The sequence below is a fragment of the Somniosus microcephalus genome, chromosome 17, assembly GCF_052327205.1.
Source record: "Somniosus microcephalus isolate GS21.2 chromosome 17, FLI_Smic_1.0, whole genome shotgun sequence".
Taxonomy (NCBI): Eukaryota; Metazoa; Chordata; class Chondrichthyes; order Squaliformes; family Somniosidae; genus Somniosus; species Somniosus microcephalus.
Window position 1 is genome coordinate 68,986,506 of NC_141003.1, and position 143,562 is coordinate 69,130,067.

General features: G+C 48.2%; 2 protein-coding genes and 4 long non-coding RNA genes across 7 annotated transcripts; 2 read left to right on the plus strand and 4 right to left on the minus strand.

Annotated features, from left to right (window-relative positions):
• The first annotated feature begins 25,475 nt into the window (after positions 1-25,475).
• On the plus strand, positions 25,476-51,695 carry LOC147105819 (proline-rich transmembrane protein 4-like). The gene is made up of 3 exons (XM_086010594.1): positions 25,476-26,777; positions 34,256-34,402; positions 48,500-51,695. Exons 1-3 carry the CDS (start codon positions 25,562-25,564, stop codon positions 50,467-50,469), a joined length of 3,333 nt encoding a protein of 1,110 aa, XP_085866720.1. The 5' UTR covers positions 25,476-25,561; the 3' UTR covers positions 50,470-51,695.
• A 10,132-nt stretch (positions 51,696-61,827) lies between these two features.
• On the plus strand, positions 61,828-84,023 carry gtf3c6 (general transcription factor IIIC, polypeptide 6, alpha). Of its 2 annotated transcripts, XM_086010595.1 has the most exons (7): positions 61,828-62,262; positions 63,246-63,326; positions 64,576-64,639; positions 67,123-67,167; positions 69,748-69,858; positions 71,687-72,020; positions 83,369-84,023. In XM_086010595.1, the coding sequence occupies exons 1-7, from the start codon at positions 62,200-62,202 to the stop codon at positions 83,376-83,378; spliced, it is 708 nt and encodes a 235-aa protein (XP_085866721.1). In that variant the 5' UTR covers positions 61,828-62,199; the 3' UTR covers positions 83,379-84,023. The 2 variants fall into 2 exon arrangements, with proteins under 2 accessions (XP_085866721.1, XP_085866722.1); XM_086010596.1 differs by lacking the exon at positions 83,369-84,023 and having other exon boundaries at positions 71,687-72,466.
• Positions 84,024-87,962: 3,939 nt separating this feature from the next.
• Positions 87,963-95,761, minus strand: LOC147105821 (uncharacterized). The gene is made up of 2 exons (XR_015081593.1): positions 95,221-95,761; positions 87,963-88,373 (listed from the first exon to the last, which is right to left on the minus strand). It is a non-coding gene; the product is annotated as an uncharacterized LOC147105821 (long non-coding RNA).
• A 2,054-nt stretch (positions 95,762-97,815) lies between these two features.
• LOC147105822 (uncharacterized) lies at positions 97,816-101,162 on the minus strand. Its single transcript, XR_015081592.1, has 3 exons — positions 101,064-101,162; positions 99,872-99,932; positions 97,816-98,269 (listed from the first exon to the last, which is right to left on the minus strand). It is a non-coding gene; the product is annotated as an uncharacterized LOC147105822 (long non-coding RNA).
• A 22,232-nt stretch (positions 101,163-123,394) lies between these two features.
• Positions 123,395-126,537, minus strand: LOC147105823 (uncharacterized). Its single transcript, XR_015081594.1, has 2 exons — positions 126,031-126,537; positions 123,395-123,981 (listed from the first exon to the last, which is right to left on the minus strand). It is a non-coding gene; the product is annotated as an uncharacterized LOC147105823 (long non-coding RNA).
• Positions 126,538-129,510: 2,973 nt separating this feature from the next.
• On the minus strand, positions 129,511-138,812 carry LOC147105824 (uncharacterized). Its single transcript, XR_015081595.1, has 4 exons — positions 138,655-138,812; positions 138,379-138,553; positions 135,459-135,511; positions 129,511-131,847 (listed from the first exon to the last, which is right to left on the minus strand). It is a non-coding gene; the product is annotated as an uncharacterized LOC147105824 (long non-coding RNA).
• Between the last annotated feature and the right edge of the window lie 4,750 nt (positions 138,813-143,562).

Consider the following 143,562-nt stretch of genomic DNA (forward strand, 5'->3'; position numbering starts at 1 on the left):
TGGCGTGCATATTTGTTGGATAAACACGTTGAACTCTCAAGGGAGGAGTTATCCAATGGTGCATTTTTACATTGCAGTGTTGCTTCAGGGCTTCCGGTATTGCTCTTGAGAAGAGCTGCCAAGTGCCTGATTTTAAAATAGGCTGTCCAGGAAGGTACTAAGTGCAAACCTGACATAATGTCTGGACGTTTCTAAAAGTCGGAGTCAATTTCTCCTGCTGAGACTGAGACTTCAGTTCAATGAACCTTTATCAGCCGCAAACCAAATTTTGGATCTCAGGACTTTACTTTCTCACGTCACAAGAAGAATTTAAAAAAAAAATCATTCTGGGGACGCAAGCATCGCCAACAAGGCCAGAATTTATTACCCATCCCTAGTCACCCTTGAAAGTAAGAAAAAAAAGAGACTTGCATTTCAATAGCGCCTTTCACACCCTCAGGATGTCCCAAAGCCCTTTACAGTCAATGAAGTAGTTCTGAAGTGTAGTCACTGTTGTAATATAGGAAACGTGGCAGCCAATCTGCCCACAGCAAGGTCCCACAAACAGCAATGTGATAATGACCAGATAATCTGTTTTAGTGATGTTGATTGAGGGATAAATATTGGCCAGGACACCAGGGGGATAACTCCCCTGCTCCTCTTCGAAATTGTGCCGTGGGATCTTTTACGTCCACCTGAGAGAGCAGACATCTTGGTTTAACATCTCATCTGAAAGACGGCACCTCCGACAGTGCAGCACTCCCTCGGTACTGGCACTGGCGTGTCAGCCTAGATTATGTGCTCAAGTCTCTGGAACAAGAGTGCCATCACTCCCAGTGTCCTGGGCCAATATTTATCCCTCAACCAACATCTTAAACCAGATTATCTGGTCATTATCACATTGCTGCTTGTGGGAGCTTGCTGTGCAAATTGGCTGCAGAAAAATCCCCGACTGGGAATGTCCATCCCAATTTGTACACTGCTCCCAATCTGGAAAAAACCTACATTTTAACTCTGTGGGGGGAAAATTCGGTATCGCCCATTTTGGGGCGCTAATATCGGCCGGGCGCAAAATTTAGCGCCTGCCCCAAATTATCGCCGCCGACCGCGAAATTCGTCTCCAGCGCCCCTGGAGGTGATTGGAGTGCTAAATCAGGTGCTACACACCTCTCCTAGGGCGCTAACGTTGGGGAGCGAGGCGCTACCTCAGAACGCTACTGAAGCTCAGGCGATGTCAATTACCTTGTAGTCAGACAGACTGGCGCCTTCCAGTTCTTAAAGGGGAGGGTCCGCCTTGCTGCACAGCCACACCCTGCTCATTGCAGCGTTAGACCTCGGCCTGCAAATCTTCCACAACGATTATCATGGCTGCTCAGAGGCCCAGGGAGAGAGCTGGCTGGTTTAGCGATCAGGCATTGGTGGTTCTGGTTGTGGCTGTGGAACGCCGACGGGCAGTGCTGTTTCCAGACACTGGCAGGAGGCCATTGCCCCGGGAGTTCACAAGGGTGTGGAGGGAGGTGGCCCATTACGTCTCGTCCAGAAACCCGGTCCAAAGGACTCACACCCAGTGCCGCAAGAAGTTCAATGACCTCACTCGGTTGGTCAGGGTGAGTAGATGCTTGAAATATCTCTACACCCCATCACCTCAACCTCACTCTGTGCACAGATGGTATAAACTGCCACATCCCCAACACTCACCCAACAACTATGCCCATCTACTAAAAGTCACATCCACATCTCACACCCTGCAGACATTAACGGCTATTCAACTATGGTAGGCATATCTGCCAACCACATGGCTGCACACTCACTCACATGCTGTCCTTTTTCTTGCAGGCCAAGCTTTCTCATAACAGCAACAATGCACGGGAGGAGGTCAGGCAGAGCTGCACCCCTTCACACAGCTGGAGGAGCGAGTGCACAGACTAATCGCGAGCCATGTCGTGGGTGCTGTAGCAGTTGGAGAGGTCGACCCCCTTGGGGCAGCAACGGTATGTTGATCATCTCTCTCTCCTCTCTCATACCACTTCCCCCTCACAACACCAGCCCTTCCCACTTTCCATCTAAAGATACTGTCTCCAGTCCTGCCTGCCCCCCTACCCTCACATTAAAGCCACTCTTGTACCTTCCTGCTTTCAGATAGCGAGCCACCATCTGACCAGCCTGTCCCTCAGCCTCCCAGTGACAGCGACGCAGGAGAGGGTCAGGAACACCAAGCCGGAGCCTCACTGCCTGCATCTCCCGAGGGTGATACATTGGATACTTGGGCCACGTGGTCACTGGAGTGGAGCAGAGGGAATGGCTCTGATGTGGGTGAAGCTCCGAGACCCAGCGGGCTGCAGCAACGCCATGGGGGAAGGGAAGCTCGGGGGCCATCTCCCCGAAGGGTGAGTACGCGCACGAGTTCTGCTGCACAGGATTCAGATGAGGACCTCGATATCGCGGCGATGAACACCCAGGTGATGAGCATGTATACTGAGCTCATGGGTGCAATGGCAAGGGTGCCTGAGAGCATGGATGCACTGGCTAGGAGCGTGGAGGAGTCCGCCACCAGCATTGCTGTCATCTGTGCGCAAACCCTCGAATCCATCCTTGCCTCGTTGCAGAGGATGGTTGACTCGCAGAGGGACCGTGGGGACCCAGACCCCATGCCGCGTGTAATGGGTGAAGTGGCAGCATCTATTGCCACACAGGCCACGCAACGCAACGGCTTAGTGCTGGCATCGAGTCAGTGGTTGGTACCATCCAGTCTCAGACTGCTCTCATGCAGTCTCAGATTGATGCCACGAAAGCGCTGACTGTTGCCATCCTCGCTGGGTCGCCCACAGTCCACCGGGGTTCTCACGGTGCCGCAGCAGGCCAGCAATCTGTGCTCGAGCAGGTTGCTCCGGATGCTGAGGTACTGCCCCGGGGGAGTGGCAGCGTGTCGGTCGAGCAGGAAGGTGCTGTCCTCTCTCAGGATGACAGCATTCCTGCTCCCACCACTGCCACTCCGCCATTGCACTTGCCACCGCCTGTAGCCCAGCCAGTCCAGACTGCTGCCGCCCATACAGAGTCGGTGCAGTCTGCAGCCGGGGCCTCCAGGCCCAGAGCTGGTCGAGGGCATCCTTCAAGGCCATCTATAGTCTCTGGATCTAACATTCAGCAGCCTTCTGCCAGCCTTGCTGCAGCTACTGGGGCCACATTACAGAGGAGCAGTAGGGTGGGAAGGGGGGAAGTGCGAAGGGGAGGGAGATCATTGAAGAAGGCCGAATAACTAAGATATTTCGACTATATGAGGGGAGTGTTTGTACCACAGTTGGATGTGTTTGTAGATATATTGTTCACTTTGTTAAGACTTATTTTGATGTGGTAAGAACCAGTTTTGTTTGTTAATGAATTGCTGTGTGTGTTTGTTATTGGTTGTGCTTAATAAGACGCAGTTGTTCAGAAAAATAATTTTTTTTAATGAAACGTTACAAATTTCCTCATGTTACTCGTTGGAGCTTTGCCTGGTAATAGGGGCTGTGGGATGGCTGTAATGATGTGCTTGTTGAGCCCAAATGCCATCTTCTCTGTCATTCATCAGAAGCGCTGTCTTATGAGGTGTTCACGAACGGCCCTTGCAGAAGCAACATTGAGCGCCTCCCTCCCACGTTGTTGCTGCTCATCCTCCGCTTCATCCTTCTCCTCCTCCGCCTCCTCCTTCTCCTCCTCCTCCTCTCCCTCTTCCTCCTCCTGAGGTGGTCCACCAATCCCTGGTGGCAATGGCTGGGTCCTCAGAATTGCGAGGTTGTGAAGCATGCAGCACACAACAATGAAAACCGATACTCGCTCGGGGAGTACTGCAGGGTTCCTCCAGAGTGGTCAAGACACCGGAACCATTGCTTCAAGACGCCGATCGTCTGCTCAATGAGGTTCATAGAAACATAGAAACATAGAAGATAGGAGCAGGAGTAGGCCATTCGGCCCCTCGAGCCTGCTCCGCCATTCAATGCGATCATGGCTGATCATCCAAATTCAGTACCCGGTCCCTGCTTTCTCCCCATACCCCTTGATCCCTTTAGCCTTAAGAAATATATCCAACTCCTTCTTGAATATATTTAATGTATTGGCCTCTACTGCCTTCTGTGGTAAAGAATTCCACAGGTTCACCACTCTCTGGGTGAAGAAATTCCTCTTCATTTCTGTCCTAAATGGCCTACCCCTTATCCTTAGACTGTGACTCCTGGTTCTGGACTCCCCCACCATCGGGAACATCCTTCCTGCATCTAGTCTGTCCAGTCCTGTCAGAATTTTCTAAGTTTCGATGAGATCCCCTCTCATTCTTCTAAACTCCAGTGAGTACAAGCCCAATTGACCCAATCTCTCCTCATATGTCATTCCTGCCATCCCAGGTATCAGCCAGGTTCCTGGTGGCGCTATGGCTCTCATTGTATTGGAGCTCAGCAGGAGTGTTGGGGTTAGGGAGCAGTGTCATCAGCTAGGTGCAGAGTGGATAACCCTTGTCCCCGAGGAGCCATCCACTAGGTTGATGCGGTGGTTGGAAGAGGTCTGGGACACCAGTCTGGCGCAGGATGAATGCATCGTGGCTGCTGCCAGGATAGCGGGCATTGACGACGAGGATGCGCTGTCTGTGGTCACACACCAACTGGACATTCAGAGAGTGGAAGCCTTTGCGGTTGCGGAACACCTCTGCATTTTCATGAGGCGCCCTCAATGCCACGTGCTTGCAGTCAATGGCGCTCTGAACCATGGGGAAGCCGGCTATCCCAGCAGAGCCACATACGCATTTATGCTGTTTGTCCCGGGTCATGGGGAAAGAGATGTACTCCCTTCTCCTTTTGTACAGAGCATTTGTCACCTCCCGGATGCAGCAATGGACAACAGGAGATGTTCACTATGTCCCCTGTTGAAGCCTGGAAGGAGCCGCTGGCATAGAAATTGAGAGCCACTGTCACCTTCACTGCCACCGACAGCGACGTCCTGGTCCTGAGCTGAGGCTGGAGCTCTGGTTGCAGGAGGCGGCAGAGCTCAGTGACAACCTCCTTGCTGAAGCGGGGCCTTCGAAAACACTGCTCCTCAGACAGATGGCTATATGGAAATTGCTCCCGGAATACCCTGGGAGGGTCAGGTCTCCTGTGGAGAGCCCTGTTGGCCCTCCTCCCTCTGGCCACGTTTTCCACTCTCTCTCTCCGCCTCCGCTGCCTCCGATGGTGAAGCTGGAGGGCGAGGTCCTGTGCGGTAAGTCGTTAGCGCCCCCCAGAGGCAGCGCTAACAGGCAGCGCTAACAAACTGAATTTTCCCCCCTGTGTGTGTAAGTGTAACATTGTCTATGGGTCTGTGTGTGTGTTTCTGAGTGTCTGTTTCGGTGTGTGTGTGTTTCGGTGTGTGCGTGTTTCGGTGTGTGTGTGTTTCTGTGTGTGTGTGTTTCTGTGTGTGTGTGTTTCGGTGTGTATTTGTTTCGGTGTGTGTGTGTTTCGGCATATGTGTGTGTTTCGGTGTGTGTGTGTTTCAGTGTGTGTGTGTTTCGGTGTGTGTGTTGATGTGCCTCACTAAATCCGAGACTCAATGTTAGCGAAACAAAACAAGGCTTTTATTGACTTAGAAGGTAACACACAGAGGAGAATGTATCTTTCATCCAGAGGTCTGCCGTACTGGATGTGCTGCAGGCTGGGCCAGCTTACATAGGAGCCAGGTATGGGCGGAGCCCTACACACAGTACAATACAATGGAAATGAAACTGAAACCAACCACAGTCACAGGCAGAGAAATACTGATGAGTGATGAATGGAATATTTCATCACATTCACCCCTTCTATAGATTTAGTCTGTTCGGGGGTTTGATAGTCCTCTGCGACCGACGTGGCTGTTGTGGTGCCGCGGGTGTTGGCTGGGTGTCCCCGGTGGCCTCCTGGGTCTCTGCCGGGGGTGCCGCCAGGGTTGTTGAAGGGGTAGTTGGTGGGGGTACCGTTGGTCGATGTTCTTCCGGGGGTGATGAAAGAGTAGTGGGTGGGTAAGAGTTGCTGTGGTCGTTGTTGCTGCTGTTGTCGTGGTTGTTGTCGTTACCGGCTGGGGCGACGTCTTTTATGGACACGGTGTCCTCCCTTCCGTCGGCGTGCCGGACATACGCGTATTGGGGGTTGGCGTGGAGTAGGTGCACTGACTCCACGAGAGGGTCCGTCTTGTGGCCCCTCACATGCCTTCGCACGAATACCGGACCTGGGGTGGAGAGCCATGACGGCATGGATACGCCTGAGGTGGATTTCCAGGGAAAGACAAACATTCGCTCGTGAGGCGTGGCATTAGTGGCAGTACACAATAGCGACCGTATTGAATGGAGCACATCTGGGAGGACTTCCTGCTAGCGGGAGATAGGGAGGCCTTTGGTCCTTAGAGCTAGAGTGACTGCTTTCCATACTGTCCCGTTCTCTCGCTCCACTTGACCGTTACCCCGGGGGTTGTAGCTGGTGGTACGGCTCGTGGCGATCCCCCTGGACAGCATGTACTGGTGTAGCTCTTCACTCATGAAGGACGCCCCCCTATCCGTATGGATGTAGCTCGGCATACCGAACAGGCAGAACAGGCTGTTGAGGCATTTAATGACCGTGGCGCTGGTCATGTCTGGGCAGGGGAAGGCGAATGGGAAACGAGAGTATTCGTCCACAATGTTCAGGAAGTAAACATTGCGGTCGACGGACGGGAGGGGGCCCTTGAAATCTAAGCTGAGCCGCTCAAAGGGCCGTGTAGCTTTGATTAAGTGGGCTCTATCTGGGCGGTAGAACCGAGGCTTGCACTCAGCGCAAGTGCGACAGTTCCTGGTCAGGGACCGAACTTCCTCAATCGAGTAGGGTAAGTTGCGGGACTTTATGAAGTGGAACAGCCGCATGACCCCTGGGTGGCAGAGGTTGTTGTGGAGGGTCTGTAGCCGATCCCCGGTGGCGCTGGCACACATCCCTCGTGAGAGGGCGTCAGGGGATTCGTTAAGGGCCCCTGGCCGGTAAATGATGTCATACTCGAAGGTGGAGAGCTCGATCCGCCACCTGAGAATCTTATCATTTTTAATCTTCCCCCTCTGTTTATTATTGAACATAAACGCTACCGACCGCTGGTCGGTAAGTAGGGTGAAGCGTTTGCCGGCTAGGTAGTGGCGCCAGTGGCGCACTGCCTCCACGATGGCTTGGGCCTCCTTTTCTACGGAGGAGTGTCTGATCTCGGGCCCTTGGAGGGTCCTCGAGAAGAAAGCTACGGGCCGCCCCGCCTGGTTGAGGGTGGCCGCCAAGGCAAAGTCAGACGCATCACTTTCCACTTGAAAGGGAGTGTTCTCGTCCACTGCCTGTAGCGTGGCCCGCTCAATATCCTGCTTAATGCTTTTGAAGGCGGCATGGGCCTCAGCAGAGAGCGGAAAAGAGGATGCTTTCAAGAGGGGGCGGGCTTTGTCGGAGTAGTTGGGGACCCATTGGGAATAATAAGAAAATAACCCCAGGCACCTTTTCAGGGCTTTGGGAGTGTTGGGCAGGGGCAGCTCCCGTAGGGGGCGCAATCGGTCGGGGTCTGGTCCGATTTCCCCATTCTCCACCACGCTGCCTAGTATGCAGAGGCGCGTGGTGTTGTAAACGCACTTGTCCTCGTTGTAGGTGAGGTTGAGTTTTTGTGCGGTTTTCAGGAACCTCTCGAGGTTCGAGTCGTGATCCTGCTGGTTGTGACCGCAGATGGTGACGTTGTCGAGGTAGGGGAAGGTTGCCTGCAAGTGGTGGTCATCGACCATGCAGTCCATCTCCCTCTGGAAGACCGAGACCCCATTCGTCACCCCAAAGGGGACTCTGAGGAATTGGTAGAGGCGTCCGTTCGCCTCGAAGGCGGTGTACGGGCGGTCCTCTGGTCTGATAGGGAGCTGGTGGTACGCTGACTTGAGGTCGATGGTGGAGAACACCCGGTATTGGGCGATTTGGTTCACCATTTCTGATATGCGGGGTAGTGGGTAGGCGTCTAGTTGGGTGTACCTGTTGATCGTTTGGCTATAGTCGATCACCATCCGTTTCTTCTCGCTACCCCTTACCACCACCACTTGGGCGCGCCACGGGCTATTGCTGCGTTCAATAATGCGCTCTTTCAGGAGCCTGTCTACCTCGGTCGCGATAAACCGCCTGTCCTCCCAGCTGTACCTCCTGCTTTTGGTCGCTATTGGCCGGCAGTTAGGGGTAAGGTTCGCGAATAGCGAAGGCGGCTTTACCTTCAGGGTAGCCAGACCGCACACTGTGAGGGGCGGCTGGGACCCACCGTAATTGAGCGTGATGCTTTGGTGGTAGCACTGGAAATCCAGGCCCAAGATCACGCTCGCACATAGATTCTTCATGATTAATACTTTAAAATTATCGTATACAGTTCCGTTAACGGACAATTGTACCGTGCAGTAACCCATAATGGTCGATGTCTGGGTTTTATCAGCCATAGAGATGGTACCCCGAGTAGGGACCACCTTTAGGGAGAGTTGTTGTACCAGTTCAGGGTCGATAAAACTCTCCGTGCTTCCACTGTCAATTAAACATTTAACCCTGCACCCGTTTACCTCGATGTCCACCATTGATTTGGATAGCGGGTGCGGCCTGGTCTGGTCCACTGTGACCAATGCCACTGTAGGGCCCTGATCGAGACAAGATGGCGTCCACGCTGTCTGCTCACAAGATGGCGGACCCCACGAGGTCGGGCAAGATGGCGTCCAAGATGGGCGCTCCCACGGCGCACACGCGGCGGTGGCGGGTTTTCCGGCGGGGTTCCCTCTGCACACCTTCCCGAAGTGCCCCTTCTTACCACACTTAAAGCAGGTGGTGCCTTTCGCCGGGCACAGGTTTCTGGTGTGCTTCGGCTGCCCGCAGAAGTAGCAGTTGGGTCCCCGACGCGTCGCGGCTGTCGTAGGGCTTCTGGGGGGAGAGCGGGGCCCCGACGGTGTCGGGCTGCCGGGCGGGGAAGATGCCTTCCAAGATGGCGGCGCCCTTGGTGCACACGTGGCGGCGTGGACGGCGCAGGCTGAAGAGTAGGCATCCGAGTTTCTCTGGTCCACATCCAGGGATCGTGCTGTGTCCGCAGCCTGTTTCAGGTCCAATCCCGTTTTTTCCAGCAGTCTCTGCCGGATGTAAGTGGAGCTGAGGCCTGTGATAAAGGCATCGCGAACAAGCTCGTCAGTGTACACTGCGGCTTTTACATCTTGGCACTTGCAGTCTTTGCCAAGCGTTTTCAGGGTGCCTAGGAACTCCTCCACCGATTCCCCAGGTCGCTGTGCGCGAGTAGCGAGCAGATGCCTAGCACACACCTCATTCGTAGGCTGCTGGTAATGCGCCTTTAAGATGTCGCAGGCGGCCGGGTACGTGTCGGCGTCTTGGATGAGGGGGTAAACCCGGTGGCTCACCCAATTCCGCAGAATTCCGAGTTTCATACTCGCAGCGTCCGTAGCGTCTTTGACGGCTGCGGAATTGTCCAGGAAGAATTCCATACACATAAACCAGTGTCCAAAGCGTGCCGATGCGTCCGAAGCATGCTGGTCCAAATCCAAACGTTCGGGTTTCAAGAGTTGATCCATTGTGTTGAAAATTAAGTCAATAAAATTGATGTGCCTCAATAAATCCGTGACTTGATGTTAGCGAAACAAAACAAGGCTTTTATTGACTTAGAAGGTAACACACAGAGGAGAATGTATCTTCCATCCAGAGGTCTGCTGTACTGGATGTGCTGCAGGCTGGGCCAGCTTACATAGGAGCCAGGTATGGGCGGAGCCCTACACACAGTACAATACAATGGAAATGAAACTGAAACCAACCACAGTCACAGGCAGAGAAATACTGATGAGTGATGAATGGAATATTTCATCACATGTGTTTCGGTGTGTGTGTGTTTCGGTGTGTGTTTGTTTTGGTGTGTGTGTGTTTTGGTATGTGTTTGTTTCGGTGTGTGTTTGTTTCGGTGTGTGTGTGTTTCGGTGTGTGTGTGTTTCGGTGTGTGTTTGTTTCAGTGTGTGTGTGTTTTGGGGTGTGTGTGTTTTGGTGTGTGTGTTTCGGTGTGTGTTTCAGTGTGTTTGTTTCGGTGTGTTTGTGTTTCGGTGTGTGTTTCAGTGTGTGTTTGTTTCGGTGTGTTTGTGTTTCGGTGTGTGTGTTTCGGTGTGTGTTTCGGTGTGTTTGTGTTTCGGTGTGTTTGTGTTTCGGTGTGTGTGTTTCGGTGTGTGTGTGTTTCGGTATGTGTGTTTCGGTGTGTGTGTGTTTCGGTGTGCGTGTGTTTTGGTGTGTGTTTGTTTCGGTGTGTGATTGTTTCGGTGTGTGATTGTTTTGTTGTGTGTTTCGGTGTGTGTGTGTTTCGGTGTGTGTGTTTCGGTGTGTGTGTTTCGGTGTGTGTCTGTGTGTGTTTTGGTGTGGGTGTGTGTGTGTTTCGGTGTGTGTATTTCGGTGTGTGTGTGTTTCGGGGTGTGTATTTTTGGTGTGTGTGTGTTTTGGTGTGTGTATTTCAGTATGTATCTGTGTGTGTTTCGGTGTGTGTGTGTGTGTGTTTCGGTGTGTGTGTGTGTGTGTGTTTCGGTGTGTGTATTTCGGTGTGTGTGTGTTTCGGGGGGTGTGTGTGAGTCTCACTGCTCAGGTTGTGTTTCTCAGATAAGAAAGGTTCCTGCTCCTGATTGCCATCCAGCAACCATTGCTGGAAGTGTGTGTGTGTGTGGAAGTGTGCGCTACATGCAGCAAAGCATCAGATATTTGAGTAACCAGCCCACGTCTGGCAGTGGGTCAGCCTACAACTGACTGAGGGATGACCTCTGGAGGCTTTGTGATGGTAATGAAGGCAGGGAGCGAAGTCTGGAAAGTCAGAGGCAAAACGCACACTTGTGATGGAGCAAGCTGGATGCAATCGCTTCCCCCAGAATATTCCCCTGATTTCTGTGTGTACGCTTTAAATCCGAGGTGGGAGGTCATGTTCTCCATGCTGGATAGTCAGAGGGTTTGTAGGATTTGCCCCAAGCAACAAGTCAAGACACGGATGTTAAACAGGACTAACGCATGTGATTAACACATCATCGCAAGTGTCCCAGAGGCACTGAGCTAAGTAGCAGCCGCACTGAACCCTAACCATTCAAATATCCATTCATCCTCTGTTACAAAGAAGTGGCTCAGCTTGTGTTAAAGTGGACATGGCATTTTAAAATATGATTCTCCAGCAACAACTCTCTCTCCATCTCACCTGCAAGGGCAGATCCACGCTGCAGCCACGGACCCGTAACTGTCAGCCCCACATTCAGCACGTTTCCTCAAACAATAAAACAACTTGTATTTATACAGCACCTCTAATGTAGTAAAGTGTCCCAAGGCGTTTCACAGAAGCGTTATCAAACAAAATTTGACAACGAACTACATAAGGGGAGATTAGGGCAGACTTGGTCAAAGAGGTAGGTTTTAAAGAGCGCCTTAAAGGGGGAGAGGGAGGTAGAGAGGCGGAGAGGTTTAGGGAGGGAATTCCAGAGCTTAGGGCCTCGGCAAGTGTAGGCACGGCCTCCAATGGTGGGGTGATTTAAATTGGGCCAGAATTGGAGGAGCGTAGATATCTCGGAGGGTTAAAGGCAATGTTCCCACTAATTATTTTTTGGGTGTGCAGCCGCTTTAGCAGGCCCATTCTAATTTCCGTGCATGCACGATTTTTCCAGTTAAAAGCCGGTGAGCGGCCTGCGCGGATCCTCCAGAGCGCTGCGCGACCACGCAGTTTAACGGGAACATTGGTTGAGGGACTGGAGGAGATTACAGAGATAGGGCGGGGTGGGGCGGGGCGAGTCCATGGAGCGATTTGAAAACAAGGATGAGACTTTTAAAATCGAAGTGATGCTTAACCGGGAGCCAATGTAGGTCAGCGAGCACGGGGGTGAAGGGTGAGCGGGACTTTGTGTGAGTTAGAGGACATGGGCAGTAGGGTCTAGTGTCTCCTCCCTCCAGTAGAGACGCACCATTGCCCCCTAAGGTTCAGCCCTGCCTGTCGCTTCCTCCCCCAACCCCAACCCCCTAAGCTGTTTCTCCCTCTGCAAATGGTGCCATTGCAGTTATTTTTCAGATTGCACTCAAGTGACTCTGTCCCAGTAACTCTATCCCATTAACTGCACCACAGTAACTCTATTCTAGTGACGCAGTTGCACACACACACACATACATGCATGTGATATATCCCCAGTGTCTGTAGGCTGATGTCATACCTTTCCTCTGGCCACAGTCTTTCCATTGTCTTGTGTTTTTTTCTGACTCACTTCCTGTCCTCAGTTCACAGGGAGATTAATCCAATGTGATGCTTTCATGCAGCGCCTCACCCTGTTGTAACGGAGGGGTGGGAGGATGGGCAGCTCCCTGCCTTGATTCAGGTTGCTGGTGAGGAAGCTGATTAACATGTTGATGAGTTTGATGTCTAAAAGCTGAAACGCTTCAGGACAGCAGTGATTGTTGTGCAGCAGAGTGAGAAAGATTATTCACTGCCCCCAGGCTAGTTTGGTTTAAGCAATGCTCCAGCTTCATTCATTTTACGCAATCAGCTCAGACTTCGCCCTGTGCCTTCTCCGCGTTTCTGCCAAATTCCTCCCCTTCCTTCTGAGGTTGTTGACCCATATTGGGAGGACAGTCCCATGGACTGCCCTGCAGCACCTCACCCGAGTAAATCCTTCCTCATGGGCGCGCCTGGATGGCGAGTTTCGGTAGAGGATTCGCCCATCACAGCCGATTCACCGGAATGATACCAGGGCTACAAGGCTTAAATTATAAGGACAAGTTGTATAGACTAGGCTTGTATTCCCTCGAGTATAGAAGATTAAGGGGTGATCTAATTGAGGTGATTAAGACGATTAAAGGATTTGATCGGGTAGATAGAGAGAGACTATTTCCTCTGGTGGGGGGAGTCCAGAACAAGGGGGCTTAACCTTAAAATTAGAGCTAGGCCGTTCAGGGGTGATGTCAGGAAGCACTTCTTCACACAAAGTGTCAGCTGTGGCTCAGTGGGTCGCACACTCGCCTCTGAGGTCATGAAAGTTATGGGTTCAAGTCCCACTCCAGGGGCTTGAGCACATAAAGCTAGGCTGACACTCCAGTGCAGAGTTGAGGGAGTGCTGCATTGTCGGAGGTGCCGTCTTTCGGATGAGGCATTAAACCGAGGTCCTGTCTGTTTTCTCAGGTGGACGTAAAAGATCCCGTGGCACTATTTTGAAGAAGAGCAGGGGAGTTATCCCCCATGTCCTGGCCAATATTTATCCCTCAATCAACATAACAAAAATATTATATGATCATTAGCACATTGCTGTTTGTGGGAGCTTGCTGTGTGCAGATTGGCTGCTGCGTTTCCCACATTACAACAGTGACTACACTTCAAAAGTACTCCATTGGCTGTAAAGCACTTTGAGACGTCTGGTGGTCGTGACAGGCACTATATAAATGCAAGTCTTCTTTTACTTTTTAATGGAAATCTGGAACTCTCTCCCCCAAAATTTTATTGAGGCTGGGGGGTCAATTGAAAATTAAAAAACTGAGATTGATAGATTTTTGCTAGGTAAAGGCATTAAGGGTTACCAAACCAAAATGGAGTTTAGATAGAGATTGGCCATGATCTAATTGAATAGTAGAATGGGCTCGCGGGACTGAATGGCCTACTCCTGTTCCTATGTTCCGAGCTGACCCCGATCCCATCCACACCCAACGTCCGTGCACACATGCACTTTCTAGCAGTGGTAGTGATTGGAGGTGTGCACCTTGGCCGATTCCCCCACTCTAGGCCATGGGGTACTGAGTCCAAAAGACACTGCTCCCACCACTCTCCTCGTTGAGATCAGCTAACACAACGTACATCACAGGATCGGCCCTATAGTGTTATTGTGCCATCTCCACTCGCAGTGTGAGGTCTCACTCGACAGGGGAGCGGGTCACAGGATCGGCCCTATAGTGTTATTGCCCCATCTTCAACCTGCAATCCTATTCTGACTGGGAGTGGAGCTTCATAAACTTACCTGTTATAAATTTCAGAAAACCAGTAACTCTCTCCTAGTAGCTATAGTCCAGTGACGCAGTTACACACACACACACACACACGCATGTGATATATTCCCAGTGGCTGTAGGCTGATGCCATATCTTTCCTCTGACCACAGTCCTTCCATTGTGCTGTGTTATTTCTGACTCACTTCCTGTCATCCGTTCACAGGGAGATTAATCCAATGCGATGCTTTCATGCAGAACTCCAAGCCAACCTAATCTAACCTGCTGGGGTTTAACACGTACATAGGAATGGAGGGACGATAGCATCGTGGTGAGGTATCTGTTCTCTTGTCGGGAAGAGAGAGACACAGAGATGAAGGATTTGTTCAATCTCACATTCATCCTTTCTCCTCAACTTAGACAATACACCATGGAACAATGGGTCATGATAAGTCTGTGCTCGCCATTCCTCACACAATCTGCTCCAATCTCAGCTGGACCATTGGTCAGAGGAACACTGGCCAGGGGGCAGGTTACATACTTTCCCGTTCAGACAGCTGATTGGCATTGGGGGAGTGATGAGGAACCTAACAGAAAATAAACACAGATAAGAAAATAGTTAGCGAAATGCTTCAGAACAAGGGATGCTTGCTGTATAAGGTCCAGCAAACAGGGGCAAGGTAAACCCAAAGACATCAGGGGCAAAAGAAAACATGGACCAAGAACAAATAATTCGGCCAATCGGCCCTGTTCCTTCTGCTATCCATGTGTCTTCCACTGAATCATCAGCTCCGCCCAACCGGTTGAGTCTCCTGAGTTTCTCACTGCCCCGAAGATAAATTAACCAAAAGCGTCGAATGAAAAGCAAAATACAGCAGGTGCAGGAGTCTGAAACAGAGACAGAAAATGCTGGAAACTTTCAGCAGGTCAGGCAGCATCTGCGGAGAAAGAAACAGAGGAGTTAACGTTTCAGGTGTGGACCCTTCATCAGAACTGGAACAAATTACAGATGAACAATATATAAAAAGGAAACAGAACAAGGGGAACGGGGAGAGAAAAGAATCGCTTGCGTGCATATGCTTGTTTGTGCGCATATGTGAGAATGTATGTGTGTGTGCACATATGTGTATGTATGTATGCGCATGCGTGCACGTGTGTGCATGCATGCGCATGTGTGTGCGTGAATGTATCTGTGTGCATGTGCGTGCGTGCGTGCCTATATGTGCATGTGCATGCAGGTGCGCATGTCTATGCATAAGCATGTGTGTGCACATGTATGTGCGTGTGTGGGTGCGCATGTATATGTGCATGTATGTGCATATGGCTATGCATGTGTGTGTGCATGTACTTGCATGTGCGCATGTATGTGTGTGTGAGCATGTATGTGCGCATATATTTGCATGTGCGCATGTGTGCGCGCATATATTTGCATGTGCGCAAGTATGCATGTGTGCGCATATATTTGTGTGTGCGCATGTATGCATGTGTGTGCGCATATATTTGCATGTGTGCATATATATGCATGTGTGTGCGTGTGCATGTGCATGTTTTCTTTGTTTTGTACCTTTTTAAATGCTGTTCACCTGTAACTTCTTCCAGTTGTGACAAAGGGTCCACACCTGAAACATGAACTCCTGCGTCCTCTCCCCGGACACCGGCTGACTCACTGATCCTTTCCAGTATCTTCTGTGCTTTAATTTGTTTCCCAATTCAGTGGCTCTGCGGAAAATCGGGCGCAAGCTGTATGGTGTACACAGTGTTCCCTGGTCCAACACATACACCCTGACGAGCACATCCATCTACATTAGAGCGGAACAAGGCCGCTGGAGCCGGAGCCTGTGACATCCTGAGTTCCTTCCCCGGTGGCTGCAGTTGTATGGGCACATTAAAACAAGAATGAACAGTAAATCAATAGACTGTAGCTCGCCTCATATGCACTGCCTGGAGGTGAAGACAGGCAGGTCTGTGGAACCAGATGACACACAGCGCAGTCAAACATTTTTCACATGGGCAACTATCAGACTGCGCAAGGGCCGCAGAGAAAGAAAGCAAACAAATCAAATAAATACACCGAGTAAAGTCTAGATGGATTTATAACCCCTTGACAATGGTCCTTATTTACATTAATAAAATAATCTTTTGTTCTTCCTTCTCATGCACCATTCTCAGGGCACTGGCAACTTGCTTCCAGGGTAACACCAATTTGGTTCCCCCAACCAGCCTCATTGATATGTGCAGCATGGCTGAAGGTTGATTCTGTCCCTGGTTCTGTCTCCCAGTGTCCGGGATCCATTCGGTGTCTCATAGGAAGGAACATAAGATCAGGAGGAGGCCATTCAGCCTCTCGAGCCTGTTCTGCCATTCAATTAGATCATGACTGATCTATATCTTAACTCCACCTACCCGCCTTGGTTCTGTAACCCTTAATATCCTTGCCCAACAAAAATCTATCAATCCCAGTTTTGAAATTTTCAACTCACCCCCCCATCCTCAAAAGCATTTTGGGATAGTTCCAGATTTCCACTACTTTTTATGCGAAAAAAGTCTACCAATCAAGATACAAATGAAAAAGATTTGTGTTTATAAAGCTTCATTACGGTACACTAAAGCAGCTCCCAGATAATGAATCACTTTTGAAGTCCAGTCAATGTTGTGATAAAGACAGCCAATTTGCACACAAAGTCTCATGAGCAGCAGGTGAGCTGAAGTGGGTAACTCGGTGGCACAGTGCGATCCATCGCACCATGTTAAAAATTGTTGCTATGGCCTGTGGTGGTACTGAGCCGTACAGATCAGGGAGGTCCCAGGGTTCCAACCTGGGACGTTGAGTTAGCTGATGTTAGCCAGGACAGTGTTGGGGACACTGCCTTTGGACTCAGTACCCCTGGGCTTGAGTGGGGGCAGAGGTGGAAACCGGCCAATGCGCTTACCCCCGATCGCACGAGTCACAGAATTAGCCCTATAGTGTTATTGTCCTATCTCCAACCCGCACTCCCATCCAGACTGGGAATGGAGCTGTATAAAATTACCTGTTATAAATTTCATAACACACACTCACAAACATACCATTACACTTACAAACACAAACACCATCGCGCACTCTCACAATATTGCACATTTCACACACCATCAGACACTCACACCATCACACACTCACACCATCATACACTCACACCATCACACCCTCACACCATCACAGATACTTGTAGCATAACACACTGACACCATCACACACTGACACCATCACACACTGACACCATCACACACTCACACCATCACACTCACACCATCACACTGACACCATCACACACTGACACCATCACACACACACCATCACACACACACCATCAGACACTCACACCATCACACACACACATCACACTCACACATCACAGATACTTGTAGCATAACACACTCACACCATCAGACACTCACACCATCACTCACACCATCACACACTCACACCATCACACACTCACACCATCACAGACACTTGTAGCATAACACACTGACACCATCACACACTGACACCATCACACACGCACCATCACACACTCACACCATCACACACTGACACCATCACACACTGACACCATCACACACTCACACCATCACAGGCACTTGTAGCATAACACACTGACACCATCACACACTGACACCATCACACACGCACCATCACACACTCACACCATCACACACTGACACCATCACACACTCACACCATCACACACTCACACCATCACACACTCACACCATCACAGACACTTGCAGCATAACACACTGGCAGCAATGATTGCCAGTGTGACTCAGTTGGTAGCACTCTCACTCTGGGTCAGACAGTTGTGGGTTCAAGCCTCACCCCAGGACTTGAGCAGAACGGGGAGATTTTCCTGGGTCTATGCCCAGTGCAGTGGATACTGGAGAATTGCTGGGTCCCTTCACAGGGCATGGGATGCTGCAAGCTTCTCACGGAGAAAGGGGGAGCAATTACACAGTGCTATGGAACCAATCCCTGGAGCACTTGGAAAATCGTCTGATGTTCCATATGGCCAGTCCATCCCTGGTGTGCACCCGACTCAGCTAATTTCACAATATTCAAAGATCCAAAACCCCTGGTGCAGGCCCAGGGACACCCCGCACTACAATCTAGGCCGAAACTCTAGTGTAGTACTGACGGGCGGCTGACTTGTTGGAGTTGTCTGTCCTACTGTTCCTCCCTTGTCCAACACCATCAAAAACATAACTCAAACTGGTTATTCATCTCACTGTTGTTTGCAGGATCTTGCTGTGTGCCTTTGCCGCCGTAACAAGAATCAGTGCTCTTCAAAGTGTGAGATGTTTTTGTACCAGTCTCTCCCGCACTCACTTGGACCATCACATGCTCTGCCCCTCCCTCTCCCCACCCCCAATCTAATCATCTCTCAGTCACTGGACAATGATCAGGAATGGGGACTTTGACCCTCCCTAGCCCAGTGACACTGAGGCCAACAGCAACGCCATAATTGCTGCACATTTGAGACCAGCGGCGAGCTCAGCCCTGGGACCTCTCTGGTGTCCATGGCTCAGCTCCCCTCAGGCCACTGACCCAGTGACCCGTAGCATATTGCTTCCTACATTGCAAGTTTCAACACTTCAAAAGTACTTCATTGGCGGTAAAGCGCTTTGGGATGTCCGGAGGTCGTGAAAGGCGCTGTATTTTTTGGATGAGACGTTAAACCGAGGCCCCGTCTACTCTCTCAGTTGGATGTAAAAGATCCCATGGCACTATTTCGATGTAGAGCAGGGGAGATATCCCTGGTGTTCTGGCCAATCAACCAGCCTCAAGAAAAAAAAAGATTTTCTGGTCATTTATCACATCGCTGTTTGTGGGAGCTTGCTGTGAACAAATTGGCTGCTGCGTTTCCTACATTACAACAGTAATTTTCATTGGCAGTAAAGCGCCCTGGGACATCCTGAGGTCGTGAATCATAGAATGGTTACTGCACAGAAGGAAGCCATTCGGTCCGTCCAGCACCTCAGCTAGTCCCACTCCCCCGCCCTTACTCCCTAGCCCTGCAAATTGTTTTCCTTCAGGTCCTTATCTAAGGCGCTATATAAATGCATGTCTTTTCTTTTTAAATGGAAGTACTTTATTGGAAAATAAAAAATACAGTTGTTGGGGGGGGGGGGGAATGAATATGACGCACCCCTCATCTCCTTGCTGTGTGTGGACTCTTGCTGTGCGCCGACAGAAGCAAGAGTCGGTGACAGGAACGTGAGGCGCCGCAGAAAAGCCAGTCTGTTCTTTCTCTCCAGTTATTCGCGGTCCATTAAAACTGATCAGGAGACTGCGGAGAAGTAAATATTTGATGTGTTTCTGAATGGGCGACTTGCTCGCAGGAGACGAGCGCCCAATCTTCCGGCAGCAGCGACAGATTTTTTGCTGTAAAAAAAAATAATCCTTTCCCTCCAGCACAGCCGGTGTTGACAGCCCTTCTGACCATTGTGGATACTGGCCAGCAGCGACCTCCCCACCCCCCTTCACCACTCACACCCACCCAACTCTTGCCTTGTGTCCGCACAATGAACAAAGTGGGGGCTGCAACCAGCCTTTCCCAGGGATCTGCGCCGGCTCTGACAGCCGTGTGCTGCTGCTCGGCTCGGCTCGCCCTGCCTCTTGTGCTGTTGTTTTTCTTGTTTTCTGCACTGCGAGTTTTGGCCAAAGCACCGAGCGGTGAAGGGAATTGCATTTTCGCAGGAGGGCTGGGGTGGGATCAGAGGGATCGCAGGAGCAAGGTAATAAGAAACCTTTCTTTTGGCACGGACGTCTCTGTGTGAGTGCGTGCATGAGAGAGAGAGAGAGAGAGAGAGAGTGTCTGTACCAGAGAGAGTGAGTGACCCAGACTGCTGCAGGTTGCACACAGAGCACCAAAATCCAAGTGCGGGGGGGGGGAAGCTTAATGTCTTTCTCCAGATATCAGCAATGGACTTGGGTGCTCCTGTTTGAAAGATGTGCTTCCAAACCGATTGAGTGCTCGGAGGGGCAGGGGCACAGGGACCAGGTTGCTGTGGTCTTGAGCTCCCATGTTTGGAACTTGCCTTTATCATAGCGGGCTGACCAGCTCTGAAGGCCAGTTGGATCGAGATTCCAGTGCAGCCTGAGCTGTGGTAATATCGCGCGCAGTATGTGTATTTTTTCTTTTAACTTTGGTAAGTTAATGGTCAGATAGTCTCAGTCCATCCTGTGGAGATGATGTTTACAAGTCAGCTCATTGTTTGTGCTGAGCGTTGAGTAGTTTTCTTCGTTAACCCGTTAAATGGTGTTTGTTATATTAATGCTTCAGTTGGTGGTACTAGTTAACACATTAAACAATACTTGTTATGTTGGAGCTTCGGTTGGTGATACTAGTTAACACATTAAACAATACTTGTTATGTTGCAGCTTTGGTTGGTGGTACTAGTTAACACATTAAACAATACTTGTTATGTTGGAGCTACAGTTGGTGGTACTAGTTAACACATTAAACAATACTTGTTATGTTGCAGCTTTGGTTGGTGGTACTAGTTAACACATTAAACAATACTTGTTATATTGCAGCTTCGGTTGGTGGTACTAGTTAACATGTAAAATAACCGTTAAGCCACTGGTGATGCTGTCTTTGACAATTTTGAAACAGACTTAGGGAAGTGATGTTGAAAATCAAACTATCATAACAGGCAGTTTTATCATCCAGGGTCCCTCAGGTGAGGCATTAAACCAAGGTCCTGTCTGCCTGTCCAGTTTTACCTTGTAAACCCAATGGCTGCATTTGAAGAAGAGCGGTCAGTCGGTCAGTTCTCCTGACTAACATTCTTCCCTCAGCCGCTGCCACCAGAAACAGATCGGGACCGATTTCCCTCTCAAGACTTGTGCTGGGTCTCCAACTGATGCAGCGTACAATGTCAATTCTCCATTTCATCCTTTAGCGATTCCAATCACACCACAGGCTAAACATCCTCCAACATTTCCTGTTCGAGAGCTCTCATCATTTCCACCTTTGCCCAAGTCATCTTCCTTCTCATGAATCACAAGTGTACATCCAATAATGGACCTTTCCCTTGATAGATGAAGCAGTTTATCCTTCATTCAAAAGGTGCCCACACCATTTCAATTAGCCTCCACGTTGCCAAGATCACCAACATGAAGCGATGAGTGCACTCCATTTTCCTGGGCTGGACACATTCACGGCAGAGACCCTCATGACATTGCACTAGAATTGGGCTATGCTCCTGGCCAACTGCATCGGGGCCCAAAGATTGGTCGGGATGTTGGGGGGAGAGGGTGGTTTGGAGTTGGAGGTGGGAGGGATGGGGGAATGGGGGCTGGGGAAGAAAAGGTATCTAGAAGTCATCTTCCTTCCAGGAGCTCCCAGGACCCTCGCAGATCCTGCAGTCTGCAAGGGGTCCTGACGCAAAGCCCGCTGCCAGATTTCTTGGGGCACCCTGTGGTTGGGTGTCCCACAGGCGCAGAGAGAGGAAAGTGAGCTGGGGGCCTGAGGACAATCCTCCCACCTCATTTGAATGTCTATGTTATCTTGGGGAAGCCCATGAAATCCCGGGGCAGCGACCTGACCCAGTGGGTCTCTGCCCCATTTCCTCTTCACATTCCCCAGGCGCACCCTACCTTATTAAATGGCCAACCAGTTGCTGTTTGTGGAACATTTCTGTTGCACCATGATGGCAACTTGCATTTTTATAGCCTTTAATGTAGGAAAATGTCCCAAGGTGCTTCACAGAGATATAATCAGAAAAACAATGAAAGCAAAGCCAAAGAAGGAGACATTAGAAGGAGTGACCAAAAGCTTGCTCAATGGAGATGGGTTTTAAGAAGGATCTTAAAGGAGGATAGGGAGGTGGAGAGGTTTAGGGAGGGAATTCCAGAGTGTGCGGCCTAGGTGACTGAAAGCAATGGTGGGGCGAAAGTATGCACAACATGCTGGATTTGGAAGACCAGAAACAGGTGCGGAGGGTTGTAGGGTTGGAGGAGGTTATAGAAGTATGGAGGGGTGAGGACATGAAGGGATTTAACCACATGGGTGAGAATTTTAAATTAGAGGCATTGAGGGGCTGGGAGGCAATGTAGGCCAGCGAGAACAGGGGTGATGGGTGCGCGGGACTTGGTGCGGGCTAAGATACGGGCAGCCGAGTTGTGGATGAGTTGAAGTTTATGGAGCGTGGAGATGGGAGGCCGACCAGGAGAGCATCGGAATAGTCAAGCCTGGAGATGACAGAGGCACGCATGAGGGTTTCAGCAGAAGATGGGCTGAGGCAGGGGCGCAGACAGGCGATGTTACGGAGGCAGCAGTTGTCGATTCTTATGGTGGAGAGGATTAGGGGATCAGACACTCATCTCATGCTGAGGCTGCGAGCAGTCTGGTTCAACCACAGACGGTGTCCAGGGCTGGGCGTGGCATTGGTGGCGAGAGCACCGAGTTTGTGGCAGGGGCCAAAAAAACATGGCTTTGGTCTTCCCAATGTTTAACTGGAAGAGTAGCGAGAGGTGGTGGAGAGGTAGAGCTGGCTGTAGTGGATGTTGACCCCATGCCTGCGGATGATGTTGTCAAAGGGCAGCATGGAGATGAGGAAGAGGAGTGCCAAGTGATAAATCCTTGGGGATTCCCGAGGTGATGGTTCGGGAGTGGGAAGAGAAACCATTACTGAAGATGCTTTGGCTACAGTCAGTATACTCCAAAAGTAATTCATTGTGTGCTGTGTTTTGTGATGTTTGGGTATGAGAAAGGACTATATAAATGTTTTGTTTGTGGTGTATCATTTTAAATCCAAAGCATCTGTGACTGGTGCCTGGATTTTGAGAACCTGGATTACATGATGCTCAGCAGACCAGTGTATGAGACTTCTGTCATGTGCTGTTACACTGTGGAAACAGCTGTCAGTAGAAAAGTGTGTAATCTGTATATGTTCAGAACGTCTGGTAATGTGCACAGACGGGATGGGGAGTGTCACTCCCAATCCAGCAATACTGTATAGAGAATGGCCAAATTGTTAGACCCAAACACCAGCTCATGTATTGTGACAGTCAACAATAATGCTATGTGTCCCCTTAGCAAAATGGACGTTATTTGTGTGTGGTAAATTTAAATGTGTGAACATAATGTAGTTGGAATTTGAATTTTCCAGGACAGGGATGGAGGTGGGGGACGAGAGAGAGAGAGAAGGTACTTAATCTAAAATGGAGATCAGGGCTGGATCCTATCACTCCTCCCCAACAGCAACAACTTGCATTTATATAGCGCCTTAAATGTAGTAAAACTTCCCAAAAATGCTTCACAGGGGCGTTATCAAACAAGAATTGACACCAAGCTATATAAGGAGATATTAGGAGAGGTAGGTTTTAAGGAGCGAGTTAAAGGAGGAGAGAGAGGTAGAGAGGAAGAAGGGTTCAGGGAGGGAATTCCAGAGCTTAGGGCCTCGGCTTCTGAAGGCACGGCTGCCAATGGTGGAGTGATGAAAATCAGGGATGCGCAAGAGGCCAGAATTGGGGGAGCGCAGAAAAGGACACTTCCCCTCCCCATCCTCACCCCAAAGCATGCAACCACCCCCACCCATCTCCAATCAGTAAGCAAATACTGGCGAATATATTGAGGAAAAATGAGTTACAAAAACCCACAATGATGTCCAAAGTTTGTACTCTATAAAAAAGATATGCAGCATTGCAAGTCTAAAATGAAATGTTGTACAAATACTCTGATTGATATTTCTCAGTACCCTCACTTTAAAAGAGTAAAAACACCAGGGTTTCTTGTGTTCATCGATGCCTATACAAAGCTAATCACTACCTGTGCATGTGTTTATATGTATGTGTTTATGTTGTGTGTGTATGTAGACATGTGTGTGTATATGTGTATGTTTGTGTGTGTGTGTGTGTGGAGTGTATATCTACACGTGTGTGTCAGTGTGAGTGAGTGTGAGCGAGTGAGTACACTTTGGCTGATTTTTAAAAAATCCCCTAACACAACAGGGGATCGTACTAGGGTTGCCAACTGTGGTTGGACATATGCCTGGAGGTTTCATCGCGTGACCTCCTGCCTCCAACCGCCCCGTGTCCACGCTCCCGCCATTGGTTGTCCAACACCTCCATCCTCACGGAGCACCGCCTTCCCACGGCCAATTGGAAAGACTCTACATCACCTGATTGGATGATTCTTGACTGTCAGTCAAACAGCCTTTTTCGTCGTCTCCAATATGTTTTATAACTAATAAATGGAAGTGTTCAAAGGATAAAACACAATCTCTTTAATGCCGCTCTGATTTCTCTCCAGCATTTTGCTCACAGTAATGTGCTGGAGATTATTCTTTCATTCCTGGCGACTCCAGCACAATCCTGGAGGGTTGCCAACCTTAGATCTCACAGATAATTTTTCTATAACCCAATATGGACAGACAATGTGTGAGATACACCCCAGGTTTAAAAAGTGAAACCAATAAACTACAGAGCTGGTCTTCAATGTTAATAATAAAATACAACACATTTTAAAATTAGTTTGAAAAATTACATGTTTATAAGAAGGTTTGCCAAACACTCCATCGTAAAGACAGACTCTGATTTAACTTTACAGTTAGTTAACCCCTTCCACCAATTTTCTCTTCTGAAGGCATTATCTCTTGCTGGTGTTTGGTGCCCAGAAAATGGGTGTTGTTTGCTTTTCAGTGCTTCGCCCAGGTTTTCACATTGGAACCTAGACAGTGATTGTTGGTAGGCTATTTGGCTTCGGGAGGTATCACGGCTCAGCTCAATCCTATCCTCACCCGATATCTACAGAGGCAGTAGGGGTCTCTGGACCCTTGCTGATTTTCCCCTCTTCCCATGCTTGGAGATACTGGGGCCAAGTGTAGAAGACCCAGCACCGGGCCAGCTGAGATTAGGAGAGACTGGGAACCTCCCTGGTTTGTATTGCACAGTTCCACATTGGGCAGTGTGTTTACACACTGAGCACAACCTTTCACTTGTTGGTAAAAGAAAGACAGACTTGCATTTCTATAGCGCCTTCCACGACCACCGGATGTCCCAAAGCGCTTTACAGCCAATGAAGTACTTTTGAAGTGTGGTCACTGTTGTAATGTGGGAAACACGGCAGCCAATTTGCGCACAGCAAGGTCCCACAAACAGCAGTATGATAACGACCAGATAATCTGTTTTTGTTATGTTGGTTAAGGGACAAATATTGGCCAGGACACTGGGGATAACTCCCCCGCTCTTCTTCGAAATAGTGCCGTGGGATCTTTTACGTCCACCTGAGAGAGCACACGGGGCCTCGGTTTAATGTCTCATCCAAAAGACGGCACCTCCAACAGTGCAGCGCTCCTTCAGTACTGTACTGGGAGTGTCAGCCTGGATTTTATGCTCAAGTCCCTGGAGTGGGACTTGAACCCACAACCTTCTGGACTCAGAAGCGAGTGCGCTACCAACTGAGCCACAGCTGACACTGACAGCTGACTGGTACCAAAATATTGTCATTACTTAATTTGTATGCAAGCTGGAGTAGAAAGCGTTGGAACCTTGTTATTCATTGATAAATATACATCTGTTTTTCAGGTTTTCTGAAGACCATTCCTAAATAAATTAAGGGCCAATGCACAGAGTGCCTGAAGAATATCAATATGCTGTGTAAAGGCATTATTTTTGTGAATGTTATTTCTTCTTTAATAATTGAATCAAAAGTTGCAGCTCTTGGAATTAAGCAACATGAGGTATCTCAGGCCAGCAGTCCTTCATCTCAACCAGATGTGAATGGTCTCATCCAGTTATCCACCACAAGTCAACAGGACTTCAGACTAAACCTACCTCTGACATCCTCTACATTGCCTGTGGAAACAGAAAGTAGTGTGGGCCCTTTGCCGCCCTCTTCGATGTCTTCGACACTGCCTGCAGGAAGACAGGCTGGCACAAGACCTTTCTTGACATCTTGGATGTCTACAGTACTACCTGTTGAAAGGGGAACCGGTGCAGAATCGTTGTTAGCACCGCACATCAGATTGGGGTCTGACGGCAAGACCGTGAATGCCGTGTTGTTCAACCATGATGAGGTTGGTTCTCCTGAGAGTGCTGGACAACTGCATGCCACTATGTTTCCAAATGAAAGCCAGATAGACATCCTGCTTTCTACTGAAAGTCTTCAAGAAGCCATTCCCTCAAATCTTCCAGAGTCAATGAGCAAAACTCTATCCAGTGATTCAAGTGACTTTTCCGTTCAAAACCTTCCCAGTGTTGGATTGCAGCCAACGGGATCCACAGCGACATCATTCTTCACCCCAATGTATCCTGCCATGCTGAGAACCACTCACGAGTCTCCACAAGAACCTTCTCTTGGAAGATCAATGGTGTCAATCTATACATTTCCTGGTCCTGAAGAAAGATCAGCCACTGTGAGACCAGTCGTCACCCCTCAAAGTACTGAGGTGTTAACCAAGACCAAGCCACCAATTCAACTAGCCTCGGACCTTTTAAACACTGACCGCTCTGTGTTTTTTTCGGTGTCGGAACTGCCGCCTGGGATCTCGAGGCCACCTTTGAGAAGTACCACCCATCAGGATGTCACATCGGCCGTGGACCAATCAAGCAGTGGGTCCTCAACTTACCCTGCAATGTCAAAAGCAGGTCCCAAGGACATCACTCAGTTCTATAAAGATGTGCTGTTCAATAATACTGAAACTGGTAGTACTGTCCAGGGTAGGAGTGTGCCAACCAGCAGATCATATGAAACGGGGTCTCCCAACAAAGGAACAGGGGGCTCTTTATCCATAACACCATTTACTTCTGCTCCAACCTACCAAACACAACAAACAATTATTGATGAACGGGCAGGAAGGACAACAGGTGAGCAATGATTTTTAAACAAGAGACCTACTGTAAAAAACTAGATTTTGCCCTCTTCTGTAACGCTCATTTCCAAATTCCAGAAAATCCCAATTACTCGATAAATGTGGTGTGGTACTTGTTATGCCCGAATAGCCACTCACATTGGTGTTATAATGATCAGCTGCCTTTATTTCTAGACCCATGAGAATATTCTATCAAAGAATAACAAAAATAAATACAAGACTAGACATTGGAGTATAATTGCTACTATGTCCTTACTCCCATTAGGGGGCCATCTAATGTTCAATTTACAATGTGCAAGCACCATAAATATTAGCACTGAGCTTTGTTGACCGGCTAAGACTTGTGTTTGATCCCTGATCGGTGCTGCGTCCCCAACTCAGTTGGGTAGCGGTGTTACCAGCTCTGGAGCGAACAATATTGACAAACAATTAGTGTGACCCCTGCTGGTGGGATGTGTGCGTGTGTGGGCCTCAGGCCAGGGCAATATTGAGCTTTGATGGGCCCCTCTGCTGTTTAGCCAAGGCTCACTGTCCAGGCTCAGGAAGGAAGAGCGGGCACTTGGACAAGCGGGCTGCTGCTGGAGCTTCTGCAATTCTGGATCCAGATTGCATGTTGGACGGTGGGCGGAGCAATCACACCATCTGCCCAAAGACTCTAGCAAGAGGCCCCAAACCATCTTCCTGGTCAGGCCTGGTTTGAATGGAATCGGCGAGCTGCCAGCACTCAATGACCAGCAGCTCGCAGATTGAGGGGAGGGGGGAGTCTGGTAGCTTCTCTGCAGAGCCCATTCTAGAAGTCAAAGCTTAAAGGGGAAAGGGATGACTGTCACGGGATGGGGACCACTGATAGGCTGGCAGCAGGAGGCAAGATTTGTGTTGCGGCCAGGAGAAGCATTCAGAAAAATCAGATACCACAGGTCTTCTTTTGGCCGCTTGGGAGTGGCCTCAAGCAGACCCTTTATGGAGCACTGGTTAGGCTGTTTTATGTCCAGTACCACTGGGCGGAGAATGCCCATTGGTACCAAGACATTGCGTCACTTTGGTCTGCTGACCCTCCCCACTTTGGCCTGCTGACACCCGCCCTCCCCACCGCCACTTTGGCCTGCTGGCCACCTTGTTTTTCCGTGTTAATAGGGTGGTGGGCAGACAAAGATCAAGGGGTCGATTTTCAGTGTACAGTGAGGCGGGCTTTTACGCGTGCGGGGGGCTAAAATCCCGAATTCGGGGGTCCCGACACCATCCTGCCCAAAACCCGCCTCCATGTAAGTTTCAAAGGAGGTGGGTACCCGTCCCGCACTGGGACCCGCCGACCCAAGGCGGGAAGGGATTAGTGCCAATTAACTGCCTGTTAACAGGCAGTTTTTAGCCTAATCCCTATTTTGAAGGTTGTCGTGTGGGATTCCCGACTCACGCCAGGTTAGTGGAGTCAGGCCGTTGGGTTGAAGGACTTGGAGGGGTCGCGATGTCAGTGTTCAGGTGAGTGATGGGTGCATGAGTGCAAAGGTAAGTGTGTTTGGTGTGTCTAAAGTGTGTAAAGAAGTTTAAATTACCTGTACTTACCTTTACAGCCTTCCTTCCTCTCGGCTTCGGGAGTCCATCACTCAGCTGGCACAGAAAGCAGAATGGCTGCGAGCTGCCAAAAGTGACAGCCTGCAGCATTCAGTGCCGGCGAGATTTCTAACTAAGTCTGTGGAGAAGGACTCAGGTTAGAAGTAAGACTGTCAGTGTTTGACAGCTTCAAGCAGCTGTGAAACACTGATATTTCATCTGTCAACACGTCTTGACAGATGAAATTTCAGTCTGTGACATCACCTGTTGCCGGGTGGCCCTTAATTGGCCTGCTGAGCCCGCTGGAACAAGGTCAATCAAGGGAAAATCGCGTGGATTGGCCGCATCTCGATGGAGGCGGGACTACAACCCAAAAGTTGTAGTCCCGCCTCCTTCCCGACTTCTGAATGAAAATCCAGCCCCAAGTCTCAGAGGAAATAGTTTCTCCGTATCTACCTTATCGAATCCTTTTGTCACTTTAAACACCTCGATTAGATCACCCCTCAAACTTTGAAACTTGAGGGAATAGAAGCCAAGTTTATGCAACCTGCCTTCATAACTTAAACCTTTAAGCTCCGGTATCATTCTGGGGAATCTGCGCTGTACCCCCTCCAAGGCCAATATAGCTTTCCTGAGGGCTGGTGCCCAAAACTGAACGCAGTGTTCCAGATAGGGTCGGACCAAGGCTCTGTACAACTGAAGCATCCCTTCCTCCCCTTTGTATTCCAGCCCTCTTGAGATAAAGGTCAACATCCCATTAGCCTTTTGATCACTTTTAGTACCTGTACGCTAGCTGTTAGTGATTAATGTACATGGACACTTAAATCCATTTACTCCTCCACAGCTCCTAGTCGCTCACTATTAAGAAAATATTCTGATTTGTCTTTCTCCAATCCAAAGTGGATGACCTCACACTTGCTCACATTAAACCCCACCTGCCACAGTTTTGCCCATTCACTTGGTTTGTGTCCCTGTGTAACTTCCTGCTCCCATCTACACAACTTACTGTGCCTGGTTCGACTGCAGTGCTTCCCCCCTCAATGGCTGGATAGTTTGTTGAACACTCACTCAGATCACAGATGAAGAAAGGCTGCTTGTGTGGATTAACAGACTGTCAATGATGCCAATGGGACTGTACCCTAACGAGTCTGTGCCTTCAGGAGAGGATTTTTTTGATTTTTCAATAAGTCCTATTAAAGCGAGTCTCATTTGTATGAAGCGGTATGGTGCTTAATTAGCTGATCATGGCCTCACCCCTCCCTATCTCTGTAACCTCCTCCAGTCCTACAACCCTCCAAGATCTCTGTGTTCTTCCAATTCAGGCCTCTTGAGCAACACCGATTTTCTTCGCCCCACCACTGGCACCCCTGCCTTCAGCTGCCTAGGCCCTAAGCTCTGGAATTCCTTCCCCAAACCTCTCTGCCTTTCTCTCCTCCTTTACGGAGCATCTTAAAGCATCCTTTAAGATGCTCCTTAAAACCTACCTCTTTAACCAAGCTTTTGGTCACCTGTCCTAATATCTCCTTATGTGGCTCAGTGTCAGATTTTGTTTGATAATCGTTCCTGTGAAGCGCCTTGGGACGTTTTACTACATTAAAGGCGCTATAGAAATGCAAGTTGTCATTTGTTGTTGCTACAATTGGCCACAGTGCCCCTTAGGCTAGGTAGGAGAAAAATATTGCGATGACCCTCATGGTCCAGCTGCCTCTTGATACTCACAGTCTGGGCTCAAAAAGAAAGAATGGCCACTGAGCTGAGGCAGTGGAGAATAGTTGGCTCCTGTGGAATTTTACCCTGGGTCTTCAGGGGAAGAGCAGAGACAAGAGGAGGAAATCTGAAAGAAAAAAAGCTTCAGTGATGTAATTTAAGAGGTAGTGCTTTTCACTCAGTATGTCACTTGACTGAAAGGTGGATGGCTTGAAGAGAAAAATAATAGAAACTGCAGAAAATGTGAGTAAAATGTTAAAAAGGAGGATCGCTGGATCGCACACTCACTGCGGCATTTATCAGTATTCTGTGCATATCTGTACCTGATTTATATCATCTGCTCCCTGGAGGGTTGTGGAAGGAGCATATTAGAATCCAATACATGTACACTTAGATCTACAGACTGCTCACTCTCTGTCTCTCTCATTCTCTCTGTCTCTCTCATTCTCTCTCTGTCTCTCTTATTCTCTGTCTCATTCTCTCTCTCTCTCATTCTCTCTGTTTCTCTCATTCTCCCAACCTCTCATTCTCTCTCTCTGTCTCATTCTCTCTCATTCTCGCTCACTGCCTCCCTCTCTCTGATTCTCCCTAGCTCTCATTCTCTCTCTCTGTCTTGTTCCGTGTCTCATTCTCTCTCAGTCTCTCTCTCATTCTCTCTCATTCTCTGTCTCTCAGTCTCTCTCTCTGTCTCCCTCTCTCATTCTCTGTCTCGTTCTGTTTCTCTCATTCTCTCTCTGTCTCCCTCTCTCTCATTCTCCCCATCTCTCATCTCTCTCCCTCATTCGCGCTCTCTGTCTTGTTCTGTGTCTCATTCTCTCTCTCTGTCTCTCTCAGACCTTTTCTCTCTCAGTCTCCCTCTCTCATTCTCTATGTCTCGTTCTGACTCTCTCATTCTCTCTCTCAGTCTCCATCATTCTCTCTCGATCATATTTTCTCTCTCATTCTCTCTCTCAGTCTCCCTCTCTCTCAGTCTCCCGCTCTCCATCATTCTCTCTGTCTCATATTTTCTCTCTCAGTCTCTCTCTCAGTCTCTCTCTCATTTTCTCTCTCTTTCTTTCTCTCTTTCTCATTCTTTCTCTCTTTCTCTCTCTTCAGCCTCGCAGAGCAGTTCCCCTTTCATTGTGAAGTGAATGAAAGAGTCACAGCCCAGGATTAATCTGCGAACCGTAGCTGTCCGTGAGCTCATTAGCTGAGCCCCGGTTATAATCAGGAGATCCTCTGTAGGTCATATTCTAACACAAGAGTATCCTCGCAAAATAAAAATGATCAGCAAGGTCAGGAGGAAATGACTAGAGGTGCATCTTGTGAATTGATAAGTGGTGGCAGAACCAAAGATTATACGGATTCGCTGCTGGTGATCTAAATACTCTGCTTATCCATTGTACTATATCCTGTGGCTCACTCCCAATGGCTGTTATTCTACATAATGAACCCCTTGATTGTGTTCCAACCTGTAACTCACTCCCAATGGCTGTTAATCTATATAATGTACCTCCTTATTGTGTTATACAGTGCATGAGCTGAAATCTTACAAAAGCGACCAGTCCAGGGAGAGTGGAAACCCCTGGTTCTGCCATCATTCAAAAGATTAAAATAATTATAAAGCTTATTTTATTACATGGTTCCCAGTTATATTTGGATAAAATTGGGAAATTCCAGGGATATTTTTACATCGATAGAATCCAACCAATTTACACTTTCTCCCCTCTGTTCCCTTATCACCAGCTGCAGATAACCCTTGTGTGGACTTAGCCTTAATTCAGCCCCTGCACATATTGTTTCTATTGAATTCAGCCACCACACCCAGGTGATAATGTTGATAGGGGGAGAACGGTTTTGGGTTCCAAATATTATTTTAATGTTAATTTTAACAAAAGCTGTTCATGTTTGCCTGGTTCTTTCCAGCACAGATAAGCAAACAGCCAACAGGGGCAGTAATTACATTTTGGATTGATTCAGATACAGGTTCACTGAAACAAACACTCATCTGAACTGGGAAATGGGTTACAAAAAGAGAATACTGCAGATGCTGGATGACGTAATAAAACTCACTACGCACTTGGTTTGAGTATAAAGCAAGGCTTTAATCAACTTGTTTCAGAACATGGAGGTCTAGTTGTACTTCACTAGTTCCTGTCTTACAAAATGTCCCTGGATAGCTGGGGCCCACGCCCGAGTATTTATACTCCTTGGACGGCGCCACCAGCTGGCCATCCAGCATTATTTCATAAATAATTTCTTGATGAGATTTATAACACTGGAAATCTGAAATAAAAACAGAAAATGCTGGAGCTACTCAGCAGGTCAGGCAGCATCTGTGAAGCGAGAAACAGAGTTAACGTTTCAGGTCGATGACCTTTTGTCAGAACTCTGTTTCTCTCTTCACAGATGCTGCCTGATCTGCTGAGTATCTCCAGCATTTTCTGTTTTTATTTATGGTAAATGGGTTATTGTTTTCACCAGCTTAACTCTTAAAAAGTGTTGAATAAGCAGTGAACCTGTGTATGAACAACAAACTTACATTTATATAGCGCCTTTCACAACCTCAGGACGTCCCAAAGCGCTTTACAGCCAATGAAGTACTCTTGAGATGTCATCACCGTTGTAAATGTAGGAAAAGCGGCAGTCAATTTGTGCACAGCGAAGTCCCACAAACAGCAATGTGATAATGACCAGATCATCTGTTTTAGTGATGTTGGTTGAGGGATAAATATTGGCCAGGACACCGGGGAGAACTCCCCTGCCCATCCTCGAATAGTGTCACGGGATCTTTTACATACACCTGAGAGGGCAGACGCGGCCTCAATTTAACGTCTCATCCGAAAGACGGCACCTCCGACAGTGCAGCACTCCCTCAGCACTGCACTGGAGTGTCAGCCTAGATTATGGGCTCAAGTCTCTGGAGTGGGACCTTCTGACTCTGAGCCGAGCGTGCTACCAGCTGAGCCACAGCTGACACTAGTTATACAGTGGGCAACCCATACCCTGTTGAATAAGCAGTGACTGTGTGTAGTTATACAGCGAGTTGCCTTTAACCCACTAAATAAACAGCAAATCCATATGTACAGTTACAGTGACCCTTGCCTAATTGAATAAGCTGGATGGCTATACAGTTATGCAACTAGAAACACTTGCTCTATTGAATAAACAGCATCAGAAACATAATAATGGATAGCACTAGTGATTATGAACAAGGTATAGACCAGTTAAACAGGATTAGTAAGAATAGGTCATGTTTGAATAATTGAATTGAATTCCTTGAGGAGATTACTGAGCTTATAGAGAAAGGGCATGCAGTAGATGTAGTGCCTTTGTACTTTCAAAAATTGTTTGATAAAGAGCCACATAAGAGATTAGTAAGGATGAAGGGCCATGGTGTGGATTGACACTGGCAAGGCCGCTTTTATTGCCTGTACCTAGGTGCCCTGAAAAGGTTGTGGTGGGTCTTCTCCTTGAACCCCTGCAGTCTGTGTGGTGAAGGTACTTCCACAATGGTGTTAGGTAGTAAATTCCAGGACACTGACCCAGTGACGATGAATGATCGGCGATACGCGTCCAAGTCAGGATGATGTGTGGCATGGAGGGGAACTTGGGCGTGATGGTGTTCGCATGTCATTGCTTCACTTGTCCTTCTTGATGGTAAAGGCTGCAAGGGAGGGAGATGCTGTTGAAGGATCCCTGACGAGTTGCTCCAGTGCATCCTGTAGATCGTACACACTGCAGCCCACAGTGCGCCGGTGGTGCAGGGAGTAGATATGGAGTCCAGTAGCAGGGGCACCAATCAAGCAAACTGCTCTGTCCTGGACAGTTTTGGAGCTTCTAGTTGAGAACTAGTGCCCTCTGTTGTTGCCCCAATCTTAGTCCTTTTATCAAGCTGAAGCACCAGAGAAATTACAGCTGCTACTCCATAAGGAGATATTGGGAGATGAACCATTCCTCAGCTACAGTGGGTCGAATAGCCTCCTTCTGTGCTGTATCACAGAATCACAGAATCCCCACAGTGCAGATAGAGGCCATTTCGGCCCATCGAGCCTGCACCTCATTCTGACTCTAGAAGCCATTCCTGAGCTACTCCCTCAGGTGGAGTTGGTATGTGCTACAGAGTTATGAATGAAAGGGAAGGAAAAAAATGATTGAATTATCACTTCAGTATTTATCTAAACATCGGATGCTGATGATTTCTAATCCATTTGAATTTGTTTCTTTCCACTGATGCAGCGCCAATGGAACCTGTGTCCACACAAGATGTCGCTGCTGCAGTGGAGCAGGACACTGACAAGGGGAACCTAGAGGATTGGGACTCAGCCAGGAATCTACTAACTCCCACCCCTGCCATCCCATGGACAATGCCAACAGAGTTCACAGGTCAGTCTGAGGGCACAAATCAATCTGAGGGCCCGGGTCAATCTGAAGGCAAAGATCAATCTGAGGGCATGGGTCATTTTGAGGGCACAGGTCAATCTCCAAGGCAAAGGTCAATCTGAGGTCATGGGTCAGTCTGAGGGCACAGGTCAATCTCCAAGGCAAAGGTCAATCTGAGGGCATGGGTCAATCTGAGGGCACAGGTCAATCTCCAAGTCAAAGGTCAATCTGAGGGCGCGGGTCGGTCTGAGGGCGATGGTCGGTCTGAGGGCAGTGGTCAGGCTGACAGCAAAGGTACAGGTCTGGTCATTGTCTCTTGCTCATCATCCTGCTTCACTTGGTAGCCCACTCACTTCTGGATCAGCAGGCTGTGGGTTCTAATCAAAGAAGAGCAGGGCCTTCTCCCAGCATCCTGGGCCAGTCGCAGCCACTGAAAACATTATCTGGTGACTCATCTTATTTTCTCTTTATGGGACCTTGCTGTGCGCAAATTGGCTGCTGTGTTTAACTGAATAACAACAGTAATTCACAGATAATGAAGTGCTTTGCGATGTCCTGAGGATGTAATTAGGAGCTCTATAAATACAAGTTTTTTCTCATTCTAGAATACTACAGTGGCCAGACAAAAACCATAAAAGCCTCGCACTCCATTCTCATTGTTTTCTGTTCCAATAAAGAAACTCTACCGCCATGTGTCACTGAGCAGACGGATCTGTGGTCGGGTCTCAATTTCTCCCCCCTCCCCGTCCCATCTCACCTCTAATCAGTGAAACTGTGTTGTTGTTGTAGTCATCCTTGGAGAAATGGTTTTGAGGACCAACCAGCTCTCCCAATGACGGGAGCGAAACTCTGGGGGAGGTTCAATTCCCCTCCCCACACACTGCCCTTTAGTGGACAGTTGCCGACAGATCATTGATCTGTCTTCCCTTTTAGCTAGGAAACGCAAAAAAAGACAGAAATACTTAATTCATAACTTCAGGACATCCCAAAGCAACCAAAGAAGTACTTTTGATGTGTAGTCATGTACAGACACATGACTACACTTCAAAAGTACAGACACGATGGGTCGAATGGCCTCCTTCTGTGCCGTAAATTTCTATGATTCTATATAGGAAATGTGGCAGCCAATTTGCGCACAGCAAGGTCCCACAAACAGCAATGAGATAAACGACCAGATCGTCTGTTTTTGGTGATGTTGGTGGAGGGATAAATATTGTCCAGGACACCGGAGAGAACTCCACTGCTCTTCTTCGAATAGTTGCATAGAATTACATAGAATTTACAGCACAGAAATAGGCTATTTGGCCCCACTGGCCTATGCCGGTGTTTATGCTCCACACAAGCCTCCTCCCACCTTATTTACTTCATCTCACCCTATCAACATACCTTTCCATTCCTTTCTCCATCATATACTTATCTGTGGGATCTTTTACGTCCATCTGAAAGGGCAGACTGGGGCCTCGGTTTAATGTCTCAGCCAAAAGGCGACACCTCCCACAGTGCTGCACTCCCTCAGTACTACTGGAGTATTATGTGTTCAAGGCTCTGGAGTAAGCTTTTGGTCATCTGCCTTAATATCTCTTTATGTGGCTCGGTGTCAAATTTTGTTTGCTAACACTCCTGTGAAGCGCCTTGGGACGTTTTTACTACGTTAAAGGCGCTATATAAATGCAAGTTGTTGGTTGCGTGCGGATGGAATAGACTTCCAGAAAGAATAGTCGAAGCAAAAACACGTAAATTGTAAGAAAGAATGGGATGATGAAATCGGGCAGTTAGGATCTTCCTGGATGGATGAATTAAGAATGGCATCTTCATCTGGAAGTATCTTGAGATTGGGTAAATTACCTTCCTCAACTGATCCATCTTGTAGCATGAGCTGCCTCAACTTTTTTTTCTTGTCTTCCTCCTTTCTTTCTCCTTCACCCTTTTTCATTACTTCCTTATGTCTCTTGTGCGCGTGGTTCCTCTTGTAGTCCCTCATTGCTGAGAAAGCTAGGCAATGCTTTGGAGTTGGACATAACTGGTGAAGGCTGCAGGCCCTATAGAGGGCTTTCATTTTTGCAACGGATACTGGGATAGCTCTACTTCCATTGTGGCCTCTTGCTTTCCCTCACACTCCCGTGAAAGAAATCAAGACAAATGCTTGGAATCACTGGCACAGTTCATGCATGTGCGAGATTGAGCTCCTGAAGTAAGAGGGCAAGAGATCCTGATCTTGCATGTAAGTCTCCCGCCAATTATCGAACAGTTGGTTCACGTGGAGCCTCCATGTGCCTCAGTTTTTTTTTAACATTGACTGCAGCAATCGGCAAGCAGCCACACTGAGCCTCCCAGCTATGTGTCGACTGCAGGGCGCCCACAGGGCAAGCTTCCTGGGCCGCTCAGCGCAACACTTTCTGCTTAGAAACCACATGTGCATCTGTTCATTCGCTCGGAAATTGTGCATTGTGAACACGGCCCATCTCTGATCAAGTGAAAGGAGGGATTTAGCTGAGTCTGTACAATTCTGAAAAGCCACAAATCCCTCTCATTCATTCGCAGTGAGGTTCACAGGGTTTAACAATTTCCAGGGGATTTTGTATGAAGCTGCTCTGCTCTGTTAGAACAGTGCTGTCCAGTAGAAACTGCTGACACCGTAGGCATGGCTACTGCGACACTGTTTTAGCCCCATGCCCTCGTTTTAGTAGAAAACGTCTTACATACAATACAGGTACTCCACGAGTGTATATTTACTTAACAAAGATTCAGTAACCAAGGAAGTAAAGTTCTTACAATGATCAAAAAACACTCACACATTCTGCTTTTCATCTTACCATTTTACCAACAAACCCACAAAAAGGTTAAAGTTCACAAGCATACACCATGTGAATAAGAGTATTGAGATCACAGGCCCAATGACGGTATCTTTTACTTATCATTTTATTCAGTAAACAAAAATGCAGTTAGCCACATCTGGATTTCCAATTGACCACATGTGGCCAGTGGCTAACGTATTATCTATGATCTGGCACCTGGGACGTGTGAGGGGCCGCAGGAGGGATAGTATCTGCGGTTGGTGGCTCTAGGGGTGTTGGAGTGATGGGTGGGATGTGGAGGGATGGTTTCTGCATTGGTCAATGTGAGGTCGCTGGGAGCAAAGGTGTCTACCCAGGCAATGCGAGATGTGGGGGCGATGCTATCTGCAGTGTCTAGTGTCAGGGTAGGGGACCAAAGTTATCCACCCTGGACCGTGTAAGACACTCCAGAGCACTGGTGTCTCTGTCCCGGTCAGTGCCAGATTGGGGGTAATTTTGACTTTGGGCAATAGTCTAAAACGGGCAATATCGATTCAGCCGTCTGTTATACATCGCTCCCAATTTTCATTGCCATTTATCTTCCATCGATATCGCCCATTTTACACTATCACCCATCTGAGCCATCACTAAGTTCGCTTATTTGCACCTCTGTAACATCGCCTGACTCCATCCCTGCCTCAGCTCATCTGCTGCTGAAAGCCTCATCCAGGCCTTTGTTACCTCGAGACTTGACAATTCCAGAGCTCTCCTGGCCGACCTCCCACGATCTACCCTACGTAAACTTGAGCTCATCCAAAACTCAGCTGCCCGTGTCCTGACTCGCACCAAGTCCCGTTCACCCATCGCCCCTGTGCTCACATTGGCTCCCGGTTAAGCAACGCCTCGATTTTAAAATTCTTAATCTTGTTTTCAAATTCCTCCACGGTCTAGCCCCTCCCAATCTCAGTAATCTCCTCCAGCCCCAGAACCCTCTGAAATATCTGCGCTTCTCTAATTCTGGTCTCTTGAGCTTCCCTGATTTTAATTGCTCAACCATTGGTGGCCGTGCCTTCAGCGGCCAAGGTCCTAAGCTCTGGAATTCCCTCCCTATACCGCTCTGCCTCTACCTCTCTTTCCTCCTTTAAGACGCTCCTTAAAACCTACCTCTTTGACCAAGCTTTTGGTCACCTGCCCTAATATCTCCTTATGTGGCTCGGTGTCAAATTTTGTTTGATAATTGCTCCTGTGATGCACCTTGGGATGTTTTACTATGTTAAAGGCTCTTTATAAATACAGGTTCTTTTGCCAATTATCTTAAATCTGTGTCCTCTGGTTACCAGCCCTCCTGCCAGTAGAAACAGTTTCTCCCTATTTTATCAAAACCTCTCATAACTTTGAACACCACTATTAAATCTCCTCTTAACCTTCTCTGCTCTAAGGAGAACAATCCCAGCTTCTCTAGTCTCTCCACGTAGCTGAAGACCCTCATCCTTGGTACCATTCTAGTAAACCTCCTCTCCACCCTCTCCAAGGCCTTTACATCCTTCCTAAAGTGTGGTGCCCAGAATTGAACACAATAATCCAACTGGGGCCGAACCAGTGCTTTATAAAGATTTACAATCACTTCCTTGCTTTTGTACTCGAGTCTTCTATTTATAAGTTAATTTATTAAAAAATATTTGTTTCTGGGGAAGCTGCACAGCAGCAGACTAACCACCTGCGGAGTTTGGTTCCTTGCCAATGTCTGTACTGAGGGTCATCCCATGCAGTTTAAATTTAGAATGTTCCTTCTTTAAAAAAAGATAATGAACAGTTTCCCCCTTTCTCACAATTATATTTTATTGCAGTTCCTGTTTTTATTTTAATTTCCTTCTGTCTTTCCTCTTCTAGTCAATTTCAACAAGTTTTTTTTCAAACTATGTTTTTAGTGAGTGACCTTTTGATTCAGGAGGTGATAACGGAGCCTCCCTTCCCTTCCCCACACCCACCTCCATCACCAGGAAGTTCCTGGGCACTGGGACCCTGACGGTGGTACTGGATAACAGGAAGCAGTTACGTGGGTTAGGCCTCTTCCTGATGTTTTCAGTCTGGATCTTCAAGAAGAGTAATAGGCAGAAAGCAGAGAGTAGTGGTGAACGGTTGTTTTTCAGACTGGAGGGAAGTATAGAGTGGCGTTCCCCAGAGGTCGGTATTAGGACCACTGCTCTTTTTGATATATATTAATGACCTGGATTTGGGTATACAGGGCATAATTTCAAAGTTTGCAGATGATATGAAACTTGAAAATATAGTAAACAATGAGATGGATAGTAACAGACTTCAGGAGGACATAGACAGACTGGTGAAATTGGCAGACACATGGCAGATGAAATATAACACAGGGAAGTGTGAAGTGAAATACTTCAAGGGAAAAAAAATTGCAGGGCTATGGGGAAAGAGCAGGGGAGTGGGATTAATTGGATAGCTCTACCAAAGAGATGGCACAAGCACGATGGGCCACCTTCTGTGCTGTATCATTCTATGATTCTAAGCTGGGAGGAAGTAGTTGTACTTGTTTTTATCCTCAATGGACAGTCCTGGTGCAATTTAAGATTTGTGAGCTGCCGTCTCCATTCTTATAGTGAGTTTACAATCTGCCCAGAGCATGAATTTTTCATCCCTCAAGGTTCCCCTTTCTCCTCCCCTAAAGGTCTTGACTCCTCACTTTGATCCAGTGGCACTGAGGCCGGCTGGAAACTTGCCCACACAGCCACTCTTCAAGAGATTATTACATAAATTAGGGCTTATGGGGTTGGGGGTAATATATTAGCATGGATTGAGGATTGGTTAATGGACAGAAAACAGAGAGTAGGAATAAATGGGTCATTTTGAGGATGGCAGGTTGTAACTAGTGGGGTTCTGCAAGGATCAATGCTTGGGCCTCAGCTATTCACAATCTATATCAATGACTTAGATGAGGGGACTGAGTGTAATGTATCCAAGTTTGCTGATGAAAGAAATCTAGGTGGAAAATGAGGTTGTGAGGAGGATGCGAAGAGGCTGCAGAGAGATACAGAAAGGCTAAGTGACTGGGCAAGAACATGGCAGATGGAGTATAATGTGGAGAAATGTGAAGTTACCGACTTTGGTAAGAAAAATAGAAAAGCAGAATATGTTTTAAATGGTGAGAAATTGGGAAATGTTGGTATCCAGAGGAACCTGGGTGTCCTTGTACAGGAATCACAGAAAGTTAACATGCAGGTACAGCAAGCAATTAGAAAAGCAAATGGTATGTTAGCCTTTATTACAAAAGGATTGGAGTATAAGAGTAAAGATGTCTTACTGCAGTTATATAGGGCAAGACCACACCTGGAGTACAGTTTTGGTCTGCTTACCTAAGGAAGGATATACTTGCCATAGAGGGAGTGCACTAGGTTGAGTCCTGGGATGAGAGGGTTGTCCTATGAGGAGAGATTGAGTAGATTGGGCCTATACTCCCTGGAGTTTAGAAGAATGAAAAGTGATCTCATTGAAACATATAGGGCTAATTATTCGGGTGTTTTACGCCACCCATTACCGCCATGAAATGGTGAAAAAATGGTGGCCGGCGCTCTTCCGCCAGCTGGTGGCAGGTCCTGCACGGCTACCATTTTGCGAGGGCCGGTAGCGCTGCCGATTCCTGGGATGGGGGGATTGTCCTATGGGAAGGGATTGAGGATACTAGGCTTATATTCCCTAGAATTTAGAAGAATGAGAGGTGATCTCATTGAAACATATAAAACTCTTACAGAGCTTGACAGGGTAGAGATGCTGGGAGGATGTTTCCCCTGGCTGGAGAGTCTAGAACCAGGGGACACAGTCTCAGAATAAGGGGTCGGCCATTTAGGACTGAGATGAGGAGAAATTTCTTCACTCAAAAGGTTGTGAATTTTTGGAATTCTCTACCCCAGAGGGCTGTGGATGCTCAGTCGTTGAGTATATTCAAGACAGAGATCGATAGATTTTTGGATATTAAGGGAATCAAGCGATATGGGGATAGTGCAGGAAAATGGAGATGAGGTAGAAGATCAGCCATGATCTTATTGAATGGCGGAGCAGGCTCGAAGGGCTGAATGGCCTTCTTCTGCTCCTATTTCTTATGTTCTTAAGTGCGACCCCAAACACTGGCCAATTTTAACCCAGCCCGCCCAGTGGAAACGATGCGTGCGGAGTGGGGGTTAGGATGGTGGTGGTGGCGGGGCGGGGGGGCAGGGGGTGGTTTGCGTTACCTTCCCAATATGTTTCCGCTCAACCTCCACTCGCCGCCCCCCCCCGACCCCCACCATAACATTTAAAATTGCCTGAATTCATGCACGGGAACGCCTACCTCCCAGAGCAGCGGGGGATTCATTTCAATGGCAAAGATGCCATTTTAACCGCAGGGCCGCACAGCTTCGAACTCGCCAACGAAAGCTGGAGGCTGCCTGAATCCTGGCCATAGGAGGCCCAGGAACGTTAGGGGCATCACCTGCCCTGGGCTCTCCCATCTCCTCCGCTGACAGACTTTCCGATCCCCACCCCACCACCCCCTGCCTCCATCTGTACTTAACTTGCTGGGACCCTATCCGTGGGTCCCGGTGGCGGCCTGCCCAACACCCCCCTGCACCGTCACCCCCGGTGAATTTACACTCCTGCCTGCAGGTGCAGACGACATTCCAACGGCTTAGGGCGGGAGTCAGTGTCGGGGCTGCAAGTGAGGCCCAGGATTTAAAATCCCCAGGGCTTCAAGCTCGGGTTGGGGGGTTAGATAGTTCACTGCCACTTCTATCCCCAATACTGCCCCGAGTTAAAATCGGGGCTTAAGTGTTGGCAGACTGGGGCTTCGCCTTACCTGATGTCCACACACACTTGCTTTCTAGTACTGCCCGATCAGCAGCTGGAACTCTGACTGATCTTATACCTGCTCAGCCTGGGACAGTGTAGAGGGAGCTTTACTCTGTATCTAACCCATGCTGTACCTCCCCTGGGAGTGTTTGATGGGGCAGTGTAGAGGGAGTTTTACTCTGTATCTAACCCGTGCTGTACCTGCCCTGGGAGTGTTTGATGGGGCAGTGTAGAGGGAGCTTTACTCTGTATCTAACCCATGCTGTACCTGCCCTGGGATGTTTGATGGGGCAGTGCAGACAGAGCTTTACTCTGTATCTAACCCAGGCCGGACATGCTCTGGGAGTGTTTGATGGGACAGTGTAGAGGGAGCTTTACTCTATCTAACCCATGCTGTTCCTGCCCAGGTAGTGTTTGATGGGACAGTGTAGAGGGAGCTTTACTCTGTATCTAACCCATGCTGTACCTGCCCTGGGAGTGTTTGATGGGGCAGTGTAGAGGGAGCTTTACTCTATATCTGACCCGCACTGTACCTGCCCTGGGAGTGTTTGATGGTGCAGTGTAGAGGGAGCTTTACTCTGTATCTAACACTTGCTGTACCTGCCCTGGGAGTGTTTGATGGGGCAGTGTAGAGGGAGCTTTAATCTGTATCTAACACGTGATGTACCTGCTCTGGGAGTGTTTGATGAAACAGTGTAGAGGGAGCTTTACTCTGTATCTAACCCGCACTGTACCTGCCCTGGGAGTGTTATATGGGACAGTGTAGAGGGAGCTTTACTCTGTATCTAACCCATGCCGGACGTGCCTTGGGAGTGTTTAATGGGACAGTGTAGAGGGAGCTTTACTCTGTATCTAACCCATGCTGTACCTGCCCTGGGACTGTTTGATGAGACAGTATAGAGGGAGCTTTACTCTGTATCTAACCCGTGCTGCACCTACCCTGCGAGTGTTTGATGAGACAGTGTAGAAGGAGCTTTACTCTGTATCTAACCCGTGCTGTACCTGCCCTGGGAGTGTTTGATGAGACAGTGTAGAGGGAGCTTTACTCTGTATCTAACCCGTGCTGTACCTGCCCTGGGAGTGTTTGATGGGACAGTGTAGAGGGAGCTTTACTCTGTATCTAACCCTTGCTGTACCTGCCCTGGGAGTGTTTGATGGGACAGTGTAGAGGGAGCTTTAATATGTATATAACCCGTACTGTACCTGCCCTGGGAGTGTTTCATGAGACAGTGTAGAGTGAGCTTTACTCTGTATCTAACACTTGCTGTACCTGCCCTGGGAGTGTTTGATGGTGCAGTGCAGAGGGAGCTTTAATCTGTATCTAACCCGCGCTGCACCTGCCCTGGGAGTGTTTGATGAGACAGTGTAGAGGGAGCTTTACTCTGCATGTAACCCACACTGTACCTGCCCTGGGAGTGTTTGAGAGACAGTGTAGAGGGAGCTTTACTCTGTATCTAACACGTGATGTACCTGCTCTGGGAGTGTTTGATGAAACAGTGTAGAGGGAGCTTTACTCTGTATCTAACCCATGCTGTACCTGCCCTGGGAGTGTTATATGGGACAGTGTAGAGGGAGCTTTACTCTGTATCTAACCCGTGCCGGACGTGCCCTGGGAGTGTTTAATGGGACAGTGTAGAGGGAGCTTTACTCTGTATCTAACCCATGCTGTACCTGCCCTGGGACTGTTTGATGAGACAGTGTAGAGGGAGCTTTACTCTGTATCTAACCCGCACTGTAGCTGCCCCGGGGGTGTTTGATGGGACAGTGTAGAGGGAGCTTTACTCTGTATATAACCCGTGCCAGACGTGCCCTGGGAGTGTTTAATGGGACAGTGTAGAGGGAGCTTTACTCTGTATCCAACCCATGCTGTACCTGCCCTGGGAGTGTTTGATGAGACAGTATAGAGGGAGCTTTACTCTGTATCTAACCCGTGCTGCACCTACCCTGCGAGTGTTTGATGAGACAGTGTAGAGGGAGCTTTACTCTGTATCTAACCCGCATTGTACCTGCCCTGTGAGTGTTTGATGTGACAGTGTAGAGGGAGCTTTACTCTGTATCTAACCCGTGCTGTACCTGCCCTGGGAGTGTTTGATGAGACAGTGTAGAGGGAGCTTTACTTTGTATCTAACCCGTGCTGTACCTGCCCTGGAAGTGTTTGATGGGACAGTGTAAAGGGAGCTTTAATATGTATATAACCCGTGCTGTACCTGCCCTGGGAGTGTTTCATGAGACAGTGTAGAGTGAGCTTTACTCTGTATCTAACACTTGCTGTACCTGCCCTGGGAGTGTTTGATGGTGCAGTGCAGAGGGAGCTTTAATCTGTATCTAACCCGTGCTGCACCTGCCCTGGGAGTGTTTGATGAGGCAGTGTACAGGGAGCTTTACTCTGCATGTAACCCACACTGTACCTGCCCTGGGAGTGTTTGAGAGACAGTGTAGAGGGAGCTTTACTCTGTATCTAACCCGCACTGTACCTGCCCTGGGAGTGTTTGATGAGACAGTGTACAGGGAGCTTTACTCTGTATCTAACCCATGCTGTACCTGCCCTGGGAGTGTTTGATGGTGCAGTGTAGAGGGAGCTTTACTCTGTACCTAACACTTGCTGTATCTGCCCTGGGAGTGTTTGATGGGACAGTGTAGTGGGAGCTTTACTCTGTATCTAACCCATGCTGTACCCCTGAGCCAATGCCTCATGACTAAAAATCTTACACAAGGATTGTTCGAGTGTTAACTGGTGTTCATACACATGTAACCCTTTAATAGCTAGGATTGTTTAGCACAGTGTCATGGTATATAACACCCATGCGTACTATCTCATTCTCTCTCTCTCTGTTTGTATGCTTTAGTCTCGCTCCATCAGCGTCTCTCCCAATCTTTTTTCCTGTTCTCTTTCATTGTTTGTCCGTTTCTTTTTCTCTCTCCATGTGTAGCTGTGATTGTTGCTCTGTCTCCCAGTGTGTGTGCTTGCTCTACATGTGTTGTCATGTATGAGTAACTCACTTTCCCTCTTCCTATCCGTGTGCCTTTACATGTCCTGTCTAACTGCCCTCCCGTAGTCTGATCTCTACCTGTATGTGAAACCCTCTTTATTTCTCGCCTGTCTTTTTTCTCTGTGTGTATATATGTCTCTTCCACTCGCTGTCTCATTCACTTGCTCCCTCAGACACTCTCTCACTCACTCTCGCTCAGAGTCTCTCTCACTCACTCACTCAGACACTCTCTCACTCACTCTCGCTCAGAGTCTCTCTCTCTCTCACTCACTCACTCAGACACTCTCTCACTCACTCTCGCTCAGAGTCTCTCTCTCACTCACTCCCTCAGACACTCTCTCACTCACTCTCGCTCAGAGTCTCTCTCTCTCTCACTCACTCACTCAGACACTCTCTCGCTCCCTCATCTCATCATTCTGAGTAGCTATTCTGTCTAACCTGGTGAGCCACTCACTCATTAAAGCTAGTGATATTAATACTGGTTGATTGAGTACTATGAAGGTTCTGCCTTTAGATAAAAGGAATTAATTGACACCTCCTCTCTCCTGAGAGTAATAGTGAAAAGTTCTCCCTGTAACTATCAATAATCTCAATCAGACCTGAAGCTCAGGGCTGGGTTGATGAATGAGTGAATGAGCACCCAGCGCTTTGTGTTTGAAGCTGAAATACAGCCTGTAGGGAGGCATTAAACTAGCATATTGATGCTGAAATGATTAACGAGCGTGGATAAAATTATTGGAGGGTCGTGGTCGAAGCAGCTTCGAATGATCACAGCAAACTGGAACATTAAAGCTGACCGCGGACTTCACACCGGGCAGGAGTCTGGTGACTTTGCTCTTCAGTTCGTGTTTTTTATAATGAAGAAACCCAGGTGAATAGCCAAGGGTCATAGTGCAAGAGAGCACCAAGGTTCAAAAGACTAGGAGAGGAGATGGTATCAACCAAGAGGCAGCGATTAGGTGATGGCATTTGGAATAGTGCTTGGCTTTTAAAAAAGGTGTAGGAGGAAGGGAAGAATGAGGGTGGTGGGATAAGACTACTGCCTGACTCCAGCCATCAGTTGCTTGGCTCAGTCGCTCACTCCCCTCTCTGAGGCTGAGTGTTCAAAGCCAACTCCAGGACTTGAGTACATAATCTAGGCTGACAATTCAGTGTAGTTCGGAGGGAATGATGAGACTTTAAACTGAGGCCCCGTTTATATATTCAGGTGGATTTGAAAGATCCTACAATACTATTTGAAGAAGAGCAGGGAGGTGTCCTGGCCAACATTCTTCCTTCAGCCATAAACAGATTAACTGGTCACATTCACTTCAGTTACGTGGATAGACTAGAGAAGCTGTGGTTGGTCTCCTTAGAGCAGAGAAGGTTGAGAGGATATTTGATAGAGGTGTTCAAAATCATGAGGGGTCTAGACAGAGTAGATAGAGAAACTGCTCTCATTGGCAGAAGGGTCGCAAACCAGAGGACACAGATTTATGGTGATTTAAAAAAAAATTGTTTATGGGATGTGGGCGTTGCTGGCAAGGCCAGCATTTATTGCCCATCCCTAATTGCCCTTGAGAAGGTGGTGGTGAGCCACCTTCTTAAACCACTGCAGTCCGTGCGGTGAAGGTACTCCCACAATGCTGTTAGGGAGGGAGTTCCAGGATTTTGACCCAGTGACAATGAAGGAACGACGATATACTTCTAAGTCAGGATGGTGTGTGACTTGGAGGGGAACTTGGAGGTGATGGTGTTCCCATGCACCTGCTGCCCTTGTCCTTATAGGAGGAAGAGGTCGCGAGTTTGGGAGGTGCTGCCGAAGAAGCCTTGCAAGATTGGCAAAAGAACCAAAGGCGACATGAGGAAAAATGTTTTTGTGCAGCGAGTGGTGAGGATCTGGAATGCACTGCCTGAAAGGGTGGTGGAGGCAGACTCAATTGTGGCTTTCAAAAGGGAATTGGATAAGTACCTGAAGGAAAACAATTTGCAGGGCTATGGGGAAAGGGCAGGGAATGGGACAAGCTGAAGTGCTCTTGCAGAGAGCCAGCACGGGCTCGACGGGCTGAATGGTCTCCTTCTGTGTTGTAAGCATTCTGTGATTCGACGATGGTTTGTAGGAGCTTGCTGTGTGCATGTTGGCTGCCGAGTTTGTTTCCATAATAATGGTTGCACTTCAAAGATAAATCTTTAGTTGTAAAGTGCTTTGGGATGTCCTGAGGACATGATAAGGCACTATATAGGCAGCGCTCTTTTGAGGTTTGCTGTTAAGGCACTCTATCCAAACAGTGTTACCTCTGACCTGGAAGTGCTTGATAGGACAGGTCAGAGGGAGCTTTATTTTGCACCTAACCCATACCTGACCTTGGTGTATTTGATACAGACACTGAGGGCTGGATTTTGTCAGCCCCGAGGAGACGGGTATGGAGGCGGGACTGCTGGTAAAGTAGCAGAATTTGGGGGTGGGTGGCAAACCCCCTCCCCCATCCCACCTCCATGCCCTCTTGCCAGGAGGCGGGAAGCCATCCTTCCTCGAGGTGGGAAAGGGATTAAAGCTTATTAACGACCTTGGGGAACCCCGCCAGGGTGGAGGAGATGAGTAGGAGGTCTGCGGGGGTCGGAGGGGCCTGAAAGTGCGATGTAGAGGTGAGTGATGGGTGCAAGTGGGAGTGGTAAGTAGATAAGGTGAGTGTAAAGTGTTAGAAAATGTTCACTTACCTTTGTGTCTGCCTACAGCCTTCAGCCGGAGTCCCGACATCTCCATTGTAGATTTCACAGACTGGCTGTTGGATCCTCCGAACCAACAGCCAGGTGATTTCTGCCAAGTTCAAAGGTTTGATGAGTCCTGAACACAAGGACTCACCAAACTACACAGAATGTCAGTGTTTGACAGCTTCACAGAGCTGTCAAACGCTGACATTTCTTCTTTCAAAAAATCTTGACAGATGACACGTCAGACGTTGAAGTGCTCTGTCACTGACTTCCCCCTAATTGGCCTGCTGAGTCTGCTAGGCGGGCTTAACAAGGTCAATCAGGGGAAAGTCCCGCTGGTTGGCCAGAAGCTGATGGAGGCGGGATTGAAAGCCGGCAAGCAGCAGTCCCACCTCCAAAAGCTTCCCACTGACAAAGTCCAGCCCTGAGTGTGCAACTTGAAAATTTCAAACTGATGTTGTTTTAAAAGGCGCCGAGTCACATTAATGGATAGGTCCAAATCACATGACTGGTCAGAGTCTGACCATCTAAACCGACAGCTATTAGCATCAAGCATAATTAATACATTCAGATCTTGAGAAATAAAGGATTTGGTTTATGGGAATTCTAGACAGTGAGTGGGAAAGTTTTGATCCATGGGGATTTTACACAATGGGAATATTAAGAATGATTTAGTCCATAGAATTCTTTACAAAGGAAGTAAATTCCATGATTGGATTATTTTTAAGTGCATTATTAATGGATAGAATATTGAGACGTTTGTGTTGCATTCTTACATTATAATTTTCCCCCCATTTGACTAGATTCTAACCTTGGCGTTGAAAGATCTACTGGTACAGGCCCCACCGCTGCATCCACTGTATCCAATGGCAACCTGGATGGAAACTGCAGTTCAGGTGAAGACTGGAGCTCCATTTACCCTGACTGTGAGGGAACACAAGACACATCTTTCAACCCTCACTTCCTACTTGTCCCTCCATTGTTTGTGATCCTTCATACAGATTGGAACACAGCACTGGCTGAGTGGGGCCTGGCCTGGGACCTCCATGTTTATGGAATGGGCTCACTATTTGGCCTGGTAGCGGTCATCTCTGCACTAGGTATCCTCTGTCTCCCCTTCAGATCTCTACCAGGCCTCGGTTATTTCATGGTCCTCAATGGATTGCTTTTCCTGACGAGCTCAACAAGAACTTTCATCTTCCTTTATGATGCCTACTGCTACCAGGACAAATTACCTGCAATTGTTGCCTTACTTCTCTATGATTTGGTCTTCCCTTGCCTTACTTCTGCTTTTGGAGTCATAATCCTGGTTCTGTCACTGAGGTCTGGGACGCAAGCAGTGGCATCACGATTCCAGCGTTCATGCTTCTTAACCACTATTGTCTTTCTCCACTTCACACTCACTGTGAGCACAATTCTGGTCATTACCCTGCTAAAGCAAGCTCCCTTCCTCCTCTTCGTCTCACATGGGATCTTTGTGGTTTTGGCGACCATTCTATCCATCCTGTATTTCACATTTTACTGTCACGCCCGCATGGTTGATGTGCAGGTCTACAACGTGAAGACCTCAACACCTTCCATGGAGACCTTCAACATTGGGCCCTTCGGGGACACAGAGCATTGGGGAAGAGTGGCCAAGTTGGCCATGTGGACCACAGTGTTTGGCTTGAGCTGCGCTGCGTTGCAGTTATATGCTATTCTGTACGGACTAGGCTTGGCTGGAGACCATGTTTTCCAGCCGTGGCCTTGGTGGATTTTCCAGTTTGGTGTCAGCTTGTGTGAGGTGGGGATGTGCCTCACTATGTCCCTTATTGGTATCTACCCATTGTTTTGCATTCATAAAACGACAGACCGTAACTGTTGGACCAAAATGTTCTGCCTTTCTCCAACTCATGCGTCCATGAAAGCCCCTATACTTTCAAAAGCCTATCAATGGTCGACTTCCCATCAGGAGAAGCCGCTGAGCTGTGACGCGATTGTCCGAAGTGAATCAGAATGCCTTCCCCTCTACACCATGTCTGACAACCAGTTGAGCAGCGGTGAGGACATCAACCTGATCTATCACAGCAGTGAGACCAGTGAAGTGAAAAATCTGGACTTCCATTTAAAACATGGGGGATCCTCCAGGACCTCCTCCTTCATCAGTGTTCAGATGGACAGCGATTCCACTGTTGACCTAAGACCCCCTTCACCCATTAACCTAAGACGTAGCATAGATGAGGCTCTTTTCAGCGAGGCCCTCATTCCTGAAAGTCTCTTTCATTGGTCAAGACTACACAGTTCCAGCAATATGTCCCTCTGTGGGAACAGGTCTATGCCGAGCACCAGTGAAGTCTTCAAGGAGAAGGCAGCAGACAGAGGGTTGTATCGGACATCTTCTTGTGCTGGGATGGAGAGAACAGAGGTTGGTAGGGGTATCACCAGCACCTTCAAGAAGCTCAACATGACACAAGCCTTGTCTTCAGAAAGATGGGAGGACAGCTCTGCGAGTTCCGTCTGTAGAGCATCACAAGATGGCTCATCGTTGGTGCTTTGCTCCAGCCCGGAGAGGTGGGGCTTCTCAACCATCAGCTTCGAGCATAAATCTTTCAGGAACTCCTCTCAAACAAGTCTTCACGGTATTCCCCAGATACCGAGGCAGTATCAGGCTCTTTCTTCTCCAGAGACCATGGACAATAACGATCCCTCAGATTCAGCAACACAAGCTGAGTTCATGAAGATCTGCAGGCAAATTGACCAGCTGAGTATTAGCAGTGACACGATAGAATTGTGAGACTCGCCACTGTGACTGTTGTCCAACCAGAACTGTTTCTACACTGCATCTGATTTAATATTTGGAAATGCTTATTGGGGGATGTGCACTGCCACAAGTGAAGAGAAGTGCAGTGCTTGTGTTCAAAAGGCCAAAGATTTGCTGGGCTCAAGACACATAGGGGGTGAAATTGGTGTTGGGTGGTAGTGTAAAATGTGAGAGAGTGCATCGGAATCGCATTTCACCCTCCGCTGGCTTCAATTAATAAGAAAAGCGGGCGGGGTGTAAAACATGCGACCGATTCGCTACCACCCATTTTGCGCCACCATCCAAGACTAATTTTGCCTGCACAGAAATTCTACAAATGTAAATGTGTATATACAGTTCGGTGTTAGTAACAAGGCTGGGTCAAGTGCTCACAGTATGCTGAGAAACTGCGGGCTTCCGAATTAGCCCAAAGGATATTTCATTTTTGGTGCCGTTCTGAGATATACAGGGAGGTCTTCGGCTCCATTCCTGCTCTGTGCTCAGTTAGCTGATATCAGTTGGGGCGAACGAATTGGCCTCAATTTAGGGGAGGAAACAAAAAAAAGATCAGCCATGCAGTGAGCCATAACACAGCTTGTGCTTGTGTGTGGATCTTGGGTGAGGGCAAGATTGGGCTCCGCTGTGACGTGTCCCTTCTCTCTGGTGAATATCCTGACGACACTCATTGTGTGGGCTCACACATGAAGGTACCAGTGGACCACCTGTAGAATTGTACCCTGGAGCGAGAGATAGAAGGGGAGAAGATCAGAATATGTGTCCCTTTGACCCAGCACTTGTTACAGTGGTGAACATTGTCAGTATATATTCACAATGGTAGAAGCCTGAGCCCTTTATTTTTCTGTAGCAGATTCCTGATTGAGGGGAGAAGGCGACAGTGCTGGAAATTGAACTTATAACCAGTGATGTCTCCAAAATCGGCTTAGGAAGATGCCTTCGTTTCTCCGTTATTCTCCCTGTTTCAAAATTTAGCCTAGGCTAGTGACCCTGGGGTTCATTTTCACTTTCAGTGGGGGCGGAAAGCAAGCAGCAGTGGATCGGCTGACCGATCAATAGAAAGGAAAATCAGGCGGGGTGTATAATGGGCGGCTGATCTGTTACCGGCAGTTTTTCACCCTCGCGAAATTGAAAATTATCCCCATTGAGCCGTGAAGGGCAGCAAGGATAAATCCCAAATAACAACAGAAAACGCTGGAAAAACTCAGCAGGCCAGGCAACATCCGTGGAGAGAGAAACAGAGTTAACGTTTCAGGTCGAAACCCTTCTTTAGAACTCTGAACCCTTCTTCAGAGTTCTGACGAAAGGTCTTTGACCTGAAACGTTAACTCTGTTTCTCTCTCTTCACGGATGCTGCCTAGCCTGCTGAGTTTTTCCAGCGTTTTCTGTTGTTATTTCGGATTTCCAGCATCCGCGGTATTTTGCTAAGGATAAATCCCATGTGTTTTGTCGTTAAATTCAGACTGTTGCTTTGTTCAGCATCCAACAAGGAGCCAGGGTATAAGAACGGATCGATATGGTACCTGGTACTGTATGAGCCATTGTGGCATTAGGTCCTATGCCTTACCCTGTACCTGATCCAACAGGTATTGGACACTCTACTTGTCCAATGAGGTAATACACACTGTACCTGGGTGGCTGGGTCAGTACTGGATTTTACCCAGGGTATTCTTACTGGGGCTGTCTATGGAGAACTTCAGTGCAAGCTGCGTATGGTTTCTGACCAGAAAGGTTGTGGGTAGTGCATGGCCGGATTTCTGATCAGCGCTGCTGATGGGCGATGCTTCTCACCTGCAGTGCGGACTCGTAGAATAACACCTATGTCTAATCGAGTGCACTTAATCAAGTGAAGTATCGAGTCAGATACTCATTCCTGTATCTAATCCAACCAGGTATCAGGTGTAACTGACCCAATGAGTTATTGAACCCTGTAGCTGACTCGGTGAGGTATTTTTTTATTTGTTTATGGGATGTGGGCGTCGCTGGCAAGGCCAGCATTTATTGCCCATCCCTCATTGCCCTTGAGAAGGTGGTGGTGAGCCGCCTTCTTGAACCGCTGCAGTCCGTGTGGTGAAGGTGCTCCCACAGTGCTGTTAGGCAGGGAGTTCCAGGATTTTGACCCAGTGACGATGAAGGGATTGTATCCAGTCCAACAAGGGTACTGACCGTGTACGATTGAATTCTGATCCAACGAGGCACTGGATACTTGTCCAACGATACATTGGATTCTGTACCTCTATACCAGTTTGTTTCTTCACGAATGGTCTGGACTCTGAACCTCCCTGTAGGCCATGATACTAACAGGCCAGCTGACAAGTTGGTGCTATTTTTATGGTCCAGGGATTCATCCGACTGCTTTCCCCAGATTATGGTAATCTGACCAAGAATTAGCTGGGGAAAATGGGGCACTGAATAGAGATACTTTGCTGCCGGAACTGCCAGTGGAAGTTGAATGTTCTGATGTCATGGATACTGGATTCTTGAGGGTAGAAGTCCCAGCACTTTACTCCCGGAGCAATTGGGAGTCTATTAATGTACTGTTATTGATGGCAGGCCACGCTCTCTCCATTTAAATAGTTCAAAACATTTTTTACCCTCATTAAACTGAAAGGCTAATGAGTTCAGTGTCATCAATGACTAAAGTTCTAAGGGGTAATTCCACGATGCCGTGCTCCCAAAGTAGCCCCAGTTCTCCGATGCGAGCTCCCTATGAGTGCAGCACCCCTTCAGTTTCTTGCCACCTCCCAACATCTAATACCTAATTGGTTGGCTTGGATACAGGATCAGGTACTTACTGGATAATACGTCATTCATTTGGGTACAGGGTTCACTATCTCACTTGATCAAGCACAGTGCCCAATACCTCACAGGGCCCAGTACTAAGTCAGGCACCCTGAGTAGTATCTTGTTCACACATGCCAACTTGGAAAAGTTGACGATTACCTTGAAGAGAGCTGGCCCAGACCTAAACGTGCTGACAACACAAAGTACAACATAGAACAGATAAAATAGCCCTGAATAAAGGTCTTTGACCATGGCCACTGCTTCAAGGTGATTGAACAAGTTAATTCCTTTTTGTTGCAGGATTTTTAATTAGTGTTTTGGGATCATGGTCCACAACTCAATTGGTTTTTGTGCGAAATTTCTTTATCATTCACCACCCCCCCCACCCCGAACTATCCCTCACTCACCCCACCATTACACAGTATTAGCTAAATCCCGCCCCCATCGCCCCCTCCGCCCCCTGCCCTCAGCACACGGATTTCTATGGATTTAAAGCTGGTCGATCAATCAGGGCAGGCTGGCATTTGAAACGATGCACCCAGCTGCCAGACACCTGCTCTTCGCACGGACATCAGCTTCTCCAGCCCCTTTGCCATGTTGTTTGCGCAAGGGGTCGGGGAAATCAGCGGGTAGGAAGAGGACTGCGCCAGTCGCACGGACACGAGTCCACAAAGCTGACTGCTCACGCAACACACGAGCTGTTGCCGACTGATTGCGGTCTTCGCAGCCCAAAGGCTGCAATAAATACATCTGAGCTCTGGCTCTGAAACCAGTTCAGCTGCGGTACCATAAACCGGGGGTGGATGAGGGTTGGCATCAAGTTAGCACCTACAACACAATGGTTTATAGCGCTTGGACTGCAGTGAAAATGGGAATAATAGGTAATCACCTTGCACTGCTCCTGCTTGCTATCTGTGCCACAATACCAGAGTATTCTCATAGTTTAGTCCCTGTAACTTGACTTTCAAGATCCATTTCCTTTTCCTGCCTCATTACATACTAAACTGTGCCCCTCCAATACTAGGGGCCAGGGAACGTACCTGAATAACAACAGAAAATGCTGGAAAAACTCAGCAGGCCAGGCACCCGAAACGTTGACTCTATTTCTCTCTCCACGGATGTTGCCTGGCCTGCTGAGTTTTTCCAGCATTTTCTGTTGTTATTTCAGATTTCCAGCATCTGCAGTATTTTGCTAACGTACCTGAATGTTTGTCTGATAGCCCTACAAGGTTATATGAACAACTGACTAGCCATCTAATACAAGAAATGGTAACTAGACAGATTAAATATAAATGTATTTATCGATATGAATATGCTGGCATTAGTTGTTGTCTAATTTATTATGATTCAAGATAATTCAGCAGTGACTACGGTCCCAGACAGATGTGTGTAATTGTACCTGCGCTGTACCCAGAGTATTATTAAAACAGCACCGGATATGATTGCGAACTACCACATCAATCCCAGTCATAAGTTATACGTCACCAGTTATTTGTTATCTCCGTGTCCACTGAGTTTAATATGCTTTACAAAATGTAAGGCAATCTAATTTGTTTCCAATTCTCTCTCTCCCTCATCCTGTGTGTGTGTGGACACCAGAAACTAGATGGTCATCCAGCACTAATCTCTCTCCCCTTCCCTACATTACAACGGTGTCTGTACAGGACTTCTTTTAAAAATCCGGCACGGACGGGACCAACGTGGTGCCGGTTCATCAAAAATTCCGGATAACCGAAAGCTATAGTAAAAGATACGGAGCTCTCAACAAACCCTGTTGCTTAGCAACAGCTTCAGAACAATGGCCACAAGTTGCAAGCGTCTCTGTAGCTTAGCAACAGCTGCAGCCACACCCTTGCACAGCAACAAATGGAGGAAGGCAAGTAATAAAAGTTACCTGAACCTACTCCTGAATTTTGCCGGTTAACCGAGATTTCCAGTTATTTAGGTGCCGGTAAATCGAAAGTTTCCTGCGCTTCAAAAGCATTTCATTAGCTGTGAAGTGTTTTTGGACATCCTAAGGTGATGAAAGCGCCATATAAAGTGCAAGTTCCAGTCCTCTGCTCCTTCCTCCCCCAGCCATCAGATCTCCCAATGAAATGACACCTCTCAAGCATATCTCAGCGCTCAGAGTGCTGTATGCAATATATTACTTTGGGAATTAATTTCACCAAGTTCATTGACTGACCTGCCTGCCCACTATTAGGATTGCACAGCAACTAATATTCCCCATCCCTGCTCACATGGGGAACCACACAGACCAATGAAATTGCTCCATAAGGTGATAGCCGTGGCTCGGTGGGTAGCACCCTTGCCGCTGAGTCAGAAGGTCGTGGGTTCAAGTCCCACTCCAGAGACTTGAGCACAAAATCTAGACTGACCCTCCAGTGCAGTACTGAGGGAGTGCTGCGCTGCCGGAGGTCTTTTGGATGAGATGCTAAACCGAGGCCCCTTCTGCTCTCTCCAGCTGCACATAAACTATCCCATGGCACTATTTTGAAGAAGAGCAGGGAAGTTCTCCACCTGTCCTGACCAACATCTATCCCTCAATTAGCATCACTAAATAAAACAGATTATCTGGCCATTTACCTCATGGCTGTTGGTGGACTTTGCTGTGTAAAAATTGGCTGCCACCTTGTCCTTATATTACAACAGTGACTATACTTCAAAAGCACATCATTGGCTATGAAGCATGTTGGTACATCCGGAGGCCATAAATGAAAGTACTTTCTTTTTTTCTATAATTCCTTGTTATCTCTTCTGGGTATGTGCGACGTTTGAGATAACATACAAAAGACAACAAGGCAATTTGACTCTGATGGAGGATGACTAAGTCTTTGAGACCAGGAGAGAGCACCGTTGGCAACTATGTCTAGTTAGACAGGTGCTGTTACTTTTACTTGTGCTGTATGTTCCTCAAGATAATCTGTTCCCCTCTCCTGGAGATGTTGACACAGTAAGTGCTGCCAGGCTCTTGGAATGTGGGGGAGGGACATCAGAGCCAAGTCAGATCAAACCCGAAGCCAACATCCACATGCACAGATTTTCTAGCAGGAGTTAGCAGTCAGAAGCAAGAATCCTGGCTGATTGATCCCTTCTCCAGTCTAGTGGCAACTGTACTATCAAAACTCTTACCCCTGATCCTCAGCGCCAATGAAATGCTGGTGTGTTGGTTGTAGAGTTGTATTTGGGTAAAGCAGTTTAAAATTTTTAAGGTATATGCTCGACATTGCCATTGTGTTCAACGTCACTGGCCATTCCCATAAGTGGACCTTGCGCACCCTATGGACCGGAGTGTGCCTTTACCTGCCCAATGTCTAGGTAAACACAGTGACACCCAGAAGTCAAACGGAATCCTTGTCATTGTACTGGAATATATCACATGATACCATCGAGTTCAGTAGGTGGAGGAATATACACTATCAGACCAAGGTCTGGCTATAAACCAATAGATAAACTTATTGAACAGCAAATTGTAAGTGGGCTCCAGGAGACTGATAACTCATGAGACCCCCTATTTCCAGTTACTCTGCAATCGACGCATTGAATTGAGGCCCTCTCAAGAACTTGTCCAGTTCCTGTTTGAAGGACTGCAGAGGATTCACCCTCTGTGCACGCTGTGGTAATCTGTTCCAGAGTGCGATGACTCTCTGTGAGGGTTGGGGAGAGAGGGGGATACTGCCTATTATCTAACCTTACTATTTATTTACGTAATTTATAATCATGTCTACTAGTCCTCCCATCACTATCCATTCAGACTAACCTATGCAACTGGACAAAATATATTCACCTCATCAGTTTAAAAATCTCCTATCTCCTTTTAGTCTGTGGTTCTCTAATGAAAATAACCCTGATTTCTGGAGCTTAATCTTCAAAGAATCATAGAATGGTTACAGCACAGAAGAAGGCCATTCGGCCCGTCCAGCCCATGCCGGCTCTCTGCAAGAGCACTTCAGCTAGTCCCACTCCCCCGCCCTTTCCTCGTAGCCCTGCAAATTTTTTTCCTTCAGGTCCCAATTCCCTTTTGAAAGCCACGATTGAGTCTGCCTCCACCACCCTTTCAGGCAGTGTATTCCAGATCCTAACCACTCGCTGCGTAAAAAAGTTTTTCCTCATGTCGCCTTTGGTTCTTTTGCCAATCAACTTAAATCTGTGTCCTCTGGTTCTCGACCCTTTCGCCAATGGGAACAGTTTCCATATATTCTGCCTAGACCCCTCCTGATTTTGAACACCTCTATCAAATCTCCTCTCAACCTTCTCTGCTCCAAGGAGAACAACCCCAGCTTCTCCAGTCTATCCACGTAACTGAAGTCCCTCATCCCTGGAACCATTCTCGTAAATCTTTTCTGCACCCTCTCTAAGGCCTTCACATCCTTCCTAAAGTGCGGTGCCCAGAATTGGACACAATACTTCAATTGTGGCCGAACTAATGTTTTATAAAGGTTCATCATAACTTCCTTGCTTTTGAATTCTATGCATCTATTTATGAAGCCCAGGATCCCATAAGATTTTTTAACTGCTTTGTCAACCTGCCCTGCCACCTTCAATGATTTGTGCACATATACCCCTAGGTGTCTCTGTTCATGCACCCCCTTTAGGATTGTACCCTTTAGTTTATATTGCCTCTCCTCACTCTTCCTACCAAAATGTATCACTTCGCACTTTTCGGCATTAAATTTCATCTGCCACATGTCTGCCCATTCCACCAGCCTGTCTGTCTGTCTTGAAGTCTATCACTAACCTCCTCACTGTTCACTATACTTTGAAGTTTTGTGTCATCTGCAAATTTTGAAATTGTGCCCTGTACACCCAAGTCCAAGTCATTAATATATATCAAGAAAAGCAGTGGTCCTAGGACCGACCCCTGGGGAACACCACTGTATACCTGTACACAGTATAATTTGTTGTCTTGTCTTGGTAATCGATAACCACCTCATACTTATTTTGTTGGGAAGTCTTTGATCCTGGATCGTCAGCAGGTGTTTCTGGCAGCCCTACCCTTCTGGTTGTGAAGTGTGAACACTGAGATAAAAATAGAGACACAGACAGTCAGATTGTCAAGTTTGCAAACAGCCAGTTATGAGTGCAAGCTTTGACCAGGCACGAAAGGAGAAGCTAAGCAGCTAATTAGTAGTTATTTTAAGTTGAGCAAGACGACGCACTGATGTAGGAGGTGTAGCCTATTCAATATTTTTGAATTATTATATGAAGACACCTTGTACTGATTGAATTCAGTGAGTCTGATTAGAACTGTTTCTCTGTATGTTTACTTGCTGTAAAATAAAGCAGCTTAGATATGTTTCTGACCTCATATTACCAATGTGCTTTCTCTGCCTGTGTGCGGGAGCGAATCACGCCACTGATTCTGAGAAAGTATCTACGGTCAAACCGAATTTATAACACACAGGAACATAGCAACAGGAGTAGGCCATTCAGCCCCTTGAGCCTGTTCCACCATTCAACAACAACAGCAACAACTTGTATTTATATAGCTCCTTTAACATAGTAAAACGTCCCAAGGCGCAATTAGATTCAATTAGAATTTAGATCATAAAATCATAGAATGGTTACAGCACAGAAGGAGGCCATTCAGCCCGTCGAGCCTGTGCCGGCTCTCTGCAAGAGCACTTCAGCTAATCCCAATCCCCCGCCCTTTCTCCGTAGGCCTGCCAATTTTTTTCCTTCAGGTACTTATCCAATTCCCTTTTGAAAGCCACGATTGAATCTGCCTCCACCACCTTTTCAGGCAGTGCATTGCAGCTCCTAACCACTCGCTGCGTAAAAAAGTTTTTCCTCATGTCGCCTTTGGTTCTTTTGCCAATCACCTTAAATCTGTGTCCTCTGGTTGTCGACCCTTCTGCCAATGGGAACAGTTTCTCTCTATCTACTCTGTCCAGACCACTCATGATTTTGAACACCTCTATCAAATCTCTCAACCTTCTCTGCTCTAAGGAGAACAACCCCAGCTTCTCCAGTCTATCCACGTAACTGAAGTCCCTCATCCCCGGAATCATTCTTGTAAATCTTTTCTGCACCCTCTCCAAGGCCTTCACATCCTTCCTAAAGTGCGGTGCCCAGAATTGGAAACAATACTCCAGTTGACGCTGAACCAGTGTTTTATAAAGTTTCATCATAACTTCCTTGCTTTTGTACTCTATGCCTCTATTTATGAAACCCAGGATCCCATAAGATTTTTTAACCGCTTTCTCAACCTGTCCTGCCACCTTCAATGATTTGTGCTCATATACCCCTAGGTCTCTCTGTTCATGCACCCCATTTAGGATTGTACCCTTTAGTTTATATTGCCTCTCCTCATTCTTCCTACCAAAATGTATCACTTCGCACTTTTCTGCGGTAAATTTCATCTGCCACATGTCCGCCCATTTCACCAGCCTGTCTATGTCCTCTTGAAGTCTATCACTATCCTCCTCACTGTTCACTATACTTCCACGTTTTCTGTCATCTGCAAATTTTGAAATTGTTCCCTATACTCCCAAGTCCAAGTCATTAATATATATCAAGAAAAGCAGTGGTCCTAGTACCGAATCCTGGGGAACACTACTGTATACCTTCCTCCAGTCCGAGAAACAACCGTTCACCACTACTCTCTGTTTCCTGTCACTTAGCCAATTTCATATCCATGCTGCCACTGTCCCTTTTATTCCATAGGCTTCAACTTTGCTGGCAAGCCTATTATGTGGTCCTTTATCAAACACCTTTTGGAAATCCATGTACACCATGTCAACCACATTGCCCTCATCAACCCTCTCTGTTACCTCATCAAAAAACTTGATCAAGTTAGTTAAACACGATTTGCCTTTAACAAATCCATGCTGGCTTTCCTTAATTAATCCACACTTGTCCAAGTGACTGTTAATTTTGTCCCGGATTATCGTTTCTAAAAGCTTCCCCACTGCCGAGGTTAAACTGACTGGCCTATATTTGCTGGGTTTATCCTTACACCCTTTTTTGAACAAGGGTGTAACATTTGCAATTCTCCAGTCCTCTGGCACCACCCCCATATCTAAAGAGAATTGGAAGATTATGGCAAGTACCTCCGCGATTTCCTCCTGAACCTCCCCCAGCATCCAATCCGGTTCTGGTGACTTATCAACTTTAAGTACAGACGGCCTTTCTAGTACCTCCTCTTTATCGATTTTTATCCCATCCAGTATCTCAACCACCTCCTCTTTCACTATGACTTTGGCAGCATCTTCTTCCTTCGTAAAGACAGATGCAAAGTACTCATTTAGTACCTCAGCTACGCCCTCTGCCTCCATGCGTAGGTCTACTTTTAGTCCCTAATCGGCCCCACCCTCCTCTTACTGCCTGTTTATTATTTTAAAGCCTATAGAAGACTTTTGAATTCCCTTTTATGTTAGCTGCCAATCTATTGTCATATTCTCTCTTTGCCCTTTTATTTTCTTTTTCACTTCCCCTCTGAACTTTCTATATTCAGCCTGATTCTCACTTGTATTCTCAACCTAACATCTGTCATACGTGCTCTTTTTCTGCTTCATCTTACTCTCTATCTCTTTCATCATCCAGGGAGCTCTGGCTTTTGTTGCCCTACCTTTCCCCCTTGTGGGAATGTACCTCGACTGTACCTGAACCATCTCTTTAAAAGCAGTCCATTGTTCGATTACAGTTTTGCCTGCCAATCTTTTATTCCAATTTACCCAGGCCAAATCCGTTCTCAACCCACTGAAGTTTGCCTTCCTCCAATTAAGTATTTTTACTCTAGATTGCTCCTTGTCCTTTTCCATAGCTAATCTAAACCTTATGATACTATGATCACTGTTCCCTAAATGTTCACCTACTGACACTTGCTCCACTTGACCTACCTCATTCCCCAGAACCAGATCCAGCAATGAATCCTTCCTCGTCGGGCCGGAAACATACTGATCAAGAAAGTTCTCCTGAACACACTTCAGAAATTCTGCCCCCTCTCTGCCCTTAACATTATTACAATCCCACTCTATATTAGGATCATTGAAGTCCCCCATTATCACTACTCTATAGTTCTTGCACCTCTCTGTAATCTCCCTGTAAATTTGCTCCTCTATATCCTTCCCGCTAGTTGGTGGCCTACAGAATACACCTAGTGGTGTAATGGCACCTCTATTATTTCTTAACTCTAACCAAATAGATCCTGTCCTTGAGCCCTCCAGGACATCCTCTCTCTCCAGCACTGTAACATTCTCCTTAACCAATACTGCCACCCCACCTTCTTCCTTTCCTTCCCTGTCTTTCCTGAACACCTGATATCCAGGAATATTTAAAACCCAATCCTGCCCTTTTCGAGCCAGATGGAAATGTTGGGTTTGGGTGTGATCCTTAAATCTGGAAAATAATTCCTGTCAAACAGAACCTCAGTGCAGTCAGCGAGTGCTCTTTGTGCATTGTTCTCATAGTGGTGGGTGATCGATGTCTCGGGTTTGATTTGCATCCCCCCCCCCCAGGAGGAGATCGGAATTTGATTAGTGATTCTGGAGGAGGAGTTCGACGATCGACTGACAGTACTGGAGGAGGCGATCGGGGTTTGATTGGAGGTCCTGGAGGAGTAGTTCGACGATCGACTGGCAGTACTGGAGGAGGCGATCGGGGTTTGATTGGAGGTCCTGGAGGAGTAGTTCGACGATCGACTGGCAGTACCGGAGGAGGCGATCGGGGTTTGATTGGAGGAGGCGATCGGGGTTTGATTGGAGGTCCTGGAGGAGTAGTTTGACGATCGACTGGCAGTACTGGAGGAGGCGATCGGGGTTTGATTGGAGGTCCTGGAGGAGTAGTTCGACGATCGACTGGCAGTACCGGAGGAGGCGATCGGGGTTTGATTGGAGGTCCTGGAGGAGTAGTTCGACGATCGACTGGCAGTACCGGAGGAGGCGATTGGGGTTTGATTGGAGGCGCTGGAGGAGTGGCTGCAAGATGGCGGATGGGGCTGGGAGAAAGGTCCCAGTCCCGGACGATGGGGATTGGGAGGAGGAGGAGGTGAGGCCGCGCTAATTATATGATGCAGGCCGGTCGCTGTCTGCGGCTCTGATCCTCGGGCCTTTGATGTTGATCCCGGGTGGGAGATACTGTTGGCAGTTGAGATTAAAGGGGAAAAGTACCTTCACTCTGTGGCGGAGTCCAGTGGGAGCTCTCAACCCCCTGGGCCAGAAGGTTCAGGTCCCGGGACCTGAGCGCATAATCCTGGGCCACACTCCACGGCACTGCCGCAGGGCTAGTACTGGCCCCACCTGCCTGTTTCCGGGGTTCAGGTGGTTGCCAAAGATGCCCTGACACTATTTGAAGAAGTGATGTGGAGTTCTCCCAGTGTCGCCCTCTCAACCAGTACCACGAATTTAGATTATCTGGTCATTATCACATTGCTGTTTGTGGGAGTTTGCTGTGCGCATATTGGCTGCCACTTTAAAAATGACTTGATTGGCTGTAAAGCGCTTTGGGACAGCTTTTTTGACCGCACCTCCCAAACCCGCAACCTCTACCACCTCAAAGGACAAGGGCAGCAGGCGCATGGGAATACCATCACCTCCAAATTGCCCTCCAAGTCACACACCATCCTGGCTTGGCAATATATCTTTGCTGGGTCAAAATCCTGGAACTCCCTCCCTAACAGCACTGTGGGAATGCCTTCACACGGACTGCAGCGGTTCAAGAAGGCAGCTCACCGCCACCTTCTCAAGTGCAAGTAGGGATGGGCAATTGATGCTGGCCTCGCCAGCGACGCCCACATCCCAGGAACGAAGTAAAAAAAAAAAGGTGGTTTTTCTCCCTTTCTTTCCTCTCTTCCTTCCAACCAGCCAGGCAATTAGGGAAGACCTACTGCCTATAGGTGCCAGGATATGCTAAATAAACCTGACGCTGATACGGTCTCAATAACTGCTCCCTTCCTGGACCCGCTTTTATTGGGTGATGGGTGCTTGCTTACTCTCTCCACTGGGCTGATTATCTCTTTTTAAACTCCACAGGAGCAGCTGGTTGTGGTGGAGCTGTCGGGCATTATCGACCCGGACTTCCTGTTGAGGTGTAGGAACGAATGCAAGATTGTGGTAAGTGAGCACAAGGAGCTGTGACTGGCAGCAAGAGAGCCGTGCTGCATAATTGTAGGGTTGGCACCTGGACCCTGTTTCTGTGGTCACTGTTCTCTGCAATGGGTATCTCGTGGTTCTGCATTCTACGATGTACTTTGTGGGGAAGTGGCCTTATGCCCCTGGCTGACAACATTTGGTCATCTCTCAGCTATTAGGAGGGGTTTCCCAGCAGGACGGACTCTTGGTCGTAATCCCGGGGTGATAATGTGGCTCAGTGAGTAGCACTCTTACCTCCTGAGTCAGAAGGTTGTGGATTCAAGTCCCAATCGAGAGACTTGAGCACAAAATCTAGGCTGACACTCTAATGCAGTACTGAAGGAGAGCTGCACTGTCAGAGGTGCCAACTGTCAGAGGTGCCAACTTTCAGATGAGACGTTAACCCTCTCAGGTAGACATAAAAAATCCCTCGGCGCTATTCGAAGAAGAGCAGGGGAGTTCTCCCTGGTGTTATGGCCAATATTTATCCTTCAACCAACACTTAAAAAACAGATGATCTGTTCATTTATCTCATTGCTGTTTGTGAGCAGCTCACTGGAAGGCTCTTTTGACTGGGAGGGGAGATCCCGTCACGAGCTGATATCCACGCAGGCCACTGAGCCAGTCGTGGAAAACGTGCGGCACGCTTCCTCATTTGGAGCAACCACACAGGCATTAAATCAGTCCCCAATTTGTGGGAACTGCTGCGTGTGATTCGGGATGGAATCTGGATTGATTCGGGATGGAATCTGGATTGTTCCGGATACTCCACCCCCTGACTTCATAAAATCGTGGAGTCAGAACATGAGATGGTGGAAGCAGTCAGTATTGATTAATTCAAGTGCAAATTAGAGAGATTTCTTTTAGAAAATAATGTTTTTGGGATACAGTATATGAGTAATTTGAGACATGATGTGGTCAGTGTGACTTTGGACCTATGGTTCCCAGAGTTCTCCACTTAGCGGCTTTCCTTGCCTCATGTCTGGGTCTGTTGTAGACTAATTGATAGAGATTGATTGCTGTGATTAGTCAGCAATTCCATTAGCGTTGTATCATGCGACTACGAGGATGGTAGCCGGTGAACTAGATCAACCTCAGTCCTTCGTCCAGCAATTCCTATGTCCCTATGACTCGGGAGCAGGCTCCATTTTAATGCTGTCTGTTTACCGTGGGTTTACATGAACTGCTTCGAATTCACCTGAAACGTTTGAACTTTCCTTTCTCTCCCCAGGGAATAGACACCGAGCAGCCGATTATGCAGGTGGACAGATGCGTGTTTGCCGGAGAGTATGAAGGCCAGTGTTTTACTACGTGTTTTTGTGCTTTTGAGACCACATCATGTCTCAAATTACTCATATACTGTATCCCAAAAACATTATTTTCTAAAAGAAGATAGGTGAAGAGAAAAAGATTGGTGAGGTCAAGCGTAGGTCCCTTGCAGTCAGAATCGGGGGAATTTATAATGGGGAACAAAGAAATGGCAGACCAACTAAATACATATTTTGGTTCTGTCTTCACAAAGGAGGACACAAATAACCTCCCAGAGATGCCGGGGAACATAGGGTCTGATGAAAGGGTGGAACTGAAAGAAATCAGTATTTGTAGGGAAATGGTGTTAGGAAAATTGATGGGACTGAAGGCCGATAAATCCCCAGGGCCTGATAATCTACATCCCAGGGTACTTAAGGAAGTGGCCCTAGAAATAGTAGATGCATTGCTGGTCATCTTCCAGAACTCGATAGACTCTGGAACGGTACCCATGGATTGGCGGGTAGCTAATGTTATCCCACTATTCAAAAAAGGTGGTAGAGAAAAGGCAGGGAATTATAGACCGGTAAGCTTGACATCGGTAGTGGGGAAAATGCTAGAGTCCATTATAAAAGAATAGCAGAGCACTTGGAAAGCAGTGACTGGATCGGACAAAGTCAACATGGATTTACAAAAGGTAAATCATGCTTGACTAATCTACTGGAATTTTTTGAGGATGTAACTGGTAAAATAGATAAGGGAGAACCAGTGGATGTGGTGTATTTGGACTTTCAGAAGGCTTTCGATAAGGTCCCGCATAAGAGATTAGCGTGCAAAATTAAGGTACATGGAATTGGGGGCAAGGTATTGACTTGGATAGAGAACTGGTTGGCAGACAGAAAGCAAAGAGTTGGAATAAACGGGTCATTTTCTGAGTGGCAGGCAGTGACTAGTGGGGTACCGCAAGGATCGGTTCTAGGACCCCAGCTGTTCACAATATATACTAATGATCTGGACGAGGGAATTGGATGTAATATCTCCAAATTTGCAGACGACACAAAGCTGGGGGGAGGATATGCTGTGAGGAGGATGTCGTGAAACTCCAGCACGATTTGGACAGGTTGGCAGAAACATGGCAAATGCACTATAATGTGGATAAATGTGAGGTTATCCACTTTGGTGGCAAAAACAGGAAGGCAGATTATTATTTGAATGGTAATAGATTGGGAGAAGGGGAAGTGCAAAGAGACCTGGGTGTTCTTGTACACCAGTCGCTGAAGGTAAGCATGCAGGTGCAGCAGGCAGTTAAGAAGGCAAATGGTATGTTGGCTTTCGTAGCAAGAGGGTTCGAGTACAAGAACAAGGATGTCTTGCTGCAGTTGTACAGGGCCTTGGTGAGACCACACCTTGAGTATTGTGTGCAGTTTTGGTCGCCTTACCTGAGGAAGGACGTTCTTGCCATGGAAGGAGTGCAGCGAAGATTCACCAGGCTGATACCTGGGATGGCAGGAATGACGTATGAGGAGAGATTGTGTCGATTGGGCTTATGCTCACTGGAGTTTAGAAGATTGAGAGGGGATCTCATCGAAACCTATAAAATTCTGTCAGGCCTGGACAGACTAGATGCAGGAAGGATGTTTCTGATGGCCGGGGAGTCCAGAACCAGGGGTCATAGTCTAAGGATAAGGGGTAAGCCATTTAGGACTGAAATGAGGAGGAATTTCTTCACCCAGAGAGTGGTGAACCTGTGGAATTCTCTGCCACAGAGGGCGGTGGAGGCCAGTTCATTAAGTATATTCAAGAAAGAGTTGGATATATTTCTTAAGGCTAAAGGGATCAAGGGATATGGGGAGAAGGCAGGGACCGGGTACTGAATTTGGATGATCAGCCATGATCTCATTGAATGGCGGAGCAGGCTCGAAGGGCCGAATGGCCTACTCCTGCTCCTATCTTCTATGTATCTATGTGCAGTGATTATTGCAGGGGATGGATGCAGACGAATGCACCACGTGGGCTGGTACCAAGCCCTGAATACCAGGAAGGTCGTGGATACGATCATTGGCGTTCGCTGCGGCCACAGGTGGGGTGTCATGGGCTGGAGAGGAACAAGGGCTTTCCTTACCGTCATCCAGCTCCTGCTTAAGAGGCTGAGGTGAGGAGAGGATTAGCTGTGAGGACTCCCATGCATGAATAGCGAACAATTGGAGGGAGCTAAAGGAAGTGCCATCATCAAGTTTAGTACATAACTCATGTTACTCAGCTTGTGTCTGACAGGTGGGTCTCAGTCCTCCCTTGTTCTGTATTCTTACACTTTTAAGCCCCCATAGAGATTGCACTGACCCTGTGTTTCTGCTTCATTTGTCCTTTGTAGTGGAGCTATGGGCTATTGAGAGGACTTCCCGTTCGTGATAACACTGCCTGGGAAATTATACACCAGAAAAGAACTGAGTGAAACGCAATGTGGGTGGGGGTGTGCAGGTGTTTAACCGAATTGCGTCTCTACTAACTTGTACTGTATGTTCCATACTAGATGTCCTGGGAACGTGTGTGATATTTGAAGAGATCTCGGAGTCAGGTGAGTGTGGCCTGTATTGAAAACAACAGTGAATGTACTGAGAACGACTTGTGCTCAAGTCCCACTCCAGGGACTTGAGCACATAAAGCTAGGCTGACACTCCTGTGCAGTACTGAGGGAGTGCTGCACTGTTGGAGCTGCTGTATTTCGGATGAGACGTTAAACCGAGACCCCGTCTGCCCTCTCAGGTGGACATAAAAGATCCCATGGCACTATTCGAAGAAGAGCAAGGGAGTTCTCCCCGGTGTCCTGGGCCAATATTTATGTCTCAATCAACATAACAAAAAAAGGATCATCTGATCATTATCACATTGCTGTTTGTGGGAGCTTGCTGCGTGCAAATTGGCTGCCGCGTTTCCTACATTACAACAGTGACTACACTCCAAAAAGTATCTCATTGGCTGTAAAGCGCTTTGTGATGTCCTGAGGTCATGAAAGGCGCTATATAAATATGGGGATAAGGTGGGAAAGTGGAGTTGAGGTAGAAGATCAGCAGTTTTGAGGGGCCATGTGGCCTACTCCTGCTCCTATTTCTTATGTTTTCTTTCTTAATACACAACTCTATCTCCCTACCCTACTGTTCTGAAACGGAGCGAGGCGCACTGCATTGACGAAGGCCGCTCCCTCTCACTTTTTAAAGTTTCTTTCCCCCCCCCCCTCTCCCTCTGCCTGGACTCTACTCGGTCGCTCCTCACTGGTGAGGGATGTGGCAAGCCCACGTTCTGTCCCACCATGGCACGGCATCACAGGGCACTGCACCTCTTTCCATCTCTGGCCCTACCTTTTGAATCCAACTTGGGCAACAGGATGAAAGTCTCCACCCTCTCGCAGTGGCAACAGAACCAGTGGAGCAGTTTAAAGCTGTGAGCTAATGGAAATGACAGACTGGTGCAGCAGAGGGCGCTGTTCTGGAGATTGGCTGAAGGCACCATGAGACAACGCAGAGAACAGCTTTACTCTGTATCTAACCCATGCTGTACCTGCCCTGGGACTGTTTGATGGGACAGTGTAGAGGGAGCTTTACTCTGTATCTAAACCCATGCTGTACCTGCCCTGGGAGTGTTTGATGGGACAGTGTAGAGGGAGCTTTACTCTGTATCTAAACTCGTGCCGTACCTGCCCTGGGAGTGTTTGATGGGACAGTGTAGAGGGAGCTTTACTCTGTATCTAAACCCGTGCTGTACCTGCCCTGGGAGTGTTTGATGGGACAGTGTAGAGGGAGCTTTACTCTGTATCTAAACCTGTGCTGTACCTGCCCTGGGAGTGTTTGATGGGACAGTGCAGAGACAGCTTTACAGAAGACCCTAGATGCATAATAACAATCAGGATGACGAAAGCTGCACCTCAGACCCAAAATTGACTTCCGCCCCCTGGAGCAGTGCCGGACGAAAACACCGACAGCTGCAGGAGGCGTGCACCAGGCGGCCGGCCACTTCGGGGGTGATGATTAAAAGCGAGGTGGCCGACGTAAGTATTTTCCCCCCCGGGTCTCTCTTTTTTTCTTGAAAAGATAGTCACCAAGAAATCAAATAGGGAATTCAGAAGAAACTTCTTTACCCAGAGAGTGGTGAGAATGTGGAACTCGCTACCACAGGGAGTGGTTGAGGCGAATAGTATAGATGCATTTAAGGGGAGGCTAGACAAGCATATGAGGGAGAGGGGAATAGAGGGTTATGTTGATAGTTAGATGAGGAAAGACGGGAGGAGACTCCAGTGGAGCATAAACGCCGGCATGGACTGCTTGAGCCGAATGGCCTGTTTGTGTGCTGTAAATTCTATGTATTTGGCTCATTGAACCTCATCCCTCCAGTACATTTATGGTATTTTGAATACACCCAATGTTTTTGCTGCACTTACCCTGCTTTGTAAATTAATCCAAACATTGCTCACACTTGAGTTTTTTTCTTTTTAACGTAGGAAACACGGCAGCCAGTTTGTGCACAGCAAGATCCCACAAATATCAATGCGATAAATTTAGGAGCTGGTTGAGGGATATATGTTCACCAGAACTCCCTAGGAGAACTCTCCTGCCCTTCTTCAAAGAGTGCCATGAGATCTTTTACACCCACCAGAGAATGCAGAAGGGGCTTTGGTTTAACATCTCATCCGAAAGAGGGCACCTTCGACAGTGCAGCACTCACTCAGTGCAGCACCGGAGAGTCTGCCTAGATTTTGTGCTCAAGTCTCTGGCATGGGGCATGAACCCAACCGCCTTCTGACTCCAAGGCGAGAGTGCTACGCACTGAGCCAAGGCCGACCCGTGAAGTATTGGACATAATTATACCATAAATCAAACTGAATTAGCACAGAAAGACCCGAAAGATTCTGGGAGTAATAGTAGCCGGGTCACTTTCAGTGCCTCGACAATATGAGGAGACAATTAAAAAACACTGATCGATTTGGCATATTTGTTCTCAGTAGTGCATCTGGTGTCGCTGCGGCGCCAGCTAGCAGGTGCCTGGTGGTACTGCAGCCGGTTATACCTGCGGTATTTCTCCTGCCCCATCTCCGGGCGGGTCTGACTGAGAGTTGGGAATGTAGGCAAGGCTGAAATGCTTCACCGTCTGGCTTTTGTTGCAGATTCTGAGATGGAGGATAAACCATCGCTCAAGTACAAGTGCCACACGGCAAAGAAGTTGCTGATGAAGCGGACTTTCCTGAGTGAGAAGAAGGAGGGAGAAGAGAGCACAGGTTTGATTGATTCTGTTTTCTTTCTTTCTTTCCCAACGATCCTGCCTTGCAGGCAACTGCTCAAAGATTGATTGAGTGCAGCAGCCCTCTGACCCCGTGCCTGTCCTCCCATGTGTGAGCCATTACGATGAGTGTCAGCATCCTGTTTGGACCGCAGTGCTTATCGCAGCTAAGCTCTGTCCTATCCTCCTTCACACCTGCATATGTACTTCCAGCGGTGGCTGTTGGATCAGGAGCAGCAACTCTGGCTCATTTCCCCTCCCATCTCTCCCAGGGGGAAGCTGAGACAAATTCGGTCCCAGTGCTGAAATTCGAGAGACGATCCTTCTTTAAAAATACCATAGACCATTTCCCCAGTCTCCTAAATATTTCCTGCATATTTCAAAATTAGTTTTTCTTCCTGTCTTCTACATCCCTGGCTTTTCCTGTGTCAACAGTTCTGTTGTAATTTGAAGTATTACAGACATAGAAATGCTGGGTGTACTGCAGGCGTGGGACTCAGCAGGACACTGTGCAGGTGTGACCTTATAGTCGCTCCATGGGCTCGTCCCTCCCTTTCACTGTAACCTCCTACAACCCTCTCAGATCTCTGCGCTCCTCCAATTCGGCCCTCTTGTACATCCCCAATTTCCTTCGCTCCACCATTGGCAGCTGTGTCTTCAGCTGCCTAGGCCCTAAGCTCGGGAATTCCCTCCCTAAACCTCTCCGCCTCGCTCTCCTTTTAAGACGCTCTTTAAAACCTACTACTTTGACCAAGCTTTTGGTCACCTGTCCTAATATCTCCTTATGTGGCTCGGTGTCACATTTTGTCTGCTAATCGCTCCTGCGAATCGCCTTGGGACATTTTACTATGTTAAAGGTGTTATATAAATGCAATGTGTTGCGCATAAGATAGTTAAGGAAATAGATCAGGTAAATCCAAAATACTACTTTTAAATCAATCGGAGAGTCGGACAATTTTTGGAATTGTATCGGGAAGCTCTTTTTTACACAAAGACTGATCCAACACTTGGAAATGGTTTTCCAGATGGAGAAAGTGGAGGCGAAAACTCTGGAATCATTTAAGAAACAATTAAATGCGGCAGTGGGGGACTGTTGGTTCAGTTTGATTGAATTGAATGAATATAGATGGGCCAAATGCATTTCTTCATCTGTAATGATCTGTCTTGAACGCTGCGAACTGGAACCTTCTCTCCGTGAGTGTTAGGTGCCCCTGTGGTATCCTGGGCCTGTCACTGGTAAATGAATGTACCCTTTTCGTTTGAGCATGGGTACCTGGGCCAGTGACCATGAAAGAAAGACTTGGATTTCCAAAGCACTTTACGGCCAATGAAGTACTTTAGAAGTGTGGGCACTGTTGTAATGTAGGAAACGCAGCAGCCAATTTGCGCACAGCAAGCTCCCACAAACAGCAATGTGATGATGATCAGATGATCCTTTTTTTAGGTGTTGAATGAGGGTTAAATATTGGTCAGGACCCCGGGGAGAATTCCCCTGCTCTTCTACTTAGTGCCATGGTATCTTTTACGGCCAACTGAGAGGGCAGACGGGGCCTCAGTTTAACATCTCATCTGAAATACGGCACCTCTGACAGTGCTGCACTCCCGCAGTGCTGCACTGGGAGTGGCAGCCTAGATTCCGTGCTCAAGTCTCTGGAGTGGGGCTTGAACACGCAACCTTCTGTGGGGACTGTATGTTTTTATTCTGGATGGTTTAGTTCGGTTGAGCCAAGTGACCTCCCTCATTAGTTTCTATCAGTAGCGCATTGTGTTCCGCAGTGGGACTTGGATTGGTTAGTAATGAATGTGAATCGGTCTTTTCTACCCAGGAGGGGTGGAGTATTTGAAGATCAAAGAAAACGATTTCACGCGGAGAGCTGGTCTGATCTGCAGCTTCCTCCCGAACCGCAGCAGCTCGGAGGACGGCGGGGGCGGAGTGACTTCTGAGGGGGCCTTCGATCCGATGGCGCTGGAGGAAAAGGAGCTGTCTAACGCCAGCTCGGGCTCGGAGGATGAGGCCAGCGACCAGGAGAACGCAGACCTAAGCCAAGAGCCGGAGAGCTTCACCGACGAACATCCTGGTGCGGGACACGGGATCACGGCTGATGCTGATGATGATGTGATGGAACTCGGGGAGCAGAGCTCCAAAGAGATTGATGTGAAGTGAGCAGCCACTTTGTTCTCTGTTCCAACCGTTTCTTTCCATCGGTGATTTACCCCCCCCCCCCCCCCCCCCCCTCCCTCCTCCAAAGGTGCTGACGGTTGCTGCCATAACAGTCCCACGGGCACTGGCAGTTCCCCGGTACCTCGCCTAACCGCGGGCGAGGCTGAGCGTGTTGGTGGGCTATGCAACCGGGGTGTCTGCGCGGCTGGTCCGGTCTGGTTCTGTCTGCATGCACGCGCACTCACTAGCAGGAGTGCCATTAATGAGCTGGAGATAACACAAGGAACCTTGTTAACACTTTATTTTTATTTGAAGTATTTTTGATATCATTTTGTAGTTAGAAAGATGGAGGAGTATTTTGAACTAAGCTGTATCTGTTAAATGTCATGGCTGTGAAGTGTGTGAATGTGCTGAATACCTTTTTATTAAAAATTTCAGACTAGTATCTGTGGGGTTAACCTCTTCGGGATTTAGCAGCAGCTTTTTTGATGGATTAACTAACTCACAAAGAAGGTGCACTGCATTTTCCCCCAACCACCAGGGTTTGATACCTTCTCAAAGAATTCTACGAGGTTTGCTATGTATCATTCGTTCTCCTCCCATCACTGAGGGCCAGACCCGCCCTGAGTGCTCTTTTTACTCTCTTCCCCCTGCACCCATGAGCAACGTGGGGGAAGCAAGGACCTGTGCCTCGAGAAGGAAAGCACGGACATTTTTACTTCAGGAAGTGGGGCACAGGAGAGGATTTTTCTTCCCCTGCTGTGGCTGCAGGCTGTCCAGTACAACGGATCTGGTGGAATCCTGGTACAGCTTTGGCCAGGCGGAAGTTTCGTCCAGCCCAACATCTTGCCCCGACTCTTAAACATAGGAGCAGGAGTAGGCCATTCGGCCCCTCGAGCCTGCCCCGCCATTTAATGAGATCATGGCTGATCATCCAAATTCAGTACCCTGTTCCTGCCTTCTCACCATATCCCTTGCTCCCTTTAGCCTTAAGAAATATATCCAACTCCTTTTTGAATATACTTAATGAATTGGCCTCTACTGCCTTCTTTGGCAGAGAATTCCACAGGTTCACCACTCTCTGGGTGAAGAAATTCCTCCTCATCTCTGTCCTAAATGGCTTACCCCTTATCCTTAGACTGTAACCCCTGGTTCTGGACTCCCCGACCATCGGGAACATCCTTCCTGCATCTAGTCTGTCTAGTCCTGTTAGAATTTTATAAGTTTCAATGAGATCCCCTCTCATTCTTCTAAACTCCAGCAAGTATAAGCCCAATCGACCCAATCTCTCCTCATATGTCATTCCAGGTATCTTGTCGGTTTTCCGGGGGCTAAATAATCTCCAGCAGTCTCCCGGCTGCATTCCCACCTTGCATTGGGGATTCCGCCTCCGGGAGGAGGGATAATGGCAGCTGGAGAGCAGGGGGTGTATTGAGACTGACCGTGGGGCAGCTGGCGAGCAGGGGGTGTATTGAGACTGACCGTGGGGCAGCTGGAGAGCAGGGGGTGTATTGAGACTGACCGTGGGGCAGCTGGAGAGCAGGGGGTGTATTGAGACTGACCGTGGGGCAGCTGGAGAGCAGGGGGTGTATTGAGACTGACTGTGGGGCAGCTGGCGAGCAGGGGGTGTATTGAGACTGACCGTGGGGCAGCTGGCGAGCAGGGGGTGTATTGAGACTGACTGTGGGGCAGCTGGAGAGCAGGGGGTGTATTGAGACTGACCGTGGGGCAGCTGGCGAGCAGGGGGTGTATTGAGACTGACTGTGGGGCAGCTGGAGAGCAGGGGGTGTATTGAGACTGACCGTGGGGCAGCTGGCGAGCAGGGGGTGTATTGAGACTGACCGTGGGGCAGCTGGCGAGCAGGGGGTGTATTGAGACTGACTGTGGGGCAGCTGGAGAGCAGGGGGTGTATTGAGACTGACCGTGGGGCAGCTGGCGAGCAGGGGGTGTATTGAGACTGACTGTGGGGCAGCTGGAGAGCAGGGGGTGTATTGAGACTGACTGACTGTGGGGCAGCTGGAGAGCAGGGGGTGTATTGAGACTGACTGACTGTGGGGCAGCTGGAGAGCAGGGGGTGTATTGAGACTGACTGACTGTGGGGCAGCTGGAGAGCAGGGGGTGTATTGAGACTGACTGACTGTGGGGCAGCTGGAGAGCAGCGGGTGTATTGAGACTGACTGTGGGGCAGCTGGCAAGCAGGGGGTGTATTGAGACTGACTGTGGGGCAGCTGGAGAGCAGGGGGTGTATTGAGACTGACTGACTGTGGGGCAGCTGGAGAGCAGGGGGTGTATTGAGACTGACTGTGGGGCAGCTGGAGAGCAGGGGGTGTATTGAGACTGACCGTGGGGCAGCTGGAGAGCAGGGGGTGTATTGAGACTGACTGGGGCAGCTGGAGAGCAGGGGGTGTATTGAGACTGACTGACTGTGGGGCAGCTGGCGAGCAGGGGGTGTATTGAGACTGACTGTGGGGCAGCTGGCGAGCAGGGGGTGTATTGAGACTGACTGTGGGGCAGCTGGAGAGCAGGGGGTGTATTGAGACTGACTGACTGTGGGGCAGCTGGAGAGCAGCGGGTGTATTGAGACTGACTGTGGGGCAGCTGGCGAGCAGGGGGTGTATTGAGACTGACTGTGGGGCAGCTGGAGAGCAGGGGGTGTATTGAGACTGACTGACTGTGGGGCAGCTGGAGAGCAGGGGGTGTATTGAGACTGACTGTGGGGCAGCTGGAGAGCAGGGGGTGTATTGAGACTGACCGTGGGGCAGCTGGAGAGCAGGGGGTGTATTGAGACTGACCGTGGGGCAGCTGGAGAGCAGGGGGTGTATTGAGACTGACTGACTGTGGGGCAGCTGGAGAGCAGGGGGTGTATTGAGACTGACTGACTGTGGGGCAGCTGGAGAGCAGGGGGTGTATTGAGACTGACCGTGGGGCAGCTGGAGAGCAGGGGGTGTATTGAGACTGACCGTGGGGCAGCTGGAGAGCAGGGGGTGTATTGAGACTGACCGTGGGGCAGCTGGAGAGCAGGGGGTGTATTGAGACTGACCGTGGGGCAGCTGGAGAGCAGGGGGTGTATTGAGACTGACCGTGGGGCAGCTGGAGAGCAGGGGGTGTATTGAGACTGACCGTGGGGCAGCTGGAGAGCAGGGGGTGTATTGAGACTGACCGTGGGGCAGCTGGAGAGCAGGGGGTGTATTGAGACTGACTGTGGGGCAGCTGGCGAGCAGGGGGTGTATTGAGACTGACCGTGGGGCAGCTGGCGAGCAGGGGGTGTATTGAGACTGACTGTGGGGCAGCTGGAGAGCAGGGGGTGTATTGAGACTGACCGTGGGGCAGCTGGCGAGCAGGGGGTGTATTGAGACTGACTGTGGGGCAGCTGGAGAGCAGGGGGTGTATTGAGACTGACCGTGGGGCAGCTGGCGAGCAGGGGGTGTATTGAGACTGACCGTGGGGCAGCTGGCGAGCAGGGGGTGTATTGAGACTGACTGTGGGGCAGCTGGAGAGCAGGGGGTGTATTGAGACTGACCGTGGGGCAGCTGGCGAGCAGGGGGTGTATTGAGACTGACTGTGGGGCAGCTGGAGAGCAGGGGGTGTATTGAGACTGACTGACTGTGGGGCAGCTGGAGAGCAGGGGGTGTATTGAGACTGACTGACTGTGGGGCAGCTGGAGAGCAGGGGGTGTATTGAGACTGACTGACTGTGGGGCAGCTGGAGAGCAGGGGGTGTATTGAGACTGACTGACTGTGGGGCAGCTGGAGAGCAGCGGGTGTATTGAGACTGACTGTGGGGCAGCTGGCAAGCAGGGGGTGTATTGAGACTGACTGTGGGGCAGCTGGAGAGCAGGGGGTGTATTGAGACTGACTGACTGTGGGGCAGCTGGAGAGCAGGGGGTGTATTGAGACTGACTGTGGGGCAGCTGGAGAGCAGGGGGTGTATTGAGACTGACCGTGGGGCAGCTGGAGAGCAGGGGGTGTATTGAGACTGACTGGGGCAGCTGGAGAGCAGGGGGTGTATTGAGACTGACTGACTGTGGGGCAGCTGGCGAGCAGGGGGTGTATTGAGACTGACTGTGGGGCAGCTGGCGAGCAGGGGGTGTATTGAGACTGACTGTGGGGCAGCTGGAGAGCAGGGGGTGTATTGAGACTGACTGACTGTGGGGCAGCTGGAGAGCAGCGGGTGTATTGAGACTGACTGTGGGGCAGCTGGCGAGCAGGGGGTGTATTGAGACTGACTGTGGGGCAGCTGGAGAGCAGGGGGTGTATTGAGACTGACTGACTGTGGGGCAGCTGGAGAGCAGGGGGTGTATTGAGACTGACTGTGGGGCAGCTGGAGAGCAGGGGGTGTATTGAGACTGACCGTGGGGCAGCTGGAGAGCAGGGGGTGTATTGAGACTGACCGTGGGGCAGCTGGAGAGCAGGGGGTGTATTGAGACTGACTGACTGTGGGGCAGCTGGAGAGCAGGGGGTGTATTGAGACTGACTGACTGTGGGGCAGCTGGAGAGCAGGGGGTGTATTGAGACTGACCGTGGGGCAGCTGGAGAGCAGGGGGTGTATTGAGACTGACCGTGGGGCAGCTGGAGAGCAGGGGGTGTATTGAGACTGACCGTGGGGCAGCTGGAGAGCAGGGGGTGTATTGAGACTGACCGTGGGGCAGCTGGAGAGCAGGGGGTGTATTGAGACTGACCGTGGGGCAGCTGGAGAGCAGGGGGTGTATTGAGACTGACCGTGGGGCAGCTGGAGAGCAGGGGGTGTATTGAGACTGACTGTGGGGCAGCTGGAGAGCAGGGGGTGTATTGAGACTGACTGTGGGGCAGCTGGAGAGCAGGGGGTGTATTGAGACTGACCGTGGGGCAGCTGGAGAGCAGGGGGTGTATTGAGACTGACTGTGGGGCAGCTGGAGAGCAGGGGGTGTATTGAGACTGACTGTGGGGCAGCTGGAGAGCAGGGGGTGTATTGAGACTGACTGTGGGGCAGCTGGAGAGCAGGGGGTGTATTGAGACTGACCGTGGGGCAGCTGGAGAGCAGGGGGTGTATTGAGACTGACCGTGGGGCAGCTGGAGAGCAGGGGGTGTATTGAGACTGACTGTGGGGCAGCTGGAGAGCAGGGGGTGTATTGAGACTGACTGTGGGGCAGCTGGAGAGCAGGGGGTGTATTGAGACTGACCGTGGGGCAGCTGGCGAGCAGGGGGTGTATTGAGACTGACTGTGGGGCAGCTGGAGAGCAGGGGGTGTATTGAGACTGACCGTGGGGCAGCTGGAGAGCAGGGGGTGTATTGAGACTGACTGTGGGGCAGCTGGAGAGCAGGGGGTGTATTGAGACTGACTGTGGGGCAGCTGGAGAGCAGGGGGTGTATTGAGACTGACCGTGGGGCAGCTGGCGAGCAGGGGGTGTATTGAGACTGACTGTGGGGCAGCTGGAGAGCAGGGGGTGTATTGAGACTGACTGACTGTGGGGCAGCTGGAGAGCAGCGGGTGTATTGAGACTGACTGTGGGGCAGCTGGCGAGCAGGGGGTGTATTGAGACTGACTGTGGGGCAGCTGGAGAGCAGGGGGTGTATTGAGACTGACTGACTGTGGGGCAGCTGGAGAGCAGGGGGTGTATTGAGACTGACTGACTGTGGGGCAGCTGGAGAGCAGGGGGTGTATTGAGACTGACTGTGGGGCAGCTGGAGAGCAGGGGGTGTATTGAGACTGACTGGGGCAGCTGGAGAGCAGGGGGTGTATTGAGACTGACTGACTGTGGGGCAGCTGGCGAGCAGGGGGTGTATTGAGACTGACTGTGGGGCAGCTGGCGAGCAGGGGGTGTATTGAGACTGACTGTGGGGCAGCTGGAGAGCAGGGGGTGTATTGAGACTGACTGTGGGGCAGCTGAAGAGGCGGATTGGAATTTTAAAAGGGAAATTGATCTCTGCAGGGAGACAGGGAATCGATGGCCTTGCGACCAGTTCAACTTCCCGCAGTATGGATGGACATTATTCTACATCGCAAGTCACATCGGTGCAATATCCCAGAAATGGAGTCAGAGAGTGGGGAGTTGGCAGAGCAGAGTGTGAAAATTGCAGTCTATTCCTAGCAATTAGTTATTTTGCGATTTAATAAAAACTTCTCCGATATTTCAAATTAAGCAGCGTGAGTAGAGGCGGTGCAACAAAGGTTCACTAGATTAATCCCTGGGATGAGATTGTCCAATGAGGAGAGATTGAGTATATTGGGCCTATATTCTCTAGAGTTTAGAAGAATGAGAGGTGATCTCATTGAAACATACAACATTCTGAAGGGGATTGACAGGGTAGATGCTGAGAGGTTGTTTCCCCTGGCTGGAGAGTCTAGAACTAGGGGGCATAGTCTCAGGATAAGGGGTCGGCCATTTAAGACCGAGATGAGGAGGAATTTCTTCACTCAGAGGGTTGTGAATCTTTGGAATTCTCTACCTGAAAGAGCTGTGAATGCTGAGTCATTGAGAATATTCAAGGCTGAGGTCGATAGATTTTTGAACTCTTGGGGAATTGAGGGATATGGGAATTGGGCGGGAAAGTGGAGTTGAGGTCGAAGATCAGCCATGATCTTATTGAATGGCGGAGCAGGCCCGAGGGGCCGTATGGCCGACTTCTGCTTCTAATTCTTATGAGTAACACAGCAGAATGAGAATCTAGTACAAAAAGAATCATAACAGTATGAATTAAGCAGCTGAATGAAGAGTTGACTGTGTAGGTTGGTAATAGGACAATGTCATCCCATAATTTCCCATCATTATCACCTTGGCAATGCTGATTATTGTGTTTCTGATGCCTAGCGTTGCTCGGGAGACGGGGACAGCAGCATCGGAATGAAAGGTCCAGTTTGTCTCGTGCAGATTTGAAATGGATTTTTAAAAATTATTTTCAGGCAGCACGGACACCCACTACATCAGCTGCAGTCAGTTTCCTCTGTCTGAGCTCACTGTGAATGTTTTAATCAGCAGCCGGAAAATTCGGAGGTCAGAGCAGGGGATAACTGGTGGGCAAGAGACCCACCTTCACCAGCACCTCCCAAACCCGCGACCTCTACCACAGCACCACCTCCAAGACACGCACCATCCTGACTTGGAAATATATCAAAGTCCTTTCATTGTCGCTGGATCGAAGCAGAGTGTTATTAGGAACTTCCCTACCTAATAACCCTGTCGGAGCAACTTCACCACACGGACTGCTGCGGTTCAAGAAAGTGGCCCACCACCACCTTCTCAAGGGCAACTAGGAATGGGCAATAAATGCTGGCCTCATCAACGAGGCCCAGATCCCAGGAATAAATATCTTTAAAAAATAAAATAAAATCCCAACAGAACTCCTGTCACAGAGGAGAGATTACGGCAGGGTGCTGCTGGCTGAATGGAAACCTGGAATTTCCACATTTGCACCAAGGTCTGCGGAGTTGCCACCACTAGGTGGCAGCATTGTGCTGCTCTCCTGCCTTTGCTGCAACATTCCTGTAAATCAGAGCCCAGAAATTACTTTGAATATATAGCGCGAAAGGGTGACATTTTGAGGAATTTGGGCTGGAGCCTGAATCCCCTGAGTCTCTACATGTGTTTACAGACATCAGAAATTCTGCAGGAGGAAAGAGCAATCATTGGAAGAGGCCGATCTGGTGGGATGGCATCATAGGCTGGATTTTAACTCCTCCCACATGGCACAAACGGTGAGGTAACAGCTCGAGAGAAGGCGTCCGGTCACTCACCGCCCCCTTTACGCTGGTGGCTCTGGCATCTAGTGGTAGGGTCCTGAGATGGGCGGCTGGAGAGCCTGCCTGTTTCAAGGTGGGGGCCACTTGTAATGAGCAAATCGGGAAGCGGGGGGCCTCCTGTGGTCCTATTTGTACCGGGCGGTGTGTGGCATCACAGGCTGGTCATTAAAGGGGCTGCTGGAGACTGCTCACTAAACGGCCCAGGATAAGTCACATATATTTTCTTTTTGGTGGGGCCAAGAGGAGTGGGAGTCGTCGCCCTCCAGGATCCCACAAAGGGTCCACCCTCCAGAGTCTGTCCCTGGGCTGTCTGAGGCCGCCTATCAGCTTTCCTTCCCCCCCCCCCCCCGCCCCTTCAGGTGTGGTAGCTGGCCAGTTCTCTACCCTCTCAGCACCGGTGAGTTGTAGCAGGGTTCCTGTTTGGTGCCCACAGATCACCAGCAACATGTTAACGAGAAGCGTGTGCCAGAAAGGTCCGAGATACTATTGAATCTGTTCCCACTGCCCTTTCAGGCAGCGCGTTCCAGATCATAACCGCTCGCTGCGTCCAAAAAATTATTCTCCTCTCCCTTCTGGTTCTTCTGAAATGATCTTAACGTAAGAAATAGGAGCAGGAGTTGGCCATTCAGCCCTTCAAGCCTGCTCCTCCATTCAATGAGATCATGGCTGATCTCTGCCTCAACTCCATTCACCGGCCCGATCGCCATATCCCTTGATGCCCTTACTAGTCAGAAATCCATCGACTTCTGTTTTGAATATACCCAATGACTGAACCTCCACAGCTCTCGGGTAGAGAATTCCAAAGATTCATCACCCTCTGTGTGAAGAAATTTCTTCTCATCTCAGCCCTGAATGGCCTACCCTTTATCTTGAGGCTGTGGCCCCGGTTCTAGACTCCCCAGCCAAGGGAAACATTCTCCCAGCATCCACTCTATCAAGCCCTGTAATAATTTTGTATACTTCAATGAGATCCCCTCTCATTCTTCTGAATTCAAGAGAATACAGGCCTAGTTTACTCAATCTCTTCTCGTACGATAGTCCCGCCATCCCAGGAATCAATCTCGTGAACCTTTGTTGCACTCCCTCTATGGCAAGTATATCCTTAGGTAAGGAGACCAAAATTGTACACAGTACTCCAGGTGTGGTCTCACCAAGGCCCTATATAACTGGAGTAAGACTTCTTCACTCCTGTACTCAAATCCTCTTGTAATGAAGGCCAGCATACCATTTGCCTTCCTAATGGCTTGCTGCACCTGCACATTCACTTTCAGTGACTCATATACAAGGACACCCAGGTCCCTTTGAGCATCTGCAATCCCCAATCTTTCACCATTTAGGAAATACTCTGCCTTTCTGTTTTTTCTACCAAAGTGGATAACTTCACATTTATCCACATTATATTCCATCTGCCATGTTCTCGCCCACTCAATGAGCCTGTTGAGATCCCCTTGAAGCCTCATCACATCCTCTTCACAACGGACACTGCCACCTAGCTTTGTATCATCAGCAAATTTGGAAATGTTACATTTAGTCCCCTCATCCAAATCATTCATATAGATTGTGAATAGCTGGGGCCTAAGCACTGATCCTTGCGATACCCCACTAGTCACAGCCTGCCATCCTGAAAAAGACCCGTTTATCCCTACTCTTTGTTTTCTGTCTGTTAACCAAATCTCAATCCATGCTAGTATATTACCCCCAATTCCATGTGCCCTAATTTTGTTCACCAACCTCTTGTGTGGGACCTTATCGAAGGCCTTCTGAAAATCCAGATACACCACATCTACCGGTTCCCCTTTGTCTACTCCATTAGTTACATCCTCAAAGAACTCCAATAGGTTTGTCAAACAGGATTTCCCTTTCATAAATCCATGTTGACTCTGCCCAATCTTACTATTAGTTTCTAAGTGACCAGTGATTGCATCCTTTATAATAGATTCCAGCATTTTCCCAACTACTGATGTGAGGCTAACAGGTCTGTAGTTCCTCGTTTTCTCTCTCCTTCCTTTCTTAAATAGTGGGGTTACATTTGCTATCCTCCAATCTGCAGGAACCGTTCCAGAATCTACAGAATTTTGGAAGATGACAACCAATGCATCCACTATCCCAGTGGCCACCTCTTTCAAAACCCTAGGATGTAGGTCTTCTGGTCCTTGGGATTTATCGACTTTTCGTCCCATTAATTTTGTTAGTACTGTTTTTTTACTAATAATTTCTTTAAGTTCCTCATTCTTGCCACACCCTTGGTTTTCTCGTATTTCTGGGAGGTTTTTTGTGTCTTCCTCCGTGAAGACAGAAACAAGTATTTATTTAATTTCTCGGCCATTTCTTCATTCCCCATTATAAATTTTCCCGTCTCTGACTGTAAAGGACCTACATTTACCTTCGCCAGTCTTTTCCTTTTCACATACCTATAGAAGCTTTTACAATCCGTTTTTATATTTTTCGCTAGTTTGTGCTCATATTCCATTTTCCCTTTCTTTATCAATTTCTTGGTTCCCCCTTTGCTGATTTCTAAAAGATCCCAATCCTCAGGCTGACCGCTTTTTCTGGCAACTTTATAAGCTTCCTCCTTTGACTTAATACTAGCTTTAATTTCTTTTGTTAGCCATGGTTGGATCACTTTTCCTTTTGATCTTAAATCTGTGGTTACCGACCCTCCCGCCAGTGGAAACAGTTTGACCTTATTTTACTCTATCAAAACCCCCTCATCATTTTGAACACCTCTATAACTAGTAAAGACATTTATGCACTGATACCAAAGGTAGCTGACACTGTCTTTGATAAGTTAGTTGTCAGAGTGAGGGTCAATATTTGCAGCTGGTCCTCTGGGATGCGTCATTATTGACGGAGGGGTTCCCAGTAGGAACATAGGAACAGGAGGAGGCCATTCACCCATCTAGCCTGTTCCACCATTCAATTAGCTCACTGCTGATCCATTTACCTGCCTTGGTTCCATATCCCTTAATACCCTTGCCCAACAAAAATCTATCACGTCGGGTTGGCAACTCTGGTTGGTTGTATTCTGGGAGCTTGAATCACGTGACTTCCAGCGGCCAGTGGGTCAAGGGTAGAATCGCTGGGAATAGCCACCGGGAGCAGTGCCACGGGGAACCAGGGCACGGAGGGCCTGATCCCACTGGAGAACGAGCTACAGGAGGCATTCAGCTCCGTGAAGCTGAAATGTCGGAATGTGGGAAGGTGAATAGCCTCGAAAGAGAAGCAAAGTTCAAAAATAATATAGTTTCAACAGGAAAAAAAATCAGCTCCCATTTCATTCCAGGGAGAATCTTCCTGTTCCCTGGCAGCTCGATAAGGGAGAAGGAGTTAATCTTTGTACCTTGAGCCCGAAGGACTGTGTTGATTATTATTGTAAACCAGCCTGTTGAAAGAATCCTCCAAATAGAAGGTTATGTTGAGAGAGTGAGATGAAATAAGGTGGGAGGAGGCTCGTGTGGAGCATAAACGCCGGCACAGACCGGTTGGGCCGAATGGCTGTAAAATTCCATGTAATTCTATGTATAATAAAAAAAAATTAAACTGGAAAAAACCTAAAAAGGAACCCAGACAAATTTCTACTCTTTCTCCCCGCCCCCCCCACTTCCAACCCCCAAATCTACTGTCACTGCAGGAGGAGTTGAAGAGGAAGGATGACAATATGGCTGAACTGATCTTCAACTCAAATGGCAAAGATGACGAGGCCCTTGACCTCGGGATGCCCTTTAAGATTAAATGATGACGATGCAAATGTGCCTCAGCATACAACAGATTGTGCAAAGAATGAGCAAACATGTCAGAATGATTGGCACAAAACAAGCTGAAGATAAATGACTGTATTGATTAGAGCGTTGTGTTACTGTGTGTTGAAAATATGCAGTGAATGTTTTAATCTGTTACTGCGCATTGCACGGTACCTCGTCAATGTTTAAACTTCTTTTAATATGTTCCCATGTGCACATCTAAAGCTGCTACAGACTGTTTAACCCAGTTTAGACAAGCCAGTCACTGAATGTTGTTACTGTAGAACACCCAGGATCTGATAATGATCGGCTCAGCGTTATGTTCCTGGACTATAGACTAGGTCAGGAAGAAGTTTAATGACCTGTGCAAAAGTACAAAAGTAAGTGATTAGCCTTTTGTGGAAGGGTAGAGGTAGAGGAATGAATTATAAGGCCATATATGGCAAGTTGTTTGCCATATAAATATCCTGCTATCTGCACAACTTGAGCCAAATATGATAAGCAACTTCAGATGAATTAAATGGCTTACAAATGAAGGCAACCACACTTAACCTTACTGTTAATTTATATTTGCAATGAAAGCGCGGGTTCTCAGTGAGTGGCGAGGGAAGAATATTCGGGAGATGCATCTATTTCATTTCGTTCAGACCCTGGGGCCAGTTTTGACTCCCTTCGCCTGGCGTTAAGGGGCGGTAATACCCTCACAATGGGGTCGGAGGCCTTACGTCCCGTTAACACTGGCGATGTGGCCGGTGCCGTTATGAACGTGACCTCCCGTCCAAAGCGCCTGCCTGTTTCAGGTGATAGGCTGCTTTTAACATGGAAATCGGAGTGCTGCGATGTAAAGAGGTCCCTGATTGCCATTTTAGGTCGTAGTCTGCGCCGTGTTCAGGCCGACCTGTTCCACGGGCGATGGAGCCAGGGCGGCCTGGCCAAAGAATCCGAGAATAGTACAGCACAGAAGGAGGCCATTCGGCCCATCGAGTCCGTGCGGCTCTTTCGAAGAGCAATCTAGTTAGCCCCGCTCTCCGGCTCTTTCCCCACATCCCTGCAATTTTTTCTCCTTCAGGTATTTATCCAATTCCCTTTTGAAGGTTACTATTGAATCTGTATCCACCGCCCGATCAGGCAGCGCGTTCCAAATCCCAACCGCTCGTCACGTAAAAAAGTTTTTCCTCGTGTCGCCTGTGGTTCTTTCGCCAGTCACCTTCAATCTGAGCCCTCTGGTCACAGACCCTTCAGACACTGGAAACCCTTTCTCTTTAATTACTCTATTTACTCAAGGTAAGTGTTGAATCATTTTTGTGGGCCTTGGAGCAGTCTACCAATAGATTGTGAACCTCAGTCAGGTCCAGCCGAGAGCGCTGCATTCAACCCCCCCTGTGCCTGTTCCTGTAAAAACAGTTTTAATGCATTTAGTTTTTTGTTTAAGTGATTGCTGCGGAAAATAAGTTTTCCTTCCTGCTGGAGGAAATACTTCTTGACAAGGTGGCAGAGCGAGATTGGCTGGAAACCACTGCTGGCACTGGTGTTGGGAGAACACTTAATACAGGCAAGGCCTGCCTTAAATTGGATTGTCATTCCAACACATTAGGTGTCTGTCTACTCTTGTCACCAACAGATACCGACCTCTGCGCCCGAGTTCCTGCTTGGCATTCCCTTCACTCGAGGCTGTGTACCGGGAGCACTGGCTTATAAATTGTACCTCTCGGTCTACAGGATTTATTCAGTTGACACTGAAGATAAAAAGAGGCTCTTACACCATCAGACAGACCGACAGGGGTATAGAAGAGCATTTTGATCTAAAATTCCCCCCGTTCCCCATCTAATGATAGGCTGTGAGTGAACATTGTATTTGGGTTCAGTCCCACTCTGCAGTATGTGGGTGACCTAACTCGCTAAGGGCATCGGCACGTTGGCCGCTCTCATAACCGCAAAGACAAAGTCAGACCAGGGAGATGATGGGGATAGAAATTTGCAAAACGGGCGCAATCGCCCAAGAAAGTCCACGGAAAAGAAAATCGGGCGAATGCGAAACGGGCTGCTGAGTCGCTCTCACCTGATTTGTGCTACCGCCCAAGTTGACTTTTGTAACCCAAAGAGCCCAGTGGCAGGTTTAGGATTTTGGGTGTTGATTACAAGCTGCTCTCCCGAATTTCGAATCTTACCGTGCTTCCCTAATTTGTATTCGTGCAACTGTGGTATGATGGGGGCAGCAAGTGCTTCCCTGCCCAGGAAGTCCTGGGAAAAGGGAGCGTGCGTCAATTCTGGGACCCTAGAATACTCCTCACCCATCACCCCTGTCCTCGCCGACCTACCTTTGCTCCTAGTATCAAGTGTCACAAATTTATAATTCTTGTTTTTAAATCCATCTGATAATTTATGCCTTCCTATCTTTGTACCCCCCCAAACTCTCTGATTCTGACCTCATCACAAGCCCCTTCTCTTTACCCTACCATTGGCACCATGCCTTCAAACACTAAAGACCCAGTTACTGGAATTCCCCTCCACACTTCTCTCTGGTTCCTTTAAGACCCTCCTTAAACACCCTTCTTTGACCAAGCTTTTGGTCATTCATCCAAATCTCTCTTTCTGTGGTTTGACATCTGTTTCCCTCTGGCTTCTGTGAAACACCTTGGAGCATTTTCCTACACTAAAGGCGTTAACCTTCTCCACCACCGGTGTACCGTGGCTGCAGTGTGCACCATCTACAAGATACACTGCAGCAACTCGCCAAGGCTCCTTCGACAGCACCTCCCAAACCCGCGACCTCTGCCTGTTTAAATCCCTTCGTGGCCTCGCTCCCTCCCTATCTCTGTAACCTCCTACAGTCCATCCCAGAATTCTCCATACCTCTGACTCTGTCCTCTTGTGCATCCTTCTCATACCTTCGCCCCACCATTGGCCGCCGTGCCTTCAGCCACCTTTTCCCCATGCTCTGGAGTTCCCTCCCCATAACCCTTTGTCTCTCTACCACCCTCTCCTCATTAAAGACCCTCCTTAAAACCCACCCCTGACCAAGTTTTTGATCACTCCCTCCTAATATCCCCATCTTTGAATTAGAACATAAGAACATAAGAAATAGGAGCTGGAGTAGGCCATTCGGCCCTTCGAGCCTGCCTGATCTTCTGCCTCAACTCCATTCACCCCTATCGCCATATCCCTTGAAGCCCTTACTAGTCAGAAATCTATCGACTTCTCTTTTGAATATACTCAATGACTGAGCCTCCACAGCCCTCTAGGGTAGAGAATTCCAAAGATGTAGACGTAGAATTGACGTCCATTTTTGTCTTGAGTACACCTCTGAAGTACCTTGGGAGGTTTTTCTACGTTAAGATCGCTATAATCAATGCAAGTTGTTGCGTTGGAGGAGAAATACACTCACTTCTCTGTTCATACATTAGGAACACCCATTAGGGAGTGAGGTATGGAAAAGCAGCCAGCAGCCGTGTGACCTGACCCCAGCAGGGCACAGCAGCCATGTGACCTGACCCCAGCAGGGCACAGCAGCCATGTGACCTGACCCCAGCAGGGCACAGCAGCCATGTGACCAGACCCCAGCAGGGCACAGCAACCATGTGACCAGACCCCAGCAGGGCACAGCAACCATGTAACCAGACCCCAGCAGGGCACAGCAGCCATGTGACCTGACCCCAGCATGACACAGCAGCCATGTGACCAGACCCCAGCAGGGCACAGCAGCCATGTGACCAGACCCCAGCAGGGCACAGCAGCCATGTGACCTGACCCCAGCAGGGCACAGCAGCCATGTGACCAGACCCCAGCAGGGCACAGCAGCCATGTGACCAGACCCCAGCAGGGCACAGCAGCCATGTGACCAGACCCCAGCAGGGCACAGCAACCATGTAACCAGACCCCAGCAGGGCACAGCAACCATGTAACCAGACCCCAGCAGGGCACAGCAGCCATGTGACCTGACCCCAGCATGACACAGCAGCCATGTGACCAGACCCCAGCAGGGCACAGCAGCCATGTGAACTGACCCCAGCAGGGCACAGCAGCCATGTGACCAGACCCCAGCGGGGCACAGCAGCCACGTGACCAGACCACAGCAGCCATGTGACCAGACCCCAGCAGGGCACAGCAGCCATGTGACCAGGGCACAGCAGATTCAGGAGAGGGGAAATTATTTTTAAAAATTAATTCTCCGTATATGGGCGACGCTGGCAAGGCCACCCCTAGTTACCCTTGAGATGGTGAGCCGCCTTCTTGAACCACTGCAGTCCATGTGGTGAAGGTGTTCCCACAATGCTGTTAGGTAGGGCGTTCCAGGATTTTGACCCAGCGACGATGAAGGAGCAGCTGATTATATGTTCAAGTCAGGATGGTGTGTGACTTGATTGGAGGGGAACATACAGATGATAATGTTGAAAAAAATGGTTACTGGACCATTGTATTTCTGATTAATGTACATCACTGGAAGGAGATGATAATATTGGAAACACAAAAGGCACAAAACAATGGTTATTCATTCAAGGTTTTGCTCCTTTTATTGGGAGTTTTACGCAGACAGAAATTATGCGTACAACCTTGTAAAACATGGGGGTTCTTTACCAGCTGGGATCCCTTATCCCAACTAACCAAGCATAGCAGACAATCTGAAGTGAAAATTTCATATATTTTGCTTTAGTTAAATAGTTATTTGTTTCTTTGTTTTCACATTTGTGGCATTGCCGTTTTTCATTCCTTTATTCATTCCTTTCTTTCTTCACTGCACTAAAGCCGACCAATCAGGCAACTTTTCATTGCCTTCAACTGCTCGGCTTCAATGCTTCGACTCTCCAGATGTATCCAATCTACACGCTCATCACCGTTCTGCACACTAGCGCACAAGACACTAGTGTTCCTGCCGCTGGACGCAGGAATTTCCTCCTCCTGCCAAGAAAACACAACAATAACATAGAATGAGAAAAGGCCACTCAGCCCATTAGACTCGCTCCTGCCACAGACCATGGACAATCTATCACATCATGAGGACAAGTTCTGCATCAATACCAGCTGATGCCTGAAGCTCCAACTATTCATCCATCCCTACATCTCAACTATTTAACCTTGGCCAGCTCCCTTCCACAGACAACCGTCCACTGGGACAGTCAGCAAAACACCATTGTGTCTGCTGGAATGTTTGATCATTTCAGCCTGCACCTATTCCTATAATCTCCAATCCTATGCCTAACCAATCCTAATAGCCTCGAATCTCATTCCTAACCAATCCTTATAGTCTCAATCTCATTCCCAGCCAGATATTTCTACACCTTTAGGGAATTTAATAACCTTCAAAGATCAGGGGAAATGTATCACATGTCCACTTGTCAAACCAACACTGCTCCCTTCCAGGCAACACCCACCGCTCCATCCCCCTGCCTATCCTTCCGAAGCTACACAAACTATAATAGCCTGTGTTATCTTTGGTCTTCTCAGTCTGCACCTATCCCTGTAAACATCTCATTTTCTACCAGATACTTACGCAGCTCCTTTTTATAAGAATTAACACACAGCCTGAAAGAAAGCGTGCAGAGTAGATTGGGCTTTGAATTAGCAACAGGGAGATGTGTCAGTGTGACATAGGGAACATACAATCCTTAAGGATTAAGATTGTTATATGAGTCCCTGGGACGTGGAATTCATAGTGCCAATAGCTCCTTGTACATGGTTTAACAACAAATATCCCACTGTTTCTCACCCCTTATATGATAGAAGTGCGTTTGGAGTTTTAGGCTAAATGATAAACCCCTCTGGAGTCCCAGGGGGTAAATATTGACTTTGTGCGATAGTGTAAAATAGTGATAGCCATTGAAGTGAATGGAAATAATAATCAGGAGCGATGTACAATAGGATGCCGATTCATTGTCACCTGTTTTACACTACTGCACAAAGTCAAAATTTCACCTCTTCCCCCAGTCAGTACAAGTAAAAGTTTGTCATCTGATAGCCAATCAGTTTCACCTCTCTCAACCTCTTCTCTCTATTGAAATCACCTTGGTCATTGACACTCTGAACCTTCCATTTCCCTTTCTCCTAGACCAACAAATATGTCTCGCTACACATTCTCCCTCCCCACGCCCCAACATCCTCACTGTTGAAATCAAAACTTATCCCAAGTGCTTCTACACCGACTCATTTTCCTGGGCCTCAAAACAGTGGAGCTCCCGCCTACCCTGGGTCCTCCCTCCTTCCACAGTCTGTAGAACTTTAGAGGGTGACTTTGTGCACAGGTTTACCCGACCGGCCTCTAATTTCAGAGGAAGATGCACAACAGTGTGTGCACCATATTTGCATGGTTTCCATGGATCCTGTGCCAAGGTTATGGCAGCCGATCGGGTGAACCCCCGACAGATTCACCCTCATAAAATCCATCTTTCACCCAGCCACTACCTTTCGGTTTACCTAATCTTCTATCCTCCTACCTTTTCAGCTTTGGTATTGTCAAGCACCATGGACCTTGGCCCATCATTTGGGCATCTGAATATTAAGTACTTTTGAAGTGTAGCCACTGTTGCAATGTCAATTTGCGCACAGTAAGGTCCCACAAACACCGATGTGATAAATGGCCAAGATCATCTGTTTTAGGTGTTGGTTGAGGGATAAATATTGGCCAGGACGCTGGTGAAAACTCACCTGCTCTTCGAATAGTGTCATGAGAGGGCAGAAGGGGCATTGGTTTAACGTTTCATCTGAAAGATGGCACCTCTGACAGTGCAGCACCCTCTCTCAGTACTGAAGCAAATGTAGATTATAAGCTCAAGTCTCTGGAGTGGGACTTGAACCCACCACCTTCTGGTGCAGAAGTGAGAGTGCTGCCCACTGAGCCACATGTTTGTTTATTAACCCCTACACTGGCTTTATGTCAGGAATTCCATGGGGCTTTTTAAGGTGAATGAACCGCACGTTCTAAACAATGCCGGGGCCTCCCTGCGCCTGGAGTTCCGAAAGGGGACCCAACATCCCCTCCAGACTGGAGTTGCCATCACTGGTTGGACATCTTCCTGAAGGTTCAATCACACAGCCTCCTGCCCAGTTAAACAGCCTTTTTTAATCCTTCTCCAATATTTTTTAGAACTAATAAACAAAAATGAAAAATACACGCAATTTTTTATTAATGCCCCCATGATTTTTCTCCTTGGGTTGCTCACAGCAGTTAGGATACAGATCGGCCATGATCTCAGTGAATGGCAAAAGAGGCTTGAGGGGCTGAATGGCCTCGTCCTGTTCTATCCTGGAGGCTTGGCAACCCTACTCCAGACAGACAACATGCGACTGGTGGGCACCACAGGGACTGGAGTGTGCAGTGGACACCGGATAATATTATTATTTAATTTTATAAGTTTCCTTTGTTTTATAGTAGTTCCTTATTAGTTGTGCCCCTCTAAAGAGGCGTCACTCTTGTTTGAGAACACTGGGGCCGAACAGCTCCTTATGGGTTTTATTCGGAAAGGCATTTGAGGAAGGAGTCGATTTCTGAGGCTGTGCTACCAGCCTCTCTGGATGGGACCACAGGTCAAACATAGGGGCTATAACAGATTCTAGGATCTGGGCTCCTGGTTAGTGAGGGTCATGCAGGGAGTTAAAGGAGATTTATTTTCGGTAGTTTATTAATCTACTGGAAAAGTCAAGAAAAGATTACTGTGGGTTGTAGTTTGTTTACAGACAAGTTTCAGTTCTTGGAAGGTTTTGTGCTAAAAAGAAACCCCACTCCAGAGCCACCATGACAAGCACTGAGACCGAAGCTGTATCTGCAGCAGTTTGTGCTGTGTGGGGCACTTCTAGTGGTTTAATGTTAGAGAGATAGAGAGACAGGGAGAGAAAGAGAGAGAGTAACATTAGACGGGTAGAGAAAGAGATGCAAGCCGGAGACAAAGAAAGGGGCGAGACAGGGTGAGAGAGAGAGAGACATGAGACGGAGAGAAAGAGACACAAGACAGGGAGATAGAGATGAGATGGAGAGAATGAGACACAAGACAGGGAGAGAGAGAGACAAGGGAACATAGAACAGGAGGAGGCCATTCAGCCCCTCGAGCATGTTTTACAATTCACTGAGATCATGGCTGATCTGTATCCTAACTCCATCCACCCGCCTTGGCTCCATATCCCTTAATAACCTTAGCTAGCAAAAATCTATCGATCTCATTTAAAATTATTAATTGAGCTAGCATCTACTGTTTTCTGTGGGAGAGAGTTCCACAATATATTCAAGAAGGAGTTGGAATATATTCAAGAAGGAGTTAGATATATTTCTTAAGGCTAAAGGGATCAAGGGGTATGGGGTGAAAGCAGGAACCGGGTACTGAATTTGGATGATCAGCCATGATCACATTGAATGGCGGAGCAGGCTCGAGGGGCCGAATGGCCTACTCCTGCTCCTATCTTCTATGTTTCTATGTTTCACACTTCTACCACCCTTTATGGGAAGAGGTGTTTCCTAACTTCTCTCCTGAATGACCTGGCTCTGATTTTAAGTCTCTGTCCCCTCATCCTAAACTCAACCACCAGCGGAAAAAGTTTCTCTCTACTCTATCAATCCTTTCGAAATCTTAAAAATCTCAATCAGATCACCCCTTAATCTTCATATTCCAGGAAATACAAGGCTAGTTTATGTAATCTCTCCTCATAATCTAACCCTTGGACCCCTGGTAACATTCTGGTGAATCTGTGCTGCACTCCTTCCAAGGCCAATAAATCCTTTAAGGTGTGGTGCCCAGGACTGTGCACAATACTCCAGATATGGTCCAATCAGGCCTTTGTATAGCTGTTGCAAAACTTCCTCCCCTTTATATTCTGGCCCTCTAGTTATAATAGCTAACATTCCATTAGCCTTTTTGATTATTTTTTGTACCTGACCACTACATTTTAGTGATCTGTGTACCTGGAGCCCAAAATCTCTTTGGACGTCCACTGCCCCTAGCTTTCCACCATTTAAAACATACTTTGATCTATCCTTTTTTGGCCCTATGTTGAATCCATTCGCCACAGTTTTGCCCACTCATCTAATCTATCAATGGCTCCATGTAATTTTATGCTCCCGTCTCCTGTTTACTATGTCACCAATTTTTGTGTCATTGGCAAACTTGGATATATGGCTCTCTAATGTATTATGTAAGTCATTAATAAATATAGTGAATAGTTGAGGCCTCAATACAGATCCTTGTAGGATACCACGAGTCACTTTCTTCCAAATCGAGTACATACCCATTATCCCTACACTCTGTCTTCGACCGCCTAATCAATCTCCTAACCAGGTCAATAATTTGCCTTCAATACTATGAGCTTTAATTTTAGCTAACAGTCTCTTATGTGGAACCTTATTAAATTCCCTCTGGAAGTCCATATAAACTACATCCATAGACATTTCCTTGTCTACTACTTCCTCAAACAATTAAATTTTGGCTTTTTCAATCTTTGGCAATCAACATCATAGAGTCATAGAGTTATACAGCACAGAAAGAGGCCCTTCGGCCCATCGCGTCCACGCCAGCCATCAAGCCCTGTCTAATCTAATCCCATTTTCCAGCACTTGGTCCATAGCCTTGTATGCTATGGCATTCCAAGTGCTCATCCAAATGCTTCTTGAATGTTGTGAGGGTTCCTGCCTCTACCACCCTTTCAGGCAGTGAGTTCCAGATTCCAACCACCCTCTGGGTGAAAAAGTTTTTCCTCAAATCCCCTCTAAACCTTCTGCCCCTTACCTTGAATCTATGCCCCCTTGTTATTGACCCCTCTACTAAGGGGAAAAGTTCCTTTCTATCTACCCTATCTATGCCCCTCATAATTTTGTACACCTCAATCAGGTCCCCCCTCAGCCTTCTCTGCTCCAAGGAAAACAACCCCAGCCTTTCCAGTCTTTCTTCATAGCTGAAGCGCTCCAGCCCAGGTAACATCCTGGTAAATCTCCTCTGCACCCTCTCCAAAGCAAATCACATCCTTCCTATAGTGTGGCGACCAGAACTGCACACAGTACTCCAGCTGTGGCCTTACCAGCGTTTTGTACAGCTCCATCATAACCTCCCTGCTCTTATATTCTATGCCTCGGCTAATGAAGGCAAGTATCCCAAATGCCTTTTTAACCACCTTATCCACCTGTTCTGCTGCCTTCAGGGATCTATGTACATGCACACCAAGGTCCCTCTGATCCTCTGTCTTTCCTAGGGTCTTACCATTCATTGTGTATTCCCTTGCCTTGTTAGTCCATCCAAAATGCATCACCTCACACTTTTCAGGGTTAAATTCCATTTGGCACTATGTAACACCATCTAACCAACCCATCTATATTGTCCTGTAGCCTGAGGCTTCCCTCCTCGCTATTTACCACCCTACCAATTTTCGTGTCATCTGCGAACTTACTGATCATACCTTTTACATTCACATCCAAATCATTAATGTAGACCACAAACAGCAAGGGACCCAGCACCGATCCCTGCGGTACCCCACTGGACACAGGCTTCCAGTCACAAAAACAACCTTCCACCATCACCCTCTGCCTTCTGCCACTAAGCCAGTTTTGGATCCAATGTGCCAAGGCACCCTGGATCCCATGGGCTCTTACCTTCCTGACCAGTCTCCTATGCGGGACTTTATCAAAAGCCTTACTGAAATCCATGTAAACCACATCCACTGCACTACCCTCATCCACACACCTAGTCACCCCCTCGAAAAATTCAATCAAATTGGTCAGACATAATCTTCCCTTGACAAAGCTATGCTGGCTATCCCTAATTAATCCTTGCCTCTCCAAGTGGAGACTAATTCTGTCCCTCAGAATGTTTTCCAATAATTTCCCTACCACTGATGTTAGGCTCACTGGCCTGTAATTTCCTGGTTTATCCCTACTACCCTTCTTGAATAATGGTACTATGTTAGCTGTTCTCCAGTCCTCTGGCACATCCCCTGTGGCCAGAGAGGTTCTGAAAATTTGTGTCAGAGCCCCTGCAATCTCCTCCTTTGCCTCACATAGTAGCCTGGGATACATCTCGTCCGGTCCTGGGGATTTATCCACTTTTAAGCCTGCTAAAACCGCTAGTACCTCCTCCCTCTCGATGCTAATATGTTCAAGTATATCACAGTCCCCCTGCCCGATTTCTATGTCCACATCGTCCTTCTCCATAGTGAACACAGATGCAAAAAATTCATTTAAAACCCCACCTACATCTTCTGGCTCTACACTAAAAAATGAACAGACTATCTGGTTATTATCACATTGCTGTTTGTGGGAGCTTGCCGTGCACAAATTGGCTGCCACGTTTCCCACAATACAACAGTGATTACACTACAAAAAGTACTTCATTGGCTGTAAAGTGCTTTGGGACGTCCGGTGGTCGTGAAAGGCGCTATATAAATGCAAGTCTTTATTTTCTCTCTAATCAGCTCAAATTTCTCTAAGTGCTCAGTCACTCTGTCCTTAATTATAGATTCCAATAACTTCTCCACAACAGATGTTAGACTAACAGGTCTATAATTTCTGGGTTTCTCTCACCTTTCTTAGGGGAGAGAGAGTGACACGAACACAAACTCCAGATAAACAGCATAAATGCCCGTTTACACTATTTCTCCGGGGCTTTTGTCGAAGTTTCGGTGGGCAATCCAGAGAACTCCCCTCTCCCTCCCCGCGAAAATTCTACCCTGCAGATTCTGCCCGAGAAATGGAGGAAGTGACTGAGAAAGCACTGTCAGAGAGAGAGAGGCTCGGAGAAGCTCCAGGAACAGGGACCCGGTCGATCAGCGCTCTTACCTCAGAAAGAGAGAAGGGCAGGAATCATCCCCCCGCTGAGGGGAGACGCCCGGAGCTGGGAATCTCCCTGCTCTCTCTCCACTTCCTGCTCTGGGCTGAATCAGCTGATGTAACTTAAAATGGGACAAGAAGAAATAACTTGCATTTATATAGCGCCTTTAATGTAGTAAAAATGTCCCAAGCACTTCACAAACAAAATTAAACACTGAGCCACATAAAGAGATATTAGGACAGGTGACCAAAAACTTGGTCAAAGTTTTAAGGAGCATCTTAAAGGAGGAGAAGCAGAGAGGTTTAGGGAGGGAATTCCTGAGCTTAGGGCTGGAAGAGGTTACAGAGATAGGGAGGGGGTAGGCCATGAACAAACAATATCGGTACTTTTATATCTCTTGTTTATTTTTTCTGGGATTAATATCTGGAGATGTAAAGGGGGGTAATTTTTGCAGTGATAGTTTCTGCCATCCCCTGGGTACGGTGTAGAAAGAGTGGGCCCAATCTCAACTTGCTGCAATTGGTGTTAAAGGAGCAGCAACAGCCTCAAAATGGGGTTGGTGGGCTCGCCACCCCGTTAACCCCGAGGATGGGCTCGCGGCCACGCTTACAGGGATCCGCCCACTCGTGGGAGGTCCCTTTTAATATGCAAATCAGGGTCCTATAACGTACGTAAGATCCCAATGACCATTTTGAGGTAGAACTGGCCGTGCATTCTCCGACCAGTTACACTGGCGATTTGAGTCGAAGAGCTAAGTTTGAAGTAATTTTTGTGGCACCCAAGAGAGGCGGGGGGGGGAGACCCCATAAAAATAATCTGTTTCCGACCCCCTCCGCCTTTGCAATCGCGACCCCAGCGATACGTTAATGAGGATCGTGTGCCAGAAAGGTCCGAATTATTATTGAATTTGCTTCCACCACCCTTTCGGGCAGCATATTCCAGAACAAAACAGCTCGCAGTATCAAAAAAAACTCCTCTCCCCTCTGGTTCTTTCACTAATGATCTTAAATCTGTGGTTATCGACCCTCCTGCCAGTGGGAACAGCTTCTCCTTATTTTACACTATCAAAACCCCCTCATCATTTTGAACACCTCTATAATTAATAAAGACATTTATGCATTGATACCAAAGGTAGCTGACACTGTCTTTGATAAGTTGCCAGAGTGAGGGTCAATATTTGCAGCTGGTCCTCTGGGATGCGTCAATATTGACGGAGGGCACATCAGGGTTCCCAGTAGGAACATAGGAACAGGAGGAGGCCATTCACCCATCTAGCCTGTTCCGCCATTCAATTAGCTCACTGCTGATCCATTTACCTGCCTTGGTTCCATATCCCTTAATACCCTTGCCCAACAAAAATCTATCACGTCGGGTTGGCAACTCTGGTTGGTTGTATTCTGGGAGCTTGAATCACGTGACTTCCAGCGACCAGTGGGAGTGGGAGCTCGCGGTTGAGGGTAGAATCGCTGGGCATAGCCACCGGGAGCAGTGCCACGGGGAACCAGGGCACGGAGGGCCTGATCCCACTGGAGAACGAGCTACAGGAGGCATTCAGCTCCGTGAAGCTGAAATGTCGGAATGTGGGAAGGTGAATAGCCTCGAAAGAGAAGCAAAGTTCAAAAATTATAGTTTCAACAGAAAAAAAAAATCAGCTCCCATTTCATTCCAGGGAGAATCTTCCTGTTCCCTCCCAGCTCGGTAAGGGAGAAGGAGTTAGTCTTTGTACCTTGAGCCCGAAGGACTGTGCGTTGCTTATTATTGTAAACCCGTCTGTTGAAGGAATCCTCCAAATAGGTTATGTTGAGAGAGTGAGATGAAATAAGGTGGGAAGAGGCTCGTGTGTAGCATAAACACCGGCATAGACCAGTTGGGCTGAATGGCCTGTTTCTGTGCTGTAAACACTATGTACTATCTCCTTTGGCTTGCTGTCCATTTTTGTCTGATTACACTTCTGAACCACCTTGCGAGGTTTTTCTACATTAAAGTCACTATAATCGATACAACTTGTGGTGGAGGAGGAATACACTCACTGTCGCCGAGCATACATTAATAACCATTGGCACGTGAGGTACTGGATAGCAGGCAGCAGCTGCTATATGACCAGACCCTAGTAGATGACACGGCAGCCATGTAATCAGACCCCAGTTGGACATAGCAGCCATGTGACCAGGTCCCAGCCAGGCACATCAGCTGCATGACCAGACCCCAACAGGACTGTGATCAGATTCCAGCAGGATACTGCAGCCAGCAGTTTCACAGGTAGAGAGATTTTTAAAAAAATTATTTCTCAGGCTTTGGCTGTTGCTGGCAAGGCCTGCATTTATTGCCCACCCTAGTTGCCCTTCAGAAGGTGGTGGGATTTCGTGAACAGCTTCAGTCTGCATGGTGAAGGTAGTCAGTGCTGTTAGGTAGGGTGTTCCAAGATTTTGACCGTGACGATGAAGGAACAGTTGATTATATGTTCAAGGCAGAGTGTGACGTGGGAGGATGACATGGAGGTGGTGATAGTGAAAAAGAAACTTACTGGAATATTGTATTTTTGATAATGTGCAACACTGCAAGGAGAAGATTATATTAGGAACACAAAAGGCACAAGACAATGGTTATTCATTCAAGATTTTGCTCTTTTTATTGGGAGTTTTATTTAGACAGAAATTATGCGTACGGCCTTGTAAATAGGAGGCATTTGTCTTTACCGGCTGGGGCCTCTCATCCCGCCGAACCAAGCAACGCAGACAACCTGAAGCGAAAAAAATAAACTAAAAAAATAAGCTAAAATAAAAAATAAAATAAAAAGTTTGTTGTTTTGTTTTGGTTTTTTGCTTTTGGTTGTGTGGTCATTTGTTTCGTTGCTTTGAGTGCTCTGCCAGTTCTTCTCGGCACTGAAGCCAACCAATCAATCAGACAACTTCTCATTGCCTTCAACTGGTTGGCTTGAACGCTCGACGCCAGATGTATCCATTCTACATGCTCATCACTGGACTATCCGATCTGCGCACTAGCGCCCAAGACACTAGTGTTCCTGCCGCTGTGGACGCAGGACCATCTTGTCTTTTCCTGCCGAGAGAAAAACAGAACATAATGGAATGAAAAAAAGCCAATCAGCCCATTAGACTTGCTCCTTCCACAGACAATCTACCTCATCATGAACTCCCACCCATTTTATTTCCAGAGGCAGAGTTCTGCAACTGTACATCCATCCCTACATCTTCACCAGCTCCCTTCCACAGATCCCATCAGTAAAAGACACCATTGTGTCCTCTGGAGTGTTTGATCATTAGTCTGCACCCATTCCCATCACTAATTTCATTCCCAACTAGACATTTCTACACCATTGGGAATTTGATAACTTTCAAAGATTGGAGAATGTAAACAACAATTTATATAGCACCTTTAATGTAGTAAAACATCCCAAGGCACTTCACAGGATTATTAGAAGAAAAAAGTTGACAGCCATATAAGGAGCAATTAGGGCAGATGACCAAGTTGTCAAAACAGATCGAGTCTTAAAAAAGGTTTCAGAGGGACTTCCAGAGCTTAGAGCCTAGGCAACAGAAGGCACGGTCATCAATGGTTGAGCGATTATAATCAGGGATGCTCAAGAGGGCAGAATTAGGAGTGCAGCCATCTCAGGAGGTTGAGAGGCTGGTGGAGATTAGAGATAGGAGGGGCAAGGCCATGGAGGGATTTGAAAACAATGAGAATTTTGAAATCAAAGCATTGCTCAACTAGGAGCCAATGTAGTTCAGCGAGCACAGGGGTGATGGGTGAACAAGACTTGGTGCGAGTTAGGGTAGCTGAGTTTTGGAATAATCAAGTCTAGAGGTAACAAAGGCCTGGATGAGGGTGTCAGCAGCAGACGAACTGAGGCAAGGGCAGAGACGAGCGATGTTACAGATGTGGAAATAGGCTGTCTTAGTTGTGCTGTGGACATGTGGTCAGAAGCTCATTTCAGGGTCAAATATGACAAACCTGTCCACTTGTCAACTCAACAGTACTCCCCTCCAGGCAACAACACGGCCCCCACCCTCCCGCCTTCCCAAACTACACAAACTATGATATCCTGTGTTATTTTTGCCTTCAGTTTGTACCAATCCCTGTAAACATCAATCCAATTTCCTATCAGATATTTACACAGCTCCTTTTCATAGGATTTAACAGCCTGGAAGAAATGCTGCAGAGTAGATTGGGCTTTGAATTAGCAACAGCCAATAGTGGGATATGGGGAGATGCGTCAATGCACAGACAGTGGAACATGCAATCCTTAAAGATGAGTGTTGTACGATTTCCCAGGACATGGAACTCATTAATAGTTTTAACGACAAATATATCCCACTATCTCTCACCCCTTATGATCAAAGTGCCTTTGGAGTTTTAGGCTAAATGACAAAAGCCAAGGATCCCATATGGTATTTTTAAGCAGCCGTCTCAACTTGTCCTGTCAACTTCAAAAATTTGTGTACGTACACCCCTGGGTCTCTGTTCCTGCCCCCACTCCCTTTAAAATTGTACCATTTTAGTTTATATCACCTCATTCTATCAAAATGAATCACTTCTGGAAACTTTTACAAATATTATATAAGTTGCAACGTCCCCAACCCTCGGAATCATCTGTTACTTTCACTGCGGAGCCAGCCAGCCCAAAATTAAAGTACTCACCATAGAACTACAAGTAAACTACTGCAAGCAGATCAACTGGGCCACCAGTCAGTGTCCCTGGCTAAAGGAAAGAAACAGTAAGATAAAATTAGTCAGGAATGGATACTTATACATCTTTCACAACCTCCAGACATCCCAAAGCACTTTACAGCCATTGATACTTTTGAAGTGTAGTCACTGTTGTAATGTAGTAGCCAATTTGCTCACAGCAAGGTCCTAGAAACAGCTCTATGATAAATGACTGGATCATCTGTTTTAGGTGTTAAGGGATAAATGTTGGCCAGGACACTGGGGAGAACTCCTTGTTCTTGTTTAAATAGTGCCACAGGATCTTTAACATCCACCAGAAAGGGCAGACCAAGTCTTGGTCTAACTTCTCATCTGAAATACAGCACCTCCAACAGTGCAGCACTCCTGCAGTATTGCACGGGAGTGTCAGCCTAGATTGTGTGCTCAAGTCTCTGGAGTGGGGCTTGAACCCACGACCTTCTGACAGAGGCAAATGTGTTACCCACTGAGCTATGCCGATTCTATGACCTGGGCTTTTTGCTTAGCGGGGGTGATGCTGGGAATGCAGCATCGCAAAAATTACCCGTTGAATTTATTTTTCGGTGCTTTAGTATTTTATACTGGGTGCAGTTTGTGTTTAAAAAGAAACCCATTCCAGAGCCACCATGAGGAGCCCTGGAGAGAGCTTGCCCGCAGACCGAAGCTGTATCTGTAGCAGTTTGGACTGTGGACCATTTCTAGAGGTTTAATGGTCAAATACACAAACTCCAACTGAGCCCCATTTTCAACACTTTCCCTGGGGGTTCCACCAGGAGGGAGATCAGGAGAAACTCTGTACAATTTCAAGTCAATCATTAATTTACCAATAGTGTCACCACGACCGCGCCCCATTTTTGTTCGCTCTCCAGAACAGGAGCTGTAAACAACTAACAGGACAACTGCGCTGCTTTAAACATTTAGCAGCTCTTCGATACAAGAGAAAAAGAGAGAGAGAGAGAGAGAGAGTGGGGAGACAAACACCCTTTTGCACCATTTCTCCGGGGTTTCTGTCGAAGTTGCGGTGGGCGATCGGGAGAACCGTCCCCCCCGCGGAACTTCTACCCCCGAGAAACAAAGCACAGAGAGATAGAGAGAGGCTGGGAGAAGCTCCAGGAACAAGGACCCGGTCGATCAGCGCTCTTACCTGAGAGAGAGAAGCGAGAAGGGCAGGAATCATCCCCCCTAACTGAAGGGAGACGCCCGCAGTAAAAGGAAGAAACAGCGCAGAGAGCGGCCTCTTATACTCCGCTGTGAGCCAATCACAAGGAGCTGGGAATCTCCCTGCTCTCTCTGCACTTCCTCGATGGGCTGAATCAGCTGATGTAACTTCAAGTGGGACAACAAGAGATTACTTCACATGCCTTTCGGTAAACATTGGTTTTTTTAATTGTTTTTTAAAATTTTAAAATTGAACATTTTACAGTAATCCACATTTACGGAGCTCATTCACCTCTTTGTACAAAGTCACAAGCCCTCATGCCTACAAGGCAGGGGTCCCAGTCTCTACAAGCTTCTTGGTCGTCTTTAGGCAAACATTGTTACGGCAGCACTAAACGACAAACTTTTGGGACACAAAAAGAAATGTGTTTTGGGTCAGCAAGAGGAATTGGAAAAGTACATTATTTTCAGTGTGTTGATTTTTTTGTTTGTTTTTGTTTGAAAATCTGTACTGTTCTCTGATCTTTAAAAGAGGCTTAAAAATGCGTTAATATTTTTGATAAGTCTCCAAGTGGTACTGAGGTTGGGCATTGTCTCAGTTTTAAAACCCAACAAGAAAATGGCGAAGCTTGGAACTGAAGCCAAGACGTACGTTTGTTTACATGATTATGTACTGTAAAAAGAAATAACTTCACTTGAGGCCTTCCGCGACCGGTGGGCTCCGCGGGGACTGGAGTGCATCATCACCCTGGCTGGGGTGATTTTAATTTAATTTGATAAGTTTAAAAAATTAATCTAGGGTTTTTTAAGCTTCTTTACAGTCCACTTGTTCGGTCGGGAGAGCGAGAGGCTCCGCTCGGCGATGCAGAGAGCCCTGCAGATGGAAAAGAATGTCAACCAGAGTCTGCCGGATCTGCACAAACCCTCCCCTGGGAGCGCCGACCCTCATCTGTGTGAATTCCTGGAGACCCGCTATCTGGACGAACAAGTGAAGACGACCAAGAAGCTTGTAGAGACTGGGACCCCTGTCTTGTAGGCATGAGGGCTTGTGACTTTGTACAAAGAGCTGAGACTTGAGCTCTGTAAATGTGATTTACTGTAAAATGTTCAAATTTAAAGAAAAATAAAACTTGGTGGCACCCACTGGTACTGCTTAGGAGAGAGGGAGTGAGAGTGTGTAGGGAGTCTCTCTCAGGGGAGGAGGAGGTGCCTGGAGAGAGGCGAGGTCTAAGAAAAGGAAAACAAGAAATAACTTCACTTGAGGCCTTCCGAGACCGGTGAGCGCCGCGGGGACTGGAGCGCATCGCCACCCCGGGCAATGTAATTTTAATTTGATTTGATAAGTTTTATTTTAAGTTCTAGTTAATTTACAGGTAATTTGGTTTTCTATAAAAAGAGGATCACCCCCCTTCACCAGAACGGAGCAGGGCAGATATTGCTGATCGGAATGTTTTAAAAGTTGTCTACAGAATAGTGGAGTCTGCAGTATGGGCGGAAGTTTGCAGACAATCCAGAACTAAAGACAGCTGCAGAAGGAAGGAGAAGTAGGACAAGATTAGCTTCATTAGGGATTGGTGTCAGCTGCCATTTCATTGCTCTCTTTAAAAATATGTTTACTTATGGCGCGTTTTTGTGCTGATCGAGTAAAGTGTGTCTGATCAGAAGAATGGAATATTCTTCCATTGTCACATGGATTAATTTCAGAGTAGTGCTAGTGTTGTGGGGCGGTTTTAAAGGAATTTGTCAGAGAGGGGCACCAGGAGAGACAAGGTTCATAGAAAACGAGGAGGGACAAACAGCAACAGAATAAAGAATAGTGTCGAAAGAGCAGGAATCAGGTGGAAGGAAAAAGCAAAGTCGACTAGCATGTTGTTGTAATGCAAGTGTGTTCATGCAAGGAATGTTGCAAATACGGTTGATGAGCTGCAGGCGCAAGTGGCCACAGGGGGTTATGATATAATAATGGCTATAATGGAGACCTGTCTTAAACATGGGCAGGAATGGGAACTAAACATTCCTGGCTACAATGTATTCAGAAGTGATAGGTGACGTGCCTCAATAACTTCAAGACTCGAAGTTAGCAGAATAAAACAAAGGCTTTTATTAGCAAAGAAAGGATGCTGGTGGCTGCACCTAGCTTCACCTGGCGTGCTGCTGTTCTACTGCAGGACAAGCCTGGACTTGTCTTAAGTAGGGCCAGGTATGGGCGGAGCCAACACACAAAGGGGGCGGTGCCCTATACACAATACAAGGTACAAACACCGGAGCAGGCAATACAATATATACAGTTAACTACAGAGCCTGATGAATGACATATTTCATCACATTCACCCCTTCTACAGATTTAGTCTGTCCGGGGGTGTGATAGTCCTCTGTGACCGACGTAACGGTTGCGGTGCCGCGGGTGCCGGCTGGGTGTCCCGGGTGGTCTCCTGGGTCTCTGCCGGGGGCGCCACCGGGGTTGTTGACGGAGTAGGTGGTGGGGGAGTAGGTGGTGGGTGTACCGTTGGCTGGTGTTCTTCCGGGGGTGATGAAAAATTAGTGGGTGGAGTGGGTGGGTAATAGTTGTTGTGGTTGTTGTTGTTGTTGTTGTCGCTGTTGCTGTTGTTACCGGCTGTGGCGAGGTCTTTTATGGACACAGTGTCCTCCCGTCCGTCAGCGTGCCGGACATACGCATATTGTGGGTTGGCGTGGAGCAGGTGCACTGGCTCTACGAGGGGGTCCGTCTTGTGGCCCCTCACATGCTTCCGCAGAAGTACCGGACCTGGGGTGGAGAGCCATGACGGTATGGATACGCCTGAGGTGGATTTCCGGGGGAACACAAACATTAGCTCATGAGGCGTGGCATTAGTGGCGGTACACAATAGTGACTGTATTGAGTGGAGCACATCTGGGAGGACTTCCTGCCAGCGGGAGATAGGGAGGCCCTTGGTCCTTGGAGTTAGGGTGACTGCCCTCCATACTGTCCCGTTCTCTCGCTCCACCTGACCGCTACCCCGGGGGTTGTAGCTGGTGGTACGGCTCGTGACAATCCCCTTGGACAGCATGTACTGGCGTAGCTCTTCACTCAAGAAGGCCGCCCCCCTATCCGTGTGGATATAGCTTGGCATACCGAACAGGCAGAACAGGCTGTTGAGGCATTTAATGACGTGGCGCTGGTCATGTCTGGGCAGGGGAAGGCGAATGGGAAACGGGAGTATTCATCCACAATGTTCAGGAAGTAAACATTGCGGTCGACGGACGGGAGGGGGCCCTTGAAATCTAAGCTAAGCCGCTCAAAGGGCCATGTAGCTTTGATTAGGTGGGCTCTATCAGGACGGTAGAACCGAGGCTTGCACTCAGCGCAGGTGCGGCAGTTCCTGGTCAGAGACCGAACTTCCTCAATCGAGTAGGGTAAGTTGCGGGACTTTATGAAGTGGAACAGCCGTGTGACCCCTGGGTGGCAGAGGTCGTTGTGGAGGGTCTGTAGCCGATCCCCGGTGGCGTTGGCACACATCCCTCATGAGAGGGCGTCGGGGGATTCGTTAAGGGCCCCCGGCCGGTATATGATGTCGTACTCGAAGGTGGAGAGCTCGATCCGCCACCTAAGAATCTTATCATTTTTAATCTTCCCCCTCTTTATTATTGAACATAAACGCTACCGACCACTGGTCGGTAAGTAGGGTGAAGCGTTTGCCGGCTAGGTAGTGCCGCCAGTGGCGCACTGCCTCCACGATGGCTTGGGCCTCCTTTTCCACAGAGGAGTGTCTGATCTCGGGCCCCTGGAGGGTCCTCGAGAAGAAAGCTACGGGCTGCCCTGCCTGGTTGAGGGTGGCCACCAAGGCAAAGTCAGACGCATCACTTTCCACTTGAAAGGGAGTGTTCTCGTCCACTGCCTGTAGCGTGGCCTGCTCAATATCCTGCTTAATGCTTTTGAAGGCAGCATGGGCCTCAGCAGAGAGCAGGAAAGAGGATGCTTTCAAGAGGGGACGGGCTTTATCGGAGTAGTTAGGGACCCATTGGGCATAATACGAGAATAACCCCGGGCACCTTTTCAGGGCTTTGGGAGTGTTGGGCAGGGGCAGCTCCCGTAGGGGGCGCAATCGGTCGGGGTCTGGTCCGATTTCCCCATTCTCCACCACGCTGCCTAGTATGCAAAGGCGCGTGGTGTTGAAAATGCACTTGTCCTCGTTGTAGGTGAGGTTGAGTTTTTGTGCGGTTTTCAGAAACCTCGCGAGGTTTGAGTCGTGGTCCTGTTGGTTGTGGCCGCAGATGGTGACGTTGTCGAGATAGGGGAAGGTTGCCTGCAAGTGGTGGTCATTGACCATGCGGTCCATCTCCCTCTGAAAGACCGAGACCCCTTTCGTCACCCCAAAGGGGACTCTGAGGAACTGGTAGAGGTGTCCGTTTGCCTCGAAGGCGGTGTACGAACGGTCCTCTGGTCTGATAGGGAGCTGGTGGTACGCTGACTTGAGGTCGATGGTGGAGAACACCCGGTATTGGGTGATTTGGTTCACCATCTCGGATATGCGGGGTAGCGGGTAGGCGTCTAGTTGGGTATAGATGTTGACTGTTTGACTATAGTCAATCACCATCCGCTTCTTCTCGCTACTCCTCACCACCACCACTTGGGCGCGCCACGGGCTGTTGCTGCGTTCAATAATGCGCTCCTTCAGGAGCCTGTCTACCTCGGTCACGATAAACCGCCTGTCCTCCCAGCTGTACCTCCTGCTTTTGGTCGCTATTGGCCGGCAGTTAGGGGTAAGGTTCGCGAATAGCGAAGGCGGCTTTACCTTCAGGGTAGCCAGGCCGCACACTGTGAGGGGCGGCTGGGTCCCACCGAAATTGAGCATGATGCTTTGGTGGTGGCACTGAAAATCCAGGCCCAAGATCACGCTCACACATAAATCTTTCATAATTAACAGTTTAAAATTATTATATACAGTGTCTTTAACGGACAATCGTACCGCGCAGTAACCCGCAATAGTCGATATCTGGGTTTTGTCGGCCATAGAGATCCTGCCCTGAGTAGGGACTATAGTTAGAGAGAGTCGTTGTACCAGATCAGGGTGAATGAAGCTCTCTGTGCTCCCACTGTCAATTAAACATTTAACCTTGCACCCGTTTACCTCAATGTCCACCATCGATTTGGATAGTGGGTGCGGTCTGGACTGGTCCACTGTGATCGACGCCACTGTAGGGCCCTGATCGGGACAAGATGGTGGGCCACACGAGGCCGGGTAAGATGGCGTCCACGCTGTCTGCTCGCGAGATGGCGGACCCCACGAGGTCAGACAAGATGGCGTCCAAGATGGCCGCTCCCACGGCGCGCACGCGGCGGTGGCGGTTTTGCCTGCGGGGTTCCCTCTGCACACCTTCCCAAAATGCCCCTTCTTACCGCACTTAAAGCAGGTGGTGTCTTTCGCCGGGCACAGGTACCTGGTGTGCTTCGGCTGCCCGCAGAAGTAGCATTTGGGGCCCCGATGCGTCGCGGCGGTCGTAGGGCTTCTGGGGGGAGAGCAGGGCCCCGACGGTGTTGGGCTACCGGGCTGGGAAACAGAGGCGGAGTGGGCCACGCGGCCTGCTGAGTAGGAGTCAGAGTTCTTCTGAGCCACATCCAACGATCGCGCTGTGTCCACAGCCTGTGTCAGATCTAGGCCCGTTTTCTCTAGCAGTCTCTGCCAGATATAATTAGAGCTAAGGCCTGCGATAAAGGCATCCCGAATCAGCTCGTCTGTGTATACCGTGGCTTTCATGTCTTTGCATTTGCAGTCTTTGCCAAGCACTTTTAGGGTGACTAGAAAGTCCTCTAGCGACTCTCCGGGTCGCTGTGTGCAGGTAGCAAGCAGGTGCCTGGCGTACATTTCGTTGGTAGGCCGCTGATAGTGGGCCTTTAGGATGTTGCAGGCATCCAGGTAGCTGGCGGCGTCTTGTATGAGTGGAAAAACCCGGTGGCCTACCCGGTTCTGTAGGATCCCGAGTTTCACATCTCCGGTGGCTGTAGAGGCTGTGACGGCTTCGGAGTTGGCCATAAAGAATTCCAAGCACTGGAACCAGTGTCCAAACCGTGCCGATGCATCCGAAGCATGCGGGTCCAAGTCCAAGCGTTCCGGTTTCAAAAGTTGATCCATCGTTAAAAGTTTGCTAATAAAATTGACGTGCCTCAATAACTTCAAGACTCAAAGTTAGCAGAATAAAACAAAGGCTTTTATTAGCAAAGAAAGGATGCCGGTGGCTGCACCTAGCTTCACCTGGTGTGCTGCTGTTCTACTGCAGGACAAGCCTGGACTTGTTTTAAGTAGGGCCAGGTATGGGCGGAGCTGACACACAAAGGGGGCGGTGCCCTATACACAATACAAGGTACAAACACCGGAGCAGGCAATACAATATATACAGTTAACTACAGAGTCTGATGAATGACATATTTCATCACAATAGGGAAGGAAAAAAGTCAGGATGGGGGCATGATAGTATTGATGAAGGATAATATTACAGTTCGGCAGAGGGATGGTATATTCGAGGGTTCAAAGACTGAGGGCAGGATTTTCATTGAGCCGTGGAGGCGGGATTGGAGGAGTGTGGGGGGGTTAAAATTGCAAAAACTGGCATGTGGGACCCCCCCCCCCCCACCCCCACCTGGTTCCCAACTCTGAGCAATTTTAACTCAGTCGTGTCTGATGGTCCTGACTCCGTCCCGCATCCAACAGGCGGGACTGGTCATTAAGGCCCTTAACAAGCACTAGATGGCCTCTATAATCCTATTTTAAAAGGCCCTTGCAATTTTAACACTTTTCCCACGTGAAACACGCCTGGTGGGAAACACGGTGGTGAAACCTGGCGGGAGCACAATTGGATTTCCGATTATCAACAGCAGGTCAGCCATTAAAGAGGAGATTTGATCAGCCATGATTTGCAGGTGGCAGGACTTAGTGGTCTCAGGTCTGGGGCAAGCTTTAGAAGGCTATGGAAGTTTGGAGCCTGACACCCATCTCCAGTGTGACCTCCTGGGAAACCCGCCACCTTCACTCTGTGCTTCCTCAACTGAGGTATATACCAGAAGCATGGGAGCCATTTATTTCCTTCCCATCTGGGCATTAGAGGAGCTCGGGTACCAGCAGAACCAGGAACAACAGCAGCACCAAAAGCAGCACCAGGAGCAGGAGCGACAGGCTGCTGCTCACCCACCTGAAGCTGCACAGGCCAGAAGGGGCCAGTGCCTGGAAGCCCGTCAGTGCAGGAGATACCCCCCAAACAGGGTCTACAGACACAGGGTCAGCTATCTCGACATGTCTGAGCAGCAGTGCCAAAGGCGGCTCCAACTTTCGCGAGAGGTAGTGACTGACATCTGCGCAATGCTACAGCAAGACCTGCTGCCCAGAGGACCAGGTGGACAAGCATTACCAGTGGCTGTCAAAGTCACCACCGCACTCAACTTTTTTGCCTCAGGCTCATTCCAGGGATCAGCAGCAGACATCAGCGGCATCTCCCAGGCGACCGCACACACTTGCATCACGCAGGTAACCAATGCCCTCTTTGCCCTCGCGCACAATCACATCCATTTCACCAAGGATCGAGCAAGTGTCACAGCGCGTGCGGTTGGATTAGCTAATCTGGCAGGCTTTCCAAGGGTGCAGGGCATTGTTGACTACACACATGTGGCCCTTAAGGCACCCCATCACAATCCAGGTATTTTTGTCAACCGCAAGGGCTTCCACTCCCTTAATGTGCAGCTGGTGTGTGACCACAAGAAGGAAATTTTGCATGTTTGTGCCAAGTACCCTGGCAGTTGCCATGACTCCTTCATACTGCGCCAGTCTAGTATGCCTCCGCTATTCAGTCCGCCAGACCAATTTAATGGATGGCTACTTGGAAACAAGGGCTATCCCCTGAGGACGTGGCTAATGATGCCGTTGAGGAGACTATCCAATGAAGCTGAGGAGAGCTACAACTCCAGCCACATGTCCACCAGACCCATAATCGAGCAAACCATCGGTTTGCTGAAGATGCGCTTCAGATGCCTGGATAGATCAGGTGGAGCCCTGCAGTACTTAGCAGCCAGGGTCTCCAGAATCATCGTGGTTTGCTCTGCACTTCACAACATGGCACAGCGTCATGGCTTGCAGATTCCTGAGGACAAAGTGGCTCCTCACATATCCTCCTCAGATGAGGAGGAGGAGGAGTGCGAAAACGAACATCCTGCAGAGGCCCATCAACCAGCGGCAGCATTACGTGAGAACATTGCTGCCCGGGATGCAAGGAACGCACTCATCCTGGCCAGATTTGCTTAGCCTAGTCAATCAAACACTTTTGCCTCGCAGCTTCTTACCAGAGCATTGACAATGGCCAAGAACCAGAGGATTCCTAGCACTCTGACCACCATACTGACAGTTGCAAGTATTCCTAAGGCCTCAATGCGGAAGTCCCAATAGCGAAATGACAGACGTGACAACTGCAACATTTGCCATCAGAATTTTTATGGACAATAACGAAGCGATGGCATTTTTACAGTAAACACAAAATTGCACCCAAGTGACTACCCTTGTGATTATTTGTGCAGAATTTTCCTCTTACGCGTGCTCCTACGTGGTGTCTCCCCTGTGGCTTCAGCAGATGTGGAGGCCCCTTGCTCACTTTGCTGCTGCTCCTGTCTCAACACCTTTGGCGGGCGTCCTCTGGGGTTGCGAGCCTGTGAGGGCTCGTCAACAGTCTGCTGCTCCTGCGGCTGTGCAGGGGTTGAGACGCCTATCTCACTTGGGTGTGGACTCCGGTGGGGCTCTGACCGAGGGCTCTGCAGTGGCATGGAAGTGTGAGCGCTTGGATAGGAGCCCTCCGTTCCTTGAGGTCTGCCACCAACCTCCCTCTCATGGGTCAGGTCCCCCTCAGTGCCTGCAAGTGGTTGGAGAGCACCTTGCTGCACATCAGGGGGACCATGGGGACCCATATCTGCACTGCCAGTCCTACTCAGAAGGACTTCCATGAAGGTCTGGTTTCTCTGTTCAATAAATGCCTATCGCTCCTCAAGAGATGTTTTCCATACCCTGGCGACTAAGCTCCTCCATGGCCGTAGCCATCCTCTCCTCTACCGTAGCCATCCTCTCCTCTACGGTAGCCATCCTTTCCGGGGGTAGCCATCCTTTCCATGGTGATGCGTTCATGCGCCAATGACTCCACAAAGGCTCTGGTCATGTTCGCTAGGACTCCTCCAGTCGCTCCACACTCGCAGCGACCCTAGAGACAAAACCTGCCAGAGACTCCTGCACCTGTGCCTGGAGTTCCATCACTGCTGATTTCATGGATGGACCCAGAGGCAGAGGGTCGACATGCTGCTGAGCCGAGCTGGCAGAGTCCTGCGCCCTCCGACTAGGACTCTCCACTGCGGTCCCTGTCTCCACAATCTGCTGATGCTCACTTGTGAGCTGTGATACACCAGGTGACAACACTACTCTATGTCCCGAAGGTTCCACTGAGGTGTGAGTGTCTGCGCTGGTGCTGGGTGCGCTGAATTCTGCTGACACTGTGCCCTCAGAGGTTGCAGCTTCCTCTGAGGAGTCTGGCTGCTCAGCCTCTTCTTCCTAGCTAGGGGGGACGGATGCTTGTGATGGTCCTGTGGGGGAGTAAAGGAAAGAGTCAGAGATGTGATGCCAAGGCTACATGCACATTGCTTTTTGCAGATGCTCATAAGTCCGTCTGTTACAGCTTCACAATCATTATCAGTGACTCATGCAATGTCAAAGAGAGAGATGGGAAACTTTTCTGTCACCAGCTTGCTGTGTTGCACTGGTCTGTCCATTCCCCACGTGCACCTCATCCTCTATTCCCACTATTTCCAGTACTGTTCTCCCAGGGGGTCAGGTGAGCTATTGAGGCTGTCCCTCCTCCTGTCCTCTCTCGCTCTCTTTTGTTGTGAGCTCTCTTTTCCTGCAATGAGGGAGACAAGTGGAGGTTGAGTGAGAATGAAGGAGTGAGTGTAGAGATTGCATAGCATAGATACTTAGAAGGAGACAAAGATGGAGTGAGGTTGCAAGACTAAGGTCCCTCCCTGTGTGTTGTCAGTTGTGTTCAAAACATCACAGTGATAGTGAGTGTGAGGGCTGCATGGTCAAATAGTTATGTGAATGTGAGCATAGAGAGATAGGGAATGGGTAAGGGTGCATGGATGCCAATGTCAAGTGGGATGTGGAGAAAGAGATTGCTAAAGCTGAGTGCTGGTGAGGAAAGGCAATGGGGATCAGATTGAGGGTGATGGGAAATTCATAATCACTTTTCCAGTGAGCTGAAGGTCATGAAATCTTTTCCGGCACTGAATCCAGGTACTTCTTGTGACTCCCAAGGAGTTGACCTCCTCAGCTACCTGCAACCACACTGCCTTATCTGCTTGGGAGGCTTCTTCCTCCCTGAGGAAGGGAAGAGCACCTCCCTGTTGGCCCTAGCCCCATCCACCAATGCCTGCAGGGCCACCTCGTCGAAGCGAGGAGCTGATCTGGGCCTCCCGCTTGTCATCCTTCCTGCAGGTCTCTCACACCAAACGGAGAAAGCTTGGCAGCCTGCAGAAGAAGCAAGGCTTGCTGTAGACCTTAAATGCAGCAGCAATGATGATGCCATCGGAGGTGACTTTCAGTCAGTAAAGACCCATTTGCCAAGGGTTCCCACATGTTGGAAATCAATTGGACAATTAAGTTAAAATTGCATCAATCTCCCACATCCATTTAGATTCGGGTGGATAACACGAAATGCGGATAACACGACACCATCCCGCACCTGAGTTAAAATCCTGCCCTGAATCTATTTGGTTAGACTTAAGGAACAGAAAAGGAGCAGTTACATTGCTGGGTGTTTACTATAGATCCCCAAATAGTGAGAAGGCGATAGAGGAGCAAATCTGTAGGAAAATTTCAGAGAAATGTAAAAATAATAGAGCCGTAATAGTAGGGGACTTCAATTAACCTAATATAGACTGGGGGGAAAGCAGAGTAAAGGGCAAGAAGGGTGGAGAATTCCTAAAATGTGTACGGGAGAACTTTCTTAATCAGTGTGTTTCTAACCCAATGAGGAAGGAAGCAGTGTTGCATCGAGTTCTGGGGAATGAGGTAGGGCAAGTGGGCAATAGTGATCATAATATAATTAGGCTTAAAGTAGTAACTGAAAGGGACAAAGAAAATTCAACGGTGAAAATACCCACCTTGAAGAGAGCCGATTTCAGTGATTTGAGAAGGGATCGAGCACAGGTGGAATGGAAACACAGATTGACCAAGAAAACAGTAAATGAGCAATGGCAGAGATAGGCGGAGCCAGTTCATGTACAAAGCAAGCATATTCCCATAAGGAGGAAAGGATCATAGACCAAGAGTCAAAGAACAACAAAAGGTCACAAAACAGCTAATAAGAGCTACAAAGTATGAAAAGAAACTTCCAAAGGATATCAAAATCAACACAAAACTTTTTTACAATTATATTAGGAAAAAGAGGGTGGTCAGGAGCAATGTGGGCCCCTTGAAAACTGATAATGGTGATATTGTAAATGAAAATAAGGAAATGGGGGACTGAAGGAATATTTACTAGTCCTAGCCCTTTTAGGGCTACTCCAGATCAGGCGTATTTCTCAGACGTTCACCTTCAACTAAAGTTTGAGGTAGCCGAATCCTAAAGATGCTTAATTGGGTCTAAAGGTCTGGACTATCTCTCCCTAAAGGAAAGGAACAACCTGAAAATGTTACCGTCCTCTAGATAGCACTTTTAATAAGTTTAGCTAGACTGTAATGTCCCGGATATTATGAGGGTCCGGAAAACTCCCCCAAAATTCTGCAACTCCTCACCAAAGAGTGTACAGAGATTGAGTTCGCGAGTTTTTGATACAGAAGTCTTATGTGAGACTATTCTAAAAATATATAGATTTATTAAAGAACCGACATGTTATTTACAGTTGGTGAGTCAATCGCAATATTAACAGTTCCAAAAAGAGAAAGCTTACAATTTTATTATCAGAGAACCGTACTTCCAAATTTTAACTTCGCGACAATTTTACAGTTCTTAAAGTCTACAGGATATCCACCAAAATCAAATACCTTTGATCCCCGAGGTACAAAGAGTGGTAGACTACAGAGCTGCCTCTGAAGCCGAGAATTGCTTTGCCCGATTAAAGCGAGTCTACGATCCCATTTGAGAGTTCAATATTTATACCCTTTTCCAGTGGTATTCCCTTTAAGGTTTTCTGCTGATGCAAGCTAATTATCTCTAGTCATTTTTCTGCTGACCTCTGTAATTCTTACTGCCAGCTCAGCCAGACTCATGTCTCATCTCGAGGTGTTCTAAGTTTACCATATAAAAAATGGTGTGACAGCAGGTGTTCCTTACGTGATGTCATCTTTACGAGGGCAGATGTTCCTTACTTTATGTGCTTCTTTACAAAGTGTAAAGTAGAACACCTTATCCAGGGTGAACCATTGTTTCGTTACAGAAAGTTCAGCCTGTCGGAGTCCTTAACCTTCTGTTTCAATAAGGTTATTGATTCAGGGTCAACAATTACCTTATCTCAATAGCCAGAATGCTTTCATGGCTATTTCATCGTTAGGTTTCTAAATTTCCAAACCCAGTTTGTCATGTTTTAATAAGGCCAGAACTCCTTCATAAGATAGTGTATTTTTCTGAATAGGTTATATGGCTTCTTCCTTCACAGGACATGTTGAATAATTACTTTGCAACAGTATTTACAGGAGAGGAAGAGGATAGCATGCCGGACATCCCAAGGAAACTAATAATGAATCAGGGATGGGGACTGATGAAAATTAACATAAGCAAAATAACAGTAATGAAGAAATTAATGGCACTAAAGAGTAACAAATCTGCAGGACCAGATGGTTTCCATCCCAGGGTTTAAAAGGAAGTCACTGAGGGGGAGAAATTGGGTATAGCCCCGCTCGGGGCGCTAGAATTGGCGATGCGCAAATTTTATCGCCAGGCGCAACCTATCGCCACCTCCAGCGATATTGGGTTGCTGCGCCCCTGAAGGTGATTGCGGCGTTAAATCAGGCGCTGCACGTGACTTCTAAGGCGCTAACCTGGCGGCGCTACTCAATATCTGGGCGGACGGGCGCAGCGCAGGTGCTGTCAATAATCGATGACCACGAGACATGCTGGTGCCGGCCAGCTCTTAAAGGGGCGGGTCATTTAGGTTCAGCAGCCAGACTCATCGCCCTGTAGGCCTCAAAATTGGTGCTGTGCAATCTGAGGCGTTACAAACTTTGACCAGATGGAGAGGGTGAGGCAGAGAGCGGAGCGGTTTTCCGAAAGGGCATTGGATGCTTTGGTTGACGCAGTGGAGCGCCGGCGAGCAGTGCTGTACCCTGACAATGACAGGAGGCCTCATCAGAACGAGTACTGCAGAGCTTGGAGGGAAGTTTGTCAAAGAGTCAACTCCAGCAGCATGGCACCCAGGACTCCTGTGCAATGCAGGAAGAAGTTCAACGATCTCACTCGGGTCATTAGGGTGAGTGGCTTGTTGGCAATCTTCTTCATCCCTCCATCTGCACCTGACTTTATGGCCAGAGGGTGTGCAATGCCCCAATGGCCACCTGTCAGCCAGCACCCATGGCCCTTTCTGGGAACGCACACGCACATTCAACTCAGGGCATAATGTAAGGGCTGATCCACCATGGGGGGGGGGGCATGAGATGACAACTCAGGGCATAATGTAAGGGCTGATCCACCATGGGGGGGCATGAGATGACAACTCAGGGCATAATGTAAGGGCTGATCCACCATGGGGGGGCAAGAGATGACAACTCAGGGCAGCATGTTTCAAAACTTCCCGTCCTTTCTCCTGCAGGCCAAGCTGGCCAGGAACCGGAGGGAACAGAATCGTACTGGAGGGGGCCCTCCTCAGCTGCAGGAACTCACGGACCTGGAGGAAAGAGTCCACCAGATTGTTGGAGGCCGGATGTGTGGTCCTATCACCACTGGAGCTGCCGACCCCATTGTGCACAGTGATGGTAAGGTCATCACCTTTTTGAACTCTCTCCTTCCACTTGTTCCCCCCACCAGCATGCTTTTTCACTCTGGACCCATGTCAGAGCATTGCAGCACTCATGCATCCCTTGCTGCCACCCTGTCCTTTTGCTAAAGCCACTCTTCAACCTCCCTGCTTTCAGATGCTGCATCACCAGCTCGGGAGCCGGGCCCTCAAGCTGCCACTGCCACTGACTCCGGATGTGATGAGCGGGAGGAAGCCGGACCATCCTTGCCACGCTCAGGCGAGCCAGCCCATCTGCAGACTGGGGATAGTGCTTCCCTGGAAGGGAGCGGGGGGGATGGCTCTGAGGAGGAACCAGTTGCAGGAACCAGCGGGGGGTAGGGAAGTTCGGGAGCCATCTCCCCGGAGGGCGCGTCAGGCCACGATGACTGCTGCACAGAGCGCAGAAGAGGTGCGTTCCCTCGCAGAAATGAGCACCCAGGCTCGACTCAGGCACACTGAGCTGATGGTTGCAGTTGCAAGGATGCCTGAGTCCATCGAGACACTGGCAAGGAGTATGCAAGACTTCGGGGCAGCACAGGAAAGGATTGTGCAAGACTTTGGGGCAGCACAGGAAAGGAGTGCCCAGGGCTTTGGGGCAGCCCTGGAAAAGACTGCCCAGGGCGTTGGTACATCACTGGAAAAGACTGCCCAGGGCGTCAGCACATCGCTGGAAAGGAATGTCCAGGGCGTCGCGACATCACTGGAAAGGACTGTCCAGGGCGTCGCAACATCACTGGAAAGGACTGTCCAGGGCGTCGCAACATCACTGGAAAGGACTGTCCAGGGCTTCACCGAAGCACTGGCACCTGCCACGCAAGTGCTGAGTGCTGCCACGCAGTCCCTCGCTGGCCTCATGCAGAGGCAGATTGAGGCCACACAAGCACTGACTGCTGCCACCCTCGATGGATCAGGCAGGATTACCCGGGGCCCTTGCAGCACCACAGCAGGCCAGCAATCTGTGGACCAGCCGATTGGTCCGCATGCTGCGGTGCTGCCCCGTCAGAGTGCCAGTGTGTCGGCCGACCACGGAGCAGGTGTCTGCTCTCAGGATGTCAGCATTCCTGATGCCAACTCTGGCACGTCTCCACTGCAGCTGCCATCACCTGCAGGACAGACTGCTTCCACCCATGCCCATTTGGACCAGTCAGCATCCGGCCCCTCCAAGCCCAGAGTCCGTCCAGGCCGTCCCTCAGGGGCATCTGCGCTTTCGGACAGTCAGCAGCCATCCCCCAGCCTTCATGCAGCCACTGGGGTCCCATTACGGAGGAGCTGCAGGGAGGGAAGGGGCCGTTCGCGCAAGAGAAGTAGATCACCATCAAAGGGGAAAGAGTAGAAGGTGCTGCTGAAACGTCCTATTTCTAGAAATCAAGGCCGTGGATGTTGTTCTGAATGTTAGTCATGTTTTGGATAGTCTCCCGGGTGTGCGAGTCAGTTGTTCTGAATGTTAGACATGTTTTGGATAGTCTCCCGGGTGTGCGAGTCACGTATGTGTTAGTTTGTTAGTTAAGCTTTCTGTTGCCATTGCTTTGTCATGTTGGAAGGAAGCACAGTTTTCAAAATAAACAAAACATTTTAATGTAATTGGCCATGTCAGCTATTTACAATCATTGTGGCCTTCATAGGCTTTTGGTTATCCGAATGGTTCCATTCCTGGTCTTCGAATGGCACCAAGCAGTCCGTGAGAGGGGCCTAGAACCAACTTCTTATCAGCCTCAGATGGATGGCCCTTCCAGTTTCTCAGACCCTCCTGTCTTGGTCCTTGTCCTCCTCCTCCTCCTCCTCTGCTGGTCCTTCGATGTCTGCTGGCATTGGCTGGGTGCGCAGGGTGGCGAGGTTATGAAGCATGCAGCAGACAACGACAAAGTGGGAGACTCTCTCTGGTGAATACTGCAAGGCTCCTCCCGAATAGTCCAAACAGCGGAACCGCTGCTTCAGCACGCCGATTGTGTGCTCCACAATGTTCCTCGTCGCCTGATGGCTGACGTTGTAGCGCTCTTCTGCAGGGGTGCTGGGCGACCGGCGCGGGGTCATCAGCCATGGGCACAGTGGATAGCCCTTGTCGCCGAGAAGCCAGCCTTCTGGGTGAGCCGGGGCCTCGAAAAGGTCAGCGACTGAAGTCTGGCGCAGGATGAAAGCGTCGTGGCTGCTGCCTGGGAACTGTGCATTGACCGCCAGGATCAGCTGCCGGTGGTCACAGACCAGCTGCACATTCAAGGAGTGGAACCCCTTGCGGTTGCGGAACTCCTCAGGATTCTGTACAGGCGCCCGCAAAGCTACGTGCGTGCAGTCAATGGCGCCCTGCACCATGGGGAAGTCTGCTATTGCCGCGAAGCCCTCTGTGCGCTCCTGCTGCTTCTCCGGTTACATTGAAGGATATGTACTGATGCCGCCTTTTAAACAGGGCATCTGTAACCTGCTGGATGCAGCTATGCACCGCAAACTGGGATATGTTGGCAATGTCCCCAGTTGCTGACTGGAAGGAGCCGGTCGCATAGAAATTCAATGCCACTGTTATCTTCACAGCCACCGACAGAGAGGTCCTGCACCTTATCTGCGGCTGCAGATCTTCCTGAAGCAGGTGGCACAGCTCAGTCACCACCTCCTTTCGGAATTGCAACCTCCTAACACACTGCTCCTCCGACATGTTGAGGTAAGAGAACCGCTGCCTGAATACCCTGGCAGCGTAAGGTCTGGTGTGGCGACGTCTGTTGGCCCTCCTCCGTCTGGCCATTCCTGGCCCTCTCTCCCTCCGTCCCTGTGCCCTTTCCAGATGGTCGAGCAGCAGGACGTTCCCCTCCAAAGCAGCCCCCATAATAATAGGTCAGCAGAAATTAAATAGGGTGTAAATGCTCACCAGCAGCAGGGTGATGGTATGAAGGCTGAAGGTCCTCTGGCAGCGCTGGGTCACTAGTGAAATGGCTGAGTTCAACTTTGCAACTCTGTGTAAATCTCAAATAAGTTGTGCTCCCAAAATGGCTGCCGCTTTTATACCAGTGCAGTCCCCTTTAAAGAGCGCCCCCCTAAGCCTGAGAGCCACTGGGGAACGTTCCAGGAAGCTGTCCTTATTAGCGTCGGTCGGAACAGAGGGGGGCGCCATTGAATATCAGGTCCAGGGTGCCAAAAAGGCGTTGCACACTGAAATGACGTCATGATCTGCCTGCGCCTGCGAGCGGGCGCTAAGATTTAGCGCCGGCACTAAAAGCCCACTCAATATGGCAAGAGGCGCTGGGTTCACTGCGCCCGCCCGAAAATTGGGTAACGCCCCAATTCTCGGCCTCTTTAGGCGCTAATCGCTGGCGCTAACAACCGAATTTCTCCCCCTGAGAACTTTACAGGTGCCCTAACTATAATCGTCCAAAGTTCTCTCGATTCGGGAACTGATCCTATTGATTGGAAAATTGTGCATGCCACTCCGTTATTTAACAAAGGTGGGAAAGGGAAACCAATGAATTATAGACCAGTTAGCCTAACATCTGTTGTTGGGAACTTACTTGAGCCTATAATTAAGGATAGAGTTACTGAACACCCTGAAAATGTTCAGCTGATCAGAGAGAGCCAGCATGGATTTGTAAAGGGTAGGTCATGCCTGACAACCTTGATTGAATTTTTTGAAGAGGTGACTAAATTAGTGGACAGGGGAATGTCTATGGATGTTATTTATATGGACTTCCAGAAGGCATTTGATAAAGTCCCACATAAGAGACTGTTAGCTAAAGTTGAAGCTCATGGAATGGAAGACAAATTATCGACCTGGTTTGGAAATTGACTGAGCGGCAGCAGACAGAGAGTAGGGATAATGGGCAGGTACTCTAATTGGCAGGATATGACTAGTGGTGTCCCGCAAGGATCTGTGTTGGGGCCTCAACTATTCACCGTATTTATTAACAACTTAGATGATGGGATAGAAAGCCACATATCCAAGTTTGCCGATGACACAAAGAGAGGCGGCATTGTAAGCAGTGTAAATGGAAGCATAAAATTACAAAAAGCTATTAATAGATTAAGCGAATGGGCAAAACAGTGGCAAATGGATTTCAATGTAGGCAAATGTGAGGTCATCCACTTTGGACCTAAAAAGGATAGAACAGAGTATTTTCTAAATGGTGAAAAGCTAGAAATATTGGGGGCAGGATTTTCATTGGGCCGTGGAGGCAGGATTGGAGACGTGTGGGGGTTAAAATCTCAAAATCGGGGGGCATGAACCCATCCCGCCCCCAACCCACCTCCATGCCAGTTTCAAAGGAGGCGGATACCTGACCGGTGCTGGGACCCGCCTCCCCGAGGCGGGAAGATGATTAGTGCCAATTAACTGCCTGTTAACTTTAGCTAACAGGCAGTTAACAGGCAGTTTTAGCCTAATCCCTATTTTTATTGCTGAAGTGTGGGATTCCCGACAGCTACAAACCACGCCAAGTTAGCGAGGCGGACCGTCGGGCTGAAGGGCTTGGAGGGTTCGAGATGTCCGGTGTTCAGGTGAGTGATGGGTGCATGAGTGCAAAGGTAAGTGTGTTTGGTGTGTGTAAGGTGTTTAAAGAAGTTTTACATACCTTTACTTACCTTTACAGCCTTCCTTCCTTCAGGTCTCGGGAGACCCTCATCTCACCGGCACATAAAGCAGAATGGCCGCGAGCTGTCAAAAGTTGCAGCATTCAGCTCTGGAGAGATCTCTAAATCAGCCTAAGAGGGAGGAATTAACTTGGAGTATAGATTGTCAGTGTTTGACAGCTTCAAACAGCTGTCAAACACTGATATTTCATCTGTCAAAAGCTTTTGACAGATGAAATGTCAATCTGTGACATCACCTGTTGCCGGGTGGCCCTTAATTGGCCTGATGAGCCCGCTGGGCAGGTTCAACAAGGTCAATCAAGTGAAAATCGCGTGGGTTGGCCACAACTCGATGGAGGCGGGACTACAACCCTGAAAGTTGTAGTCCCACCTCCTACACGCCTCCTCAATGAAAATCCAGCCCTGGAGGTCTAAAGAAACTTGGGGCTTCCGTGTACATAGATGATTAAAATGTCATGGACAGGTACAGAAAATAATCAAAATGGCTAATGGAATGCTGGCCTTTATATCTAAAGGACTAGAATACAAGGGGGTAGAAATTATGCTGCAGCTATACAAAACCCTGGTTAGACCACACCTGGAGCACAGTGAGCAGTTCTGGGCACCACACCTTAGGAAGGATATATTGGCCTTGGAGGGAGTGCAGCGTGGATTTACCAGAATGATACCTGGACTCCAAGGGTTAAGTTACGAGGAGAGATAACACAAAGTAGGGTTATATTCACTGGAATTTAGAAGTTTAAGGGGTAATTTGATCGAAGTTTACAAGATATTAAGGGGGAACTGATAGGGTAGATAGAGAGAAACTATTTCTGCTGGTTTAGAGTCTCGGATGAAGGAGCATAGTCTAAAAATTAGAGCCAAGCTTTTCAGGAGTGAAGTTCAGAAACACTTCTACATGCAAAGGGTGGTAGAAGTTTAAAGCTCACTTCTGCAAACGGCAATTGATGCTAGAACAATTGTTAATTTTAAATCTGAGATTGATAGATTTTTGTTAACCAAAGGTACTAAGGGATATGTGGCAAAGACGGGTATATAGAATTGGGTTACAGATCAGACAGGATCTCATTGAATGGTGGAACAGGCTCGAGGGGCTAAATGGCCTACTCTGTGTTCCTAGAATCATAGAATGATACAGCACAGAAGGAAGCCATTCGGCCCATCGTGCCTGTGCCGGCTCTTTGAAGGAACTATCCAATTAGCCCCACTCCCCTGCTCTTTCCCCATAGCCCTATAATTTTTTCCCTTCAAATATTTATACAATTCCCTTTTGAAAGTTACTATTGAATCTGCTTCCACCATCCTTTCAGGCAGTGCATTGCAGATCAGAAAAACTCGCTGCGTAAAACCGCTTTGACTCTCCACCTCCCTCTCCTCATTAAAGACCCTCCTTAAAACACACTCTAACCAAGTTTCTGGTCACTCCCTCATAATAGCCCCTTGTTTGGATTGGCATCCATTTTTGTTTGATTACATCTCTGAAGTACCTTGGGAGTTTTTTCTGTGTAAAAGTCACTATAATCGATGCAACTTGTTGTGGAGGGGGAGGAGGAATACACTCACTGTCTCTGCTCATACATTAGGAACAACGATTGGGGATTGAGGGACAGGAAAGCAGGCAGCAGCCATGTGACCAGACCCCAGCAACCACGTGACCAGACCCCAGCAACCATGTGACCAGACCCCAGCTGGACACAACGACCATGTGACCAGACCCCAGCGGGACACAACGACCATGTGACCAGACCCCAGCACCCATGTGACCTGACCCCCAGCAGGGCACAGGAACCATGTGACCAGACCCCAGCTGGACACAACGACCATGTGACCAGACCCCAGCAGCTTCAGGAAAGTGGGGGAGGAGGGCGGGGGAGGTGGGTAAATGTTTTAATGAATTCTCAGGATATGAGTTTAGCTGGCAAGGCTGGTACTGCTCATCCCTAGTTGCCCTTGAGAAGGTGATGGGTCTTCTTGAACCGCTGTAATTACATCGAGTCTACATTACATAAATAGGCCATTTGACCCAACAGGTCTTATGTTCCACACGAGCCTCCTCCCACCCCTCTTCATTTAACCCTATCAGCACATACTTCTATTCCTTTCTCCCTCATGTATTTATCTAGCTCCCCCTTGAACGTAACTATGCTATTCGCCTCAACTACTCCCTGTGGTAGTGCGTTCCACATTCCAACCATTCTGTGAGCAAAGTTTCTCCTGAATTCCCTATTGGATTTGTTAGTGACTTTCTTATACTTATGGCATCTAGTTTTGGATTCTCCCACAAGTGGAAACATTTTCACTATGTCTACCCTATCAAACCCTTTCATTATCTTAAAGATCTTTATCAGGTCACCACTCAGCCTTTGCTTTTCTAGAGAAAAGTGCCCGACCTGTTCAGCCGTTCCTGATAAGTATATCCTCTCAGTTCTGGTATCATCCTTGTGAACCTTTTTTGCACCTTCTCCAGTGCCTCTATATGCTTTTTATAATAGAGACCAGAACTGCTCACAATACTCCAAATGTGGTCTAACCAAGGTTCGATACATATTTAACATAACTTCTGATGAAGGGTCATCGACCTGAAACATTAACTCTGTTTCTCTCTCCACGATGCTGCCTGACCTGCTGAATGTTTACAGCATTTTCTGTTGTTTAACGTAACTTCTCTGCTTTTCAATTCTATCCCTCTAGAAATGAAGCTTGGCTTGCTTTTTATGTCCTTATTAACCTGTGATGCTACTTTTAATATTTTGTGAATGTGTACCCCTAGATCCCTGTGCTCATCTATCCCATTTAACTCTTATTATTCAAGCAGTATGTGGCCTCTTTATTTAAAATGCACCACCTCACACTTATCTACATTGAAATTCATTTGCCATTTACACACCAATTCTAAGTTTATTAATATCCTCTTATATTTTGTCACATTTTTCCTTTGTGTTAACTGTACCCCCAATTTGGTGTCATCCACAAATTTTGAAATTTACTTCCAATTCCTGAGTTCAAATTGTTAATGTAAATTGTGAATAACAGTGGTCCCAGCACCAATCTTTGTGGAACACACTTCCCACCTTTTGCCAATCTGAGTAGCTACCCTTAACCCTTACTCCGTTGTTTTGTAGCCAGCTTGTTAACCATTCTGCTACCTGTCCCCCGACTGCATATGCTCTAACCTTAGTCATTAGTTTTCAAAAAGTACCTTATCAAAGGCCTTTTGAAAATCCAAATATATTACATCTACTACATTACCCTTGTCTACCATTATTTCTTCCAATAATTCAATTAGGTTGGTCAAGCTTGACCTGCCCTTTGAAATCTATGCTGACTACTCATTATATTTTCAGTTTCTAGATGTTTTTCAATTACATCTTTGAGTAAAGATTCCATTATCTTTCCTACCACTGATATTAACTAACTGGTCTATAGTTCCCTGGACTTGTTCTTTTTTTAAATATAGGAATCACATTAGCTGTCCGCCAGTCCTCTGGCACTATTCCCTTTTCTATGCATTTATAATATGTAATAGTGACTCAGCTATCTCTTGCCTAGCTTCTTTTCAGTCCGTGTGGTGAAGGTGCTCCCAGTGCTGTTGGGTAGGATGTGCCAGGATTTTGACCCAGTGACGAAGGAACGGCTGATTCCATGTTCCAGTCAGAGTGGAGATGAAAGTGTTGAAAAAGTTGCTGGAATATTGTATTTCTGCTTAATGTACATCACTGCAAGGAGATGATTATATTGGAAACACAAAAGGCCCAAAACAATGGTTGTTCATTCAAGGTTTTGCTTTTTTTATTGGGAGTTTTATGTAGACAGAAATTATGAGTACAGCCTTGTTTGCAAGGGGATAGGTCTTTACCATCTGGGCCCCCCTTGGCCCAGTTAACCAAGCAAAGCAGCCCCCAACCTGAAGCGAAAAAAAAACATTAAACAAAATGAAAATATACAGAAAAGAGTTTCAACGTTTCATTCCTATTTTTTTTTTTAAGTCACAATCATTTGTAGATGCTCCTGTTGTCTCGTCATTAGTTTCTTTGTTTTTGCTTCTTGCTTAGGTTGCATGGTAGTTTGTTTAGTTGCTTTATTTGCACAGTTCTGCTTGGTTCTTGCTCGCGCACTCGGTTCGTCCTCTTGCGTACTCGGTTCGTCCTCTTGCGTACTCGGTTCGTCCTCTTGCGCTTTTTCTTCGCTTGCACTAAAGCCGGCCAATCAGGCAACTTTTCATTGCCTTCAACTGCTCGGCTTCAATGCTTCGACTCTCCAGATGTATCCAATCTACACGCTCATCACCGTTCTGCACACTAGCGCACAAGGCACTAGTGTTCCTGCTGCTGGACGCAGGAATTTCCTCCTCCTGCCAAGAAAACACAACAATATCATGGAATAAGAAAAGGCCACTCAGCCCATTAGACTTGCTCCTGCCACAGACCATGGATAATCTATTACATCATGAGGGCAAGTTCTGCATCAATACCAGCTGATGCTTGAAGCTCCAACTATTCATCCCTCCCTACATCTCAACTACTTAACCTTGGCCAACTCCCTTCTACAGACATCTGTCCACTGGGTCAGTCAGCAAAGACACCACTGTGTCCTCTGGCGTGTTTGATTATCTTAGTCTGCACCTATTCCTATAATCTCCAATCTCATTTCCTACCAGATACTTATGCAGTTCCTTTTCATAGGAATTAATGCACAGCTTGGAAGAAAGCGTGCAGAGTAGATTGGACTTTGAATTAGCAACAACCAATAGAGGGATATGGGGAGTTGTGTCAGTGTGACATAGGGAACATACAATCCTCAAGGATTGAGATAGTTATACGATTCCCCAGGACATGAACTCATTACCAATAACTCCTTGTGTGTAGTTTAACAACAAATATCCCACTGCCACTCACCCCTTATGAACAAAGTGCCTTTGGAGTTTTAGGCTAAATCACATAAAAGCCAAGGATCCATTTTTAAAAGTATGCATTTTTGAACAGGACTCAATTTGTCCTGCACCCTTCAATGATTTGTGTTCCTGCACCCCCCTTTAAAATTGCACCATTTCGTTTATATCACCTCTCCTCATTCTTCAGAGCAAAATGAATCACTCCTGGAAATCTGGGAACTTTATTGGTCAGTAATAGATAGAAAGGCTTGCATTTATATAGCACCTTGCACAACCTCAATGTCCCAAAGTGCTTTACAGGCAGTGAAGTACTTTTGAAGTGTAGTCACTGTTGTAGTGTAGGAAATGTGGTCACCAATTTGTGCACAGCAAGCTCCCACAAACAGCAATGAGATAAATGTCAGGTCATCTGTTTCAGGTGGAGAATTGACAACCCTACTCCAGACCGACAACACGCCTCTGGGGAAAGATGGGTGCCCGAGATGTGCCCCTAGTGGTTTGGGCACCCAGCATTAGTAAGGTGATTGAGACCCCAGATCGGCACATTCCAGCTTTGACAGATTTTCAGCCGTTTCACCTTTAACCTAATCTATACGAATTCTTCAACCCAAAAGCTTTTCAATTTGTTACTCTCCTACCTTCTGGGTCACACTATCAACTTTGGACATCGGAGTAAGTATCAAAGATTACTTTTCTCAGTCAATTGACACGAAAGAGTCACATGCTCAAATGGAAGCTACAGCCAGTGCCATCTTTGATGCCTTTCTATACTATGTAATTAATAAACAACAACTGTACAGAGCCTGGCTACTGGAAACTAGTCTACAGCACACAGTTTAAAACAAAAACAGAGGCAGGTTATTTGAACGATCTGATCTGAATGGAGGTGGGTACTGCCCACAGCAGGAAATAGTTTTTAGCAGATGTAGAACAAACTGGCAGGTAGCAGAACCCAGTTGATTGCCCACAGGCTAACAGCAGGCAGTCTGGCTCCATGGATTTTGGCACTCAGTGAGGCAATGACATGCCCCCAAATGTTCTGCAGTTATACACCACAGAACTGTAGCAAACTGGTCTACAGAAAAATTCTGTAGAATTTCAGGTTAATCATTAATTTGCCGATAGTGTCACCGTTGCCCCATTTTTGTTTGCTCTCCAGAACATGGCACAGAAACTAACAGGAGAGAGAGACACACACACACACAGACAGGGAAGGAAAGACACGAGATAGAAACAGACGAGAGAGAGAGAGAGAGAGACACACACACAAGGAAAGAGATGGAGGCAAACACAAACTCCAAACAAATGGCGTAAATGCCCGTTAACACCATTTCTCCGGGGTTGCTGTCGAAGTTGTGGTGGGTGATCGGGAGAAGCTCCCGGGCCCTGGCGGGAATCTACCCCCGAGAGTCTGCGTGAGAAATGGAGGAAGAGACTGAGAAACAAAGCAGAGAGAGAGGGGCTGGGAGAAGCTCCAGGAACAGGGACCCGGTCGATCCGCGCTCTTACCTGAGAGAGAGAGAGAACAGCAGGAATCATCCCCCCCCGCCACAGAGGGGAGACGCCCGCAATAAAAGGAAGAAACAGTCCAGAGAGCGGCCTCTTATACTCCGCTGTGAGCCAATCACCCGGGGCTGGGAATCTCCCTGCTCTCTGTCCACTTCCTGAGTGGCTCAATGGGCGGAATCAGCTGATGTAACTTAAAGTGTGACAAAAAAACCCAATTAAATGTAGTAAAAATGTCCCAAGCCGCTTCACTGGAGCGATTATCAGACAAAATCAGACACTTCACCAAAATAAGGAGATATTAGGACAGATGACCACAAGCTTGGTAAAAGTGGGGAATAGTTGGTGCAGTACTTTTGGGAGGGGGGGGCAGTACTTTACGTTGGGAAGGAATTCTAGGATTAACTAAGAGGGAGGGAATGGAGCGAGTCACCGTGAACTCGGAGGGGTGGAACAGTACCAGTTTACACAGGGCAGAGTGGAAGTGACCATCTTAACCAGTTTGGAGGGCGAGCAGAGTGGCAATATAAACTGGGAGGTTGGAGAAGTGAGTGTGTGTAAAAGGTGGGAGCTGGATGGGTTACAGTGTGTGAAAGGGTGGGGAGTTGGATGGGGTACAGTGTGTGTGTGAGGGTGGGGAGTTGGATGGGGTACAGTGTGTGTGTGAGGGTGGGGAGTTGGATGGGGTACAGTGTGTGAGAGGGTGGGGAGTTGGATGGGGTACAGTGTGTGTGAGGGTGGGGAGTTGGATGGGGTACAGTGTGCGTGAGGGTGGGGAGTTGGATGGGGTACAGTGTGCGTGATGGTGGGGAGTTGGATGGGGTACAGTGTGTGTGAGGGTGGGGAGTTGGATGGGGTACAGTGTGCGTGAGGGTGGGGAGTTGGATGGGGTACAGTGTGTGTTTGTGAGGGTGGGGAGTTGGATGGGGTACAGTGTGTGTGAGGGTGGGGAGTTGGATGGGGTACAGTGTGTGTGAGGGTGGGGAGTTGGATGGGGTACAGTGTGTGTGATGGTGGGGAGTTGGATGGGGTACAGTGTGTGTGAGGGTGGGGAGTTGGATGGGGTACAGTGTGTGTGAGGGTGGGGAGTTTGATGGGGTACAGTGTGTGTGAGAGGGCGGGGAGTTGGATGGGGTACAGTGTGTGTGATGGTGGGGAGTTGGATGGGGTACAGTGTGTGTGATGGTGGGGAGTTGGATGGGGTACAGTGTGTGTTTGTGAGGGTGGGGAGTTGGATGGGGTGCAGTGTGTGTGAGGGTGGGGAGTTTGATGGGGTACAGTGTGTGTGAGAGGGTGGGGAGTTGGATGGGGTACAGTGTGTGTGATGGTGGGGAGTTGGATGGGGTACAGTGTGTGTGAGGGTGGGGAGTTGGATGGGGTACAGTGTGTGAGGGTGGGTAGATTGATGGGGTACAGTGTGTGTGAAAGGGGATGATGTTGGATGTGGGAGAGTTAGCTGTTGGGTAAGTGATGATCTGGTTGGTATGTTGAAAATCCAAAAGTCACTTTGTTTTTCCTTTTTTAAGTGAAAAAGCTATGAAATATGAAGCTACTTAAAATTCATCAGCAGGCATAATTTTTGTGTAAAAATTCAATGTTTGTCTGGGGGTTGTGCCCCAGGCTTGCGAGAAATCCACCTCCATGTTTGTACCGCCAACATTTGGATTTCCACACCAGCCTTCCTTGTACTTATGTTAATTCTTCCTGCAAAAGAACGGGAGGGAATGTGGATACGGTCTGCACCACTTACACCGTCCACACTTATCACGGGCAGCTGCCAGTATTGGGCAAATAGCGCCAACTATATGCCATTTTCCTAGGAGTGCCAATTTTCTCAGTTGCTGCCTACATTATTTGCCACCTCTATCTTCGGTCATTGGCCAACATTAATACTTGCAGTGGTGGCACGGTTCAACATCCACTGGGACACAACAGTGGCTGCCAATTGTGCTGAATGTGTAAATTCAAGTGTGTCAGTTCAAGTGATGTCAGAAGGACTTGAAATGAGCGAAGCTGATGCTTGCAGATCATAATGTGACCCAACCAGTTCCCCACTCCTTCAGCACAACGGAGCAGGGCAGATGTTGCTGATCGGAATGTTTTAAAAGTTGTCTACAGAATAGTGGAGTCTGCAGTATGGGCGGAAGTTTGCAGACAATCCAGAACTAAAGACAGCTGCAGAAGGAAGAAGTAGGACAAGATTAGCTTCATTAGGGATTGGTGACAGCTGCCATTTCATTGCTCTCTTTAAAAAAAAATTCTTCTGGTGAGTTTTTGTGCTGATCGAGTAAAGTATGTCTGCTCAGAAGAATGGAATATTCTTCCATTGTCACATGGATTTATCTCAGATATAGTGTAAAACCTCCCTACTGTATCGTAACAATGTGCTTTAACTCTACAACCTCAAAGGAGGGCCCTCCTGCATCAGTGTGACAGTTCAAATTCTCACGCCAGTCTCTTTATGACCTTTTCTCGGTGTCAACTGTGGCTCAGTTGGTAGCACTCTCGCCTCAGAGTCAAAAAGTTGTGGGTTCATTCCAGAGACTTGGGGCAGGATTTTCATTCAGGAGTCGGGTAGGAGGAGGGACTACAACTTTCGGGGTTGTAGTCCCGCCTCCATCGAGATGTGGCCAATCCACGCGATTTTCACTTGATTGACCTTGTTGAGCCCGCCCAGCGGGCCAATTAAGGGCCACCCGGCAACAGGTGACGTCACAGACTGAAATTTCATCTGTCAAGAGGTTTTGACAGATGAAATATCAGCGTTTCACAGCTATTTGAAGCTGTCAAACACTGACAGTCTTACTTCTAACCTGAGTCCTTCTCCACAGACTTAGTTAGAAATCTCTCCTGCACAGAAAGCTGAAGGCTGTCACTTTTGACAGTTCGCAGCCATTCTGCTTTCTGTGCCGGTGAGATGAGGGACTCCCGAGACCTAAAGGAAGGAAGGATGAAAAGATAAGAAAAGGTCATTTAAACTTCTTTAAACACTTTAGACACACCAAACACACTTACCTTTGCACTCATGCACACATCACTCACCTGAACACCGACATCTCGACCCCTCCAAGTCCTTCAACCCGACGGCCCGCCTCGCAAACTTGGCGTGGTTTGTAGCCATCGGGAATCCCACACTTCAGCATTAAAAATAGGGATTAGGCTAAAAACTGCCTGTTAACTACCTGTTAACAGGCAGTTAATTGGCACTAATCCCTTCCCGCCTCGGGTAGGCGGGTCCCAGTGCGGGCCAGGTACCCGCCTCCTTTGAAACTGGCATGGAGGCGGGTTGGGTGCGGGACCCCTGGTTTCAGGATTTTAACCCCCCACATGCCTACAATCTGTAGGGGGTTTGCACAGGCGTGTTTGGTCAGTCAGCTTTGCCTCTGACTACTTTCTTTGAGCAGTTCGAATCGCTCGCCCCCTGGGTTCTGGACACCGGACTTAGATACAGGCAGCGATACAGAAAATCGAGTAGACAAGTGGTTTGGTGTAAAAGAACCAAGATTTTATTGAACTGAAAAATTATAACGATCTTACACGAGAAAATTACTGGTACAGCACACTACAGACATAAAATGCTTATACTTAAAGGGAATGGGGAACACACGGCACAATCGAGGGAAAACAACTATATTAGCAATCCCCTTAATTCCCACCCCCTATACCTAACTAGATTAGACTATGAGGGGCCAGAACTTCATGCTCACCAATCCAAGAAATTGTTACGTTTAACAAAAACAGTTGAAGGTTTTGGGTTCACTCCTTGTGCACTCTGTGGCCTGCCGACGTCACGTGGTTCCAGCGCGCTGCAAGGGTGCCATCCAGGTAAAATACCCCAATATTAAAGTCTCTGCCTGGGTATTTTACCTCGCAGGACGGGCTCTTCTTCAGTTGATGTTCTTCCTTGGTTGATCCTGTTGGGTTGAATGAGCTGGACTGAGGGCCCGTTTATTCGAAGCCCCACGCAGTCATCTTCATACAGCCCGCCCTGGTTGTAATCTGGCAGCGAGTTGAGAGGCAGGAGGGAAGAGGAAAGAGAGAGAGTGGCTTCCTGATGGGCCCATAGTTATACCCCCATCGGGAGCCCTTATCTGCGCGCCAAATCAGTTCAGTCCTTTGTCCGATTTGGGTGAGCTCGTTTAAATGTTTAAAAACGTTTATAAAAATGACCTGTAGAGTGATAGTCGTTATGTCTAAAGTAGCCTCGAAACCCTGGCCATTGTTAAAGACAAGTTGTGAATTGCTCCCATTCAGGCTTAATGTCTCTGGTGAGCGGTTCCCGATTTAAAATGCAGAAAGCCTAATGGCTTGATGGAGCCCATTCCAACTTAATGACTGGAATGTACAGTCTTTTGTTCATTTTATCAGTCCTTACAAAGTCTTTGATTAGTTTAAAACTTGAACTCCTTGACCTGCTTGTTTTGCAGAACCTTTGTTTTAAAATCCCATTTGGCCCGGTCACCAGGTTTACCGCAGCCATTTTGGGTACCCTGGTTTTAAAATCAAGTCCATCCAGGGTCCCTTTTGATTAATTACTTTGGGGAATGTTGGAATTTTGAGAACCTTACAAACCCCGACTCCGCGGCCCAATGAAAATCTTGCCCTTGAACTCAAAATCCAGGCTGACACTCCAATGCAGTACCAAGGTGCCGTCTTTCGGATGAGATGTTAAACCGAGGTCACGTCTGGCCTCTCAGGTGGACGTAAAAGATCCCACAGCACTAGTTTAAAGTCAAGCAAGGGAGTCTTGGCCAACATTTATCCCTCAACCAACATCACTGAAACCGATTATCTGGTCATTATCACACTGCTGTTTGTGGGAGCTTGCTGTGTGCAAGTTGGCTGCCGCATTTCCTGCATTACAACAGCGACTACACTTCAAAAGTACTTCATTGGCTGTGAAGCGCTTTGGGACGTCCTGAGGTTGTGAAAGGTGCTGTATTGTGAAAGGTGCAAGTCTCTGTCTTTCTGTCTTTCTTTTCTTATTGCCGGGTGGATAATGGGTGATAGTGAACGGGCTGCCCGTTTTACCCCTCACCCGATTTGATTGACTTCAATGGAAATGAAAATCGAGTGAGGTGTTTGGCACTCCTATGAGCCCTTTCGCTATCACCCATTTTTCACCGGACGATGTAACAGTTAAAATTACCCCCATACGTACCCAACGTTAGCTGGGTGAGGTCGTACTGGGTCTGAGATTCGGCTTAAAGTCTGAGTGTTGAGCACAGGGTAAACAAGGCAGGGCTTACGTAACAGAGTAAAGCACATGCAATGCAACGTGTGATACACTGTGCATGAAGTCAACAATTGATTAGATAGCCTGCTGCAAACAAGGAATCGTCGGGCCTGCCGAGACTTGTTTGGGGAATGTGGAATGTTCTCCTGGGAATTGTAGTATGCCTGAGCTGTGAACTGAGCGCACAATAGGCTGGTTTTGTTTAGACAACAATTATGTATCTGATGCTCCATCTGAATGTGGTTCGAGAGGGGAGAGGAGGTCAGGGCAAACATGAAACCAAAGCATGTGGCCGAGGCCAGACCCGCATTGCAGAGCCCCGCCCATAAAACCCGCTGATAACCAGCAGGATGGAGTCCAAACAAAGGGACAAGTTGGGCAACTAAAAATGAGCAGAGACTGCAGCCTATGGCAAAAGGCAAGAAATGCAGGCAGAGTCCTCTTATAGCGTCAGTGCGACTGAATGGAACCGTTTTCCACTTTAGACACACAAGATTAGCATTCCGACATACGGAATCTCACGTTAAGAAGTCGGTGAGTAGAAAAGGTTAAATCAAAAGCCAAATACGGCGGATGCTGGAAATCTGAAACAAGAACAGAAAATGTTGTAAACATTCAGCAGGTCAGGCAGCACCTGTGGAGAGAGAAACAGAGTTAACGTCAGACTGTTAATGAGCCTGCGAATCCTTCCATTACTTCACACTGTTTCCATGGGGAGAGAGTGAAGAGACGAAAACAACAACTTATACTTTTCAAAATGCCATTTTAAACAATTACAAGCACTTTTTGGCAAATGGATTGGCCAAGGTGAAGTGGGTAGAATCGCAGAATGGTTACAGCACTGAAGGAGGCCATTCAGCCCGTCGAGCCCGTGCCGGCTCTCTGCAAGAGCACTTCAGCTACTCCCACTTCCCCGCCCTTTCCTCGTAGCCCGGCAATTTTTTTCCCCTCAGGTACTTATCCAATTCCCTTTTGAAAGCCGTGATTGGGTCTGCCTCCACCACCCTTTCAGGCAGTGCATTCCAGATCCTCACCCTCGCTGTGTAAAAAAGTTTTTCCTCATGTCGCCTTTGGTTCTTCTGCCAATCACCTTGAATCTGTGTCCTCTGGTTCTCGACCCTTCCACCAATGGGAAAGGTCTCTCTCCATCTACTCTGTCTGGGCCCATCATGATTTTGAACACCTCGATCAAATCTCCTCTCAACCTACTCTAAGGAGAACAACTCCAGCTTCTCCAGTCTATCCACGTAACTGAAGTCCCTCATCGCTGGAATCATTCTCGTAAATCTTTTCTGCACTCTCTCTCAGACCTTCACATCCTTTTTAAAGTGCGGTGTCCAGAATTGGACACAATACTCCAGTTGAGGCCGAACCAGTGTTTTATAAAGGTTCATCATCTGTACTCTACGCTTCTATTTATGAAGCCCAGGATCCCGTATGCTTTTTTAACCGCTTTCTCAACCCGTCCTGCCACCTTCAATGACTTGTGCACATATACCCCCAGGTCTCTCTGCTCATGCACCCACTTTAGGACTATAATGTTGATCAATGAACTATCCAAAAATTGGGTCACGAGTGTAAGTGATCTCAGCCTGATCGGCCAACCTGCCTATGGGGCAATATGCAAAAACTGACTGATTCACAGAATCAATCTCTCACCCCATTTATTTTCGGGACTGGATTTAGACTTGAGTTGAATCTGATAGATTTAGCACTCATAGTGCGGGAACAGGTCACCCATTGTACCTCTCTCCTCCTTTACAACACTCCTTAAAACCTACTCCTTATGTGTTAAAATATCTCCTTATGTGGATTGTTGTCAAATATTGTTTGATAATGCTTCTGTGAAACGCCTTGGGATGATTTACTATGTTAAAGGTGCTACATAAATCCAAGTTGTTGTTTCAAATTACAGTGTGACACATGTTAGATATTCTAATAGCAGTAATTCAAATCACCCTGTTTACAAGAGTCCAGTTATTAGAGCTAGCAACAGGATGTGGAATGTTTTTACAAAGTAAATTTACATAATGTAGACAGTGATCTTATTCAAAACAGCCTCAAACTGGAAAAAAAGTCCCTTATATCTTGCTTTTCCTTCAATACTGTGTTCCTCGTTGGTATAGTTCAGGTTTATAGATTTATATTTCTTGATTTATACTTCCCCTAGTCCACCAAGCCAAACCCCCCGCCCCCCAAGTTTCCCCCCTGCCCTAGCCCTACACTCGTATCTTTTCTCTGGTTTCTCTCCGATCTCCCCTCAAGCCCTCTCCGAGCTTATCTTGTCCATGAGACCCACCTCCTGCTCCCTCGACCCTCTTCCCACCAAACTGCTGACCACCCAACTTCCCTTCTTGGCTCCCATGTTAGCTGATATTGTTAACGGTTCCCTCCCCCTTAGGTGCTGTCCCGCTCCCCATCAAATCTGCTGTCATCACCCCACTCCTAAAAAAAAACCACACTTGACCTCTCTGTCCTTGCAAACTACCACCCCCATCTCCAACCTCCCTTTCCTCTCCAAATCCATGCCCATCTTTCCTGCAACTCCATTTTTGTATCCCCCCGATTTCCATCGCTGCACTATTGGCGGCCGTGCCTTCAGCTGCCTGGGCCCTAAGCTCTGGAATTCCCTCCCTAAACCTCTCCCCCCAACACCTCTCTCTCCTTCTTTAAGTCGCTTCTTAAAACCTGCCACTTTGGTCACCTGTCCGAATACCTGCTTATCTGGCTCGGTGCCAGATTCTGTTTGATAATCGCGGCTGTGAAGGGCCCTGGGACATTTTACTACATTAAAGGTGCTATATGAATGCAAGTTGCCCTTGTTGTTGACTGACTGCTTCATGCCTTTCTGCTGTGAAAGATTGTTCTCCCATTGTTAGCAGTCTCTTTACCTTGTTGCTGCTGAAGTGAGGTCACCTTTGTGTGACACAGTGAGACAGTGGGAACACCCTGGTTCCCCCTTTCCCATCGGGGATTTGGTGTGGAGGGTGTTGCACAGAGCTGTCCCGTGCAATAATTTTTTAAGCAGGTTCACGGACTCCCAGGCCCCCTGCAATTTCTGTTTCATGTAGTGCGAGAGGTTGTAGCCCCTCTTCCACTATTTGAAGGAGGTGCTCCTCAATTTTTGACCACATTTGATTCCCATGCCCCTGATCGTTGGCCACCAGCTGCGGAGCGGGGGCGGGCAGGTCGGAGGACCTCTACGTAGGACTGCTCCTGGGCCTGGTCCAGGCAACCCGCAGTCGAGGGGGTGGTTTGGTTCAACTGCCTGCCTCTCTTCCGTGGCTACGTTTGCGCCCGGGTGCTCCTAGCGATGGAGTACCCAGTGTCCACCAATACGCTTGAGACCTTCCGCGACCAGTGGGCACAAAAGGGACTGGAGTGCTTCATCACCCCCCAGAAGCAAATTTTAAATTAATTTGTTGTTTCATTTAAATGTTTTTTGTTTAATTTACAGTTTATTAGTTGTGCCCCTTTAAGAAGGGGGCACTTGCTACCTTTTAATTGTTGATGACATCTGTCGACAATCACTATAATTAACATAAAGAGGTAAAAATAAATTTTACACCCTTTGCTGCCATGGCTACCCCTTTGCTGCCATGACTACCCCTTTGCTGCCATGACTACCCCCTTGCTGCCATGGCTACCCCTTTGCTGCCATGGCTACCCCTTTGCTGCCATGGCTATACCTTTGGTTATAAGATTGAGTAACACTAATGGAGTGATTACGTGAAAAAATAAAATTGGTGTCTTTGGCATGGGAGCGATTTGCATAGGATATACGGCACAGAAACAGGCCATTCGACCCAACCAGTCCATGTCAGCGTTTATGCTCCATTCGAGCCTCCTCCCATCCTTCCTCATCTAAATCTATCAGCATAAACCTCTATTCCCTTCTCCCTCCCCTTAAATGCATCTATACTATTCACCTCAACCACTCCCTGTGGTAGCGAGTTCCACATTCTCACCACTCTTTGGGTAAAGAAGTGGGGGTCCTTGTACACGAAACACAGAAAGCTAATATGCAGGTATAGCAAGCAATTAGGAAAGCAATTGATATGTTGGCCTTTATTGCAAGGGATTTGAAGTACAAGAGTAAGGAAGTCTTGCTGCAATTGTACAGGCTTTGGTGAGACCACACCTGGAGTATTGTGTACAGTTTTGGTCTTCATTACCTAAGAAAGGATATACTTGCCTTAAAAGGAGTGCAACGAATGTTCACTAGATTCCTGGGATGAGAGGGTTGTCCTAGGAGGAGAGATTGAGTAGAATGAGTCTAGACTCTCTGGAGTTTAGAAGAATGAGAAGTGATCTAGTTGAAACATGTAAAATTCTGAGGGGGATTGACAGGGTAGATGCTGATAGGTTGTTTCCCCTGGCTGGAGAGTCTAGAACTAGGGGTCACAGTCTCAGGATAAGGGGTCGGCCATTTAGGACTGAGATGAGGAGAAATGTATTCACTCAAAGGGTTGTGGATCTTTGGAATTCACTACCACAGAGGCTGTGGATGCTCAGTCGTTGAGTATATTCAAGGTTGCGATCGATAGATTTTTGGACTCTAAAGGAATCAAGGGATATGGGGACCAGGTGGGAAAGTGGAGTTGCGGTCGAAAGTCAGCCATGATCTTATTGAAAGGCAGAGCAGGCACCAGGGGCCGAATGACCTGCTCCTGCTCCTAATTCTTATGTTCTTATGTTTAATGGATACATTTGTGAAACATGTAACTTTCTGATTCATTTTATTTTGTTTAAACCCATATTTTGGACATTAGAAGTTTCAGTTACTGAAGAAAAAAATGACTAGTGAAAAAGTTACAGAAAACATTTTGTGCGATTTGTGAGTTCAGGTGGGTGCCTTGGTCGACTAAGTCGCCCGATCCAAAACGGCGGCCCTCAAACCCCGGGAGCAAATCAGGCACCGGAGATCCCAGTCTAATTTTGGTAAGTTTCTCCCTCGTTTTGCACCTGGTAAACGGGCTTGAAGGAGGCTGAACCTCTTCCCCTTTGTCTTGTATTAAATTGAGACTATAGTGATTGGTGTTCAGATATCGGTTACCGAGCCTGCCACAAGAGTTGACTCAGTTGCAATCTTCCATTGGCAATCATTCCATCTTGGATCAACATTATACCATCGCAGCTCAGCAAAATAGTCACTCGTCAGCCAACCTTACGCACACCATGGTACACAACAAGTCAATAAAACTGTGAAGGAATCTAAAATTACATCAGACACTAAGGGCTAAAAATTAGTCTGTCCCCGAAAATGGGCGCGGTGATCACGATGTGTGGTCACCCGTTCAAAGGAATGCAGGCAGCACGCTAACTTTGTGCTGCCAGCTGATTAGCCTGATTGTGGCGTTCAGCCCAGCACTGAATGTGCAGGGAGCCAAGTTTTTGCGAGGTCAGCACCAATTAAAGCTAGCCTGCACTACTTAAAGTCAGTCTGCACCTCTTAAAGGGGAGGTACATTCTGCCTGCAGCAGCTCATTGAACTGGCTGGGGAAGAGAGTGAGAGGAGGAAAGACAAACTATGACATCACAACAGGGGAGTGAGCAGGCTCCAAGGTTCTCCGATGCAGCTCTGGAGGCCTTGGTACAGGAGGTCAACATGAGCAAAGAGGTGCCATTTCCACAGGGGGCCAGGAGGCCCTCCAGGCAAATGTGTAAAATCCAATGGGAGCAGATAGCCACCTTGGTGAAGGCCAGCAGTATAGCCCCGAGGACCTGGACGCAGCGCAGGAAGAATGCATGTTCAGCTGTGCGAGGTTAAGACCGAGCATTTGTCCCAACATTGAGGATAAAAATGGCAGTGCTGGCATCAAATCAGCGTTGCATGCTCCTAATGCCTGCCCTTCCAAAGATGGTGTCCAGCGTGGCACACACCAGAAGTGTGCATGCGCGCTCCGGACGCCATTTTTGTCACAAAATGGAACCTGTAGCACTGAAAAATCAGGCACTACGGAGCCGAATTTCTAGCCCTTACTGTTCTCACCTGTTCCTAGACAGTGGGTGACTCTTCTCTGAAACAAGCTCACTCTGTACTTCCCTCTGGTAGTTTAGATGTGAGAACAATCCCATTCAGATTCTTAAATACCATGCTCTAAGGGGACTGAGGTAATCGGGAGGAACCATAAATAGAAAGTGGACAAACAGAAGGAACACCCAAATTAAGATAACATGCAATAAAAACACAGCTTACTTTCAAGGGGAACCGTCCACCATGTGTCTGTAATTTAAGCCAGAAGAGAGCTAGAGGACAAGGTAGCTCCCTCACTAAACAGATAACGTTTTATGCATCCAGAGTCAATAGTTATAAACCAGCACACACATCTTAATGAAAGAAAGGTGGCATCTCATTCTTTTTTCAAATCACGTAAAGACGAACACTCCAAAAGTTCAGGAGCTGATTTTCCTGGGTCCAGCAGCAATGTCTGGGATACAACAAATGAGAAACATTGGACGCTACCCCTACGATTGTCTTGTGCTCTCACAGCGCTTCTTCTGTCTGTCTCCTCAAAACCTCATGGCTAGCAGACCACTGACCCTCGGGGAGGTGTTGGTACGTACACCCACCAGTTGCAGGGTGGGTGCTGCTTGCCCCCATTTAAATGGGGTCTTGGGAGCCAGAGATGGCAGCGTTTAAGTTGGGGGCACTGATGGAGTCCTTACAACAACAACTTGCACATATAACATGCCTTTTAATCTCAGGGCGACTCCCGGTGAGGAGTGGCTCTCCAGAAAGTCATGGTCACATCATCGGTTTAGATATGTGGCTAGAGGATCTGTGCGAGAGTGCAGTATCCTCCCTGCACACTCCTAGATGAACCTTTAAATGCGATGTGACCAAGGCTGCTTTCAATATCCCCGCTGGAAATGAGTCATCGATGATGTCATCAGACCTGCACCATTTGATAGGGCCGGGAAACGCGCAGGCCTGCCTTAATAGGTGCCATTAACAGAAAGTCACTCTGAGGAGTGGGATGATCAGAACAATGCAGTTCCGACCCGCCACGCAGCCCGCACGCACCCGACCCAACTCAGGAAAATTCCAGCCCAAGTCTCTGTTAAAGCTTTTATAACATAACCCCCCATTGCAATATGAGCATCTGGCTCACCAATTTTATTCACAGTACTTTGTCCACTTCCAGGCATACGATTCAAATATCTCTCTGTCTGTTTGGCAATCTTGGTCATTGTAATCCCGCCTCTTTCGTGCTGTTACTGTTACACTGCTACTCCACTGCGCCACTGAGACCTTCCTGTCTCTGCTACCAGCATCAATCTGGCCTCCTGGAATGAGATGGCCAATTTACTGGTCAATAAGTGCTTAATCGTAGGAGGTTTGTGCTGTGGTGTTCGGGAGTTTATGGGCTAGAAATTCATCTACTTACCGCCACGCCGTAGCGCCATGAAATGGCGATAAAATGGCGGCTGCCGCTGGTGGCGGTTCCTGCGGCTGCCGCCATATTCTTCTCCCCCTTTGCGCTGCTGGAAACTGGCAGCGCCCTGGAAAAAAAATGGCATCGTGGTGGCGTCAATCAGCATGAATTCAGCGTTGGGTCCTAAGCACACCAGGTTAACCTGGCCTGCAAGAAGGCTGACAATGGCGATGTCTGCAGCTCTTAAAGAGACACACACATCAGTCAGATAAGTTTGAATTTAAGGGTTTGGACTTGGTTTTTTGATTTTAATGAAGTGGTGGCTTGCTGCAATAGATGTGAAAAATGTTTATGTGTGCAGGGAGTACTGCTGGACGCTTGCAGGGGCTTGGATGGTAAATGAAGGCCTTTGAGAAGAAAGAACATGCTGTGAATACTCAGCAGCTGGAGAGAAAAACAGAGTTCATGTCTAAGGTCAACAAGCTGCCTGACCAACTGAGTATTTCCAGCATTTTATGCTGTCATTTCACATTTAGAGCATTTGCTTGCAGAGGGAAGAGGAAGACGCAGAAGAGGAAGACACAGAAGAAGAGGAAGCCGAAGAAGAGTAATCAGATAGAAGGATGCGTCCCAGACAGCCCCTTTGTGGCCGGGGTATCCGGGATGGAATCAGCCGCCTGCGGTCCCACTGGCTGGGCAGGCTGCCTCTTCTTGTTGACCCACTGGCTGGGCAGGCTGCCTCTTCTTGTTGACCCACTGGGTGGGCAGGCTGCATTTCTTGGGTTTGTGAAATGAGGAAGGCACAAGGGTGGAGTTGTGCTGATGGGAGAGTGGGAAAGCAAGAGGTGCATGCCAGAAGGAGGATAACATAAGAGAATAGGTGAGGTGAGGTTAGGAATGGGAGATGTGCCTCATCATTGGTGCAGATTGTTGGTAGGTGAGTGATTGGGGGATGTACATTGAGCAGTGTGTGAGGCTAGCAGTGCAGTTGGTAGGAGACGGCTTTTGAAGATGCATTCACTGACCTTGATCAGTGGTGTGAGGTCATGAAGCTTCTTTGGGCACTGGAGCCAGGTGATGGGGGCAACACTGCTGGCAGTGACGGCCTTAGTGTTGTGGTCCCGCATCGTTCTTTCTGGAGAGCCTCCTGGTCCCTGTGGGAAGAGGGCCGCTCTTACAGTGATGACACCCTGCACAAAGCTGGAGTGCTGCGTGCGAGACCCTCGGTGTCCCTTCCCTGGCTTGCTGAGCCATTTGTGTTAGTGCTGAGGCAGTTTTCCCATTTGCTGAGGTTAGGGAGGTAATTCAACTTTAACAGCTGAATATTCACATTTGGAACTTCTTTTAAATATTGAATATTTCATAAAAGGCAGAAAGGGCTGAAAAATGTGTTGATTCACTGCATTTTATTTTGTATTGCTGCAGTGTGCATGGCCCCTTAAATTCTCAGACCTCTTCATTGCCCACAATTCCCTGCAAGCTCCACACCTTTGCTCCCAGAGGTTGTGGGAAGCAGCAACGCCAAACCTGGACAGAAACTTTGTCCCGGATCCCTCCAGCAACACCACCAGGACGGCATTGCACGGAAGGTGAGCGCTGCGCCACCTATCTCCACGCCCCCCACAGACCAATTTCACTCGGTTAGCGTTGCAGCCATTTCCAGCGGCCGTTAACTGCAGTTGCCGGTGACACCGACAACTTTGCTGGCGAAGACAAATTTTCCCCCTTATAAGTTACTCCTCAAAATAATAGGGTTTAAAAGCATTTCTTGTTGATGTTTACAGAGTATTAAATATAGAGTGAAAATTATTATTTGACAATAATCACTCAGACATTTAACAGCTCAGTTACGGCGATACCTTGCAAGTTCACCAGAGAGTTCACCCACAGTACTGTTCCGAGATCGGTGTAGTTGTTTGGTCAAATTGCACGAGGTTAACACGACATTTGAACGTATAAATATGTAACGCTTACTGTATAATTTTGGAGAAGTCCTTACTGGTGTGCCAGTTTTAAAGATTGTCTCCCCACCGGTGTATTAAAGACCATTTGAATAACGATCAAAAACCTTGTGTCGAGTGTTGGTTTAAAATACTCCACACCAATTGCCGTCATGAACAGGATTCCATACAGACGGGAGACCCGAGCGAGTGAAACCAAGCCAAAAACGTGAGTACTTTTAAATTACCACGTTCAGTTAGGGCAAGGCAACACCGCTCCGTGTCCACCACCCCCTAGGAATCAAAGAAATCTGAAGGTTTGATCGGTAGGTCAAATGGTCTTGGGGTTCGGGCGAAACGCGCGGAAGTATAGGCGTGGTATAAGTTGCAAGTAGTGCAGAAAGTTTAAGCATACCTCTGACAACAAAGAACCCGAATAAATAAGTTGCAAGTACGGTCTCACTCTGCGGGAGTAAAGTAAGAGACGTACCGCTGACAACACAGGTTGCAAGTATGGTCTCTCTCTGCGGGAGTAAAGTAAGAGACGTACCGCTGACAACACAGGTTGCAAGTACGGTCTCACTCTGCGGGAGTAAGTAAGAGACGTGCCGCTGACAATAATTAATCATGGGAAGTGAAAACCTTGATTGGGGACCGGAAGGGTCTCTGACATGCTTTTTAGCAGACAAAAATAGAAGATTAATTGACAAAATGGTTAAAAGTGATTGGCAACCAAACGACCCACCAAAAAAAAAGGGAATGGTGGGCCAAGGAAACAAAATTGAAAGAGGAAAAAGCCCTTATTTTAGTGATTCGCACCTATCATGAGTTGAGTAGACATACTCGAATATGGACCAAAAACGGGTGTCCACAATGTACCCGGGCGCCAGGAATGGCAACAGCTCCTGTAAAGCCTACAGAGGTAAAAGGAGTAGACGCCGACATAGACTGGGACGATTTAGGCAGAAAGGCATTCGAATATAAATTGAAACTGCTGCAATTACTGCCGGATTTAAAACCCCGACAGAGTAATGCAGAATTTTGGTAGAAACTAAGAGAAATGAGAATATGTCACAACTTCCACAATCGGGATGTTGCAGGACTAGAAAGAGCAAAATTGAGCAAAGAAAACTGGGGTCAATTACCTCAACAATACAGGCACCACAGCGAGACAATCTGGCTTTCTTAAAAATGTACAAAGAGGGACTAAGTAGTGCCCACCAGGCCATCCTGAAAACAGGACTGGTCACAATGCGTTCGACGGATTGGTCAATTGGGCAACTGAAGTAGACAACCAGCAAAAGGCTAAGGTTGCCGCTGTAGAAGAACAAGTAGCAACAGTAAAGGAGACAATCGTCTGTTTTAACTGCAACAAGCCTGGGCACAGACGTCATGAATGCACATTACCTCGGAGACATGTAAAAAGGAGATGTGAAAACTGTAACAAGCCCGGACGTGAACAGCGAGACTGTTGGGCGGCAGGGGGAGGAAAAGCAGGCAAGGGCCCAAGACAACAAGGGGCATCCCATAGCGAACACATAACTCAGGTGACAGACATAGCAAACGCAAACAACAACCAATTGAACGAGATCATCAAAAACTTGTCACAGAAAAGCTAGGTAGCATGGCCCCCGGAAAAGGCACCGATCCCCGTCTATATCTGAGAGCCTTGTAAGGGGGCCGGCAGTGTGATATGTTAGTTGACGCAGGGACATCAGTATCTATAACAAATTTGGATCTGCCGCGAACAAAAAGCTCCATATTGATACAAGGAGTGGGAGGGAAGAATACTCGCGCTTATAAGAGCAAGACACAACTGTTGGAAATAGGAGGAATATTCCTCCCAGTACAAATGTGGGTATGTGAGAACCCAGAAGGGACAATTTTAGGAGTAGGTATATTGAGCCAACTAGGTCTGGTTATAGATGTACGGAACAAAACATTATTACAAAAACGAATACCAGATGGAAAATTTGAAGATAGGACTATGGCCAGTTACATGGCCAAGATTGGGAGCGTTAAGCAAATAGAACGGGACTGGTCACAAGAGGGAATATGGGGAGTCCTCTGCCAGGCAATAGAAGGGGTATGGGAAACCTCCAAACAAGACTGTGGATTGGTCACAACCAACCCGATTGTGATACCAGGGCCTGAACATAGAGCCCACAGACAGTACCCAATAAAACCAGCAGCAAAAGAAGCAGTATACACAATAGTAACCGAGTTAGTTAAACACGGAGTGTTAAAAGAAACCACTGCGATCACAAACTCACCAATTTGGCCGGTAGGGAAACCAGATGGATCGTATAGATTAACCATAGATTACACCGCCTTGAATAAGGTAACTCCGTGAGAACACCCGATAGTGGCAAGCCCTTCCACCATATTTAATGGTTTAAAACCGGACCACGAGATATTCACCGTTTTAGATATAGCAAACGGATTTTGGTCTATACCATTGGTAGAGGAGTCACAGAGTAAATTTGCCTTTACTGTGGGGAATAAACAGTATACATGGACTAGGATCCCGCAAGGATTCCATAACAGCCCAAACATTTTCCACCATGTAATGAATCAAGCTTTGGAAAACCTAGACTTAACTGGGTACCGGAGCGTCCTCCTCCAATATGTAGATGACATAATGATAGCCTCGGAAGATGCGAAAGGGCATATGGGGGCACTACTGAGCACCCTACAGACACTCAAAGAAGCAGGATTTAAGGTAAACCCCAAAAAGGCACAGGTCGGGATGTCCCAGGTAAAATACCTCGGACAAGAAATCAGCCAGGGATACAAAGCACTCCCCCAGGAAAGGAAAACAGCTGTAAAACCCATGCCAAGGCCAGTAACCGTCAGGGGAGTAAGGAAAGTGTTGGGACTATTTAACTACTGCAGAAATTTTATACCAGACTTTGCAGGGAAAGCGGAGCCGATACAACGGTTAGTTAAAGGGGGGGGGGGGGAGACCTGTTGCTGATAA

Bases quoted from the DNA above. Each gene is read 5' to 3' on its own strand.
- gtf3c6 (XM_086010595.1), top strand. From the start codon at position 62,200: ATGGCGGATGGGGCTGGGAGAAAGGTCCCAGTCCCGGACGATGGGGAT. The intron at 62,263-63,245 runs GTGAGGCCGCGC...TAAACTCCACAG, and splicing joins GGGATTGGGAGGAGGAGGAG to GAGCAGCTGGTTGTGGTGGA. The intron at 69,859-71,686 runs GTTTGATTGATT...TTTTCTACCCAG, and splicing joins GGAGGGAGAAGAGAGCACAG to GAGGGGTGGAGTATTTGAAG.
- LOC147105819 (XM_086010594.1), top strand. From the start codon at position 25,562: ATGCTGTGTAAAGGCATTATTTTTGTGAATGTTATTTCTTCTTTAATA. The intron at 26,778-34,255 runs GTGAGCAATGAT...CCACTGATGCAG, and splicing joins ACGGGCAGGAAGGACAACAG to CGCCAATGGAACCTGTGTCC. The intron at 34,403-48,499 runs GTCAGTCTGAGG...CCATTTGACTAG, and splicing joins AATGCCAACAGAGTTCACAG to ATTCTAACCTTGGCGTTGAA.